Genomic DNA, 141,516 nt, shown 5'->3' on the forward strand with positions numbered 1-141,516 from the left:
TGGATTTATTTTTCTTGTGACTCTGACTTCACATTTCTTCAAAGAATGAAAAATTTAATTCTCACTTTCAGTTATTTTTAATTTGGGGGGGTCATAAAACTGATTTTTATCCTTTTAGATCTGATTTTATTCTACTTTTCTGATAAGTGAAAGTTGGTATAGAATATGTACAGAGGACATTTTAAAAGTCTGCATGAATTATAAGCCTCTTTGTAGCAGTCTGATTCTTCTTTCAATTATAAAACAAGTACGTTCTACTGACCAATATTTTTTTTTAAGCCTTTCTCTTCTCTTAGCCAAGCAGGATAAGTTCTTGTGTTGGGGAACATGCATTTATTCTCATCCAGGCAGACACCCATTATTTGTTGAACCTATGACAACTGCTGGTTGCTGAGTCTTCCTCATGCTATGGTGTCTGAGTGCCATGCTGCATAGCTGCAGCATTTAGTCTTGAAATATGTGTGGTAAGCAAACCTCTGATTCACAGGTTGGTATACGTAAATAACTTATTAAACTCTGATTAACTTTGAGATACTGGAAGAAAGACATTTTTAGCTCTTGCTCTAGAAGTTACCTGTCTTATTTCCTTGGTCCTGATGTACTACTCTTAAAGGAATGAGATTCTCTTTTCTTTGCTAAGAGAACATTATTGTTGGTTGACATAAACCAGATTTGGACACATACACTTCATTTCTGTTCAAATTATTACTTGTAAAAACAGTATAAGAGTTAAAAGAAGTTTTATTGGATAAGAGCATACTCACTTTTTAAAAATTTTATTTCACAAGTCTCTGGTCAGTTTATGCCTAGAAGGTGAGTTCTCACTATAAAATGCATCCTGTTATTAGTTTATGTTATGCCAACTGGGGCTTTGCTGAGATAAAAATAGAACTGAATTAGTGATTTTTTTTTTTTTTAAGCTAGCTAGAAAAACCTTTAGTATGCCACCTGCTATCAAGTGTACAGACATGTTCTCTACTCTGTAAGACTAGCAAACTTGTCCTGGTTTTAAAACTGAAAGTCTCTGGTCTCAAGAACTACCTCATTTCCTCCGGCCAAACTCAGACAGCCTCTCCATGTCTGCTTCCCTAAAAAGGCCTCCCTAGGTTCTTATTTGGTTGAAGGAAATTTTATACTATCCTAATTTCTGTTGGAATGTAGCAGGGATTATGTCCTTTTTAAAGAAGGGACTTGTCTCATTTGTTCCATGGATCCTAGGTAATGCAAGTTTACATTCATAGAAATAAAATACAAGGGATTTTAAGCTGATTTAGAAAGCCTGGTTCCAAGCACTTTAGTTACTTTTTGATTATGTATATATATTAAGACTACAGGTGATAAATGTGAGATGGTTGGGTGAATATTTGTAGCAAATGAGATATATGAGGCAAATATGTAGTCCTAATGCCTCAGGCTTAAGGGAAAACTCAAGACTTTTTAAGTAGTACTGAGTTTTAATTTCATATTAACATCTTCAGAGAAACCACTGTTCAAGATTTGCATTATGTCTATCTTTAAAAAAACAATTAAAATATGAATATGTGGGGTTTTTTCCTCATGGAAAAAGGTGATTTATGGTTAAAATGGGTTTATTTACAAAGGACCTAAGTTTTGCAAACACATGTAACATCACTTATTTATATGCCTCGATTAATGGGAAAATGCCACAAAATTATCATTGCACTCCTTTCAGTTTTTTCCATCTGGTGGGGCGTGGTGGCCCATGCCTGTAATCCCAGTGACTCAGGAGACGTAAGGCAGGATGATGGGAAGTTTGAGGCCAGCCTCAGCAATTTAGTGAGGACCTAAGCAATTTAGTGAGACCCTGTCTGCAAATAAAAAACAAATCAGAAGGGCTGGCTCAGTGGTAGAGCACCAATGGGTTCAATCCTCAGTACAAACAGACAACAGTATACAAATCAATTTAAGTGAATTTTAAATCCTAGAGAATCACTAAATAAGAAAACCAGTTGCCATGATGTAATCAGCACCAATAATGAGATTTTGGGAGTGATTTTGTATGCTGGGAATTGGAACCCAGGCCTTCCATGCACTCTATTACTGAACTGAATTCCCAGCCTAGTAATTAGGTTTTGTTAAGGACTAGCTTTGTAACATTAGACAAATAACTTAATTTGCTTTTGTTCCTTAAGTATAAATTAGGAATAATACTACTTATCCAAACTTTCTCACAGAATTGACATCATAATAAGGTAATAGATGGGAATGAGCTCTGAAAAGTTAAAAATGCTGTTAAAATAAAGCTTTACTATCAGAGATAATTTTTTTTTTTTTTTTAAGAGAGAGAGAATTTTAATATTTATTTTTTAGTTTTAGGCGGATACAACATCTTGTTTGTATGTGGTGCTGAGGATTGAACCCGGGCCGCATACATGCCAGGCGAGCGTGCTACCACTTGAGCCACATCCCCAGCCCAGAGATGTTTTATGACCAACATGATGTACCATTTTCTTAGAGCCACAAGAAATGATATCTTAAGATGATGTTTTTGTTTTTGTTGGGTTTTTTTGGTACTGGGAATTGAACTCAGAGGCACTTTAACACTGAGCCTTTGAGATGGCCTTGCTAAGTTGCTGAGGCTAGCAACTGTGTTGTTGCACTGTAGCAGGTAAGATTTGTGGTTTTAATCTTTTTCAGGGGAGAGTTGGTTCTTAGGCACTTTGTGTTCATTTCAGTCTAGAAATTAAAATTTTAGGCTAATTTGAGTTATGACAAATAAGATAACTGGTTTTAGTTTAATAAGCTTCATAATCTGTTAGTACTGCTAAGAAGCAAGGATCATATAGAAGGGAAAATACAGGGTCTTGTCAGACTGTTTAAATTGTGACTCAACAGTTTACTGGGTTATTTAGTTTCTTTGACCTTCAGCTTATTCATTTGTAAAATGGGCATCACAGTTTCTGCTTCTGAAGGTTATTTTGAAGATTAATGAGATAATACTGTATAGAAAATACACATACCTTAGTGACTATTATATTTTTAGATGTTGAAATAAAGTTATTCACCACCCCAGTCACACATAAGTTAAGTCTAATATTTCTCTCTCTTTGTTCAAAGGGATCTCTTGAAGGGGAAGGGAAAAGACATTCAGTGACTTGTGCTTTTCTTTAAACCACATACACATTTACAGTGATAATTCCTACATTATATGGGTTCCTAGAAATTTGTTATATGACATTTATAATATTGCCCATGAAAATAATAGGAGTTTTGAAAGTGAATAAAAACATCAGAAATTAATTGTTACCAGGTACAGTGGCACATGACTATAATCCTAGTGGCTTGGGAGGTTGAAGTAGGAGGATCACAAGTTCAAGGCTAGCCTCAGAAATTTAGTGAGACACTGTCTCAGAATAAAAAATCAGAAACTGTTGGGGATGCAGCTCAGTGGGGTGGGGGTGGCAGGCAGGAGAAGGAAGTGGAATTGTTAACCCAATGAACATAGTTATAGAAGTTTTTAACTTCTTATGTTTTAGGGATTCAGGCTTTCTTAATTCATATTACTCATGTTTAGAAGGGCTGTGACTGATGAGTAGGATTAAGAACTTCTGTGTTGTATAAGATTTGTAAAACCTGTCTGAACAAGAATTCAGTTTGGAGTTCTTTGGTTGGTCTCCTTAAAATGTACAGTTTGTGTGTAGAAGGAAGAAAGAATCTAATTGCCCTATGTAGTTGAAGTTAGTTAAGTCCTAATCACTGCTCAAAAGGGAAGGAAGAATTGATGATGATGGGTCCTAGAAAATCGTTAATATATTTTTTCCTCTTTTTTGAAATAGAAGGCAGAAGAAAGGAATGTAGTGTCTACTGTATATGAAGGATATTTTCCTTGGTACAAGTATATTTTTATTTAATCCTCAATACATCTATGAATTACATTGTGGCATTATCCTCACTTTACAGAGGAGGATATTGGGGGCTCAGAGAGGTTAAGTAATTTATGAAATCACATGGTAACAAGTGGCAGAACTGAGATTTTTTTTTCTATATTTATTTATTTTTTAATGTGGTGCTGAGGGTTGAACCCAGTGCCTTGCACATGCTAGGCAAATACTCTACCACTGAGCCATAACCCCAGCCCCAGAACTGAGATTTTTTTTTTTTTTTTTTACTAGCTCACTATTTTTGCTGTTTGTGTGAAGAGGGATTTTATTTAGAGGTGGTATTTATTCAGAGGGTGTTCTACCTCTGAGCTATATCCCTGGCTCTTTTTTTTTAGGGTCTTGCTGTTTCCTAGGCCTCAAATAAGTCTGAAATAAATGAAATTTCATTCAAGATTTATTTGTTCCAGAGCTCATGCTAGGTCTTGCAGAATACTGAGATTAATAAAACATCATCCATCTTGTTAATCATGTAGACTGTTGGAAAAGATTTACATGTGAGCTCAAGAGTACTCCGGATAGTGGGGGAGGCTTTTCACAGCAGTGAGCCTTTGAGCTAGTCACATTATAAATGGTAGGTAAGAATGTACCTGGTGGAGAAAGATAGGTAGCTGGGAGTGTAGGAGGCACAGTGCTTATATAGGGAGTAGCAAGATATGGGATCTTATCAAAAAAACATAATTTTTTCACATAAAATAAAATAAATATTTTAATTTAAATATATGTCCATTAAATCACTTATTCAACTTTAATATAAAACTTGTAGTTCTGAAGAGACATCTAGATCTTTAACAAGACTATTTTAGATAACTAGATGAAGTGAAAAAATATATTGTTTAGATGGGTAGGAACTCCCATGCAGAAGATCCTGAGATGAAGGTTTTGTGGGTTTTTTAAAGCAATTTTTATTTTTTATTACATAGAAATACATGTTTATCATAGAAATCTAACAAAGTAATAAAAAGAAAACAGGATTTCTTCTAGTTGATAGACAAGATGAACTTGGGGTAGAGGTGGAGGGATGGTACCATTCCATCACTAAGCAAGGTTTTAATATTCAGATTTCAAAGTTCTAGTTAACCAATGGCTGTATTTCATTTTTCTTTAATAAAAAAGGTTTTCATCTTCATATATTTTAGTGACCAAATTATGGCAAAATTGAGAGGATTAATTTATTATATAGTCCAATGATTTCATGTAAAACCTAAGGTTGGTGCTTCAACTGATTAATTTTAAAGTTGCTGTTATTTTCTTACTCAGTAATGTCTGTTCCTTACAATGATAAAGCAAGATGGAGTCTTCCAAACTACTTGGTTTACCTTTTTATTTTACAAACAAGGGAGCTTTTCTTCCCAAGCTTTGGTTTTCACTGACTTATTCCTTTAGATTTTCTTTTGTTAAGTTCTCACTTGATTGTAGTTCTCTGTCTTTCTGGTCAGACTGTTTGGTTTTCCATTTCTCAGCCCATGGTACAAAGAAAAAGGAAACTGAAGAAAGGAGATAGCATGTGCCAGAGAAGTAGAAAGAGCCTGTGTAGGTCTGCATACGATCATATAACCAGCCTGGAAAGAAGGAATGGTTTCTAATTAGTAAAGCAAATCTTTCCATTAGTAATTCTCAGCCAGGACCTCCACTTCAAAGGAAGGAACCTTTTATACTTGCCAATCTGATTTGTGACCCATTAGAAAGTTATTCAAGCTTTATACCTTATTTCTAATTGATGAAGTTAAATCAGTTTCATCTGAGTTAAGGACTTATATCTGCACAAGTCATTATGGACTTAGAACTCATCTCCAACCTTACACTGGAAGTTGAAGAAAATGAGCACATACCATTTCATTTTATGGTGAATTTTATTAGCATACTACTATTCTTAAAAAATAAAAGAATCATGAATTGCTATTATTTTCCAAAAGAAAAAGGCAAGAACTAATTACCTTCTTGTATTTGAACAAACATTTGAGTACTTACTGTGTTTCTGGCAGTGTACTGTGTTGAGGATATGGAGCCCAAACAGACATAGCCTCTGCCCTCACAGAGCTTGAAGTTTAATGGGGAGAGAGGTATTAACCATGAAGGGAAGGCTCGGGTGATGAGAATGTATGAGAAGGAACTGATTGATCAAATTGGTTAAAGGAGTTTCTCCTGAAATCTAAATTTTTTTTTTTTTTTTTAATGTGTGGGTGCACCTAGGGATTGAACCTAATGGCGCTTTACCACCAAGCTACAGGGTCTTGCTAAGTTGTCCAAGCTGGACTTGGACTTAGGATCTTCTGCTTCCACCTTCCCAGTAACAGGGATTACAAGTGTGCACCATTCCAACGGCTTAGGTTGAGCATCTTTTTTAAAATATTTTTTTTGTTGTCAATGGATCTTTATTTTATTTCTTTATATGCGGTGCTGAGAATAGAACCCAGTGTCTCACACATGCTAGGCAAGCGCTCTACCACTGAGCCACAACCCCAGCCCTAGGTTGAGCATCTTTAATCCAAATCCAGAATGCTCCAAAATCTTGAAATTTTTTGAGGACAGACTTGATGCTGCAAGTGGAAAATTACACACCATGAAACTTTTGTCTCATGCACAAAATTATATAAAATATTGTGTAAAATTACCTTAAGGCTATATATGTAAGATATACATGAAACATAAATGAATTTTGTGACTTGGATCCCATCCCTTAGCTATATCATTTTGAATATGCAATTATTCCAACATCTGAAACCCTGAAACATTTCTGATCCCAGGCATTCTGGATAAGAGTTACTAAACCTATATTAGCTGTCATAAGCAATCTTAAATTTAAGTGGCTCCTAGATAATGTTAAAATTGTTTTTAATACTTTGTATTTTAGTTGTAGTTGGACACAAAACCTTTATTTTTTATTTTTATGTGGTGCTGAGGATCGAACCCAGCACCCTGCACATGCCAGGCGACTGCTCTACCACTGAGCCACAACCCCATCCCCATAACGTTAAAATTTGAGCTTCATCCGTATTAAAACATCCAGTCTATTGACCTGGAATAACTAGTCTTTGTCTGCCACTTAAAGTAAAAGGAGATTGTATGTTTGATTTTTTTTTTTTTTAACAGTATGAAATGACTATATGCAAATGTACTTCCAACTCTAAACAGTTTAATATTTCTAAGTACATATTTTTAGAGGAAATTATTGGCAGTTCAGAAGCCTCTGTATTCTAACATTTACATGGAAGCATATATACATGTTGGTATTCAAAGACTGGGTTTTGAATGTAAAAAGGAGGAGGAGATAATGTACCAGCAGTAATTCAGGATGATATACATGCATGTGAGTCCTCACTCCTTGCTGACTATTGTTTCACATAGCCAACATAAGGAAGAGTGAACTGGCAACTGATGCAGAATTATTAAGCCAGAGCCCTCTATAAGCATTTCATCAAGGTCTCTGGACTGTCTGCATCAGATTCATCTGATATGCATATTAATTCATATTCATGCCTAATAAAATTAGACTTATTATATAATGATTATTTTATTTTAAATTGTCTAAGTAATTTTCTTATGCATGGTTGTAACCTTTATTTTGAACAGTAATGTCTAGCAATTTCCTGTGATAATTTTAAAACAATTAAGATTTGCTTGAGCTTTCTTTAACAGTTTTGCAAACCGGGTGTTTTTATTTTTATCCTAACATGATAGTAGAATGCATTTTGACACATCATACATAGAGTATAACTTCTCATTCTTCTGGTTGTACATGATATAGAATCACACTGGTCATGTATGCACAAAGGGTAATAATGTCTGATTCATTCTACCTCTATACTCCTCCCCTCTGCCTAGTCCAAAAAACCTCTATTCTTCCCAGCAACCCCCAAACCAGTTTTCTTAAAGTCAGCAAAAGAGAATAAGAATAATATTTCAAGTTTGATGTTCAATAAACTATTCTAAATTCATTTTTTTAATGTCAGTATTTAAAAATCAGTCTACATCATTTTATGAGTTAAGCCATAACATGCTTAAAAGTTTGACATTCTAAGAAGTATTCATATTGCCAGATATTTCAGAATTTGGTTGCTGAGCTGAGTTCTGAATCCTTTGTATGAGGCTTACTATTGTAAATTTACTATTGGTCATCTTGTTAAAACATAAACTATACCCAGAAGGTCTTTAATCTCAAAGGTCTTTAATGTTAGTTCAAATAAGTGTTTGGGAATTCTGTGATTGGGTAGTTTAAATCAGAACTTCTACCACTATATAGCATAATGGCCAACCTCCAAGGTGTACAGAGACAATTAGTTGATTTCTCATCCATTGAGCCACTGGTTGTTTATTAGCAGCTTTGTCTTTTTATTTTTGGTATGCGATACAAATATCTTGTATATGTGCTATGATAGGAACAACTTTGGGAAATGTGAATAACCAGATTTAAACCTTTTTAAGACAAGAACTCACTAAAGGCCTGACACTAGAAATTTGCAATAAGATTTACTAGGAGTTTAAAAAAAAAATTGTGTGCTACAAGTTTTAGTAAAAAGATTATTTTATTTTGAATTATTAGTCTAAGTCATATCCTTATGTGTGGTTGTAATCTTTGTTTTGAGCAGGAATGTCTAACAGTTTATGATAATTTAATGATAATTTTGTGGTCTCACATGGTCTGGTGGTGCACACTGGTAATCCTACCCACTAGGGAGGTTGAGGCAGCAGGAAGGCAAGTTCAAGGCCAGCATGAACAACTCAGTGAGACCTTGTCTTAAAAATAAAAAGTGCTGGGGATGTAACTCAGTGGTGGAAAGTGCCCTTGGGCTCAACTCCCAGTAGGGGTGGGGGGATTGTGGTCTCTATTTGCATTTGGAGGCTCAGTTTCTTGGCTGAATGTGTTATATTTGCAACGGATGAACTGTTCTCTCATATTTTTAAAAATCACAATAGAGAGTTATTTAGAATCAATTTTTTTGTGTGTTTTTGTAGGTATTCATCAATCTTAGATATACTGGATCAGAGTGAAATTCTGTGAGGGCTTTGTTGTTTGTGGGGAAAAATAATCACCAGATAGGTAAATGGCTTGCATTATTTTGTTTTGCCTCTTCAGTGTATAATGTATTCCTCAGGACATGTGGAGGACAGAGAACTTGGCTGTGTCTTCCCACTTGTCTCATTCTTACCCCAATCTCCAAACAGATATATGGCAGATCAAAAGTTTGAGTTATTTTGTATCTTTACTTATCTAAAGGAACAGAGATAAAAGAATGGATTTTCATATTTTTCCTACAAAACAGAGTTGGTGCAATATTATCAGTTTGACTCCATGTCATTTCTGATGAGATATGAGGTTGGCAAGTAGTAGCAAGAAAGAGATGTACTACTACTTTAGAAACTAGTTAACTTTAATGTATTCTGGACTACAACTGACTTGCATGTATTCAGGATTAGAAATGTTTTTCCTAGGTTGTGTCGAGGAAAAAAAAATCACTTTTGTGAAATCACCTGCTTAATTGAGATAACCTTCAACATATTTTAAGGGCTTTAGTGTTCCGCGGCTTACAACATCTTCAATCAAAGGTAAGAAATGGAGAGACAGGTTACAGTGGCTTAATCAAATTTCCAGTTAATGAAGTAGAAGAATGTAGATTCCAATAATTCTCAGTTTCATGAGTTGTAGATTTTTTCCTAAGTGTTAAGTCTTGACAGTGTAGGTGGCAGATTGTATACCATACTCATAACCTCCAGAGTCACAGAAGGACTTTGAGAGAGTAACTTTTCTCTTATGTATCCCATATGGCATCTAGCAAAATGTTGTGCTAATAAATAGCTTGATAATTATTGAGTGAATTTACAGTTATAATCAAATAATTATTTATGGTGTTTTAAGGGAGTTTTCAAGTAATTATTTGTGATAGATTTAAATAAGTAAATACATATACAAAAGTATGTACTAGCATAATATATGCACTTGTTAGTTGGGAATGGGTAGTATTTGAACAAGGGGAACTGCATTCAGTTTTATTTTATAGGCAGGTAATATCGGCCTTTGGTTTTATTTTTAACTGAACAGAACTTTGTCAAGTGCCTTGAATGTAAAATTAGGAATTTCAACTAATAGTTTACATCTGATTTGTATATTGGAGATTATGATTATATACTTAATTTTCTTCCCATGGCGCTATTGTATGCTTTCTGCAGGTTTACTTTTGTTATAGAGGTCTACTAAAAATATAATATGGTTTTAAAATAGTTAATCCTTTTCATTTTTACAATCTTCCAAGCCTTCCATCTTAGTGTTAGTGTGTAGTTCTGGATGCTGTACACTGTCAGCCAAAAACAGCAGTTGCATTTGGATGAGCCATGACATTTGGCCTACACTTAGATCTGCTGTCCCTTCTGAGTCTGGGAGCCTAGAACAACCCTAAAACTGACTTAGTCTAATTCTGGCTCTATTTCAATATTTAGTAAATAAATTTTCACTGAATATTGGAAAGGGATAGAAGGGACTGTGGGTTGGAGTGGGCAAGGGTGGTGCTGTACAGAGGAGTATGTATAGGAAGGGGAAGTTTTCAATTCCATCTTTTCAATCCCTTTATTTTCAGTAAAGATGTGATAATGAATTTGGTTGCTACACTTATTTCTTGTCATAGTCAGAGTTGAGAATGATATATAAATAATTTTCATTTGTATTTTTTAATACTAAAAAGTATGTTTTTAAAATTATTGGATATTTTATGCTTTTTATTTCCTTGAATTTGTAAATATGTTATAGATTTTTTTTTTCATTTCCTACAGGAAGCAGAAAAATATTGTTTATGTAATCAATGTTACCATTTTTAACTAGTGTTCCCACTGAGGATTTACTGTTTGCCAGATTCCTAATGAAAAAATGTCTGTAATCTTTTATAGGAATTTCAGCTTTTTCAATTGGTAATAACAGATCTAGGTAAGTAAAAAATGAGAATCTCACACAATTCTGAAGATCTAAGTTTGGTTGACAATTCAGTATTTTATCATCAGTAAGATGCCCATACCCTTTGAGAAGTGAGTTAATCTGTTACGTCAACATTTCTGGTGTTCCTTCAGTAGTTGCTATTGGAATCAGAAGTTAGAAACAAATCTAATGGCAGTTGTAAATCCCTTTTGTTGTTTCACAGAAGAATGACTTTAACAGCATAAGGGGGAAAAGTCGGGGGGGCGGGGGGGGAAGCATAAGGACTTTCCTGAACTTTCTTCCTTCAGCAAGATACTTAGTGGCACAATATTATATTCAATGAGAAATCCTGGTATATTATAATCTTGTTTGTGGTACTATGAACAACTCCTGGACTAAATAAAAATCTATATATAAATTATCATCAATTAAGTCTATTAACTTCCTTTAACTTTTTTGTAGAATTTATAAAATTTATGATTGCCTAAATAATATTCTAAAAATTGATACAAATATTTATCATGAGCTCTTTTTATCCTCACAAATAGTTCTAGGGTATGCTGGACTTTGGGTAGTAAAAGGCTTGCAAATATTTTTTGCTGATTGATTGACAATAAGAAATTTATGTTTCATTCTATATTATTTAGGTGTGTATGTGGATGAAATAAAAGTTTCACAATAAAGAGATAACCCTCTTTCTTAATCTCTGTTGTAGTCTATTCTTTTTCATTAAATAAAATTAAAAAGATCATGACACAACAAATTGATTCATGACCCACATATGCACCTACAGCCTTTTCTTTTTAGGCAGGGGTCCACAAAACTTGCCTTGTCTTGTCATATATATTGAACTCTTTAAACATTTAAGATGTATACAAGAACATGTATAATGTTAAATATATGGTAATTATATTATTTGCCTTTGTCATTTGAATAAGATATTCTGTGTCTTGGTGTCTGTTATGTTATTATACTTTTGGCCTAATGAACTTGAAAAGTTCCAAGGCCACTGTTGGGACAGCCAGTAAAGAAAGGTCCAAATTGAAAGAATGTATCAACAAACTATATTTGAACTGTTTTCTGCACCACACTGATCTGGATGTTAGCCATAAAGTAGCTTTTCTGGGCAATTCTAGTATGTTGATTCCTTTTACTAATTCCTAGATGACAATTCAAGCCTATTTTTTTTTTTTTTTTTTTTTTTTTGTACTGAGGAATGAATCCTGGGTGTTCTACTGCTGAGCTACATCCCCAGTTTTTGTTTATTTTTTATTTTGAGGCAAGGTCTCACCAAATTGCCAAGGCTGCCCTTGAACTTGTGATTCTCTCACCTTAGTCTCCTGAGTTGCTGGGGTTACAGGTGTGTGCCTCTGTGCGTGTCTCAATTCTGGGCTTTACTTGAAAATTTTGGCCTGCTTTACAGGTGTAAAATATAAGCTAAGAAACAACATGGGAAAGGGTGTGTTCATAAATGCAAATAAGGCAGTTGATTTTATGTTTAGAGTATACTTAAACTAAATCTCAGGTAATGGTGTATTTTTTTTCCTCCTGTTATAAGTTTATGTTCTTTTTCTACTACTATTTCCCTTTTCTAATAGTAAGAGAAACAAATGTAACATTATAAAACTTAGTTTTTAAGAAGTGATGGTAGGGCGAGATCAGAAAAATCCATCCTTTCTCTGTCTCATTTCAGGACTGAAAGCAGCAAAATTGAATTTTAGTCTAAATTCCTTTTTGTAGGTAACTGGAGATTCATGTTATAGTAATTTGTACAAATATATTAAGAGGGCTAGGGATATAGCTCAGTTGGTTGAGTGTTTGCCTCACATGCACAAGGTCCTGGGTTCAATCCCCAGCACCACACACACACACACACACACACACACACACACACACACACAAAGAGAGAACCTATGGTGTGTAAGAAACTTAACATTTAAAGCTATTTCCTACAAATATTACTGTGTGAGTAGTCAAAATTTTAGTGGTTGTGGATGAATTGTTCAGTAAACACAAAATATCCAGTTTTTTAAAAGGTGAGTGTAAAATCACACTTCAGCCCTAAAGTTAACTTAATCAGAACTCCCAAATATATACTATATGAACTTGTAATTTTTACCAGTGGCCCCAGATATCCTCTCCACAGAGATTCTGCCCTTTAGGTCAAGTATCTTCCCACTATTGCTACAGAAAGAATATGAAGGGCTAGCCTCCTTTCCCTTCCTCTTTGAAATACAGACCCTGGATGGCTATATATACATCAGAGAACAAAGGTATCAGGTTTGTAGCCTTCAAAGTCTGTGGGAGTAACTCTTATTTTTATAAAAGATGCTCATGAATCTTTGAGACTCTGGACTGCCTCCCTAGATATGCAGACATACTTCCTTGTTCTAAAATTCCCAAAAGAATATAAGAAATTTCTTAGGGGACATCTATTGGATAAACAGCAGATTTTCCTGTCATAGTGATGGAGCAGATTAGATACTTAAGATTCCATTTCTTTAACCTATACTATCATTACATGTTAGCATTAATCCTGGATCAGTGTTTTCTTTTATTGCTTTTGAAATTTGCTCAGAATGTGGCTCAGCCCTTACCTGCTGTAGGTGGTCCAGAAAGGACAGCAATCCCAGCAAAGAAACCAGCAAGTCCCAAAAAACTGTGCACTCTTGAATTCTTACACAGATCAACCTGCAGGCATTAGAATTCAGCATTAGCCATATTAAAGATAAAGTTCTATAGACATCTGGACTTACAAAGGGGCAAGTACTGTTTATGTTGTCTCAGACTATGAATATTATGACTTCTGAGGTAGTTTGGATGGCGTTTTTGTCCCCAGTATAATGAAAGCAGAGATCAAGTAGGGAATAGTAACTTTGCTAGGTAGGCAGTGTTTTCAGTTTATTGGTTCTGGGTTTTTTGTTTTGTTTATTGTTTTGGTCTAGGGATGATTGAACCCAGGGGAACTTAATCACTGAGCCACATCCTCAGCTTGTTTTTATTTTGAGACAGGGTGTCATTGAGTAGTTTTCTTTCCCTGAACCTTTACTAAAGGAAATGGTAATTTACAATCTGAGCTGACAGTGATACTCCGAAATCTACTGTAGCCAAGTACCATAGGTTTTAAGAAATAAGATATTACAAAGTGTTGATTTTGGCTTTAGGAATTTGGAGTTTTGCCTGAGCTGCCTCCAGTGTCGTTATAGCACTTACGCTAATGGTAATATCAGGCCAAAAATGTCCTAGGCATTGTTTTCCAGCATGTTGAGGACCTGGTTTTAAGAAGAACCTGTGGGTTTCCCAACAATCCCAAGAACACAGTTCCATTTGAGGTGAAAACAGGGGAGCTGTGTACAGTGGCATACACCTATAATCTCAGCAAGTTGGGAAGCTAAGGCAGGAGAATTGCAACTTCTAGGCCAACTTCAGTAACTTATTGAGATCTTGTCTTAAAAAGAAAAGGCTGGGAATATAGCTTACTGGTAAAGCACCTCTGGATTCAATCCCCAGTACTTAAAAATAGATAGATAGGTAGGTAGGTAGATAGATTAAAAAAACCTGAAAGTACACAGGACCAAGGCAATAATCTCACCAAGAGAAAAGCCACACTGATCAGAAAATCCCCTTTTCTCTTGAAGAGTTCTCTGAGAACTTACATTGTGCCTAGGAGTTAAAGACTCCTGGAGCTGAAGGAGAGGAAAGAATGCAAAACTGACCTGAGATGGATAAGCAAAATGGAATCCTGCTGAGCCCTTTCTTGCTGTCATTCCTTTTCTGTCCCAACTAACTAGTTCTCACCCTCCCTCCCCTCAAGGTAAGAGGAAAAACTAGACAGGATATAGCTAGTTACAGGGTTTTTGAGCCTTTTTTTTTTTTAATTGTAATACATTTTCTTTTGGAGAGATTATTACTATTACTTGTACTAAGTGGTTTAACAATGTTAATGATATGTCTACTTACCAGTACAGGAAGTATCAGTGCCAGATAACCACCAGCAAAGATGGCAAAGAAGACGGTGTAGGTCATAAGTAGTGGAAATGTGGTGGCTAAAGGAGCAAGCAGGTTAGTGATGCCACAGAGGATGAGGTAAGACCTGTGGTATTGATACTTCTTGATCCAGTTTTGATCGGCAACCCATCCAGAAATAAGCTGACTGACTGTCTCGATGATACCTGGAACAAAATAGAAAGTTAGGAAATCCTGATTTCATTTTCCTAGCCCCTTTGAAAAATGTGAATTACAAGGCATCTTTTTTCCTCAAATAATATGACCCCCATCTTTACTCCAGGATATGGGGGTGGGGGGGTGGAGGGGATGGTTTCATTTGTCTTCCACAATAGGATCTATGATTTACACACATTCCGAACACTCCAGAAATGCCAAAAAATATTCTTCATAGTTGAGTAGGAAACCATTAAGTTACCAGGTGGTGTTTCTGATTGTGTTTAGAAAGAACAACACCCAACTGGGAATCCCTGGTTACAGGGGACCCTGGGCTCAAGGGGCTTTGCAGTTCCTTCCTCTAAGAAGTGTCAGAAATGAGGAAGTGAGATTTCTAAAAGACTAGTCGACTCTTAGGTCAGTGTCCTAAGGAAGTTAAGTGGTGGAAGATTGGGAAATAAATTAATAAAGCCTTAAGTTTAAAACAACATAGATGTTGGGACTCTTATCATTGATTATGAAACTTTAGGGGTAAGGATCTCCTAAGGTTATTATGCTTAACTTGAAAATATGTGAGAAGTTTAGAAATTGGAGATTATATTTGGAACACTGGAGCTATCATATAGTAAATAAAATTTAAGAACCACATTCTTTTTTACTCCATTTCATTGTACAGCATTCTAAACCCTTTATCCTATTAGAAGCTAATATAACGTAAACACTGAGATTTTCACTAAGAATAAATAGCATGAACTCCAGTTGTTTCAATTTCACATTCTTTTCTATGGTTCATGTATAAACTCTTTCATTAAAAAGAATTAAAAAATGGGTGCTATCAGTTATCATCATTTTGTAGGGTACATATTGGGAATGTTGTATATTAAGACTTTTGGTTCCATTATTTAGAGTTAATATGATCTAACTTGATTCTGCCAGACATTGTAGTACAGAAAAATTATTTTAGCCAGGCATTTTCTCTTGTGCATACAACATTACTTGACTGAAGCAGAGTATCTTTTATCTTGGTAAATTTTCAAAGAAGTTAGTAAGAAAAGTTACTGTTGAATTATTGTGAATTTCCAGATAATTAAAACTATTTCCTCCTTAATGTCAGCTAATCCACTGGTGACTGACTGTTCCATATTTTTCTGTCTTACTATTATTTTAAGGGGAAATAATACTTGGCTACAATTTTTGCCCCTGGGGGTCCTAAGGATTGATTGCAGGGACTTGCTCATGCTAGGCAAGTGCTCTACCACTGAACCATACCCCCAACCCTATCTACAAATATTAACATTATTGAATGCTTACCGTGGGCCAGGCACCATGCTAGCCTCTATATACATTATACTTTTAATCCTGATGACCTTATAAAGGCAGGTGTCATTATTCCTATACCACAGATGAAGAAATAATTGAGGCACTGAAAAGGCAAGTAACTTGTCCAAGGTCAAATAGTTAGAAAATGCCAATAAGCACAATCCTGGATTTGGGAAGTCAAGCTCCAGAATCAATCCTTTCAACTCCTGCACTATAATGAATATCTGGGGTTCTCTAGTTCCTGGAGTAGCTGTGGCCACTGAGCACCAGTTTTTTTATGTTTTTATTTTTGGTATCAGAGACTGAACCCAGGGTACTTGACCACTGAGCTGCATCCCCAGACTTCCTTATTTTTATTTTTGAGACAGGGTCGTGCTAAGTTGCTCAGGGTCTCACTAAGTTGCTGAGGCTGGTCCTCAACCTGTGATCCTCCTGCCTTAGCCTCCATAGTTGCTGAGATTTCAGGTATGTTCCACCATGCCCAGCAAGCACCAGTTCTTTAAAATTTGGTATTTATCCAATAGAGTGTATATCTATTAGATCAGACACATAAGAATGAGTTAAGACTTGGATTAGGATCCACTATGTAGTTAGAGCTCTGAGTGTATATACAAAGTACAGAGATAAATATGTGCAGGGAAAAACCCTGACAACTCCCGTTAGCTTCAAAAAACTCTTTTTTTTTTGGGGGGGGGGGGCTTCCTGCAACTTTTGTCCTTTTTTGTTTGTTTGGGCAGGGGGTGTCAGGGATGGAACTCAGGGGCACTCAACCACTGAGCCACATCCCCAGCCCTATTTTGTATTTTATTTAGAGACCGGGTCTCACTGAGTTGCTTAACTCCTTGTGGTTGCTGAGGCTGGCTTTGAACTCGTGATCCTCCTGCCTTAGCCTCCTGAGCCACTGGGATTACAGGTACGTGCCATCATATCTATCTGGCTTGGACTTTTTCTTGATCTTTTTAATAAAATTTTATTAAAGCCAAGTTCATTTTTCCTTCTAGATAGGAAGTTAAAGTAGGCTTTCTTACCAGCCACAGAAACAAGGTAGGAGGCATCCATGATGTCAATCCCTAGTGTTTTGGCTCTGGCTACCAGGTGAAAGGTAGGGATAAAATATGCTAACTGACTGAGGAGAAAAGACCAGGTAAATATGTAGAAGAAAGGATTCCTAAAAAGAGATATATCAAAGAGTCGTTTGCAGTTCCACAAAATAGCCTTTTTCTTGTAACTTTCTTCATTAGTGGTTAGTAACAATTGGTTCCTGTCAGGCCCATTGTTGAACTCTTCATTTTGATTTGTAGTTTTAGCAGGTTGTCCAGCTTTCTGCATAGTACTATGCTTGATGGAAAACTCTTCCTCATTGAAGCATGCTGTTTCTCTTCCACACTGTGCTTCTGGACCACTTGAAGACAAACTGCCACCTTTATTTTTAACGTCAGAATTGTTCTCACTTTTGATATTAATAGGTCTTAAGAGCATACTTGAGGGCACCAAATTCAATGCAATTGCTCCAAATAATATAAGGGCACCTAAACAGAAGAAATTGAGACATTAAAAAACAACCTCTCGGTTCACAATAATTTTTGTTCATAGGTTCAGATAATTTTTGGAAACATACTCTGCTTCCTAAGTGTAACTGCTGTATCTTTGTAACAATGGAGTCCTTTGGACATAGAAAACCAGAAAGTACACTGCTAGGAAGCATTTGGAAACAGCGTTAGAAAAGATGATAGCCTTCTGTCTTGACATTTAAAAACTTTTTTGAGGGCTGGAGATGTGGCTCAAGTGGTAGCGCGCTCACCTAGCATGTGTGAGGCACTGGGTTTGATTCTCAGTACCACATAAAAATAAAATAAAGACATTGTGTCCACCTAAAACTAAAAAATACTAAAAAATAAAACACTTTTTTGAAAGAGAATAGATAACTTCTCTTACTTGATTTCAGGGTTTCCTGACCAAAGCTGTGACTTCATGTATGGTGTGTCTAAGAGTGAGAACAGGCCTTAAGCTCTTCTCTCTCATCTTATGAATTTGTCAGCTGAATATTTTTTTTTACTTTAGAAAGGAAAGAGTCAACTGAACCACTGTGTAGATAAAATATACACGTATATTAGCCAGGCCACAGTAATACCACTAATTGGGAGGCTGAGTCAGGAGGATCACAAGTGTGAGGCCAGCTTGGAAAGTTGAGATCTTGTCCACAAGATAAAAATAATGGGGCTGGGGTTGTGGCTTAGTGGCAGAGTGCTTGCCTAGCATGTGTGAGGCCTTGGTTTCAGTCCTCAGCACCACATAAAAAATAAAGGCATTGTGCCTGTCTACAACTAAAAATTATTTAAAAAAAAAAAAAAAAAGATAAAAATAATGAAGGCTGAGAATGTAGCTCAGTGGTTGAGTGCTCCTGGCTTTAGTCTTCACTTCCATAAAATAAATAGGTAATCTGATTAACTATTAAAGAACATTATATTCTTTTTACAAAATGTTTTTTCCGTTTCATCCTATGTAGTCTAGTGAAAGAGGGATTTTTAAAATGCAGATTTTTCTTCCTTGTCCCCTCCCACTCCATCTCCTGTACCTCCTCCAGAATCCTGCACCCCCAGCACTGGGGTTTGAACCCAGAAGTACTCTCACTGAGCTACATCCCCAGCCTTTTTATTTTCACATAAGGTCTCATGAATTGCCCAGGCTGGCCTTGAACTTTAGATCCTCCTGCCTCACTCATCCCAAGTTGCTGGAATTTCATATGTGTGCCACTGTGCCCAGCCAGATTTTTTTTTTCTTCTTCTCAAAGGGAAAATATAAAAAAGCAAATGTTTTAGGGAGGTGGGGAAAGGAGGAAGCCTTGTTTCTCCAGGATGTCACTGCCATTGCAGGGTGTTTCTAGCTGCACAGAGTACCCCCCATCTTCTCAGAGTTTGAACTCTGGTGAATTCTGAGGTACTTTGTGTGAACTGACAAAATCAGCAGGTTGCCCAAGATCTCATCTTTTATTTCATTTCATTTTTCTTATTACTCATGATTGAAGCCAGGGGCACTTAACCACTGAGCTATATCCCCAGTACTTTTTATTTTTTTATCTTGAGAAGGGTCTCATCAAGTTGCAGAGTCTGGCCTCAAACTTGCAATCCTCGTGGCTGAGCCTTGAGTCACTAAAATTATAGGCATATACCACCACACCCAGCTTCGAGATTCTTCTGTGGAGTATTCTCAAAGGAAGAGGAGCATCTTTACTATAGATATGCTCATTTCCTCTCTGGCAATATGTTTCAAGCTTTTTTTTTTTTTTTCTTTTTTGGCACTAAGGATTGAACCCAGAGATGCTCAACCACTGAGCCACATCCCCAGTCCTTTTTTGTACTTTATTAAAGAGACAGGGTCTCACTGAGTTGCTTCCCTTGCTAAATTTGGTAAAGCTGGCTTCAAACTCTTGATACTCCTGCCTCAGCCTCCCAGGCTGCCTGGATTACAGGTGCACCACTGTGCCTGGCTTAGGTTTTGTTTTTTTGCAATGCTGGAGATTGAACCTAGGACCTTGCACATACTATGCCAATACCTTTTGAAATCAATTGCTCTTGAAGTCTATATCATTCTAGTCATCAAATGAAGAGAATTGAACCTTAAACCTTGCAGAGCTGATAGTTTAGAAACCTAGACTGACTTACCTGTCCAGTCATAAAGATCTATCAGGAGTTTTGTAAAAGGTGCCAATAGAAATGTCAGTCCCATCCCAGAACGGGCAATAGCCGTAGAAAGAGCCAATCGTTTTTTGAAGTATTTGGTAGTTACCACAGCAGCTACTTGGTACAAGAAAGCAGAACCCAAACCTAAAAGAAAAACCAGGAATTTGGAATTAAACTTTATCTAATTTTACTAGTTACTTTAATAGGTGATTTAGTGCAGTGAGATATTCTGGATCTCATAATGTAACTAGGAGTTCAGGACCCAAAGGTAGTAGAAGGGAAGGTTCCTGTTCCATCTCTTACAGTCTTCTGTTTATAGTTTACTCACCAGGTAGAAGTCCCATAGTCACACAAAGAAAGGGAATGCTTGTAGCCCTACTACTGATGAGATAGCCACCAGTAATAAGGAAAGTCCCCAGAATAGAAGTAGTTTTCTCTCCAAGTATTTCACAAATTATGGCAGCCAGGGGACCTTAGGAGAAGAAAGAGAGGCAAATGCTGGGTAAACATGCTTTGGCATCCCTTATTCTCTGGTGTGTGATTTAAATGAAAGAAGGAAAAAACTCTACTTTGGGATATTATGTATCCTTAAAAAAAGTTGTATTGGGTTTTTTAACATTACTAGTTCACACTACTTTGCTTTCTGAAAAGTTTTTTTTTTTTCTTTTCTGTTTTAATATTTATTGTTTTTAGTTCTTGGCGGACACAACATCTTTGTTTGTATGTGGTGCTGAGGATCGAACCCGGGCCGCACGCATGCCAGGCAAGCGCACTACCACTTGAGCCATATCCCCAGCCCCTCTGAAAAGTTTTTTTTAAAAGGATAGTAAGATGGTTTGTTGAGAATCTTATTGAAAATGCATTATAAAACTGCCACAATATGAGATTTTACTAGATGGCTGCTTTGTTTTTTTTTTTTTTTTTAAATCAAGAAAGACTGATTTATTTTTTCACATAATTTTTAAAGACTCTGTATATTTTTATGTTTAAGGATTAAAGACACATACCAGGGCTGGGGATGTGGCTCAAGCGGTAGCGTGCTCGCCTGGCATGCATGCGGCCTGGGTTCAGTCCTCAGCACCACATACAAACAAAATGTTGTGTCTGCCGAAAACTAAAAAATAAATATTAAAATTCTCTCTCTCTCTCTCTATCTCTCTCTCCCTCTCTTAAAAAAAAAAAAAGACACATACCAAACACAAATAAAATATTCACAATACATAGGACAAATTAAAATTTCTTAGTACAGAATCTAGAATAAGGTAAGGGTCTAATAAATGTCTTTATTATTATTATGGATTAATTTATTAGAAATCAGTAAATAAAAGTTCTTCAAAACTGAAAAAAGGAAATAAACAAATCCCTAATCACTTAATGTCTAATAAACATACAGTAAAATTCAAACTGTCTAATACCTATAGAAATCTGTCTAAAATATTAGGTATACATTTGTTTGTGGTGAACAAAGATTTCTGAAGGAAAAGATTTTCCAGTTACTGACAAAGTCTCCAACAAATATCATGCCGATGAAAAAGTGAATTTTTACTTTCTATGTGATTTGTAAATAAGTCTTTAAAATATTTGTATTTCACTCAACCTGGGAATTCAGTGCATAGGAATTTAGAATTTTATCTAAAAGAAACAATGAGGAGTGTTAATGTACACTCTTTAAAGACCTAGTAACTTCTAAGTGGCTTCTAACTATAAGTTTGAATACTAATCATAAAGGAGGAAGAATTGGTTCTGTGTTTTGTTTTGAATGTGATTAGATGATTAATGCTCTAACTTTAGGTTGAGGGCCTGGCTCATTGGACTTATAATAAGGCTTTGCCAGACTGGAAGAAAATAAGGCATAAAAAATTGAATCAGCGGAGCTGGGGCTATCGCTGTGGTAGAGTGATTGCCTTGCAATGCATGAGGCACTGGGTTCAATCCTTAGCACCACATATAAATAAAATACTTGTGTCCATATACAACTAAAAAAAAATTGAACCAGAGAATTAAATAATTGAAGACGGGCATGGTGGTATATGCCTGTAATCCCCAAAACTTGGGAGGCTGAGGCAGGAGGATCACATGTTCAAAAGCCAGCCTTAGCAACTTAGCGAGGCTCTAAGCAACTCAGTGAGACTCTTTCTGTATAATTTTACCAACTTGGTACCAGGTGAATGATAAACATTGCGATCTCTTACTCAGCATTACATATTAATATATATTAATAAGTGAACCTGAATGTTAGCAACATGTAAGTCTTAAAGGACTAACAGAAGAGTCTTCATGGAATTGCTTTTTGTGGTCCTTTTCCATGGATAGCAAGCTTATTGATAACTATACCTGCAGAAAAACGAAGTGAAGACATGATGGATCCAATCCAACCAGTTTGCTCAGCAGTGCCTTCAAATTCTTCTTGGAAGACCACAAAGAAAATTGCAAAAGTCTTGGTCATCCCCATCACAAACACATTTACCTAAATCAAAACAGACCAAAAAGTCCCAAGTTAGATACTGAGCAAGCCAGTAGAGGGGAGTTTGCAGCTGCTAGAGGTTCTGTTGCTCTGTCTAGTATTTGCTGGTTTGCCTTATTGGTTCCTCATTACTTATCTTGTATTTTGGGGGAGAGTCATTCCTATTTAGAGTGGTTAAGCATGCTACATGAAAGTACCTCATCCTCTTCAATGTAGTGGAATAGGTCAATATTGTATTAAAGAACAGAAAGTTGAAGTTTAGAGAAAATTTCTCAAGGTGGGGTTACAGGAGCTGAGATGTGTACTCAGATGGACTGACTTCAAAACCACCACTGCTTTACTGTCCAATTCTCTTGGCATCTGTTAAAGGCAGCTACTCCAGTTATCTTTGTGGTAACTATTGAACAGCAATTATTCCTGTCAGTTCTTAGTCTAGCTTTGTTTTAACTCTGCTCCTAAGCTAAGTACCCTCCTTCAACATGATATATAATTAGAATGAATATACTTTTATCATCCAAATTGGGACACTTATTTATTTTTTATTTTTTTGGTGGTAATGGAGATTTAACTTGGGGTGGGGACGGGGGTGTTCCTACCAGTTAGCCACATCTCCAGCCCTTTTTGAGACAGGATCTTATTACTAAGGTGCTGAGGCTGGCCTCAAACTTGTGATCTTGCCTCAGCCTCCTGAGTGGTTGGGATTACAGCCATGTGCTATCATGCTGGCTCCAAATTGAAACACTTGAGAATGACAGTGCTTAGTTACAGCAACATAGCAGTGTTTAATAGGGATGTATAGTCACCTTATAGTTTGGTCTTGTGCCCCATTCTTTTTCTTTGTCCCACCTAATCCTCCTGTTTGTCCCTCTCGTTCCCTCCATAAGAAGAACTGCTCCTTTTGAGGCCTGTTTTCTACAGACTACTAATACTTTTTGTTGGAATTCTGATTAGCTTGGAGGCAGTGAAAAGCTATTTCTCCTCCTCTTCCTCTTTTTTCCAGCAGAGGGAATTGAACCCAGGGGTGCTGTATCACTTCAGCTACATCTCCAGCCTTTTTATTTGTGACAAGGTCTCCCTGAGTTGCCCAGGCTGGCCTTGAATTTCCAATCTTGCCCCAGTATCTCATGCTTCTGGGATTACAGTTGTGTGCCATTGTGTCCAGCCAAAACTTCACAACTTATTTAGAAAGCAAAGTGCTATGGACATCAGGGTTCGATATTCAAAAGTTTAAAAAAAAAAAAAAAAAAAGACAATCAGTTTCCCAATTCAGGCCATTTATAACCATAATTTTCTTCCAAGAACACTTCTATGAAGAAAATCAAGCTAGGAAATACAAGTTTCAACTTGTTTCTTAGTTTAAAGCAGATTGTGTTCTCTCATGAGCAAAGAGCACTCAAGTGAGGTGTCATTCTGCAAAATAAGCTTTCTTTTTTCTGTGGATGTGGGTTCTGTTCTGGTGTCCACAGGGTGCTGACTTGTGTTCTTATCTGCTCGAATGTGGCTAGCTACAGGCCTGTGGTTTAGTACCTTTCCTCTTTAGTCTGTGCTTGATGTCTGGTTATAACAACTGTGAATAGCTACAATCTATCTCTCAAAACTGAGTTTGTGTCTTCCATTGTGTATCAAGGTCAAGGGCAGAATTCTTGCATCCATCTGTCCCACTCCCTTGATACCTCTATCCTTTGTTTTTATTTCAACTAAAAAAATTAAAGACCTTTCCTAAGGTCTATGTTTTCCCTTAATTGACAAAGACTACATCAATCTGAATCGTGAGCTTAATCACATGTCTTAGACCAAGGTTGGTGGGTTTTCCTTTACCAGAGTCCATATGAGATAGAAATAATGGCTAACCCCCAAGTAAAACAAAAATCCTTGCTGGTCACAGTGACACATACTGTAATTCTAGTGTTGGGTGGCTGAGGCAGGAGGATTGCAAGTTCAAAACCAGTCTCAGCACTTAGCGAGACCCTTTCTCAAACTTAATTAAAAAGGGGGTAGGGCTGGGGATATGGCTCATGGTTAAGCACCCCTGGATTCAATCCCTGGTTTAAAAAAAAAAAAAAAAAAACCCAAAACTGGAAATTATATATTCCCTCATTGTCTTTTTTTGTTATTATTTTAAAAAATATTTTTAATTTGTTTTTATTTTTTAACTGGGGATTGAACCCAGGTACGTTTAATCACTCAGTCACATCCCTAGCTCTTTTTATTTTTTGAGATAAAGTCTTGTTTAGTTGCTGAGGCTGGCTTTGAACTCCTGACTCAGCCTCCTGAGTTGCTGGGATTACAAGAGTTCCCCACCATTCCTGGCTTGTTTTTAAGAGATGGTAATTGGGTTGAACCCAATAGGAACACCTACAGGTCTTCCCCAACCCTCCCAGCAAGACCTCCCTCACCAGATCATTCTAATTGGCTTTGAGAGGAGTTGAATTAGCCTCAGTAACCCATTCTGGAATCAGCACCAGGTTTTGTCAGAGTTATTTTTATTTAACAACAAAGCACTTCTTTCTACCCTTTGTCTCCATCTAATACCATCCTAATTTATCCTGGCCTTTACAAGCTTTTAAACAAGAGTATTGGGAGTGTCCACTTCTCATGCTACCTCTCCACTGAAGCTGAAGTCCTAGCAGTCCCATCACTCTACCCTAATGGCTCTTATCAAGGTTACCAGAGACTTCTTTACTACTAAACTAATTCATATAATTGTCATTTCGATCATATTTTTCCTTTTAGCTGCTTCTGCATATCATTTTCTCTGAAAATTTCTGGATTAGTGCTTCTCTGTTTGCTCAGTGGGCTATCAGATTCATTCTCTACATCAGGTTTTCCAAAGATTTTGTCCTAGTCCCTCCTCTCCCTGATACTTTTACCTTCAAATTAAAAGTACCATGTTTGCTGTAGACACAGATTGTGCAAATCTTGTGTACACACATGCCAAACACTTTCTTGGTGATAAGTCCCTCAGACTCAAGTGTCCAATATTAAATCATCCAAGCTATCTTCACATTATACCCATCTCTTCCTGTGTCCTCTAACTCAGTGAATTGCATTCATCATCTACTTAGGCAAGCAACCCAGGACTCCTTGATTCCTCCCCAACATCTAGTAACTGTTAAGTCTAAAGGTCTCCTTGATTTGCTTAGATCCATATTTACTGCCTTTATTCAGCACCTTATTGTTTTCCCCCAATCGATCTCCTTGATTCTAGGCATTATCCACCCAGCAACCAGAACTATATTTCTGAAATGCAAACCTGATTCCATCATCCCCTACTTAACTTTCCTCATTAGCACCTCATAACCTCAAGATAAGAAATAACATTTTAGCATATCTTTCAAGACCCTACCCATCTCTGATTTCATCTGCCCTCATTTGGTTATTCATAACTATATTATCAGTTTATCCGTTCACTAGCAGGTATTTAGTGAGTACCTACTGTATGTCCCAGGAAGATGTAGAGCTAGATGTACAATAGTGTACACTTGTGAGCAATGTAGGCATGGTCCCTGCCTTCATGGAACGTTCAGTAGATAAATTGAATATAGAAAATAGTTATACACATAATACAAGTAGTTATAAATAGTAAATTAGCATCCCCTGCCCCTGCAGAGAGCTTCCTTAAGCATATTCAGTTATTTTTCACTTAGTTTTCAGGAGTTAACTTGTTATAGAGAAATATTCTTGTGATTCATACAGAACTATAAGCATAGTCCTTTAAGGATCCACATTACCACTGTGAGCACTTACCTCTCATTGTTAACGTCTTGATATATTTTGTGCATCACTCCCCAAATAAGGCATTGTTTATTAATCTGGTTATTAGCCAGCTTTTCTTACCAGCAAGTAAGATCAAGTAGTTTCCTAGCCATAGAGGATAATATATGAAAGGGTGGTTCCTGGGGAGAAAGGTGGAACAACTAGTGACCCTTGCTAACAATGTACACATAACACTGTTGAATATGATTTAGGAAGTGGCCTCGCCAGAAAGGGCTCTTAGACGTAGGGCATCCTTAGTTTCCGTATTAGTAAGAAACATTCCATATTCTTTGGTAATGAAGCTAATATTTATTAGATAGTTCTATATTTGTTATGAATTTCATATTACATAAATCTTGCTGGGTATCTCTGTTCTTCCGGTTCTGTCACTAGGGAGAGGGCATGATGTTTTCCATCTCTGATATTCATAGATACTTAGTTGTCCACATTGTGGATATCAGGTTGTCATCAAGACCTGTGCTCCCATGGCTAGGGGCTGCTTTAGGAGATAGAGGGCATGTGTGTGAATGCATCTCCAGAGTTAATAGAGCAGACCTTGGACACATAATAATTTGTGGAAGCCAGGTATCATGGCACATGACCATAATCCCTGTGACTTGGGAGGATGAGGCAGAAGGATCACAAATCCAAGTCCAGCTTCAGCAACTTAGACCCTGTCTCAAAAAAATTAAAAAAAATTTAAAAGTCTTTTGAAGGAGTGCAGTGCTGGGGATATAGCTCAATTGGTAGAGTGCTTGCCTCCCATGCACAAGGCCCTGGGTTCAATCCTCAGTCCGATAGTAAAAAAAAGCGGGGGGGGGGGGGGGGCGCGATTTGGGATATAGCCCAGTAGTAAAGCACCCCTGGCTTCAGCTCCCAGTAGCAAAAAAAAAAAAAAGTGGAGCTGGTGCTGCTGTGCAGGGTTGTTTGGGTCACAGCTATGATAGGATTTACCAACTTTCTAGAATAGATACATAGATGACATACATCACCAGTATCATTTAGCAACCCTGAGAGGAAGAAAGAGGGAATGAAGTTAACTTATAAAATGGAATGCCTAGTCTAGTTACTTATGGCTGCAGGAGAAAAATAATCTCCCTTTTTGGAATCAATGTCCTTCCTTTCCAGACAAATCAAGTACCCACTGGGTCTAATTCTAGTTTAAGTTATGGTTATCGGGAGAGGGAGGTTGGAAAGTAAGCAACAGGCTGAACTGAGGAAATGTACCCATCCCTGTCAGTGAAAGGATTATATGTTCATGCTGGGCTGAGCCAGGCACTTTTTAAACACTGCCTAGTGCTACATCTATGATGATTAAAAGTATCATTGTCCCCAAATCCTAATTACCATGTAGCTAAGGTAGAGCCTGCTGATCATGACAGGAGCATTTGCTAGGTTTAAGCAATGGTAGGAAGAATAGAGTACTAGATAGAAGCCCTTAGCTTTTACTCAAGGGGAACATTTCAGCTTTCTCTTTGGCCTAGCATGGGCCTCTTGACTTTGGTAGTATGAACAGTTCCTGGCCTGCTGTCCACTCAGATACTAAGGATTTTCTAAGTGATCTTGTTAGGCCACTCTGAGGCTTTCTCCACCAAATTCTAGGCAGTTGAAAAGGAAAGCAGATACTTACCAGGAAAAAATGAAACACAATCATCCATCCCCATCCTCCATCCAAGGTTTTAGTGTAATATGGGGTTTTCCCCTCCCTCTTCAGCATGATGTTTCCTCTGTTTTAAGTGCAGGAAGATCTCTGTGACAGATCCAAGACAGTTGATAAGAAACTGATCTAACCCTTTAAACTCTGTGGTAAACAGTAAACTCACTGTTTACACGTGTCTGACATAACTAAGGATTTAGTTAACTATAAAGCCTGACCTCCCTGATTGTTGAGTGGCCTCTCCTCCAATTGTGCACAAGATTCTTCCTTGGGCTGCAAGCTAATTCTAGAAGCTGTGTGTCATCCTCCTGGTCCTCTAGCAAACTATTGACTCTACAGAAATAAGGGGCCAGGTGGCAGGATGAGGGTAGGAAATACCTTTATAAAGCACTTGCTAAATTATTGCTATTCTAAGAAACCGAATAGACATGACAACAAGTGCAATACCTGTTCTTTTAATGGATCCTGCATCAGAAAAAAAAAGTTGAAAAGGGCAGTTGGGGAAACTGAAACATGACTTGTTTAGTAGAGGGTGCTGTATTGAGATGGATCTTTTGGGAATGATGATGGTCTTATGGTCCTACTGGGACTGTTTTTGTTCTTAGGGGAGAAATGTGAAAGCATTGAGGAATGAGGTCTCTACCTCCTCAGGAAGAGTTCAATAAAATGTATATAGAGTGAAAAGAAAATCTAAATGTTCTGAGGAAGGGGTGCAGCACTTGTTATTTCCCGCTGAGTTTGAAAGCAGGCGGTTTCTTTCTGGAGAAAGGAGAATCAGTAGTGTGCAGAATGGCTGTCCAGTGAGCAAGCTGGACAGGAAGAGATACTGGTCATTTCATTCCTTGTAGAAAATCAACCCAGCATACAATCCCATTTCCACCTTACCTTTGATGTTGTGCTCTCCAAAGGAATCCCCTGCAGACAAGGCAATTTAGGAGGAAAAATAAATCAGACTTATTTCGTAGAAAGTTACTCTTTTTCTAAGCCATTTCATTCCGCTGCACTGTGAAAACAAGTGAGCATTGTAGGGCAGAGCCAGTTGAGGCTTTCCTGCCAGTGGACTTTACTTCCTGAGGGGAGGAGGAAAGGCTGTAACTTGAGAGCTTCTCAGGCCCGCCCTCCACCCACCCCTTGCTCAGAAGGTAGACTTTTTCACTGTGGGATCAAAAGTAATTGTCAAGTAAACTAAGGGCAAAATCCTTTCTGTGACTGTGCTCAAGGCTGGGGGATGGGGCTTTAGGATTCTAATGCACATTCCAGAGGTTCCTGAGGGAGATTATCTAGACTTGCTCATAGAGGTGGGAGATACATTTTCTGGACCACAAATGACAATCATGGGGGTTGGAGTGAGTGCTTAGTATGTATAAGGCCTTGGCTCAATCCCCAGCACTAAGCGGTGGTGGGGAAGGCAGTCTTAAGTAAATTCAGATTGTGTGATCCTTTGTGTTCTGGTTACAAATTTGGAGTTTCAGGTCTAATTTTAATCTTTTCTTTTTATACTTACATATCTTAACTTCAAATACCTCCCATAAAAGGAGTATATTTACAGTAATATCAGTGAAGCTTTTTTCTTATTGAATTTTGGATTAAGGCTATTTCTCCTAGAAAACTACTGGGACAGTTCAACTTTCTATTCCTATTTCCTTCTTCTGCACCCTACAAAAAAAAAAGGCCAACGGGAAATTGCCTTTCATCTCCCTACACCAATATTCCAGATTTTAAACCAGGGTGTATTTTAGGCCAAAGTGTTTTTCTTGCTGTATCCAGAAATTCTGCATGTTCCCTTTTACAAAGCAAGGGGTTTCTGAACCTTTTAAAGCCATACTATAATATTTTTTAATGAAAAAGCTTAGTTGTTTGGGAAAATGCTCCATAAGTGTAACCATGGAAAGATTATGCAATTATGTGGTGCTGGTGGTAGGGATCAAATAAACATTCAGCAAAAGGCAAAACCCAAAGGAAAAGGGAGAATGCTTTTCAGAGAGCTCTTTGTTAATCACACACTCCAGAAAACATTTTTAGTAAACATCTGTAGGACTGTATTTGTTTTTTTTTTGGTGGCACACTTGTTGCTTTTTTAAAGCAAGGCTCTCTGATTCTAATCACAAGATGAGATCAAACTATGCTTTATATTGATAGAGAGGTCTGATTCCCGAGGCTGGGGACAGATTTGAAATGTGGCAAACAGGGAGTCTAAGAAAGCAGCAAAGTCCCAGAGATAAGCCCTTCCAAACCTAAGGAAGCTTTTAGATGTAATGGGAATTGCAAACTTGGTAGAATGTCAGCTTTGCCATTTTTTTAAGCATTAAAGCTCTAGAAAAGTTACCTTTACTGATTCCATTTGTGGGAAATACTATTTTTCAAGGTTGTTGTGAGGATTAACAATATATATATAAAGTGACTATGTTAACCATCTATTGCTTATTGATGGAGCTACTGTTTGTTGGTAAGCATTCTTAAACTATGCTGGGTGTGGTGGTACATGCCTATAATCCCAGCAATTTGGAAGGCTGGAGCAGGAAACTCTCAAGTTCAAAGCCAGCTTTGGCAGCTTATTGAGGCCCTGAGCAACTTAATGAGAGCCTATCTGAAAATAAAAAATTGAAGAGGAAAAAAAAAAAAAAAAAACTAGGAATGAAGCTTAGTGGTAAAGCACCCCTGGGTTAAATCCTCAGAATAATAATAATAATAATAATAATAATAATAATAATAATAAAAATCAATCCACCTTTGGGATATTAGTTAATATTTTGGCATCTGTATCCAATCCACAATCCACTTAAAGCATGTAGGGTGTTTTACATAAACAAATAATTCCCTCAGCCTCAAACCTAGTCTTGGCCCTAAAGCTATTCAGGGAGAATACAGCATGTTTTCTTAAGTTACCACTATTACCCTGATTCCTTTGTCAAATATAGCCCATTAATAATTTTTAACCCTTAGTGACTTAAGTGTTTAATACAGTGCTACAGCCTAGAATTAAGAGATTTTAATTTTTTAACTGAAACTTTACGTGTCCTCATTCATTCCTTATGCAGAAAAGGGTTAACATAATTGGCCTGAGATTCAGGTCTTAACAAGTGAAAGGTCTTAAAAAGTTGGCCTCTGCCTGGCATCTGGGACCTTAGATTCAGTAGAGTTCCCACTATTCCCTAAAAGGTGCATTGTGCCTAATGTGCAAAGAACATGTTGTATGCTGGACAGTTGCTTTTCTCTGGGACTCTGGAAATTTAGCATGTGCTGAGCAGAAAGTGCTTATGTGACCACCCTCCATTGGGCACTGAATCTCCAGCAACCTTCCCTGGTTGTGGCATTTCACACTTATCATAACCCACTGCTAGGGAAATTAAGTACATTGTATGATTTCACTGAAAGAGGATTCTTGGAAGCATGTGCCTGGTTTCTTCTTGACATGCCCCATCTAACCTTTTCCTTTCGTTGATTCTCCTTTGTATCCTTTTACTGTATGAAATAACATTAGTACAAATGCTCAGTCCTTTGAAGGCCTACTGAATCATCAAACCTGAAGAAACTATGGCACCCACCTGGAGTCCCAGCCACTCAGAAGCTGAAGCAAGAATACCTCAACTTTGAAACCAGCCTCGACAACTTATCGACAGCTTGTCTCAAAAAATAAAAAGGGGCTGGTTTTGTGGCACAGTGGTAAAGCACCCAGTACTGCCAAAAAACACAACATTTGAGGGACTATATATTTATCTATGTTTTCCAGAGAAATAATAAAATATTCCCTAGAATGGCGGTAGGGGGTGGAGATATTGATTTACTATAAGGAATTAACCCACATGATTATAGAGGCTGAGAAGCCCAAGATCTATACCCAGGAAGCTGCAGACCTAGTGATAGTATGGTTCCAGTTCAAATCAAAGGACAGGAGAACCAATGATACAATTTTCAGTTCAAGTTTGAGTCTGAAGGCACAAAACCAATTTCCCAGAGCTCAAAGAATGATTTTCAAGCTCTGTATTCTACTCAGGTTTTTAATGGCTTGCATGAAGCCCACCCATATTTGGGAAGGCAATCTTTACTGATTCTGATGTTAATCTCATCCAAAAACACCCTTGCAAGCACCCAGAATAATGTTTAACTAAATATCTTAGCATCTCAAGTTATAAAATTAGCCATCAAAGGAGCGGTCTTGAGAAAGACCATACTTCAGCTTTAGTTCTGTGGACTAAAAAATCGGCCATCTCCAGCCCTGAACTCTTTTCAATATTTCTTAGATTTTATCAATAAATTGGTTATGCTGTCCTACCTTCAAGGGGTGGTTTTGAAAAATAAATAAAAAGTATGTTACTCATTTCACTGAATAAATAGTTCCTGCCTCTTGCCATGCCATGGTGCTGGACAAGGGAGTATCTTAAGCAGAGTGGTTTTGTCCTGAATGCAATGTGAGACTTCTGAAGAAAGGTTTAGAACTGTGCCTGGTACACAGTGAGTACTCAATACATGTTAATGAACATGAGGAATGCTGTCAGAAATTCAGCTTCAGGGCTGGGGATGTGGCTTCAGTGGTAGCGCACTTGCCTGGCACGCGCAGGGCACTGGGTTCAATCCTCAACACCACATAAAGATAAAATAAAGATATTGTGTCTACCTAAAACTAAAAAAAATATTAAAAAAAAAGAAATTCAGCTTCAATCTAAAATCAAACTTTGTTACCTTTTCTCTAATCCTTCCATTTGACTGCTTGTAAGGCACCTAATTTTCCTATTCAGTCATCTTAAAATTATTTATTCATCCTCATTTCCCGTTTATCTCTTGTATTTGATCCTGAGCTAATTATCTCAACAGACCTATTTCTTCTCTAAAATGGAGATAAATCATAAAATTGAGGACTAAATGAGCTAAATGCATGTAAATTACTTAGTATGTATCTAGCATGTAGCAACAATCTCAAAAAAGGTTGGCTGTTATCACAAGAAGCTATGAATTAGATGCATGAATGAGTAATCAAGAGTTTTCTCCTTGGGAAAAATGAGCTTGGTCTACAGATTAATCCTAAATTATCCCACTTAGTCTTACCTGCTTCAAAACCCAGGAAAAGGCTCAGGATTCTTTTTTTCAATATTTTTTTTAGATGTATGGACCTTTATTTTATTCATTTATTTATAGGTGGTGCTGAGAATGCAGGGCAGGCGCTCTATCACTGAGCCACAGCCTCAGCCCCAGGCTCAGGAGTCTTAGGTGGGTAAGTCTGTGAGTGAGCTGTCCTTTCAGTTTTTTTTCTTGTTTATTTTTTTGTTTTGATAACCTCTTAACAGACCAAACTAAGGCATTTGCTGTTATATAAATATTCCTTTTGGTATATCCTGTCTTTGTTAAGCCATTTCCTCTGCCTAGAAACCCTTTATTCCAAGTGCCCATTACATTAAAAAAAAAAAAAAATTATATATATATATATATATATATATATATATATATATATATATATATATATATTTTAGTTGTAGGTGAACACAATACCTTTATTTTATTTTTATGTGATGCTGAGGATCAAACCCAGTGTCTCACAGGTGCTAGGCGAGCACTCTATCACTGAGCCACAACCCCAGCCCTATTTATTTATTTAGAGACAGGGTCTCACTGAGTTGCTTAGTGCCTTGCAGTTGCTGAGGCTGGCTTTGAACTCTTGATTCTCCTATCTCAGCCTCCTGAACCTCAGGGACAGGCACGCACCACTGCACTGGGCCATCCATTACATCTTTAGAGGCCAAGTTTATACTACAAAACCCTCTTGTTTTAGTTGTACATTTATTCAGCAAGTATTCATTCAGTGTCTGTATAAAGAACTGTTCTAGATTCTTACTCATCCCCTCAAGATGTATATGCTAACAGGGAAGAGATAATAAAACACACACACAATGTATGGAATATGACATACATCCATTTCCCTTCAGTACAAACTCAAGGGCTTGAGACATGCCTCATTCAAAATCTTTGTTTCCCTTCTGATATTCTTTTAAAAAATATCTTTATTTTATTTATTTATTTAATGTGGTGCTGAGGATCAAACCCAGTGCTTCACACATACGAGGCAAGTGCTCTACCACTGTGCCACAGCCACAGCCCTGGATATTTTTTATACTGTGAAACATTAAATTGCTAAAGAGCAACTAGAGCTATATTCAAATTCAATGAACTGAGGTCCTTTGTGTCTACCTGTGCACCATTCTGTTGTTGAGAACTATAAAGGATAAAGAAAAAGAAAAGTTAACTTATGGTAAAAGATTTTTTTCTAGCCAAATATGCCTATTTTTTTCTAATGGTATGGGTAAATATTGTGGGCTCCTGAGTTGGGAGTCTGAGTTCAAAAGGTATCTGCTAATCCCTTAGCCTTAGTTGTATAAACACAAAAGGGCAAAATGAAGTTTTTGGAGTAACTATTTAAATGATATTAGCTATGATGTTATTGAGAGAAGTATATGCTTGATTTAAATATTCATGGACACTTCTGTTAGAATATAGGCATTTTGGGAAAATTCTGAAAGAGAAGTAATTTCAAACAGATCTTTTTGAAAAACATAACTTTATAACTGAAAAAAAATGAGCATTTGATTAGGATTTTAAAGAATCCAGAAAATACCTAAGCTTTCCTCCAAGCAGATTTATTTAACCTAACAAAATTTTATATACAAAGTGATCTGGACATGCTGCTTCAAAACATGATCCTTATTAATATCCTGATACGTTGGTTAAAAAGCAACTCACTCTAAAATAAATAGAAAAGTACCCAATGCATATTCAATGAATGGCTTAATCACTGCAACTTAACTAGTTTTGTAAGATGATTAACATAGTAGGATTGAGTCCCTATGACAGGCTGCTGGAGAACTGATGAGAGACATCAAGAGGCCATTTTGTGCACTGCCACGGTGATGCCATCATGTTTTTGGATCATAATGTTCCTGAAAAAAAAAAAAAAGGAAAATATTCAATAAAATGTTAACAAGTGGGACTTCAGTATAAGACTAAAATAACATCATATTTCTATGTATGATAGCAATAAATTAGCACAATAAAAACATTTGGGTGTACTTAATGAAAATATAAAAATAAAATTAATCCTTAATCTTACTATTCACAGATACTGTCAATATTTTCCTGGTTTTTTTCCCCTTAACATTTAAAATTTTTTTAATCTAATTAATTATACACAACAGCAAAATGCATTTCGTTTCATTGTACACAGCACAACTTTTCATTTCTCAGGTTGTACAGGATGTAGAATCACACCATTTGTGTAATCGTGTGTATGTAGGGTAATGATGTTCATCTCATTCCACCATCTTTCCATGTATGCTAACTCTTTTTTATCTAATACAGATTTTTTTCTTTCTACAAAACTGTGATCCTATTGTGCATAATTTTATATTTTGATCCCCCCCCATGTACTATTATCCTACAGTTCCTCCCTTGGAATATCCTTAGTATGTCTATTATTATAGAAGTTACTATTTGATCAGTCTTCTTTTGTGCAATTTATTACTTTTTCTTGGTAGACTGATAATTCATGACAATTCTTACTCATTACTGAAAAGTCATTGTGGCTTGAAAGCACAATTAATTTTAGAGGTCAGCCTGTTCCTGTGGTTCCATAGGTGAAGAATTCCCTCTCAAGTACTCTGAGGAATCACTGACACAGGGCAGATTTTCCAGAATAAAAGGAAAGGAAGGGGGCTGGGAAGGGGGCTCAATGGTAGAACGCTTGCCTAGCATGTGTGAGGCACTGGGTTCAATTCTCAGCACCACATATAAATAAGTAAAGATCCATTGACAGCTATTTAATAAAAAAGGAAGGGAATCACTTACATCTACTTACCCATTATCTGATTCTAGGCACACCACAGGAATATCAGTGGGGTCAGAGGTTAGCTTAGCTGCTTGTTGGGCTAGAACAGATATAACCCCAGCATGTTCATCTGACAGAGTCCCACGACCTGGAAAATAGATGACATCATGTTACCTGATTGTCTTCAAACAAGTACAGAGCTATAGTAGTATCTCCCTTTGAATTAGAAATTGACATGAAATTATTTTCCTTGATATTCAGCTGGTTACATCAGGGAGAAAGTCAAGCAACAATCCTTGAATGTTATAAATGACAATTTTCAAAGTCATTCCCATCATCATCTCTAAACATCATCTTCTCAAGCATATAAGGAAGTTGTAATTCAAGTCAATTTGAAAGTCATAAATTCATTTTATACAGTTTACTAAAACCAAGAAGTTCAAGTGCAATTAACAAAAAGCAGTCAATAAGAACAAATTAATTTAGGGCTGGGGTTGTAGCCCAGTGGTGGAGCACTTGCCTAGCATGCATGAGGCACGGGGTTCGATCCTCATCACCACATAGAAATAAAATATTGTGTCCACCTAACACTAAAAATTAATATTAAAAAAACAAATTATAAGAAATTAATAAGGGGGCTGGGGATGTGGCTCAAGTGGTAGCGCGCTCGCCTGGCGTGCGTGCGGCCCGGGTTCGATCCTCAGCACCACATACAAACAAAGATGTTGTGTCTGCCGAAAACTAAAAAATAAATATTAAAAAAAAAAAAAAGAAATTAATAAGAACAAATTAATTTAGTGAAATTAATTCCTTTTGAGAAATCTGATTTTTTTTTACCGAGTTCAACCTCAAAGGACATATTTTTATTTTGTCAGGTGATAAGAGGTAAGATCACCTTAATAGCATATGTGAATATTCTGTAAGCAATTCTTTCTTTTTTGTTCTGGTTCTTGGGATTGACCCCAGGGTGCTTAACCATTGAGCTACATCCCTAGCCCTTTTTATTTTGAGACCGGGTCTTGCTAAATTGCTGAGGCTGGCTTTGAACTTGTGATCCTCCTGCCTGTCTTCTGAGCCACTGGGATTTATAGGCATGCACCACACGCCTGGCCCTGACTCAGAACTTTTTTTTTTTTTTTAAATATTTATTTATTTATTTTTCGGTGGACACAACATCTTTGTTCGTATGTGGTGCTGAGGATCGAACCCGGGCCGCACGCATGCCAGGCGAGCGCACTACCACTTGAGCCACATCCCCAGCCCCTGACTCAGAACTTTTTGATAACATTTTATAATATAATTAAATGTGGGGTCCCAAATACAAAAATTAATTACTAAGTTTACAATAGACTTTTACACATAAAAGCAACATAAGGTTAACTGTGCCTGAAATTAAGAGAATAGACTTGCCACCACGACAAACTACAGATTCACTATTGTTATAGAAAACATTCACTGACACAGTGTAGTCTTCAAACACTTTGAAGTTTTTTCAGAAAATGATTCAGTTTTAGATTTCTACATGTGAATTTCAGTCTTTCCATTACTGAGCCTGGCAAACTCTTCAAAAAGTTTACCTTTTTTCTCCAATGAGTATGTAAAAATGACTAAGTTACAGATTACCAAAATGGTGCCAGGCACATTAAGCAAATTATTCTACTATTATTGCCATTATTAAACAACAACCCAGTTGTTTAATAGATAACTGGAAACTCTGAGGCACTGAAAGATTCTTTTTGGTCCAAGTTCACATTACTAACAAATGGAAGAATGGGTTGAACTCTGATGTGTTCGATTTTCAAATCCCTGTTTTGACTGCCTAATAATTTCTTGTTAAGTGTAATTGGGCTAACAAATAACACCACCCACCTTGCAGGGGTATTGTGAAAATCAGACACAGCTTAACAGTTCCAGTATAATGAATTCAATAAATGGTAATTGTTGTCACTATCTGAAGTCCTTTCTAGACCCAATTTAAAATGATTCAAATGCCATTTATGTAGACAACTATTTTGTACTACAGTGATAAGAAAAATTTCTATTCTTTTTTTAAAAATATTTTTTTAGATTGACACAATACCTTTATTTTATGCATCTTTATGTGGTGCTGAGGATCAAATCCAGGGCCTCACATATGCCAGACAAGTGCTCTACTGCTGAGCCATAGCCCCAGCCCCAGCCCAAACGTTTCTATTCTTTATGTGCCAATTAAAAAGTTTTAATTTTCTAATCTTATTTGGAAAGAATCTCTACTCCCACAAAAATTCTCAGAAACTGCCAAGGTAAGGGGAAATAAAAGCTAGAGCATGGTAGTGTAACAGGCTCCACGCTAACCTTATATAGGGATTGGATAAAACACTTACAGCCCAGATTAAGTCCTTGTGAATCTGTGCACAGGACTCCAACAATGGACGGATTCTTCATTCTAATTCCAGGAACACATGAAAATATTTAAATAATTACACCAAGTACAGACTTTCTGTGTACCAGATATTTTAAAAATGCTTTGAGTATTTCCCAACCTTTTTTCATTACCACACCCAAAAAATTAAGTTATATAATTTATTTAAATAAAACGTTTTATGAGAAAAGACTGTCAAGTGCTGCTGAACTTTCAAGGGCCACAATATTGCAATATCTAGGATTTTTTTTTGCCTTTGTTATAGATGTATGCTTTAGCATATGAACTCGTTTTAGTTGAAAAGCTTATTAGGAGTTCCCTCCCAGACAGAAGAGAGAAACTGGACACCAGCGACAGACAGGTGTCTCCCTCTATGCCTTATACGTTTCCAATTTTGAATTTCACATAGATACTAGAAAAATTTAAGGGACGATACATTTCCCTAAGTACCAAGTAAGTAGATTACATACAAGAGAAGAGAAACGTGTGTGTGTTTACACTGCAGGGCTCGAGTATGCACATCCGGTATTCCCCCAAATTAATCCGTTTCCCAAGTTGACGAACCACCGGGACCTTAGAGACGATTTAAACGCCACAGATGGCTTGAGCCCAGGAGACCTGGTGAGGAAGTGTTCGGAGGCCAGCGGGATTTTAATTCCGGGTCACCCACCCCTTCTGAGTCCCAGGGCTCGAGTAGAACTCGGGGCGTCCCCCAAACTCCCCGGCCAACACCCGCAGCTCTCTCCATTTGTCCCAACCAAATCCCCCTAGTGCGACCTCAGGACAGCCGGAAGGGCCCGCACTACTCACGTATCCTCCAAGTGCTGCTCCAAAGTCGCCTCCATCCCGCTCGAAAGCCACCCCGGCGCCGGTCCTCCTTTACAGGCCTTGGTCACGTGACGCGGAGGAGGTGCGCACTCAGACGGCGCCTCCAGAGGGACCAAATTCATAGAGGCGCAGCGTCCGCGTTTTTTGCCGGTAAACATCACTGCGCTCGCGCCGGGCAGAGACCCACGAGAGTTCTGCTACCGTGGTGAACCACGCCTGGCTGCTCCGCGGAACCGGAGGCGCGGATTTCGCCCCAGAGGCAAGACGTCCACAGCTGGACCTCTCTGGCACTTGACTTCTGCGATTTTTTAACCTTCGGATTACTCGGATTGTGGTTTAAACGACTCCGAGTTCTGGCTCGCGCCGGCTCTTGTTCAAGTTTTACTGTAACCCGTGGGTCAGGCCGGGTGTCATCTGGGCAGAGGGGCAGGTACGCAGAAGAGGCAGGGCCGCAGGGTCTGAAGGACGAGATCGCACACTGAGAAAGTGTCGGAACTTTAACAAAGGCAGATACTCATAGCGAAGGCTCAGAAAGTTTTTGAGGGGAATAGTGGCTTTTAAGTCATACCTCTTGAGACAACTGGTAGGAGTACCCAGTTTAAACATGACTTTATTATTTTTTTTTTTTAAAGGAAAAAGAGCCATCCATAGTCCCACTGTCCAGAGATTACTGTTAATCCCTTGGAGAATATCCTTTTCAGATGGCTAGCTTTGCAAGTGTATACTTTGACCGTTTATTTTTTATTTTTTTAAAGCAAGTTCAGCATAGATACTGGACATAAAATTCTGTATTTCACAGAATTTAACATGAATATTTTTTCATGAGACTAGTATTCACTTGCATTCCTTTGCAACAGGGCAAATTATTCCATGTTATAGCTATATCTTGATTGAATTAACCAAACCCTTATTAATGTCCAGTTAGGATGCTTATAGTGTTTTTGTTGTGTGTGTGTGTTTTGGCTGCTGCAATCCTGAGTGAATATCCTCATAGCCAGATATTTGGGTCAAAGGACATAGTAATTTTTAGGATTGTTGATATATACTCTGCAGAGATGTGGTGCCAAGTTACATTCAGATGTGTAGCATTTTGATGGAAGTGGGGTGTATCCGTGGACTCTCCTATCCCTCCTGGGTCTCTACCCTCTCTTGTGCATCTTTCCCTGCACTGTTTTCTCCAATGCTGTGACCAGCATCTTCATTTTATCTTCTGATCAGGGGCCCAGCTCCAGAGCTCTTCAGAACTTGAATTCGGAGTCCTTCTTCACTACAAAGTGGTTGTGATGAAACTTGCAGAATTTTAATTTAAAAAAAAAAATTCTAGTTTGGGTGTTGTAATTCGGTGGATTTGAACTCTTGTTCTAGAGAATTTATGTTCTTAGGAACAGCACAATGTAGGCCAAACAAATTTTAGAACAGCAGTTTAAAACTATTCTTGAAAGATAGGGTTAGTAGGGCCGGGGTTGTGGCTTAGTGGTAGTGTGTTCGCCTAGCATGCATGAGGCCCTGGGTTCGATTCTCAGCACCACATAAAAATAAAGACAATAAAGTCCATCAATAACTAAAAATATATTTTAAAAAAGATAAGGTTAGTGGTAGAGTACTTGCCTAGCATGTGTGAGGCCCTAGGTTCGATCCTCAGCATTGCATAAAAAAATAAGTGAATAAAATAAAGGTATTGAGTCCATGCACAACTATGATTTGAAGAAGTTTGTGCCAGGGTCTAGGGAAGTCAGCCTGCTTCCTGCCAGAAGTCATGCCAAGGAAGCTGCACATCTCTGTACCACCTCCTTGTGGTTCCATGTGGTAAAGCTTTGCAGGGCTCTAGTTTTCTAAACCTTCACAGTCTGTCCAAATAGAAATATAATGCGAGTCATATTTGTAATTTTAAATGCCCTGATAGCCATAATAAAAAGTAAAACAAATTAATTTTAATAATATTTTTAATCCAAAATATCATTTTAACATGCAATCAATAAAAATAAAGATAGCTTACACTTTTTCAACTATAGCATGCCTTAAAAATCCAATGTATATTTTATACTTAGAGCACATTTCAATTAAGCCTAACCACATTTCAAATGCTCAATAGCTGTAGGTGGCTAGTGACTATGACACTGGCCAATGTAGCTCCAGGGTATCTTAGCTGATCTCAAAGCCAGATCAATGATTAAAGGATTCTCAGAAGGGCTGCTGATTACTTTTTAAGTTGTAAGGAATGCCTTTGAAAGGCAAAGGAGAAAGTAGGGAGAGAATGGCATCTGACCCACAGCCTTGTCATGCGGGAAGTGATGTGGGAAGGCAAGCTTTCCATACCACCCCCTCTTTCTCTGCCCTGCTGTCCTCCTGCCCCTGAGCAGGAAGGCAGAGGGTAAGGAATAGTGAATAGAAGCTGGGCAAGTGCTGGGGGACTGGAGTGGTGCTGCAGGAGTTATCTGACCCCTAATTGTTTTCTACCTTCTTCAGCTCAATAGGATATTTGATGAAACTTTATTCTTGGTTTTGAATACAAGTGACCATTTCTGGGGGTAATAGTGTTTCAGAGCAAGTCCCATCCATGTTAGCCAAAGTGATTCCACTACCAGTTGTTTGCAGTCCCACAGATAAGATATCAAACAAGTCATGCATAGTAGCAGATGGGAGTTTATTAGAAAGGAAAAGGAAGGGGGAAAGGGGACTCAGGTAGAGAGAGTGGATTGTCTCAGAGGAGAGGGACAACACATTCCCCTTTTTCTCCATTTTTATTGGGGGTCCCAGGGACGTTTCCTAGCAAGTTCTGTCCAGGCCCATTCCTCAGCATTTTTTTTCCAGACAAGGTCTAAATTGCTGAGGCTGGCCTCAAACTTGCATTCCTTCTGCTTCAGCCTCCCAAATTGCTGGGATTACAGGCATGCTCCACCACTCTACTTTCCACTGATAGTAGGATAACATCAGACTTTCAAGTCCTTACTGCTCTTGGTTTTACCCCATGGATGGGAGACTTTACTGTAGTAATGAGGTGCTAAAGATCCAAAGGCAACTCTGGGTCACATTGGCCCATGCTGATTGGTTCTATTCTAATTGGGACTTGTTCTTACAGATTTTATCATTGGGGAAGTTTATTTCTATTTATCTTGTCTTTCTGTGTCCTAGAAACTAATTCTTATGTGCAGGGAGGACTCTTTGGGCTCAAATTTCTCCTGAAGATAACAGGTTATTTGCTGACAATATAATGTATCCTATTGACTTAAGGCAAACAGTGCCAGGACAGCCTCAGGCAAAATTTTTTTTTTTTTTTAAAGAAAGCGTGTGGGATCTGTAAACCCAGCAACTCAGGAGGCTGAGGCAGGAGGCTCATAAGTTTGAGGCCAGCCTCAGAAACTCATTGGACCCTGTCTCAAAATAAAATATAAAAAGGGCTTGGGATATGGCTCAGTGATTAAGTACGTCTGGGTTCAGTCCCCCATACAGAGAGAGAGAGAGAGAGAGAGAGAGAGAGAGAAAGCACATGGGGTTCAGCACAGAAGGCCCAGTCTATAGAGTCATCCTCTTGACTTCCATGTTTCCACCACTCATGTCTGTGTCTGTTTGATACTTATCAATAGGAGAAGGTCCATAGCACCCACATTAAGGTATTTGTCCTATTGTATTCTCCATTTCTGCATCCTGAGAGCCACAGAGTAAATAGGAATATAATCAATACTCACTGGAGAGTCTAATGGCATATTTTTCTGTATGTATGGTACTGGGGGTTGAACCCAGGGACACTCTACCACTAAGTTACATCCCCAGCCCTTTTTATTTTATTTTTGAGATGAGGTCTTGCTGAGTTGCTGAGGCTGGCTTTGAACTTGTGATCCTCCTGCCTCAGCTTCCTGAGTTGCTGGGATTGCAGGCATTTGCCACTGTGCCCAGCTTGATGACATCTTTTGGAAAGGACTCTGTAACAGAGAACCGTCATGTCCTGAACATTGACCACTTTTAGTCTCTTCTTTCTTCTTCCTCCATAAACAAGCTCTTGGAAATGAAATTCCCAGGAGGGTTCATCAGAGAATGCCAAAGTCCACATGTCCTGACTGAGGGTGGGACAGAAGTGCAGGGGGTCTCAGACCTTGTGTGTCAGTCCAGTGCTGTTGGACCAAAACAACCCTAACCCCTCTTCCTTGACCTAGCAGAATTGTCCTGAGAGGCCCATTTAAGAAGTGCAGCTCTAATAGTGAGTTCAACTCCCTTCTGGATGCAGAGTCTCTGTTCTAGACTGTGGTCACTCTCTCAAGTGCTTGGGGTTACAGGCCTTCAGTGGAATAAGCCCTTATGAACCACCAGAGGGCACCAAGGCCACAGAAAGCCCTGATCAGATGAAGGGTCTGGGGTGAGGGAAAGGAATCTGTGTCTATTGAGATACCGTTGATAGAAACCAGTGAGGAGGGCATCATGCTAGGTGGGCGGGCTTGGAATCAGATGTAGACTTGAATCCTGTCTTGGCCACTGACTACCATATGACTTCTCAGCCTCAGAGGGTACCTCTATGATGTAGAGGTATACCAGGGTGTAGGGAAGAGTATAGAGCTATTTTATGTAAGGGGCTGGTGCATTGTGCACATCAGTCTGAGTAAGGAAACCTGTTTGTTTCTTCAGGTTGTTTATTATCTAGGTGAAGGCTGAGAATGTAGCTCAGTGGTAGAGCGCTTGCCCAGCATGCAGGAAGCCCTGGATTTGGTCCCCAGCACTGCAGAAAGAAAGAAAGAAAAATAATAATAATAATATAATCTATGTGAAGATGGACATAGAAAAAGTTCAAAATAAGAGCAGAACAGCTATAGGCACCGAGCAGTCTAGTGCTCATGAGAGAGGCTAGGTTTACATAGCTTCTTTTTAGAGCTGTGTTAAATGAGGCTATTATGGTTTGGATGAGAGGTATCCCCCAAAAGCTCACATGGGAGACAATGCAAGAAGGTTCAGAGGAGAAATGGGTTATAAGAGCCTTAACCCAACCAGTGAATTAATCCCCTGATGGGATTAATTGAGTGGTAACTGAAGGCAGGTAGGGTAGGGCTGGAGGAGGTGGTGCATTGTGGGTGTGGCTTTAGGGTATATATTTTGTATCTGGTGAGTGAAGTCTGTCTCTCTGCTTCCTGATCATCAAGTGAGCCGCTTCCCTCCGCCACACTCTCCTGCCATGATGTTCTACCTCATCTCAAGCCCTGAGGAATGGAGCTTACTGTCTGTAGACTGAGACCTCTGAAACTGTGTGAGTCTGCAAATAAACTTTTCCTTCCCTAAAATTTTTCTGGTCAGATCTTTTAGTCACAGCAGCAAAAAAGCTAAGTAAAACAGAAGTAATTAAGTAGACTTTTTTTTATGTATTTCTTATAATAATAGGCTTTTCTGTAGTATAAAAATTATAAAACACAATGAGGAAAAACAGTCAAGTGAAATTCTAGCCCTAACTGTAATGTAAAATAGCTAACTAGGGCTGGGGATGTGGCTCAAGCGGTAGCGCGCTCGCCTGGCATGCGTGCGGCCTGGGTTTGATCCTCAGCACCACATACAAACAAAGATGTTGTGTCTGCCGATAACTAAAAAATAACTATTAAAATTCTCTCACTCTCTCTCTCTCTTTAAAAAAAAGTAATTTGTTAAAAAACAATAAAAAATAAAATAAAATAGCTAACTAGAATGGAGTAAGATTTGGAGAAGCTGGAGATGGGAAAGCCACTTTTTAGGATCACAAGCTGCCTTCCTGCTAAAGCCTCTCACCCCAATGGAGCTGAGACACAGCACCCTGGTGGGGAACACCTCTACCTTTCCAAAGCTGCTACTATTATGTCCCCCCTTTATAGTTAAAATCCTGAGGCTTAGAAGATCAGAATTTGCTCAAGATCACACTGCTGGCAAGAGATGGAACTGAACTATTATCCTCCCTCTGTCACTTCAGCCCTGGCACAGTGCTAGAATTGAATAGAAGGAAGCGGGGCTGTTTTGGAGGCCCTGTCCAGATCCCTTATTCTACAGAGAAGGAACCTGAGGCTCTGAGAAGGGAAGTGGCTGATGGAGACCTTTTACTTTAGATTTTTAAAATCCAACTCTATGGTGCTTCCAGATGCTGCTCCAGAGACATTCATTGTGATGGATTGAAAGGTGTCTCCGAAAGATTCATATGTAGGGTCCTAACCCCCAGAATCTCAGAATGTGACCTCCTTTGAAGATAGGACCTTTGTAGATGTAATCCAGTTAAAATGAGGTTATTAGAGTGGACCTTCATCCAGTATGTGATTGGTGTCCTTATCTAAAGAGAAAATTTGGACTCAGAAGTGCTTAGAGGAAAGATAATAGGAGGTCATAGAGGGAGCAGACAGCCATCTCTAAGCAAGGAGAGAGACCAAGAACAGATCCTCCCTCACAGCCCTCAGAAGTAAACAAACCCTGCCAATACCTTGATTTTGGACTTCTACCTTGCAGACTTGTGAGACAATGCATTTCTGCTGGTTAAGCCACCCAGTTTGTAGTATTTTGTTATGGTATTCCCAGGAGACCAATATGCTCACATATCCATAAAACTGGTAGTCCCCCATTCCTACAAGGACTGATTGAGAAGATCACCCTCCCAGGGACAAAAGGAGATGATTTATCCAGTCTGCCCCCAGACTTGCTACTTGGCTAAGATATGCTTCTTTTATTGGACATTGACCATAGTAGCATGACACACTTGCCTTTGACCTTGAATCTGTTTTATGTCTCTGAATTTGACCTATAGAAAATGCTCAATAAATGTGTGTAGAAGAAGTGAGTGGGAAAATAGGCTCCTGGCCACTCTAATTCTCTTCAAGTAATGGGTTGGGCAGGGCAGTTGGGTATAGGCTGTCAGTGGATGGAAGGTGAAGTTGGGCATTGTCACATAAAGTTTAGAGCTGACCTCAAGTTCTGGAAGACACAGTGAAATATATTTTAGATGACTCAGGGTGGGCTAAAAAAGTTCCAGTGCAGGAAGCTATTTTTCCACTGCTTTATTAATTTTGCTACTAAGGATAAATGAGATGCAGACTTCTATATCCAAGTCTTCGCTAGATGCCCAGTTAATACAGCCATGACAAATGAGAATGAAACCCCTTATGAATAAAAAAAAGATCAACCCAGTATAAAAAATTGCAGAGCAGAGAAAAGAAAATTTAGAGGAGCTGATAAAATACCGTAGCCTTAATTAGACTGTCTGCATCACACATCAAATCAGCCTTAATGCCAAGATTTATTGGCCTTGGAACTGGGTAAATGAAATAAGTGCTTGAAAATAAATGGAAAAGAAATCACCTATATTGCAATGTATCTGGGAGGCTGGCCTGCACGCAGGCTTGGCCAAATGTGGGTATGCAGCAGCTTTGCTGTGTACCACTGATCCCACCAGTTACCAGTCCTGCTTCCTCACATGTTAACATATAGCATTAAAGGAGCACGTGGAGGCAAGCACATAGAGCAGGGTTTAATTTAAAAAGGAGTAACACAGACTTCTCCCGGGAGGGAGAAGGGGGCCATAGCTGGTATCCTGAGATATATCCCAAGAAGTGAGAGTGTTCTGCCTCTTTTATACATCCTAAATTTTCTTTGTTCTCTTGCTCTCTCCCCCCTTATCTCTCTCCTTCCTGTGTACATGACTAGGCCCAGGAGATGGCCCAGGTGGGATGGCCCAGGAGGAGCCAAGGTGGAGTGATCTGGCCAGGAGGGGGGCCCTGGGTGCATTAATTAACAACTTTTACAACTCCCTTTATTGGAGCAGGGGCAGGTTATCTTGGTAAGGATGAAGGAAAGGCTCTGAGGAATTAACATTTAAATTCCTCAGGGGTGGTCTCCAACTTCTGGAGACCCAAACTGGCCTCTGTTCTCTGTGATCCAATGCAATTTACCTATTTACACTGACTGCCTGCCTTAAATTCTGGCTTTATCACTCTACTGGACATGCCTCCTTGGAGCCCCAGGTGGGTGTCAAAACCCTGCTTGTGGGAGCACAGTAGGTGGTGTGGTTAACTGGCCTTGCTGTTATCCTGAAAAATCGTCCTTGAGCAGTGAAATACATTTGTATCTTTTTTTCCCCACCACCTATACATTTAGTAAGGTGGTGAGAACCAGGTGTTACTGGTTCTCAGAGAATGTGGAATCAGATGGCCCACTCAGTTCTCACAGTTCCACCATGGAACAGAGCAGGAACTTACTTTCTGACTGCCACAGTCCACCTTGAAATCCATGATTAGATTTGAGAGCTTATTTGCTATCACAACATGTAATTAGCTTCTTGTGAGACTTTGAACAAGTTCTCTTATGCCTAATATCTGTTTAGATAGAGATAGTACCAGCTCATACAGTATTGTGATAATTCCAGGAGACAGCATACAAAGCTCCTAGCACAGTCTCAGAGACCACTGGAAGCACAGAATCAATGAAAGCTCTTTTTGTTTTCGGGATCCCAAGAAGTGAGGAGCTGAGACATTTGAAGTAGGCTATCACTCAGGGTTCTTATTTATTTTTTATTTTTTAAATTTTTTTTGGTACTAGGGATTGAACTCAGAGGCACTTGACCACTGAGCCACATCCCCAGCCCTATTTTGTATTTTATTTAGAGACAGGGTCTCACTGAGTTGCTTAGTGCCCTGCTTTTGCTGAGACTAGCTTTGAACTCAGTGATCCTCCTGCCTCAGCCTCCCAAGCCACTGGAGTTACAGGCATGGGCCACCACACCCAGCCCAGGGTTTTTAATTTTAAAGCAATAATTGCTGACCATGGCTTACGGAGTATGAAAGGAAATTATTACAATGACATCAGGTAGCTCATGGAATTGGAAAGGCAAAAAAGCTAAAATCATGGCATTTGCAGGTAAATGGATGGAGTTAGAGATGATAATGCTAAGTGAAGTTAGCCGATTCCCCCCCCCCAAAAAAAAAATGCCGAATGTTTTCTTTGATATAAGGAAGCTGATTCATAGTGGGATAGGGAGGGGGAACAAGGGAGACACTAACTCTAGATAGCGCAGAGGGGTGGGAGGGGAAGAGAGGGGGCATGGGGTTATTAATGATGGTTGAATGTAATGATCATTATTATCCAAAGTATATGTATGAGGACACGAACTGATGTGAATACACTGTGTATACAACCAGAGATATGAAAAATTGAGCTCTATGTATTTAATAAGAGTTGTAATGCATTCTGCTGTTATATATAAATAAAAAAAATAAATAAAAGTAAAAAAAAAAAAGAGCTCAGTCTAAGCTTCCAGTGCCAAAAGTTGTAATATGCCCATGCTGCCCTTGCCCCGGGCAGGAGTGTGCCACACCTGCCAGCTGCACAGGGGCCCCTTCTGCAGTAGGAATATAGCCCCACACCCACTGCTGCCCTTGCCAGCCAAGAGGAATTTTCCCAGAGCCTCTGAACTGAAGCCTAGGTACATTTGAAGGTGGAGCCTGAGTTACATGTCTGGCTTCTGTTGTAAGATCAGTTGGGGAGGAAACATTCTGCTTTCTGTAATTCTCATGAATACCTAAACCACAGCAAAGCCATTGATGGGGGGCTGGGTATCAAAGAAGCATACCAAGTGTCTCTTCCTGCGGGCTTCTTGCAGGGAGCAGATTCCACTGGGACACCTACCGCCCCTTTCACAACTTGGAGAGCAACTTTTCTGGGCAGCATCCATGCCCTGGCCAAGGGGAGGGATGCATTCTGCCCTGTCTGGAGCATGAGCCCAGACTTACAGGAAGTTCAGGAGCACTGGTCATTTTACAAGGTGCATCTAGAGATAATGGCAGTAAAAGGAGTCCCAGAGTCTAGGTGTTAGCTATGGCCTCACTGTAGATCCACAATTTCATTCCTTTATTGTTCCCTCACCCATAGTTTGCCAAATACCGTGCTTGGAACAACAGTAGAGCAGGCAGGGTCCTCATTTCCTCACTCAAGGCTTGTGGTCTATACAGTAAATAAGCTAGAAATAATGAAAAAGAAGTCCTGAGTTAAGTTTTTGGAGAAGATACACTTTCCAGATGTGACAGTGACAGCAGTCTATATATACTTTTGGCCCTGGCCAGAGCCTGTGGCCAGTGCTGCAGTTTGCAGACACCAGATTCTAAGGAAAGGACTCAGGATCAGGCAGCTGACCCTCTCCACGCCTTTCAGAAACAGAGCTGCCTCAGGGATGGGGTTGTGGGGAGGAGAGAGGGAGGGAAAGGAGGATGAAAAGAGAAGCATCAGGATCAAGGCCTTCTCTGTGTCTTTACCCTCCATGATGCCTAGATAAACATCTGACTCTTGGAAGGTGGTCAGTAAACATCTGTTCTGTTAGAGAAGAACTCCCCAATGGAAACGTTGACCCTCTCCAACCCTTCATCTGTACCTCATTCCAGCTTCCAAGGAACCAGCAGGAATGGTGACAACCACAAGTGTCAACAGCAGTGAAGGCGGCAGATGCTCTTTCTAAAATACTTGACTGCTGCAGATCTCACCTCTCAAGGCCTGGGTTTTAGTATCTGTAAGCTTGGTATTTTCTCTTGCAGTTAAAGAACAGTCAGGGTTTTGTTTTTTTTTTTGTTTGTTTGTTTTTGTTTTGTTTTGGGTACTGGGGATTGAACCCAGAGGCACTTAACCACTAAACCACATCCCAGCCATATATATAATTTAGAGGCAGAGGCAGGGTCTCAATTATTTGCTTAGGGCCTCACTAAGTTGCTGTGGCTGGCTTTGAACTCACCATCCTCCTGCCTCAGCATCCCAAACTGCTGAGATTATAGTGCGCACCACCGCTCCTGGCTACACAATTCATTTTAATCCCATGGTCATCCTCTGAGAGATCTCTTTCCCCATGTTATGGATGAAGCAACTGAGGCCCAGAAAGGTCCACTGACTTGTCAAGGTGTTTAGTACTTGAAAGTGCCCAGGGCCTTGGATACCAAGCCTGAGGCCACCACTCTTTGGGATATTCATCCCAGGTATGCGGGCTCATCTGTAACTCTGTTTTTGCAACCACTTGAGATAAGAGCCCTGTGAGTCAGTCCCACAAAGTGGCTGAGAGCTGCCTCCTTCCCATCCCTCCCCCTTCCGCTCCCACCACCAGCAACGGGAGGACTTGTCCCCATGTCTTCAGCACCACACAGTATATCAACTGCCACATTAATTCTGGGCCATCAGCATTCTCCCCCAGGAGAAGGTCAGAGGAAAGGAGACTCATATCTCATTGGAATTTTCAATTGCCAGAGGGGAAATAAGATGAGTATAATCTATCAAGGTGGGGAAGAGCTAATCTGAAAGCAGTATAGATCACTTGAAGAAGAGAGCAGTTTCTCAGTCTCAGGACAAGAGAATGTGAAATGAGGACCAACTTTTTTTTTGTTTGTTTGTTTTGTGAAAACATCAATGAACAGAGAAAACGTCTAAGGTCAAGAGCAGCAAGTTCTCTGGCTCTCTCCACTTGCCCTTCCCCAAGATGGTCATTATGTTTCTTATGTACACACACAGGACAAAGTCCATTCCCTGTTCCTTGAAAAATAGTTAACCTTTGGTGAGGATTGATTATTGCCAGGCAGTGAATGAGTGTTTTATACAGTCATGTGCTTGACCCAGGGATACCTTCTGAAAAATGCATCATTAAGTGATTTTGTCTTACGAAGTGTATGTTCACATACTAGATAAGTGAGATTTTCCTGGGGGCCTGGGTACCGGGGATTGAATCCAGGGATGTTTTACCACTGAACTACATCCATAGTCCTTTTTATTTTTTATTTTATTTTCTTAATATTTATTTTTTTAGGTGTAGATGGACACAACACAATGCCTTTATTTTTATGTGGTGCTGAGGATCGAATCCGGGTCCCGCCCGTGCTAGGCGAGCACTCTACCACTGAGCCATAATCCCAGCCCCCTTTTTATTTTTTTTTTAAATTTGAGATAGGGTCTCCCTAAATAGCTGAGGCTGGCCTCAAACTTGTGATCCTCCTGCCTCAGCCTCCCAAATGTTAGGGATTACAGGTGTGTGGCAACTGGCAATCCTGACTTCCTGCTGCTTCTGTCATGCACTGGCAGCGTGTACTTAGTGGTGTTCTTGCAGGCCCTGGGCTCTCACTTGGCAGTTCACAAAGGTTTCAATTTATAGCCTGTGACTTTGCTCCCAAGCAAGACTATAGTTCTGCCCTTAAAAGTCTGGAAACCTGGCGTTGACTTGACCTCCCAATGTATGAAAGTCCTTCAGGCCTTGAATAGGGAGTTTTCATCCATATTGAGGATTTGTTCTGGCAAATAATTTCCCTCCACAATCAACTCATTTGAAGTTTCCAAATAATCTTCATCTCCCTTTGCATCAGTGCTCCCAAACTCACCACTGACTCTCACATGATGTCATGAATAACATCATTATAAATGATGGAATCTTTTTTGTGTGTTTGTTTGCAATGCTGGGGATTGAACTCAGGACCTTGCATGTACTAGAGTCAGCCCTTTTTATTTTGTGATGATATCTTGCTAAATGGTCCAGACTGGTCTCAAACTTGTGATCCTCCTGCCTCAGCCTCCTGAATCGCTGGGATTACAGGCATGAGCCACTCTACCCAGCAGGTCCAGCCTTTTCTTTCAATATCACAAACTCTTTGGCCATGATCTTCTTGGTGCTGAAGAGGATACGTTGGTCTACAATCCAGGCCATTAGAAGTTTCTCCATATCTGATACAGAACCTTCTCAAATTTGTAGTAGTGTTGCAGTCCCTTAATAGCTTCTGTCATTTTGCTTCTGTTCATCAAGATCATACCTATTGCGCAACGGGATGTGCCTGGCTGGAGAGAAGTAACTATTGCTGATTGTTTCCAGGTCAATCATGACATGGCCTCTTCCTGGCCCCCTTAGCAGAGGATTTTTTTTATGTTGGGAGACCTTGATGAACAAAGCAATGTAGGATTAAATCAAGCATGAAAGAAAGTGATGGCATTGAGAGTGAGATAAACACACTCCTGGGCACGGTGGTGCACGCCTGTAATCCCAGCAACGCCAGAGGCGGAGGCAGGGGGATGGCAAGTTCTAAGGCCAGCCTCAGCAACTTAGTGACACCCTCATTCAAAATAAAAAACAAATAGGGGTGGGAATGTTGCTCAGTAGTAAAGCACCCCTGGGCTCAATCCCTAGTACACGCACACACAAAGACTCAGGTAAACACAAGCCGCATGAGACTGCTGCTAGGAAACCATAGCAGAGTTGCAAAATAAACTATTTTTTCTTTTTATAAATAGAAAGAGAACACACTAAAACAAAGATAGAAATAATAGGAAATACATAAACCAGTAAACATCTGTTTATTACCAAGTATTAAGTCCAATGCATAACTGTGTGTACGTGCTGTTCTTCATATAACGGGCAGTATAGCAGGCAGGCCTATTTACCAGCATCGTCCCAAACATGTGAGTAATGCTTTGTGCTAGGATGTTAAAATTGGTGCACACCTGTAATCCTGGTGACTCCGGAGGCTGAGACAGGAGGATTGCAAGTTCAAAGCCAACCTTGCCAACATAATGAGGCACTAAGCAACTTAGTGAGATTCTGTCTCAAAATAAAAAGGACTGGGGATTTGTTTCAGTGGTTAAGTGCCCATGGGTTCAATTCCTAGTACAAAAAAAAAAAAAAAAAAACACAACAGATGGTTATGATGTCTATAATGTCACAAGGTGATAGAAAATTTTCAGCTCTGTTATAATCTTGTTGGGCCACAGTGGTATATTAGGGCTGTGGTTGACTGAAACATGATTATGTGGCACGTTACCATACTTATTATCCAGAGACCTAAAATGATAAGTGAGTTAGGTGCTGTTCTTTGTGCCACTTTACACATATGGAAACTGAGCTTCAGGTGGTTGACTTGCCCAAGGCTACCCAACCAGTGAAGGGTGAGATCAAATGCAGACTAGCTGACCCCAAGCAATGCAGGTGCCTCAGCCCCCAAAGTAGCCTGGGCATTCCTGCTTGAAGACCACTGTCCCTTCTCTCCACCCCACTCATTGGCCAAAGGGCCAATCCCTCAGGGATCCCTGCTGACTCCAAAGGGGACCTGCCCTTTACTAGTTGTCTAGAGGCTGGGCACAGCTAGGGGATGGAGGGCCTGGGGCCTCAGTAAAGGTTCTGGACAACCAAGGCTCAAGGAGGGTTGGGGTTGGTAAGCCGAAGGCAAAGGTCCCAACAGCACAGGTGACATCAGCATGCAGGGCTTAGAATGCTGAGAACCTCCGCTACTTCTGCGAATAAACTTGAAGTGGAGAAGAAGTGAGGCCCCGAGGATCTCTTGGTCAGTCAGAAACCAGGTCATCCAGTATCTGCCCAGCCGTGGTGCGGGCCACAGGGAGAACATCAGAAATGCCATGGCTGTGAGTTAGGAAGGCTTGGGGACACAATGAGAGAACTTCCAAAGGAAGTGCACCCCTGGGATGCTCAGAATGCATGAATCTCGGTGTTAAATCCCAACCCTACGTACCAGCCAGGGGCAGAAGCCCCATCCATGGTGAAGAGCCCTAACTGGGTCTAATGTCAAGGTCACTCCAAGGCTGCAGGTCTCATCCTCTGCGGCCAGAAGCAGGTTTCCTAATGAATATCACTTTCACTCTGACAGAGCTGGCTGCTCGGTGTCGGGCTTTCTTGCTGTTTATCCCTCTGACTGATGCTGGTAACATTTAGAGTCTGTCAGGGAGATATTTCACGGCTGCCCTCTGTGGTGGGTGGAGACAGCCAGGAAGTGCGATTCCCTGGTTAAGGCAGAACCGGAGATGACAGGAGGTGTTGATGGAAAGGCCCAGACTCTCCTCGGGTAGGAGAAGGGGCAGCATGGGCTGTGAGGGGTGGCAACCCAGGGCTGGAGCAGGGACCTCTCGTGCAGGACCTGAAGGGAACGGTGGGGGAGGCAGCCAGGAGCTTTATCCTGGGCTTTTTCACGTGGACACATCACATCTGTGTTGGCTGCTGGGAAAGGCACACAATGGAAGCAAAGGGGGAGGAGAAGGGTTTCCTGCCATCCCCAGAGTCTGAAACGTCTGCTCTAAACCACCATTGCTCCCTACCAGGATTTCATGCACTCATCATGAGGCTGATCTCAAAAGGGACCAAGTGTGTTGCATCCCCCAACGAGGACTGACTTTCGCTCTGCCCCCATAGCACTTTGTACATTACTGTCAAAGCATAAGTCTCAAGAACTTAAACACACGATTCTCCTCCATATGTGTATATATATATATAGAATGGATGCAGGCAAAGACTCAGTGACTCATGCATGAGGGGACCAATAAGATAGGAAAGCTGGATCAAAGAGACTGGGTATTTATAGGCGTTCCAAAGGGAATGTTAGAAATAGTTTTCTAGGTTGAAAATAAAATTGGTTGCCCTTGCCTATGTGATTAATGGTTTTTGACCCAAGGATGCCAACAAATAGCGTTGGGGAAACTGGCTATCCACATGCTAAAGAATGAAGGGGGATGCCTCCCAGGTACCATAGATACAGACATTGACTCAAAATGAATCAGGATCCTAAACATAAGAGTTAAACTATAAACTCTTAGAAGGAAACACAAGGGGAAAACTTCATGACATTTCACAATGATTCGTTGGCTATGACACCAAAAGCACAAGCCACAAGAGAAAAAAAATAGAGAACCTGAACTTCATCAAAATGAAAAACTCTGATACATCGTAGGACACTGTCCACAGAGTAAAAATGTAACCCCATGGAACTGGAGAAAATTTGCAAATCATATATCTAATAACAGGCTAATATCCAGAATATATAAAGAACTCCTGCAATTCAACAACAACAACAACAAAATCTGATCTACTTTTTTTCTTTTGCAGTACTGGGGATTGAACCTAGGAGTGCTCTACCACTGAGCTATATTCCCAGTCTTTTCTATTTTTTTTAATATTAAGACAGGATCTCTGGGCTGGAGAAGTGGCTCAAGCGGTAGTGCATTTGCCTGGCATGCGTGCGGCCTGGGTTCGATCCTCAGCACCACACACAAACAAAGATGTTGTGTCCGCCGAAAATTAAAAAAAAGAAAAAAAAAATTAAAATTCTCTCTCTCTCTCTGTGTGTCTCTGTCTTTGTCTCTGTCTCTCTCTCTCCCTGTTAAAAAAAAAAAGACAGGATCTTAGGTGGGGTTGTAGTTCAGTGGTGGAATGCTCCCCTGGCATGTAGGAGGCACTGGGTTCTATCCTCAGCACCACATTAAAAAAAAAAAAAAAAAGTAAAAATGAGGATATTGTGTCTACCTACAACTAAAAAAAAAAAAAAAGACAGGATCTCACTAAATTGCTGAGGGTCTCACTAAATGAGGCTGACCTTGAACTTGTTATCCTCCTGCCTCAGCCTCCCAAGTCACTGGGATTATAGATCTGAGTCACCAACCCCAGCTTGATTTAAAAAATTAACAGAGAACTTGAATAGACATTTCTCCAGAGAAGATAAAAAATGGCCAACAAACATATGAAAAGATGTTCAACATCACTAACTATTAAGGAAATGCACATCAAACCCACAATGAGATATCACCTCACATCCATTAGGATCACTGTGACACTATCAAAAATCAAAAAATAGCTCAGGGGAAGAATGCTTGCCTAGCATGTACAAGACTGTGAGTTTGATCTCCAGCACTGCAATAAATATCAACAACAAAAAAATATAAAATGACAAGTGTTGGTGAGGCTGTAGAGAAATTGGATCCCTTGTGCACTGTTGTTAGGAATGTAAATGCCACTGTGGAAAACAGTAATGTTTTCTCTCAAAAAAAATTTAACAGAGGGGCTGGGGGTGTGGTTCAGAGGTGGAGCGCTTGCCTAGCATGCAAGAGGCACTGGATTTGATCCTCAGCACCACATGAAAATAAAGATATTGTGTTCACCTATAACTAAAAAAAAAATATTTAAAAAAAGTCAACAGAGTATTACAGTGTAATTCAGCCATTCCACTTCTGGATATATACCCAAAACAATTGAAAGCAGGATCTTCTGCAGATATCTGTATGTGATATCCAAAAGCTGGAAGCAGCCCAAGTGTCTGGTTTTTTGGTTTTATTTTTGGCTAATAGGGCTTGAAACTATTGACACTCTCCACTGAGCCACATCCCTAGCACTATTTTAATTTTTTAAACTTTGAGACAAGATCTCACTAAGTTGGTGAGACTGGACTTGAACTTGGAGAATCCTTCTGCGTCAGCCTCCGGAGTCTTTGGGACCGTAGTTGTGCACTGCCCCACTTGGCCCAAGTGTCTATCAGTGGATAAAGGAATAAACAAGATGTGACATATATGAACAATGGAATCTATATCAGCCTTCTTAAATGAAAGGAAATTCTGGTATATGCTATAACATGGGTGAATATGGAGGACACTGTGCTCAGGGAATCAGCCAATAACTGAAGGACAAATGCCATTAGATTCCACTCTTCAAAGTACCAAGAAGTCAATAGTCAAATTCATAGACAGATTATAGGATGGATATAGGATGGTGGTTGCTAGGAGTGGTGATGGGGAGGGAGAAATGGAATGGGGATTTCTTGTTTCATGGGTATAGAGTTGTAGCTTTGCAAGAGGAAAAAAGTTCAGGAGATGGATGGCGGTGATGGTGCATAGCGTGAGTGCATGGAATATCACTGAACTGTTCACTGAAAAATGGTTAAGATGGTAACTAATATGTGCATTTTACTGCCAACAATAAAAAACAGCCCAGTGCGGCAGCACACGCTGCTTGGGAGGCTGAGGCAGGAGGATCTCAAGTTCCGATCCAGCCTCAGCAACTGTAGCAAGGCTCTAAGCAACTCAGTGAGACCCTGTCTCAAAATAAAAATAAAATGAGCTGGGAATGTGGCTCAGTGTTCAAGTGCCTCTGGGTTCAATCCCTAATACCAAATAAATAAATAAATAAATATTAAAAACCAAGACCTGGCAATTAAAAACATAATCTTTGTTGTTATCTTTTCTATTGGATAGAAATTATTTCTATCTTCATTGGGCAAGATCTGCAAATAAATATGTAACTTCATAGAATCTGGGTCCTTATGAGTAAATAGCCAAATCACAGGGAGATAGATTCCCTGAGGTAATTAAGCAACCACTGGGTAGGATTGTGAAACAATGCCCAGGACGAGGCTGGCAGAACATGCTGTACTCTGTTAGCCTTATTACCAAGATTTGGATTATTAGTATTGTTTTTTAGTATCATAGTCATTTATGTCTGTGTTTTTCCACTGACTCTCTTGAGGACGGTGACTATGTCTTGTTCATCTTAGCCTCCTCCCCGTGTGCTCTGGCCAGTTGAACTTCAAGACTGAGCACCATGGCCTAGTGGGCTGGGAACAGTAGACCTGCATTGTCATTGTTTCTGTGACCTTGATCAGATCTGTGATTTCCTGGAGCTATGCTACACTCACCCATCAAAGGATGAGCTTACTGGGTGCAGTACTGGGCCCTGGGGTGCTGTCTGATCTCTGGGTTTTCTTCCAGGTCTACAGAGTTTGGATTCTGATTTGGTCTAATCATTCACACCTAAAAGGAGTTAACTTCACACAGACACCTAAACCAGATGGATAATGACTAAGTAAAGAGCTTGTTTTGGGTTTGTGCAACACCCAGAGGCATTTTTTTCTTGCTTTTCTTGGAAGAAGCATCCTAGATGTTATCTAAGCCTGTGACCCTGGCTCCTGGGCTAGGACACTGTAGGATGAGGACGTGTGGTTTTGTAACCTAGCTAGAGAAGAAACAGCTGTTTCCTGGTGGCAGGACTGTCTCCTCTCAGAAGCTGGGGGCCCTGGGTAAGCAGGCCCTGGAGGAGACAGAGCTGGCGTCTGAGCCTGCCCTTGAGGAAGGAGCAAATTACCGTCTAATTAAGAATTCATGAGACTCTTGTCGCTGTTTTCAATTAATTTCTTGACAAATTCTGGCTGTCCCTCTTGTTTTTCTTAGGACAGGAGGAGTCCTGGCGATCCAGTCATGAGCTCTGGGGAGCTCTTGCTGAAATTAATTTGAGTGCTTTGGAATGAGATTTACACAGCAGAGAGGAGCCGGCTGGGGCTACTCCTCTTGGCAGGCGCTTCCAGGGCATTGGAGATGTTGTCACTTCTTTTCCCATGATGTGCAGTGTCCTCAAAGGCCTTAGGAGCTATGTCCTGCCTTAACCCAGCCTGCCCCCATGTCCCTTGTGCCCCTGCCTTGGAGGTCCTTCTACTTCTCTTGGCCTTGGCTCTCACAGGCTGACCAGCAAATCCATCCTCTGGCCCCCGCCCAGCCCAGCTTGGGCTCCAACTTGCAAGCACTGATGGGGCCTTCAGGTATCCGCTGCCTGCATCAGGAGGTGAGTCCCAGACTCCTGCCTGTCAGCTCGCCTTCATCATGGCCACAGGTGGGACTGGAGACTTGATGCTGGGACCCACAGGTCTCTGGTGTTTTTTTCTCCATCCCCCATCCTTGGGTTGGAAGATGGTGAGGGGGAGCTGCCCAAATGAAGCATATCCTTGGTTCCTTGGGGCTGCCTCACTTCCTCTCTAGATCCTCAATCTCCACCCACAGAGAAAACCAAGAATCTCTTCCCAGCACCATATCCATCTTTCCCTGACTGTTAAGCATTCCTGCTCTGAAAACAAAAACCACCATAAAAACAATGAGTCTGCTTCTTTGTTCAAAGCTTGTCCTATTTAGGTGATTTAAGGGGAGGAATCAGAGCTCCAGAGGAGTTCAATAATTTGTCTTAAGTGTACCCACTAATAAAGGGCAGAAGAATGAGAATCCTAGCTCGGTTCTAAATGACTGCAGTATCCATGTTCTTTCTTACGTTTCCCTTTCCCTCTCTTTTGTAATTGTTTTTTTAAAAAGATTTAATTGGCTTTCTATTATAAAAGGAGCATATGCTCAAACAGAAAATGTAGAATTGTGTGAAGATAAAACAACCCCCCAGTCATTAGCAATCCCACCTTGCTAAGATCAAATGTTAACGATTTCTTTTTTTTTCCTGTGTGCAGACATATGCGTGTTTGCACACACACCAGCAAAGTGAAATCACATTTTATATTTCCCGACATCAATACATGATCTTCAACCCCATACCTGTTATCGCTTCAAAGCAGGTTCTGCTCAGCTTTATCTTTTTCTGCAACTAATAAATGTTGTTTCTGGGCTGCAACCCGGGGGCACCTGGAAGCTTTTTCTAGCAGACTGTTCTGGTTTGTGCTGGAGATGTCTGCTGTGCAACAGATAACATACTTCTATTTTCCATGAATCTGCCAAACTCAATTCAGGATGGGTGTGTTGTCTTGTTCAAAGCCAGAGAGAGAGAGAGAGAGAGAGAGAGAGAGAGAGAACGGATCCATGACTAGAGTGCTGTTCTCAGAAGTACACTCCAAAGGCAGTTTGGCCTTTTTCTGAGGGGAATCAGTTAACTGGCCTGTGGGGAACAATTCTCAAAGTGAACTTCATGGGCATAATGGGAGTCCCTGACCTTGGGACCTGAAAGTGCTAGGTCTTATTTTGCTCAGAGTTCAAAACCATTTTGAGAGGGTAAACGTTAACTGAGTTAAAAATGAACAGTGTTTGCTGGAATCCTCTGAGCCTGAAGGACTCACGCTGGCTCCTGTGTATGTGTCACGTGGCCTCTGTCCAGGATGAGCAGGGTGGGATGACTTTTCTAGAAGTCCCTATCCCAGAAGGTGGGGTGGGGTCTCTGGGCCTTTTCAGGGATCAGTCCTGGCCTCTGCCAAAATGTATATATTTTTAAAGCAGCTGATTCTGCAAACCACAAGGGGTGGAGAAATAAGAGCTGATGACTTTATAGCTCCATTCCTAACATCAGCAATCCATAGCATCCAAAGGAAGAACTGTGATTCCAAATAGGAAACCTGAATTAGGAGGCTGAATGCAAAGCTTGAGTTAATTTCTGTGATTAGAGGCAAAAACGTAACTTGGGCCTTCTAGGGTGTTGATTTAACATTCGAGCAGCCATCTGAAATGTTAACCACCATCTTATAAGTTTCATTTTCCTGTACTTCCTCTTATCCGAACTCCCCCTATCCCCATTAGTGACCTACCCATGGTACCATAACCCTAAGCCAACCCCAGAAGGACATGACACCTTGACTCTGGAAAGCCCCACGGTACCATCGACCTAAGCCAATCCCACACTATTCCCCATCCACCAAACTCAGATGCAAGCACCCCAAGCCTATCCCATAGCGCCACAACTCCAACTCCAAACCCCTACCCCACAAAAGCTGAACACCTGAACATCTCTCTCCTCTCTATAGAGAGTTGGCCTTTGTTTGTCAGCTCTGACGAATAAACTTTCGTGTGGATCTCTGCCTGGTCTCCATCCTTCATTTCTCGCTCGCCCGTCTCTTGCTTTCTCTCTCCTTTCAGGCCTCTCCACCAAGAGTTGAAGCTCCCTTGTTCCTGGGCCTGTGAATGGTATCTCATTAACATTTCCCAGTGTAAATGGATTATTTCTTTGTTGGGTCCCTTAGTTAGAAAGTCTCTGGCACCCACGCCAACATTTTCCCATTTGGCTCTCATGGCAGACATCACCAATCAATGTTGACACCCTTCCCCCTGAGCCTCAGATGGCTTTAGACTTGGTCTCCACCCACGTCTCTAGGCAGCCATTACAGATCAACCAGCACTGGCCTGGGGAATGAAACCCTCTGCCATTCTGAGTTAGTTTATAATCACAGGCAGGACCTTCATTTCTCATTGGGTAGAATATTTAGAAGGTCTGCAGGTTTGAAGGCATGAAGGCAGGAAGTGGCTGGCAGAGTGGACGCAGATGGAGGAAACTGGGTTGAAGAGAGCCAAGAATTATTTTTTCCGGTCCTGCCTTTTTTCTTTTCTTTTCCTTCCTTTCCCTTCCCCTTCCTTTCTTTGCTGTTGCTAGGGTTTGAACCCAGGGTCTCACTCATGCTAAGCATATGTTCTGCCACGAAGCTGCACTCCCAGCCCCCATTTTCTGATTGAAGACTAGATGTGTCTTCACACTGCCCTGGGCAGCCTCCCCTCCTACCTGTTCCTAGTCCTGCCCCAGGACTCTTCCCACCTCGAGTCAGGGCAGCTTAGGTGCCCTCCTCCCTGAGGGCAGGCAAAGGCAAAGCCCTGTCCCTGGTGCCATGCAGGTGGCCCATGTCCTCTGACCACTCAGTGAACATGAGCCATGTGGAAAGGCTCAGGCCTCGCTAATCCCCTTCCTCAGGAAAAGGCACGCTCTGTTGCTAAATCATGTGTGGAGAGAAAAAAAGGGAAGCAGCAAATATCCCTATGCTGAGGAAGGTCCTTAAAACTGCCACTAAGAGAATTGGTTTTAATTTAATTGCTTTTACTATTTTAATGAAATATTTCAAATGCATAAAAGGCACATCAGTCTAGGTTAGAGAATAATAAAACAATCATCCATGACCCCTCCGTGCAGTTTAAGAAACTGAAGGATTATTTTTTAATGAGAAGAAGAGAGTGATGTAGTTCCTGAGTGGGTCAGGGGCTCTGGGGGCTCTCCAGGAACATGTGGCTGACTTACCGTAGTGGAAAATTGGCCAGCACAAATTTATCACCCAGTATAAAGCTGCGACTCTCAGCATTCCCATAGCAGCGCTTCCATTTATTACTGTGTTCAATCAACACCAGGTAGAAGGGACATTCCCTCCAGGGTGAGACCCTGACTCTGTCCTGATGGTTGGGTGAGCGGGCTACTCCTATATCACATTCAGAGCATCCTAGACTCTCCCCCCGCCCCCCAAGGATTTCATGGTTCAGCCTGTGCAAGGGATGACTGTCACAAGCCACCATGGGTTGCACCTGGGTCACTGCACCTGGAAGCCTAGTGGATAGAGAATCTGGTGTCCGGGAATGGCCAGTGGACATTTCCTCTGGTCAATTGCCCAGGGACAATGTGAATATCTTTCCCACTCTGCAGTGGCCCTCACAGCACCTGAGATGGGTGGGACCTGCCAAGATGTCAATCAACCTGCTGACTGCAAGAAATCATGGAGCAAGACTCTGCCCTTGAAACCTTATCCCTGCTTTGATGGACCCTCTTAAATAAATCACCAGAGCCATTTTCCCTTTGTCTAGTTCCAGAACCCATGTGGACTATATCTATCAGGGGCTTCACATTCTGCAACTATATTTCTGAGTATTTGTGTTTTGTTACTTACTAATTATCTAAGATCGTAAGTTTTAGGGTGGCTTAGATTCCTGGGCAGAAAGAAGGACCCCCTTACTGAGACACTGGCTGTCACTTTTCCCAAAAGATTCCAGAGCTCAGTGTCTCTAGAGTTCTTTTCCAGAGTCTGGCAAAATCTTCTTTGCTTTCTCATGGCAACTCTCAGACCATGATCCTCAGTAAATCTTTTGGATTTGTGGTACCAGAGTATGGAAAAATTGGGTGGGTCCCTGACTGGTCCACTAACTTTCCAGGTGGCAGGTCCCTATAGAAGGGGAATCTTCTGTATGTCATAGGGTAGCTAAGGTGCTGGGTTACCCCTCAGAGGTTTAGTGTGCTAAGTGACCCACACACCTTCACCAGGGACCTGGGATAGTCACTTTCTTTTTCTCCTTTTTTAATAGATGGCTTAAGAAATAAGGCATTTAAGCCAGTTTTTGCAGTGGTGAACACCTGTAATCCTAGTGACTTGGGAGGCCAAGGCAGGAAGATGGTGAGTTCAAAGCCAGCCTCACCAACATAGTGAGGCCCTAAGCAACTTAGCAAGAACTTTTCTCTAAGTAAAACATTATAAAAAGGGCTGGAGATATGGCTCCGTGGTTAAGCACCTCCGGGTTCAATCCTCGGTATCAAAAAATAAATAAATAAGGCATTTATTATTGCACAAAGCAGAGCAACCAGAGTCAGGCTTTTCTCAGGCTGGCGAGGTCAAGGCCAGAAAACTCCATCACTGGTCATGTAAGACCAAGAATATCACTGAAAAATGTAGTCCAACTTTTAATTCACAAGCAGGACTCAGACCAAGTCTTCTGGGCCAAATATGAGTCTAACCCAGGCCTTAACACATTGGGAAGGAGGTGGGAATGGGTGTTGTCTTCTCACAAATCCCTCTCTGGGATGGAAGAGCACAGACTACTTCCCTAAGCAAAAAGTTCAGGCAGATGGTGTCCACATAAGGGGTCTCCTCTAGTGTCACTATATGGAACAAGAAATGTCCCATTTCCAGGACACCTAGGGTGTCTTCCCCATGTGAACTTTGTGATACTTGAGGAAAGACTTTTGGCTAATAGCTTCCTAGTATTCACCACATTTATAAGGCCCTACTCTGGTGGGAGCTCTCTGGTGTGGAGCGAGGCTAGAGCTTTTGCTGAAAGATTCTCCACGTTGGCGACACTCGTAAGGCCTTTCTCCAACGGGAATGCTGTGGTGTCGCAGGAGTTGGGCCAGTCACTTTCCTTGGGGGTCTGGAACCTTGTTTTGTCACAACAGTAATGCTGTAACAACTGTCCTGGTGCTGCATACTGACTATCCCTCAGCCGTGGTCTATCTTGAAACCCTGCCTCACTGGGCTCTTCTCCTGAAAACCCTTCAGGGACCCCACTGCCTAGAGGTCCAAAGCCCAACTCCAGGCCCTTGGGCCTCCATGAGCGCCCACCTGCCTACATCTCTAACTTTGCCTTTTACTACTGTGGAAATTAAATTTTGCCCTAAACATTGAACTGGGATCATCTTTGCACATCCCCCCCCCTCCCTATGTGGTTCCCAAATCAGCTTTTGCTCATTCCTAGGATTCCTTTCAATGTCCCCCAACTCCCAGGTGACACCCCCTCCCCTACCTTGTAACTGTCTGTGCTCAGAGAGGCCAATGGACTGTTCTGTCACGGAGGAACTGTCACACTCTGTTCAGGTGGCTGTCTTTGAGCACAGACTGAGCCTTATCCTATTCTATAAAGCTTTACCAGAAAAGTTGAAAGGAATATATTAGAAAGTCCCAGGGAAGGAAGCCACGGGCTGTCTCTGGTGGCTGCTTCCTGGCCCCTTCGCTGGAGTCCCTCCTTGCCCTTCCTCAGTTTCCCCAAGACCTTTGCTCTGCTACACATTCCCAGGAAATCAGCCACATTCATAATATCCATTTTCATTGATGACCCCTAAGGGGTCAGCCCCCGCCTCCCTCTGAGGGCCAGAGAAGTCAAGTGGCTGCCCCCAGGGCCAGCAGAGAGGGCCGTCTCCAGCACCACGCTGCACTCACCAAGTGTGCTTCTTGCCTCAAGGATCCGTTTGCTTCTCAGGTCTACTGTCTGCCTTCTTGGCCTCGCTGTGTCCTGGGAGGCCGACCTGAGGACAACTATGGGCTCCTAGGCCGGCTGGTTTCTGGTTGGGTTTGGGAATTTGGGAGCTCTCCAAGGAGTAGAGGAATGGAGGAAAGTGCATCTAGGCTTTTACTCCTCTAGCATGCTCCACAAGAGGTCCCCAGGGTGATTGTCCCTTGGTTGAAGGGGCACAGATTCTCTCAAGGGACCATCTCTGTAAGATTTTCTCCTTCTGGTCCAGGTACTCTTCCCTACTTGTCTTCTGGATGGGTGAGGTAGGAGCTTCTAGCCCCAGGTTGCCACAGCAACCCTCACATTCCACACCAGCACCTTTTCAGAGGTGGGGGAGAAGGGGCGCTCCATGCATTATCCTCATTTGAAAGAGCTCCCGGTTTCCTGCTGAGACCATCAGTTTCCTTCTCCTGTGTGCCTTGAAAAGTGCAACACAAACATCTGTACAATTCTCCTGGCCCCAACCTGGTCCCAACCTTTATTTATTTATTTATTTTTGCAGTACTGAGGATTGAAGCCAGATGTGCTCTACCCCGAGCTACATCCCCACCCCTTTTCATTTTTTTTAAATTTTGAGACATGGTCTTGCTAAATTGCTGTGCTGATCTTGAACTTGTTATCCTCCTGCGTCAGCCTCCCAAATCACTAGAAATAGAGGCATGTGCTACTGCGCCCCACCCAAGAGCTGATTTCAAAGCTGATGTTCTTTTTACTACCCTGAGCCCTGATCCCCACAAGAATACCTATGTCATATAGGGTTATTGGGAGGATTACATGACATGATGCCTGAACTGTGCCTGGCACACAGGTATGAGTGAGCAGGTGGGGACCCCTCCCCTCATCTCCTGTCTCCCTTGTGTCTATTGGTCCTCTGGTCCTACTCCCCCTAACTGGAGAAGGTATCTGGGGGTTACAAATTGTGGAGGCTCCAGTAGAGATTGAAGCTGCCATCAGCAAAGACTGTACAGTGGGCCCCCTGTCAGGAAGCCCAGCCTGTCAGGTTAGAAAATAAAATGTTATTGATGAGAAGCACCCCTGGTGAGTGGTGTGTGTGTGTGTGGGGGGGGGGAGTTGGTCTTGCTAAATTGCTGAAGCTGACTTCAACTTGTGATCGTCCTGCCTCAGCCTCCTGATGGGCTGGGGTTGTTACAGAAAGCTCAGTCCTTGTCCCTGATGCCAATCCAATAACAGGGGCGTGGTTTTGAGAAAAAGGTTCATTGCTTTGTTAGCAAAGGAGAAACACCGGGGATTCCTGTCCCAAAGGCTGTGATTTTGCCCATCGGCAGAAACAGAGGGCTTTTACAGAGGTGATTCAGAGAAAATGAGATTAGGGAGAAGAGACCAGGAATGAGAAGTTCAGGGAGGGGAAGGTTAGGGAAAAGAAGATCAGGGAGAAGAAGGTTGAGAAAAAGTTACAGGTGTGTGCCACCCTGCCCAGCTTTTTTTTTTTTTTTTTTTAATAGGGCACCTACCTTCATGACTACTGGATTAGTACTGAGAGATCCTGACAACTTTTAAAAAGTTCATTTATCCCACACACCTGGCAAATTTCATTTTAACAAAGTCCCTACTGCCCTATGAGGTGGAATTTCACTATTAGAAGAGACCCCTCTGGGTCAGCCCATAGAAGCAAAAGGAAAGGGCAGCAGTCGAATCACACAGTAGTCAGTCACGTGGGGGACCTGGGGCTCCTTCTCCAGGCCTAGTGGGATGTAGTTGATAAAGACGATGACTGTTATGGACCCCATCTCCTCTCTGCACCCAAATACCACAGACAGAGAGAAGCTACTCCCTGAGCTCAGGCTTGGGGCTCCCACACCAGAGAGCCACCCCCTCAGAGAACTCCACTATTTCCTTCCCTCATTCCTTTCTCTTTTCTTTCACTACTGGAGATGAACCCAGGAGTAGCCTTCCACTGAACAATATCCCGAGCCCTTTTAATTTTTTTTGTTTTGAGAAACGGTCTCACTAAGTTGCCCAGGCTGGCCTTGAACTTGTGACCCTCCTGCCTCACCATCACGCCTGGCCCACAGCGTTTTCTGTGAGCGTTTTCAGGCTGGGCAGGGCCCAGCTGGTGCAGTGAGTGGAGAAAAGTCCTTCCTATCGTCTTCCTTAGGTTCCTCAGGAGCATCAGCCTCCGAGAGAAACCCAGACAGCCCCTGTCCCAGGTGGCTGGGGACTCGGGCATTTTGTCCCCATGTACCTTCTCCTGACCCCAGCAAAGGGCCTACAAGGTGCACCTGGAACCTTCAAGGCCCTGCCCTTGACAGTTGCTTTCTCTTGGCCATCTCTGTCCTCTCTGCCCTTTATGGACTTGTCACCATGGTCTGCCGAGAGTAACTGCCCATGAGGGCTGGGCTAGGGGAGGGCTGGGGACGGGAAGCTGCCTCCTGGGAGATTCTGGGCTTTTGCTGTTCCTGACTCAGCTTCAGCCTCGGGCCTTCTCCCATCTGACCTAAACTGACCTCCACCAGGCCTTCCTGGAAGTGTGGTCACAAGTCATTAGATGCTCTGACAGTATTTATGCCTGTCTTTCCGAGGAGTTTCTGCAGGATCTGAACATGCTGTCTCCCTGCCCTGTGTCCTCAGAGTCCCTTCTGTGACTCTTTCTTCTTTTTTAAAATAGTTTTATGGTAAAATACATATCACACAGCACTTACGACGGCCCCGCTTCCTTCTCATTCCTGGCAGCCCTAATGAGAGTGCTTGTTACAGTTTGGATGTTAAATGTCCTCCAAAGACTGTGTGCTAAAGGCCTGGTCCCAGCTGATGGCCCTGTTGGGAGGTGGCAGAAATATCCGCAGGTGGAGCCCAGATGGAGAAAGCAGGTCACCTGCCTTTGAAGGATCTATTTTGTCTCTGCTCCTGCCCCCTTCTCTCCCTCTTCCTCTCTCCCTCCCTCTTCCTCTCTCCCTCCCTCTTTCTCTCTCTCTCCCTCTCTTTCTCTATTTTTGCTGCCTGGACAACTTGAAGTGAGCAACTTTCTTCCTCCATGACCTCTGCCATGATGTCCTGCTTTAATATAGGGCCAGAAGCAACCGCACCAAGTGATGATGGACTGAAATCTCTGAAACTTCGAGCCAAAATGAATATTTCTTCTTTTAAGTTTATTTTTTCATGGTATTTTGTCACAGTAACAGAAAGCTAACTAACACAGCGCTCCTGTTTGCTTCTTCCCCAGACTATAGGGAAGGGTCAAGTTGGGATGCCCCAGATCTCCCATTTGGATGAAAACTTCCTTCCTTCCTTCCTCCCTCCCTCCCTCCCTCCCTCCCTTCCTTCCTTCCTTCCATCCTTCCGGATTGAGCCCAGGGCATTCTACCACTGAGCTACATCCCCAGTCTTTTATTTTTAATTTTGATATAGGGTCTCACTAAGTTGTCCAGGCTGGCCTTGAATCTGTGATCCTCCTACCTTAGCCTCCTGGGTTGCTGAGATTACAGGCATGCTTTATTGCACCTGGAAAAAAGTTTTTATCCTGTCAACCATTCCTTTGATAAGTGTGAGTGTCCTACTCAATCTGCCTTCCCTCAGGAGAATTCTAATGAAAGGCGTTCAAATTTAAAAAGTCAAAGAGTGTTGGTTCTAGAAAGATCAACATGCTCTTAGCCTATGTGCATCAGGAAAGAGCATCGGATCCAAACCTAAAACACTGTGAAGGCTGCCGGCTTCCAAGGAGCCAGTGGGGAGGACACCAGCCAGCTGGCGAAGGGCTTGGGTCTCCAGGTGCTTGGACTGTTTGGTCTTTTCCGGAAGCCTGTAGTTGGCTGGGACATAGCCCAGGTCCTGTCTGTGGGCGGGGCCTTCCTGTGGGCGGGGACGGGGCCCTCCCCTGATACACAGTGTTCAAATTGGTATGCTTTGGTTACAAGACAAACAGAGCATGGACTTTTGTTGGTTTTACATGCGGTCGAGTAAAGGACCCATTTCATTCTATCTTCCTCTTCACCATCGTTAGCACTGGCTTTCCCCAAAGACTGGTTACCCTGATAGTCCCATTCCTCTGCCTCCCATGGTGCCAGGGAACCCTGCTTCCTTGATAAATCCAACTGTAGAAAGAAACCACCCTCCCATGCGTAGAATGCAGAAAGAGACTACTTTCTCTAGCACAGACTTTAAGTCATAGGCTGACTGGGCCTATCTAGCTCAGATGTGCATCCTGGACCCATAACAGTGGCCACGTGGATGATGTGGTGGGTGGACCCTGATCAAGATTCAGCACCAATACTGGGAATGTGGTCGGCCTTCCGTGAGTTACCATTATAAGCTCCCTGGAGAATTGTACTATATGGAGAAGAAGAACATACTGAGAAAAATTGGGTTAGGAGGAAAGATATGGATCATGGTCCTCACAGCAGTGTTTTTCCAACAAGGGATTGAGGTCCATTGGTGGGTGTGACATCAGTTAAGACTGTGGCTCAAGCCAAATTCAGCTAGCCACCTACTTTTATAAATAAATTTTTATTAGAACACAGTCACCTCTGTTTCCTTTCCCACTACAATGGCTGAATTGGTTAGTTGTGACAGAGATCCTACGGCTCTCAAAGCCTAAAATGTTTACCGAAAAAGTTTGCCAATACTGGTTTAGAGGGTTGCAGCCAGCATTAAAAGGCAAAGCAGGTTAAATAAGAATAGGAAATATCAGAGCTCCCTGCATGTGATAAGGATATGTTTTATTTTATGAGTTCTTTCTTGCAGTTTGTATAAACATACATGCATGTGCGGGTGCTGGTGGTGATTTATTGCTTCCAGTGGTTCATGATCAGGAGTTGAATGACTACTCTAAGAGCACTCCTCACTTTTGCCATGGGAATAACTTCTTACGGAGGTCTATCTGTAATAGTGCTGTCCCTTGGGTTGGATGGACCTGCATACCTGAGAGGGCCATGAAATCATTTTCTGGTTGTGACCTGGGAATGCTGGATGACACGATAGGTAGAGGACTAACAGGATCCTGGACAGGAGAAATCTGGACCAGCCATGGTTGGACTTGCTCCTTGGTAGGAGCACCAAAGCCAGCTGTTATAGTCAACCATCATCCAGTCGAGTGAGACTCTTGGCCTCGGGCACATGGAGGAGGCTGTGCTAGCAGCCCTTGAAGCCTCTGCTCATTGCAACCTTCTGTGATTTTCAGAGTAGCCTTCACCCTAGTTGTAGATGGAAAACCAAGGACCAGAGGAGACCACACACAGAGCACCCAGGGGCAGGATTGGTGGCTCAGGCCTCCTCCTCACCCCCTACTTTCTTTGGCTGAAGCTCTATGCCTAGAAAGAAACTGGTCCAGATGGAAACTGCCTGGGAGTTCGGACTCTTGGCTTCTCCTTCCTGGCCAGCACAGAGAGGGAGGATTCCCCCTGACTCTTTCGGGGAGAGGAACCATCCTCACATAGTTCTCCATGTTTCTGGGCCTCTGGCTTTCAGCAGTTGCCCTCCTTGCCTTCCAAGGCTGGGTAGGCATCTCCCCACTAGGATGGGAGTCGCTGGAGTGCAAGGAGGCTGAGGTCCCCGGATGGTTTCTGCAGCCTCTTAGCCCCTGGTGAAATAATATTGGGCTGTTCATGGCCATGGCCACTTCAAAGACATTGCTGGGTTCCACAGAAGGGATGGTTTGACATTTATAGGGAAACCAAGGAACTAAGGAGCCAGTGAGGTCTCTGGTGCCTGGAGGATGCTCTTTTGAGAAGAAGAAATCCATCCCAGACAGGGATGTCCAGATGTTAATTGGAACTATGCAGCCAAGGGCACATAGCTTCACGCCCATGAGACCTCAGGACCGGACAGGCAGAGGACTCTGAGCATGTCCTTGGGGAGGAGCCGGATAATGTTGCCTTGGACAAGAAGCTTCAGCAGGAGTAGCTGGAAGGACTTGGCTCTTTCTTCTGAAACTGCTCTCAGGTTCTGGAAGGAACATTTGATGTGGAAGTGGAGCTGCTCTCCAAAGAGCTTGTCACTGGACTTGATTAGTCACCAGAGTTTCCCCTTCCTTCCAGACAGCCGAGGCACAGGGTCCAGAAGTCCTGGTTTTTTTTTTCTTTTCTTTCTTTTTTTTTTTTTTTTGTAGAGATGGAAAATTAGATTCTGAAATATCAAATGACAGCTTGGGTTCTCCAGAAAGCAGAGCCAGAGGCAAAAGCATGTGCATGAAGGGTGAACCTGAAGGTGATTCTAGAAAATGTAAGGAAAGCCAGGAGAAGCAGTGCATGCCTGTAATCCTAGTGAGTCGGGAGGCTGAGGCAGGAAGTATTGCAAGTTCAAGGCCAGCCTCAGCAGCTTAGTGAGGCCCTAAACAGTTTAGTGAGGTCCTAAGGAACTTAGTGAGACCCTGTTTAAAAAAGAAGGGCTAGTGATGTAGCTCAGTAGGTCGGCAGCCTGGGGTTCAATCCCCAAAACAAAACAAAGCAAAAAAAAAAAAGTAAAAAAAGAGGGCTGGGGATGTGGCTCAGTGATAGCGTGCTTGCCTAGCATGCGTGAGGCGCTGGGTTCGATTCTCAGCACCACATACAAATAAATAAAGGTCCATCAACAACTAAAAAATATTAAAAAAAAAAATAAAAAAGTAAAGAAAAAAAATGGAAGGAGGGAGGAAAAGGAGGCAAAAAAGCAAGGAATGAAAGAAAGTGTTGTTCTCCAGGGTGGGAGCTGGCTTCTTGCAGGCCTTCTGGAGAAGAGGTCTCAAGCCTTCTAGATTATCCACTGGCTCTCATCCCTCTGGTCAATGGGTCCTCCAGTGGCTTTCTGCACTCCCAGCTCCAGAAAGGTGGTCTGAGCTCACGTGAACTTCCCATCTCAGGTGCTGCTGAAATCCAACCATTTGGGCCTCATGTGAGGGATTTAGCTCAGGTCTGGAAAGTCAACAAGCTGAGCCTTGAAACCCAGCAGACTACGAGCAGGGGCAACACGTGAGGTCATGTACGTGGGTATACACACTCTCACATGGGAGTAAAGTCACACACACACACACACACACACACACACCACACATTTACATCTTAGCTTTTGAAAGGACTATGGAACTAAACCAAATGGGAAAAGAAAAGGTCACCTACTGAGCCTGCTATAGCAAGAGTGAACTCAGTCATGTGTATTTGGAGAGACTCACAGGCACGTAGAGGAGTGGGAAGGCTTTATAGTGGGCAAGGGAGGCTTCAGGTGCCCCCTGGTTGGAGGCTGTGGGCGTGAGGAAGTTGGCTAACTAGATTCAGGGCGCCCTGTGTGTTTGGTTAGAAGCGCATAGCTTTCCCCTAGCATGTCCTAAGTTGGATGTGGGGACAAAAATTAGGGAAGCTGTCAGTTACTAATCAAGTCCTGGCCATGTCGGGCTGATTGTTTACAGCGGTTTGGCTTCCTGGATTGTCATGAGAGAGAGCAGACTGACTTCCTGCCTGTCTGACTCACAGCGGGCTGGCTTCCTGGGCGGCTTTCTGTAGAGAAGGGGTTGGTTTCCCAGCCGGTGGCTGCAGATTGTATGTCACTGATCTCATTTAGACATGAGATACATCCATTTGTATATTCAGTCTCTGTACCTCAAAGGCCCCTGAAAGCTGATGGTAGCTTACTCACTAGGGAAAGCCAATTCCCTCATCTACTGGGATATTCTTCCTTATGCTGGGCCAAAGTCGTCTCCCCTATAAACACCACACTTGAATTCTACTTTTGTCTTGTGAAGCAGCTCAGGGCAAGCCTTCCTCGGCCACCCTCTGCAGTCTTTCCCACCTGAGAGCCAGTGTGTCCTGGGTGGTTGGTCTCTTCAACTCACCAGCTAGATGAGGAAGTGGGTGGGGCTGAGGAGCTATGTCCCTTCCTCTAGGAAAGACTTGACAGTTCACAAGACACATTAGCCACCTCTCTCCCTTAAAAACACATGAGGTGAGACAGGAGCCAAAGACACAGGTTGCAAGGAATAAGGAGATGTTGGCGGGTTTGCGTGGCAGAGCCAGGGTTAAACTTTCTTCCTTCCATCCCAGTTCTCCTCTTGTGCTATAGCTGGTGGAGTCTGGGCACAGCCACATCTCAGTGAGTGACCTTTGAACTTTTGATGGCCCAAGCTCCTTCTCTGTGCAGTGAGGAGAGATGAGCTCACTTTGGGAGTAAACCTTGTGGTGACAATTCAATGATATCCTATCAGTGGGTGTTGGAGAAACAAAGCCTTCTTCTTCCCTTGGCCACTGTCTTCCCAGGCTTCTCGGCCCAGGTGCATCTCACCTCTGGGCAGTGAAGCAGGCACCTTTACAATCCCGGTGACTCTTAATTTCTATGTAGTTTCCTTAGGAATCATGATGGGATAGCTTAGTCAAAATAAGCAGGCCCCAGGGAAAAAAGTGTCCCACCATTTCTTAGAATACACCGAGAAACAAACAAACAAGCAACACTGAACACAGACAAGCTGTAAGTTCCCCATGTGTCTTCAGAAGAAGCCAAGATAAGTGGGAACCAGTTATCCTGTTCTGTCCTTGATCAGTGAAGCTGGGGGACCAGAAGCCAGTATCTACTTGCCTCTCTGGCTCTTGGGGAAGCCGACTCCCTTCCTGGGTAGGGCAACGTCTCTATTCCACTTTATTTTCTGGAAAGACTTTCTCTGCAGAGGTTGCTTATAAAGGAAAGTCTTACTGTGATGTTGACTGACCAGAACCTGGTTTCCTGGATCCCCATTTCAGTAGCATCCCTGATGGAAGGGATAGGTAGAAAGGAGGACAGACACCCTTTGAGTGTCTGTGCTAATTACCTCCAGCTGCCATAAAAAAATTGCCCCAAACAGCAATGGAAAGCAACAGAAATTTAATCTCTCACAGGTCCAGAGGCTGGAAGTCTGAACTCAAGGTGACAGCAGGCCCTCATTTCCACCCATGTCCCTGGAGAAGAATCTGTCCTTGATGTTCCAGCTCCTGGTGGCTCCTGGCATTCCCTGGCTTGTGACAGCTCAGCTCCAATCTTTGCCCCTGCCTTCTCATGGTCTCCTCCTCCTCTCTTTTATGAGCTCACTTGTCATTGGATTTAGGATCCATTCTGGGAATCCTGGATGATCTCATGTCAAGATCCTTAATTTAATTATGTCTGCAAAGACCATTTTTTCAAATAAGGTCACATTCATAGGTTGGAATGGTATATACTCATTTGTTCTTTGGGACATCATTCAACCCTCTCGGGTTGTCTAAACAGTCTGAAGAGTTGTGTTCTGTACTTCTCACAAATACCAGTGATGAGGACATTATCACCAGTTTTCAGAAGAGAAAACTAAGTTTCAGAGAGGTGAGTTAACTCCCCCAAGTCCACAGCATCAGCAAGTGGCTGGACTAGAATGGAAACTTAGGGCTTCACCACCCAGACAAGAGGGAAGGGGACCCATGTGTGGAAAGGTAAGGAGGATGCAAGATTGGCCCAGTAAGGATGAGGGAGAAGTTTCATCTTGTTGGAAAAGTCAGTGGGTGAAGGTGGGGACCATGGGACATAGGAGGTGATGCTGGAAGGAGAGCTGGGGCCAGTCTCCCAAGGCCTTGAAACAGGCTAAGGATTTGGGCTTGATCCTGGGGACAGTGAGGAGTCCTTGGAGACTTGCAGTCTCTCAAAGGTGAAGGGTGGCTCTCTGGGCTGTGTGGAGGACGGGGGTAAGAGGAGTCAGCATGGAGGGAAGGAGCCCATTAGGAAGATGGAAATAGATAGCTCTGGTGAAGGTGGAAAGGGAGGGGGACTCCTGAGCCCAGGGGAAGTCCAAATGATAGGAAGAGTGTGGGGAAATTCAGGACTCTAGGAAGTGCCCAGGTTTGGCTACTGAGTGTGACATGGGGCCACCTAATGACAGTGTAGGGAAGACTTGGCAACAGGCAATCATGATCTGCAGCTGCCTAAGAATTTTGAACACTTTTCTCTTGTGCAATTATAAGTCTACCCTGGAAGAAGGGTGCAGGTGTGGGAGCCGGCTCACAGTCAGGCAGCCCCAGGAGTCCTCCACAGGATGAAGCAATGTGAAGAAGGAGGCTCCTGCGGCCTGGATGTCAGCAGAAGATCTGGCTTTGGGAGGCACTTTGCTCATTAAGGAATTCTATGCTGTGGTCCAGGGCATTGTTCTTGGGCACTGAGCTCCATTCTGTTTCTTAAGACACCCAGCAATTCAATTTTTTCCTTTCTGCTGAAGCCAGCCAGACTAGATTCTGTTGTTTACAACTATGTACCCTGAGCCATATGAATGGTTTATGGGTGAGGGTGGAAATGGGGTGCCAGGGGACAGGGATGTGTTGAAGGTCAAGTGTGTCCATGTGATGATGTCTAAGGGGCCATTGGCCTTGTGGGTTAGGAGCACAGATTTGAGACATTGGCTTGAAGGTGACTGTGAGGTTCATTGGAGATGAGTGTGTAAATCCAGGGAATCCTTTTATGGGGTGGAAAGAAGCAAAGGAGACTTTGGAGGAGACTGAGAAAATGGGTAGACCTAGAGAAAATGATGTGAAAAGCAGGAGAAGTTTAAGGAAAGAGTAGTGACCAGTGCTGAAAGCCACAAAGGGCAACTGAGAGGAGAACTGAAGATGGTACTTTGCTTTTGGCATTTAGAAGGCCAGGGGTTCAGGGTGTGGTGGTGAAGGCCTGTAATCCCAGCTACTTGGGAGTCTGAGGTAGGAAGGGTCAAAAGTTTGAGGCCAGCCTCAGCGATTTAGCAAAACCCTATCTCAAACTAAAAAAATAAAAAGGACTGAGGATGTGGCTCAGTGGTAAAGTGCCCCCCGGGTCCAGTCCATAGTAGCACCCCGACCCCACTCATGCCCAGAGTGACTTAGACAAAGCACTTCTCCTGGTATCATGGGAGCACCAGATAGGCTGGCATGGGGTGAGCAGGAGAAGAGCAAGTGCAGACTACTAGAAACTGACTGAGGAGGGAAGAATAGGAGGAGACTCAAGCTAAAGGAGAGAAGCCAGCCACAATGGCAGCTCAGCAGAGGAGCTGTGGTGGTCCCAGACTGTGGTGTGCACCAGATGGGAGTAACCAGGGGTGACGGTGCAGGTTGTCAGGTTGTTTATTTGTCGATACCTGATACTCTCTGATACCACTGTGATGGTGTCTTCTCTTTAATTGCATCTTCTAGTTGTAGAATAAAAAGTCTTTCGATCACTTAAAACCCAGTTAGACAGATGGGATCAAAGTAACTTTGGGTGAGGAATCAAGTTTGAAATCCAAACAGCTCTGACAATGAGCTAGTACAGGGGAATAAGTTGTGGTTAGGGAAACTCCAGGACCTGAGATGGAGTCTACGTGGACCCAAGTTAGAAGCCAATTTCTTCTTGGTGCCTCCATGTGGATATAGCCCCCTGCGATGGTCTGAATGTTTTTGTTCCCTCAAAATCCCCAATATGATAATGTTAAGAGGTGGGGTCTTTGAGAAGGTGCCCTTTCTGGGCACCTGGTCCAGAATAATGTTTTAAATGTGTAAAAGTAAGTAAGATTATAAAGGAAATAAATTATATTGAAATACAGTTATAAAACTATATATTAAAGCCAGGTATGGTGGTGCACACCTGTAATCTCAGCAACTCCGGAGGATGGCAAGTTCAAGGTCAGCCTGGACAACTCAGCAAGACCCTGTCTCAAAATAAACAACAACAAAAGGGCTGGGGATGCAGCTCAGTGGTAAAGCACCTATATATTTTTATAAAGCATATTTGCAATATGGTAATATTTACGCTTCTTTGTTAATGCAGCAACTAACCCAGTCTAAGAGCTCTCTAATTATGATTTCAGTGTAGTGATGAGCTGAAATGATATTTGGAGCTATTTGCAGCAATAGCAACATGATACTAACACCTGCGTTTTTCTTGGTGAGGAAGTCAGTTACTGCTAATCATTCTGCGACTTCTAGCCTACAGTTAAAATAAAAGAAAACATTAAAATTCAGTTAGGAGTTGGGGATAATAAGCGTTCCATTTTCCTCTCCACCCAAGTTCATGGATCTTCTGAATCCATGAACTTGTTGGGGGAGTTTACTGAGGCCCCAGTAAAGAACCCCTGGTCTGAATGCTTGGGTTTCTTTTGTTCTATTATTATTATTTTTCATATTTTCTGAAATGAGTCACAGCAAACTCTCATGTAATAGTTAGCAAGAAACCAATAATAAAGACATTTTGCCCAGCACTATGATGCACACCTATAATCCCAGCGGCTTGGGAGGCTGAGGCAGGAGGATTGCGAGTTCAAAGCCAGCCTCAGCAACTTAGCGAGGCACTTAGCAACTCAGCGAGACCTTGTCTCTAAATAAAATATAAAATAGGGCTGGGGATGTGGCTCAGGGGTTGAGCACCACTGGGTTCAATCTCAGTACCAAAAAAAAAAAAAAAAAGAGGGAGCACATGTTAACACACGTGATTAACCATCAACACAAGATACCTCACACTGAGGCTGGAGCAGCCAGGCCCCTGGACAGGGACTTCCTTTGTAGTTCACAGAACAATGACCTCAAGAGACTCTCAGGGGACTCCATCAGGGCTCAGGGCTGACTTGGGTGTGGACCAGGGCCCTATGAGAGTAGCCCTTGCTACACACACACACACACACACACTACCCTGGAAAATGGCAACACTGGCATTAACTGAAAATGGAGGAACTGGGGCCTAGCCCAAAGTATAAGAAGTAGACCCCCACATAGCTTTTTCACACAAACACTCAACCACAGGTTTTTCTGCTGTCCACCTGCCTGCATTCTCTCTGCAGTTGTGTAGGAATCTGGGAGAGGTTTTCTGACACATCTCCACTCTCTTCCTACTTTCATAAGGGCACCAAATACATTTTTAGCACTTCTCACCATTGTCCCCGCTCTCTCCCCTTCTCAATTCACTTCACCACTGACTTCCTGCCTTTGCCTCCTTGGGCTCCTGACTGCTTAGGCCCCCAGCCTCCTTTCCTGCACTATTTCCATCAAAAAGTAACCCAGATCCTATCAAGTGGACTGTTGAACCCACCTGCACACAGGAACAGGAGACCTCTAAGCTGTAGAGAGAAATTAGACCCAGTACCCACGGGCTCCAGGTCTGGAAGTGTGGAAGTCTCTCGATGAACACTTGGTTGAGCTACTGCATGAAGAACCAGTGCCTCTTCTCTGGAAAGCTCCCCAGAGTCTCTTCTGGGATTTCCACCAGGTCACCAGCTCTCCCTCACCCTACTGGCTTTTCTCAAGCAATGGCATTCAAGAGAAAGAAAAAGTTGTCAATCCATGTTATTGTTTTATTTGGCAACAGTGCTTCTTACTACAACTTCTTCTTTTTCCCCTTCTCCTCCTTCTTTCCTTGGTATCAGAGATTGAATCCAGGGACTCTTAACCACTGAGCCACATCCCCAGCCTTTTTTGTATTTTTATTTAAAGTCAGGGTATTGCTGAGTTGCTTAGGGCCTTGCAAAGTTACTGAGGCTGGCTTTGAACTCACGATCTTCCTTGCTTCAGCCTCCCAAATTCCTGGGATTACAGGAGTGCACCAGCACACCAGGCTTCTTGCTACAACTTCTTCACTGCAATTGTGAATACACAAAATTAGTTTTGTGTATTGTGCGGAAGGGCTGGGGAGGGAGGTCTGAGAAGCAGAGGTATTCAGGAAATAAGGGCTCAGAGGGTTGGCAATATTCTCAAGGCCATGAAGCCAGTGAGCAGTTGGTTAGAAGTCAAGGTGTCTGCTGGTGGGGGTCTGTCTTCCAAGCCACTTGGCCCAGAACCACTGGGCTCTTTCTCTCTGCACTCATCAATGCCTGTCAGCATTTATGTGTAGGGACCCTATTTTCATGAGACACTCCAGGAAAACATAAAGGGCTTTGTGGATGAATCTGTTTGGGAAAAACTATAAGATGTCTTTTCCACTTGCTGCTTTCTATACAAACACATGTGAAAGGTCCTGAAAAGTATGCAGAAAAATGCCAGTACAGTTTGCATAACCCAGTGTTTCCCAAGTCTTTGACTATAGCAATCTTTATTTATTTGTTTAGATAACATCTACAGGTGGAATATCTGTTATCTGAAATTTATGGTACCAGACTGTTTCAGGTTTTGCATTTTTCACATTGTAGAATATTTTCATATACATTATGAGGTACTTTGGAGATGGGCCCCAAGTCTAGACACAAAACTCATTTTATGTTTCATATATACCTTATACATGTAGGCTGAAGGTGATTTTATATGACATTTTAAGTAATGTTGTGCATGTCACGGTTTCGTGGTATGAAATTTTCCACATTTGGCATGGGGTCAAAAAGGTTTGCATTTTGGAGCATTTAAGATGTTAGATTTTTGGAATAGAGGTGGTCAGCCTGTATTAACATATGGCAAAATATATCTGGAAACAATATCAGCTTTTATTGTTATCTAGATGAACTGAATCGTCTGGGAAAGGATCAGGGAACTTTCTCTGGGTTGTCTGGAATAGTGAGGGCTGGAACTAGGGCCATTCCCTCCAGCAAGAAGGGCTATGCCCAAAGTCACCTTTTTATTAGGCTGGCATCTGTGCCCACTGTGTTTGTTTGCCCACAGAGAAGGCCACTGTCATGCTCACCCCATGTAGCAGGAAGGACAGCATTGTAGTTCGTCATACCTTTGAGCTAAAGTTCAGCCCGAGTTTGCTTCTCTTCAGGATGCTGAGAGCATGGGACCTGTGGGGTTGCTGATTATCTGCCTTTGGCTCCTGCACCAGGGTGTTTGCTGGTGTTCATCCTGAGCCCAGTAGAAAGCAGACAGTTAGGTGTCCCACCTGGGAGTGCAACCCCACAAATCTGGACTTGTTTTCTCACTGTCTAATGTCTCTTTATTGGAATTTTCACCTTTCGAGGACCAGGGACAGCACCTTCCCCACTTGTAACTTTTTTAGCTACCTCCGTGTTGATCCCCTGGTAAATGCCCAGATAATTCTTGTTGGGCTGAGTGGGAGGGAATCAATAACACTCCGTGTTTCACGGTTTGGGGCAGGAAAGGATAAATGGTGATGTTACAAATCCCTTAATTCATTACCAAAGCCTCTCTCTGCCCCAAGCAGCATAGAAGGACACCCAGAGGCAGAAAAGAATATCAAGAGCAATGGCACATAGCTTTCTGAAGCTCTGCATTCCTGGAAGAGTTAGAGCGACTGTCAAAGCCCTCGACGTATCCATTTTTATTAGTTTTTGTGATGATTTGATGTTGTTAGGGATTCAGCTCTCATCTTCGCCTCTGAGATCATCTGAATAACGCCGGGAATAGGGAAGGCAAGAACAGAGATGAGGCATCCACAGGCAGCCCTGGACCCGACCATATAAATCTAGGAGGAGGGTGGGGCAGGAGAGCCTGGGCTTCCCAGTTTGCTGGGCACGAGGCTGAGCCGGGGAAGCAGGAGGCATTGGAGAAGACCGTGTTTTGCCTTCACTCCAGGTGGCCATGACAGGTGCCATGAAAGTCTCAATCATGCTCCTCCTAGTAACTGTGTCCGACTGTGCGGTGATCACTGGGGTAAGTCTCTAGCGTTCTCTCTGCCTGGGTTCCAGGACAGTGCTAGGGTCTGCAGGGGATGTAAGCCCGGGAACCACACAGGTGGCTCCGCCATCCAACACACCACAAACCAAAGGGACCCCAGAGAGGGATTGTTTGTGATTTTCAGATTAGTTGGACCTCACTCTGATAAACAGAGTTGGCTTTTAAGAAGCTGTGTTTAAAGAAGATCTTGTTTTAAATGCATTCGGAGACAATTGAGAATTTTTGAAGTTTTAGTCTTTGGGAAAAATGAAGATTCCTGTTGTGTCATTGGGAATTCTTTTATAAAGTGGAATTCATCCCTTAATTTACCTTTTGTGTAAGTTTTGGTTTTCATATACAGTCTGGTCCACATGTCAGTTTTGACGTAGCAGTATGTTAGTTTAATTAAGGGCAGTAATAGCTCATTGGCTGCAATTACATCAGTATCACCCCTACTGCCTCCACTCAGAAAGAAAGAATGTTTTGAAATACTTTTGCTCTGTGCCCAGTTAGTTCTGAGAGGAATACTGGCGACACCAACATTTGGCTAAAAAATGCTCCAAACAGAGGCCAGTAGAGAAGCACTAGGGAGAGATACCAGTTTAACTGGCTTCTAGAAATGCAGACTGACAGCACAGGCTCAGCCCACGGGTGCTGCACACGTCAGTGCTCACGACTCTGTGAGGGTGATGTCCCCTCTGAAGGCTGGCTCTTACTTTGCCCCACTCTGGCATGGATGCCGGTGGTGTTGGGCAGCGGGACTATTCTTACTAAAAGAAAGTAACACTGCACTCAAACCTTTCCTGTCAAAGTCATGAGAAGAAAAGGGGAAATGAACTTTTATTTCAACCACCTCCACCGTTTTTGTGGAGTAATGTCAAACAATGTCTGGAATTGGGTTTGTTTTCGTGTTGGTAGAAAGGATAATTCCATTCTCCTTTCTAAAGGAAAAAGACTGGTTGGTTCAAAAGAGGCACATATATGAAGGGTAAGCTATCGCTTTGGAGATCCAAAACAGGCACGGAACTAGCATAAAGCACTGAAGCTTGGTGGGGGTGGGTGGAAGGGAGAAGCCGGAAGGCCCAGCAGTCCTGCCGTCAGGATGGACTGATGACATCTGGCCCACGGGAAATGCATGACAGCAATGTGAATAGTTAGACAGTAGACCCAGTCGACCTCCATTCTCGGAGTCCTGCTGATGTCCACAGGTAACTTCCAGGAAGAGGCCAAGTTCTGCCCTCTCCACATTCCTCTGTTACCTGGATGGCAAATGTCCCCAAGTTCAAGGCTGTCTGGTCCCACTACCAGAGTGGGACAGCAATGCCCATCCCTGAAAGATAAGAGCCAGGTGGGGGTCTCCTTCCTCCGACTCTCAGCTTTCAGAGCATGGCTAGGTATGAGGGGTGCCCTTGCTGGGCTGGAGACTGGCAGCCAGGTGACCGCTACCCGTGCCTCCTCTGGGTGGAGGGAGTTGGCAACCTCTTTTCCTCCCGGGGCTGAGAAAGTGGGGAACTTCCAGTTCTGGATGCAGTCCCCACATGCAGCCTGAGCCCTCCCCAGCCTCCACTGGAGAAGAGCAAATCAAGACACAGCTTCAAATTTCAGTTCATCGAAAGCACTCAGCTTCTGTAAAGTGGCCAGTTCTGATCTCTACCTGAGTGTGGAGCACTTTTGGTTTCCTGATCCTAGCTTATGGGTAAAGTGGGTTTTGTGGCCTTCTTTACAAATGTCACCTTCTGGAAACCAGGCAGGGACATACAGCCTATTCTGGGAGCCGAGCCCTGTGGGGTCCATTGTTGAGAGCCACAGCCGAAGGGGCCCCAGCAAACTTCCAGCTGCCAGCAAACTTCCAGCTGCCGGCTGATGATTGGCTCACAGCGGCCCCAGCAACATCTAGCTGATTGGCTCCTCTGCGGTGATGCTCATTGGGCTGTTTCCCTGCCCTTTCAGACCACGGAGCTGCTCATTGGGGGACTTTTTTGGCTCCGCCCATGTGACCCAGCCAATCGGCCTCAAGAGCAGGAGGATTGTGGGAGGTGGAGAGAAGCTTTTGTGGGAGAGAGAGGCTTGTGGAAAGCCGGTGGTGGCAGTTGAGGCTCTGAGGGTTTTTCCTGAGAGGCTGTTTTGTTTGGCGTGTGTGGTTCTAAAAATAAAGTTAGTTTCTTTTGACAAGTGGCTCCTGATTGTGCCCAGCCAGACTGCGGCAGTCCATCTCTACTGGGGGGATCCCAGGGGCCAGTAGAGAAGCACTAGGGAGAGATACCAGTTCAATCGGCCTCTATGGCGAGGGGTACCAACATGTGGAACAGGCATCAAGTAAGGGTGCTGAATTTGGGCTGGAGATTCTTGGCTGAAAGCAGCTTAGCACTGACCACTCAGGGGCTTGGGCCATCAGGGACCCTCCCAGCTTTGAGAATTCTAAATCACTCAATCCTACCAGCATCTGCTGAGCATCTACTGGCTCTAGAAGGGTTATCCCTCCTGACCCACTGGACTTTTCAGACAAAGAGGTCTGCCTCCCCACTGAGAGATCTCCAAGGAGCTGGGACAGTCCCTCAAACCCAGATCCTGATGGACACGAAGCATCCTGCCCATGAAGGGAGCAGGGGCAATAACCCCAGTCCAAGGCATGCTGTTGTGATGGGGCCAGGTGACACACAACCCCCCAGAGGACTGCTGGGCTGCAATCTGGCTTCTCACAGGTAGTAGTGCTGCCCTCTCTGTCTCTGCAGGCCTGTGAGTGGGATCTCCAATGTGGAGCACGCACCTGCTGTGCCATCAGCCTGTGGCTGCGGGGGCTGCGGATATGTACCCCACTGGGACAGGAAGGAGAAACGTGCCACCCCAGCAGCCACAAGGTAGGTGACCACGCAACACACATTTGGTTTGTGTGTTCAGGTGAGCCCTGAGCTGCACAGGACGGGAGGTCCTGGGGCCTGGCTCTAGCCAAGATCACCAGGGCTGGAGCTTCTGAGTACAGTTCTGCTTCCTCCACAGCTGAGCAGGCCCCTGAATGCCAGAGGGGAAGCGGGCAGTCACAGAGGGCTGTCTGCTGCCCACCCCCACAAACACCCACCTTACTCAGTGTCCCACAGACGATGTTTGTGCATCTCACAGGGCCTGACATCCTGAGCTATGATCTTCTAGACAGGCTGGAGAACCACTAAGACAATTTGATTTTATAGCAGCCCTGGGCCATGGTGAGGAAACAGATCCAGCAAGGTCACGTGACTTGCTCAATGCATAGTCACCGAGGCAGCTGGGACTGGAACTGCAGTTTTCTGACATCAACTCTAGCTACATGTCATTGATGTTGGGACTGCCTCCTTTGCGGGGACAGCCAGAGTCCTTGCTTCCCCAATGTTGAAGTATAACACCAGAGAAGCACGCCGAGGCAAGGTCAGGGTGGAAAATAGAGGCTTTATTAAAGGACAGCAGAAAAGACTTCTCCTGGAGGAAGAAGGGGACACAAGAGATGGAATCCGTGGAAGTGCGGTTGTCTCCCCTTTTTATACCTAGGGTCTTCATCTGCCCCCCCCATTCCTGTCCCCTGTTCTGTTATCTTTCAGTGATGGAATGTAGGTGGGAAGGCCCGAAGGGTGGGGCACAGGTGGGCCAAAGAAGTAATCTGGGCAGGAAGGACTTTTGGGTCAGCATCTTCAATTTTGCAGGAAGCTGTTTCATTAACATTTCTTTGGGATGGGCTCCGGCCTTGGGTTTTTCCTGGACTTCATTAACATTCCAAGAGTTCTGCTCTGCCCCCCCCCCCCCCTTCATTCTCAACATGGCCTCCATTTTGGATCTTACTCCATCTTAGACCCGATTTCCCTAACTACACTGACTACCTAACTTTAAATCTGGCTTCAGTCGTACTGGTCATGCAGACTGTTAGGCCTGGAGAGGGGGTTATGGCCATTTCCAGTTCTTTACTTGCTGTGTGATCTTGGGTAACTAGCATGACTGCTTTTTGCCTCATGTATACATTAAAGGGAGCCCACTGATTCCCCCCTGCAGTCTCTTATCCATCTGAGAAATCTGGATTTTGAAAGGGTCTCAAATGCCCTTTGCTCCCTTGGAAACCTCCCTCAGAGACCTGCCTTCAAGAACGTGAAATCAGCTGGGGGTGGTGGTGCCTCCCCGTGATCTCAGTGCTAAGGCAGGAGGATCACAAGCCCAAGGCAACTTAGTGAAGCCCCAAGTGATTTAGTAAGACCCTGTCTCAAGAATAAAGAACAAAAAGGGCTGGGGATGCGGCTCAGTGGTAAAGCACCCCTGGGTTAAATCCCTGGTACCAACAAAACAAACAAACAACAAAGCAACCATGAAATAAGACCCCCAAAATGATGGCTCCTCTACACAACGGTTCTGAAGCCAGGCCAGCAGGTACTTGGAACACACATTTCAAGAAGGCTGTCACTCTTTTGTGCCCTAAGCATCTAGTGAGGGCTCTGCTTCCATCCCCTGGCAGCCAGCTCCCAGCCACAGGGTGTAGAGGAGCCCACAGGGCCTTTGCTTCTGCATGGTCAACGGGTGCAGACAAAACTGGGGGGCGGGGTTAGGGGGCTATGCGGGGTGGGGCCTGACATCCAGATTCAGGCATCTTACAAGATTCGGTGCCCCGTCGGGGGTGAGACTCCTCCAGTAGTGTCCCTCTCAATCTTGGCCTTTTCCCCACACCATGAGGAGGTGGTGGGGAGGCTGTGCAGCTCGGCGGCCCCCTTTGCCTTGGAGTGTGTGGGGCTTCAGTGCAGATCCATATTCCCAGCGGGGACCTGAGTGATAATAAAACTAACACGGAGGGCCTCCTACAAGCCACTCTGCAGACGAAGCTTTTTGTAAATATATACTTTAAACCTCTTCCAGCCACATTGTAGGTGCTATTAGCCCATTTTACAGATAGCAGAGTGGATGTGCAGCAAGGTTAACTAAAACCTGGTGTCTGACACTGAACCTGTGCTCGTGGTTCCTAATCAGCCCCCCCTCAAGGATTCCTTGGTGGTCTGGTGGCCCTCTGGGCAGCGAGTCAGAGTGCAGAGACTGTGTGTCCCACATGGCTGCCCCCAGGCACCCACCAGAGTTGAGCACATAACCTAACACAGTAGGTGTCTAGTCAACAGAGCTGGGCGTGGGTGCTGCGTCTGAAGACCTGGGTACACGTCTAGCTCCTCCATAGGTGAGCCGAGGTCCTCGCAAGCTGCTCGATCACCCTGTACCTCGGTTCCTCAGCTATAACCTCTAGTATTGCTGGGCGAGGCTGTGTGGGAGGTGGAGTGAGGCATTCGACAGGGCTGGGCCCCCAGAGGCTCCGGCTGGAGGCCACCCCTGTGGGTGAAGGTGTCCCTCTCTGCTCTCCCCAGGTCCCCTTCTTCCGGAAACGCCAGCACCACACCTGTCCCTGCTCACCCAACCTGCTGTGCTCCAGGTTCCTGGATGGAAGATACCGCTGCTCCACAGACTTGAAGAACATCAATTTTTAGGAGCTTGTCCAGGCTCAGACACCCACCAGGCTTCCTCCCGAGTCCAGCCTGGGGTCACCTCTTCTGGATTGTTATTTCTACCGTGCAGCCTGCTCCCCGCAATCCCTCAGTCCTATACTGCCCATCTGGATCTTTCCCGTCTGGTATACCAGAGGGCACATGGACCAGCGACCTTCACTATGGCACAGTTGGGTCAGCCTGTGGTTGCTGGCCCTGAGAGGTGGCCAGCCAACTTCTCTCCCCTGTTCAACCTTCCTGAGAGGCTGTGAGCTGTGGAGAAGACATTGTCCTCCTCCCTGACATTCCCCAGCACAGGCCCCTGGGCGCATTGCCCTTGGCCCTCCGCCCTATCATGTGAGGTCTGGAAGGGCCAACCTGAGCATGGTTCCTTCTCTTCTGGTGGAGTAACTCCTGATTTTTAGACCACAGGCCCAAGGCCAGCTCTTCCCAGAAGGCACAAGGTAGTCACCTGGAGTAGGGTGTGGGACGCCAGGTTAGTCAGGCAAGCCAACTTCCTCATAACTCTAGTCTTGTGACCTTGGGCCTGCAAAGTCCCTAAAGGCCTTCCTAATACTTCACCAGTTACCAGAGAGCTCCAGCCCCCAGAGCTTCACCATTACAATGAAAATGGTGGGGCCTGATCTCATTTGATGTGGACAATTTAGAAGGGGATTAGGGAGTTTCCTTACACAGCCCTTTTCCAAGGATCAGTCCCTGTGAGCAAATCTGCAACCGTGAGGCAGGTCCTCCCCTGCCTCGTTATGGAGGAGCAGGGCCCTCTGGCTTCCAATAAAAGAAGGAACCAAACCAGGGTGTGTGGCTGTGGTGTTCCTGTTTCTGACGGGGTGTAGATCTGTGTGGGCCCAAGTTGTGGTGGGGGAGGGGCAGTGTTTTGGAGCACGGGATTTTGGGGGTCTCTTCGATGAGGGGGTGACAGGCAGCTTGGAGGGCTTGGGCAAGGAGGGCTTAGGTGGGAGACTCTACTGAGGAGGCAGCTTAGCAGGGTCCGATTGCAACTCTCATTTTTGAAATTTGGTCCCTTTGCTTTTGTTGACCACTTGACCCTACCAGGTGACCTTGTGCCTGGGACAAGGAAGAATCTGGAGTTGGCCTCATTTCTGAACCCCAGGATGGGAGCTTCCCCTACATTCAGGTTGCTGGTCCCACTCTTCATCTCCACATTAGCACCTGTCCTAGTAAAACATAAAATATAAACACGTAAAAAAAAAAAAAAAAAAAAACCCAAACAAACAAAAAACCCCCAAACAACAAACAAACCCATAAAATACAAAAAGTCTATCATATCCCACTCTGTTTCTCAGGAGCCCCCTAACACCCTGCCCAGGCTGCCCCTCTTCAGCCCCTCCTGAGAGCAGGCAGTGGCAGACCCATCCACGGGCTGAGCCACCTGTTTCATCTAATTGGACTTATTCTCAATTTTTTTTTATATTAGAAACTTGATGGGGCTGGGGATGTGGCTCAAGCGGTAGCGCGCTCGCCTGGCATGCGTGCGGCCCGGGTTCGATCCTCAGCACCACATACAAACAAAGATGTTGTGCCTGCCGAAAACTAATAAATAAATAAATAAATAAATATTTAAAAAAAAAAAAAAAAAAGAAACTTGATGAATGTATCATGGACTGTGTCCCAGTTTCCTGCTGCTGTTGGTAAAGACAAAGGGCAGATAGGAGCAGATGGGGAGGCTCAGAAAAACATATTTGTGAGTATTTATATTTAGAAATGATGTTCATAAACATAGTTCCTAAAAATAATCTACTTATAAGAATAATATGTCCCCAAGACAAATGAATTCTAGAATAAGATCAGGTTCAAGACGCATCATCCGCATCTCCTATTTGGCTCCAGGATGCACCCGTCCCTCGTATTTGGCTCCAACTCTTTCATCCTCAACTGGTGGTATTTGGCGCCATCTAGTGACAATAGTAGGAACAGCAAGAAGAGCTGATAGGGGAGGAGAGAGTCCACCTCCTCAGAGCAGATGGGGACCATAAGTATCCCAGACATCTAGACTCAGCTGGAGGTTTAGAGGGACAGTGTTTTCAGCTGTGGCAAGAAATCTGCGGCCCTAAGGACCACAGAAAAATACCAAGTGCCGCTTGGAGTTCTGTCTCATTGCAGCTGCTCTTTCTTGAAGCTGATGTCATCTTTTAGGACATCTCCTCTCACAGCTTCTCCGGCATGAGGGCAGAGTGGAGGGAGGTGAGGACTACCTGCCACCTCCATCTGTGTGTCCCCAGGATGTTTTATGGCTGGGCAGAGCTGCCTCCTGAGGCGGCTCCATGCTCACGGCCCATCCCTCACCTGTGTTTTTATCCGTCTGGGTTAATGCGAGTCACACAGAGGAGGGCAGAAGCCACAGTGGAGAATCTGCCCTGGGGTCTGCTGAGAACCTAAGATGCTCCGAGAAGATTTGGGGGAACTGAAGCCTCCTCCACCTGTTCAGTCAGTGTGAGCAGGGACGGTGCCGGCCACAGGACCCCAGCGACTGAGCCAGCAGGAGAGCACGGATGGATGGCCATTTCTCCTATGTGGCCATCCCTGGGCGAGGGATCTGAGCCTCCAGGCTGGAGGAGGCTGTGTCCAGAGATGAGATCCAAGGAGGCCCAGGACCCTCCCAGAGCCAGAGGGAAAGGTCACCTCCACCGAGGCTCCAGGGCTGGAGTTCAGCTTGCTGACACAGGACTCACTTTTCACAGACTGTGTTTATCGAGGGTGGCTTTGGGTGGGTCCAGAGGGCAACATTTTGCATTCTTGCCCTTTCACACTCTTGACAGTGACCATTCCTGGACTCCAGAAGCTGCTGTCTAAACATTCGCCTCTCAGATCAGCCCAAGAGTCAACCTGAAGGAGTTGCCTGGAGTGTACCGAGATATCAGATTCTGCCAGGTGGCGAGGAAGCACAGGTGGGGAGGGTGGATAAGGGCAAGTTCACTGTTGGGGTGTTTTCAGAGATGCTCCTTTCAATCATGAATCAGACAGGAAAGCAACAAACTCCCTCTAAACAAGTAGCTCTTTTCAATCCTTGCTGAGTAGATGAGTAAAATAGGGATCCAAACAGTGGAGTAGTATTCATCCTTGAAAAAGCAATGAAGTACTGATACATACTGTTAGAGTCTGTAAACAAGTCAGGATGGCGCCTGGCAAATGTTAGAGTCTGTAAACAAGTCTGAATGGCCCCTGGCATTTTGCCAGAGGGAGTGGTTTGTGAAGTAACGCCAGCGAGCCATTAAGTGTGGAGATTCCTTGTTGGTTGACTGCTGTATAGAGTTTATGTTAATTAGATAAGCTGTGTGGAATGTATAAATACCCCTCCTGTCCTACAATAAACGGTTCCCACTCCTGCTGTATCAATCTACACAAGTTGCCCCCCGCCCCGGTTATTTTGCTGCAGCTGGACTGCGGCAACACACTACCTCCTGGATGATTCCAAAACATTGTGCTAAATGAAGGAAGCCAATCATCAGAGACTGTATCTTGTACAGTTCCATCTATGTGAAATGCCCAGTGTAGGCAAATCTGTAGAGATAGAAAGTAGATTAGTGGTTGGCAAGGATGGGGGATAGGTGAGCAGTGCTTGCTGGAAAATGCATGGCTTCCTTTCAAATAGCTATTTTTTTGGGGGGGCAGGGTACCAGGGATTGAACCCATGGACACTCAACCACTCAACCAGCCCTAATTTGTATTTTATTTGGAGGCAGGATCTTACTGAGTTGCTGAGGCTGGCTTTGAACTTGGAAGAGGTCCTCCTGCCTCAGCCTCTCAAGTGGCTGGGATTACAGGTATGTGCCACTGTGCTCAGCTCAAATAGGTATTTTTAAAAATGCTCATTTAACACTCACTTTATGGGGGTGAGAAGAATAACTTCACGGCAACCGAAAATGTATACATTTGGCCCTCCAAACCTGTGGATTCCACTGTGGATCCAAAATACTTTTCAAAAAATGTATCTGGACTGAACATATATAGGTTTTTTTTCTTGATATTATTCTGTAAGTGATACAGTATAACAACTCTTCACTTAGCATTTACATTGTGTTTAGTATTAAAAGTAGTCTAGAGGATATTTAAAGTGTGCCGGAGGATGTGTGTAGATTATATGTAAGTGCTATGACATTTTCTGAAGGGACTTAAGCATCCATAGGTTTTGATATCTTTGGGGATCCTGAAACAATCCCCCAATGGATATCGAGGGATGAGTGTACCTATTCACGTATGAACCAAATAAGGTATTTTTTAATATGCGGTTTTCTATCCTAGATTACTTTTTGAATGGAATACCAGATGTTAGCAATTCAGATTATAAAATCATGTAAATGACAAAAAAGTAAGAACCCTCATTAGCAGTACAAAATCGGATACCATGCACTCTTTCCAGTGGTGACTGCATCTTCAATGAGCATACGGGACTTTTTTTTATTCCACTGGGGGCGTGGCTCACCTAGGTGGGGGCAGAGAAGCCCCTCTGCAGGGTGGCTCATTGCACAGGTGCAACAGGAGCTAAGTCCTCTTGGGGTTCCCGCCTTTTCAGAATCAAGACTAGACAGCCAATCCTGGGTAGGAATACAGTTACCAGGTGGAATCCCAACCCGGGTGGGAACAGGGGTGGGATATTCCTGTCCTTTAAAGTCCAAATCCACAGAATTAAGAGATGAGCCACTTTCAGGTGGGCAAAAGAGTCAGCTTCCTTTGTCGGGGCACCCTGACCCAGGCTTGTAATCCCAGCAACTTGGCTGGGAGGCAGGAGACTTGCAAGTTGAGGCCAGCCTCTGCGGCTCAGTGAGACCCTGTCTCCAAATAAAAAAATGCCCTGGGATGTATAACTCAGTAGTAAAGCACCCCTGGGTTAGATTCCCCACTCCCTCCTGCTCCCCTCCCCGGCAAAAAGTCAGCTTCCCCTCCTCCTGTGAAACTTTCCATTCAACATCTGTGAAGGGACACAGCCTGCACCCACCCTTTCCTGCTGCCCCCACCCCCTCCTGCTTGCCTAGGATGAGCAGTGCCCGGGGCTCTGGAAGACAGCCTGGCCTAGGTCACAGGAGGGCTATCAGCCCCTGGCCCACTTGAAGCCCCTGCTATTCATAGGTCACAGAGAAGTAAACTGTGGGATGACTCTTCAGAGCTCTGCAGGGATTTGCCTGGTGAAGGCAGGAGGAGACCCCAGGCCTGGTGGGGGCAAAGGACCCTCATTTGGGGGCAAAAAATTGGAAAAGGAGAATCAGCTGGGCCTCTGTGGACAGTAACACTGATGAGTCAGGAGCCGTGGGCACATTTCTGACAGAGACAAGTGGGAGAGGAGTCCTTGCAATTCTGTCAACAAACTAAACCACGAGAATTAAGTTAAAAAAAAATATATATATATATGTTCAATGGCAGCTCCACATATCCTTGTCACTTCACATCATGCTTCATGCTTATTGGCATTTCTCACTGAATTATCAGCGATCACCTTATGTTCCTGGGCAGGCAGGGCAACACAATGGTTAGTGACACAACCTGCCAGAGTCTGAGCCCTGGGTCAGCTGCTTACTAGCTGGTGACTTTGGTCAGGTTACTTAACTCTCTGCTTCTCAGTTTCCCTGTCCGTAAAATGTCAATCATCACAGCACCCGCCTCTTAGGATTGCTATAAGGACTTATTGTTAGTGCCTGCAAGCACTTAGGATAGCGCCTGCTAGGCAGAAGCACCGACAGAATGGTGAAGAGTTGTTTGTCTTCTTTATGAAGATGCCAAAGACAGTGCTGGTTGCTTGGCCCAGCATCTGGGCCTCTTTTGACCAGGTCACTAAGCCGGTGTTATCTGTAGGCCTTTTTTTAGGGGGCCGGGTAAGCTAACCAGACCAGGAAGGAACTAAAATCCTTTTCTTAGATGTGTTTTAATGTCCCAGAATTTGAATAAGGATTTTATGGAAATCACCATTTGTTCAGATTATGTTCTATTATTATTATATGAAGTTCAAAAGCCCAGGTTTATGTAGGCAGAACTTGATTATCAACTCTGTTTGGGAGCAGAGATACGCCGCAAATCTTATCTTAGTGCTTCTTAATACGTTGTTTAAACATATGAGTCACTGTTTCAAAGTAAATTGGAGTGTTTGCTCAATACGGGTGATGATCTTAATGCTGTGCTATTTCCCCACCCCCGCCCCCACCCCAGGAAAAGCATAAGGTGAGTAGGCTCTGAATTCTGTTCGGATTCTTAGATTGTGTTCAAGTTGAAACCCACCACAGGCTCCAGTGTGTTCCCTGAGACATACCCCACTGCTGCTGGTGGCTGCCCCAGGAGTAGGCAGCACGAGGAAATGTCACTTGGCCCACAGACGGGCGGTTGGTTCCTCGCTCACGTGTGCACAGCAGAACCAGAGGAAGATGTCTCAGCACTGATTCCTGGGAATCCAATTCCCTGGGGCCTTTCACCCACCCTCCTCCACCTGTGACCCCATACCATGGTCCCTGCACCTTCTGCCCTTGTAGAAACACGGCCCTAGCCTGTCAGTCACCTCCACCTTTGGAGGAGATCAATTACACAAATAATGACAATTCTCTTTTGAGAATTGCTTTCCAAGGGGCAGAGAGGCCAGTTCCCTTTAGGAAAAACTCTAGTTAAGCCAGTGTGTGGTCTTCTGCTAAAACAATGGTGAGCCAGACAATAGAGAAGGCAGGAAGAATGAGCCTTGGAGCCCGGGGCTATGCCCACCCAGAACTAGGTTCCAGGGGCACATTGCTGTCCCTGCTGAAAACCTCAGTCGCCAAAGTGGAAAGGAATACAAAGAGAGGGGACAGCCGAGGAAGGGAGAGAGTAGGTCCCTTCAAGGGGCAGTAATTTTTGCTCACCCCAAGGCCTGCAGCTGAGCCCCCACCTGGATGCTGGGAACCTCTGCTTAGTGAAGAGGCTGAACTGACTGCCCAGGGCCCCAATCCAGGAGGCACACATGTGTCCTGCACACACTGCTCAGCTCTACCCGGACTTCGCTGGGAAGAGGTGAAAGGGACCCAAGCTGCCAAAGGGGACACAAGTGCATGTCAGAGAATCAGGGCAGCAAAGAATGGGTGCTGCCCACTGTGGGAGCCTGTGAAGGTCTCTCAGTAGCATCAGGTCCATGGACAGAGGCAGCCCTCAGTATGCTCTCAGGCCAAGGGCAAGGGCATCTGAGAGCCAGTTCTGCAGGCTGGCCAAACCTGCTCCCATTAGCCTTCAGAAAGGAGTTTCAGAGGCTCCCGAGGCAGAGTCAGGGGAGGGGCTTCAGGGGAACTAAGTGTTTGGGAGCCTTTGGTCCCTGCAGGTTGACTGGTCCCTGCAGGTTGACAAGTCCCAGCCAGAGAAAAGTGAGAGAGAAACTTCTTGCCTCAGCATGGTCTCCAGGGCCCTCCCTGGCAAGGGATAGCTATGAATAACTAGGTGGTCACTGGTGTGGTCTCAGGAAATTCACTTTCTTCCTCTCCTTGGAGTCCATGGGTGCTTCTGATCATGGGGAATGTTTCCGTGGTCACCACATCCCCGACAGCCTGCACCCTCCCCAGAGCCCTGGACCACGGGATACCAGTGGACACAACCTGACTGCAAGGCATGTGAGCTGGGAGGGGCTCCAATGCTTTTCCGCAGAGGTGTCCCGAGCCCCTTGGGGAGCTGGGGACAATCTGAGGTGGGGCTGGGCCCAGCATCTCCCACCCCCTCTCAGACTCTGCCCTCTGTTCCTTCTTCCTTGAGGACCCTCTCTTCCTGCTGTCTTCTCTCTGTCCTCCAGGCTGGAGGTCTGAGTGGTCCTAGTGGTCCTGGGACCTAAGTTCAGATATCATCTCAGCTCCTCGGGGATGCAGGCAGCTCTCAGGGTTGGGAAACATTAATCCCTGCTGGCTCCATAGGGGCTCCCTTGAGAGGTTCCCACTGCAGGGCCCTGTCTCCGCCAGCTCTAGGGGTTAGCATCACATGGGGGTGCTTGTTAAGTACCCAGAGTGCTCTGTCCTACCCCAGAACCACTGGATCCATATTTCTGGAGAGAAGTTCTGGGAAGCTCGGAGACTTAGTGGCTTGAGAAATGGAAGGGGATTAGGCGAGGAGACCCAGCAACTCACTCTTCTCAGTTGAGTCTGCTGCTGCCCCCCACCTGGTAGCTGTATGACCACAGCTTGGGAGGCAGCTTCTCTAACCTCGGTTTTCTCCTGGGTAAAATGGAGTTCCTGCTACAACCTACCTCACAGGCTGCTGTGAGGGCTGGGCGGGCTGGGTCGAGCCCAGGGCTTGGCTCTAGCCATGCAGAAATGTGAACAATAATTAGAGACAAGCTCAGGTGGGAAAGTGCTCCCTGGACTGATAGGAAGATTTATATAATCTTATAAAAAGTGGATTGTGCCCTCCTTTTGATAAAGATAGCGTGTTAGCTTTTGGTTCCTGTGACCAAAATACCTGACATAAACAACTGAGAGGAGGAAAGGTTTATTTTGGCCCCTGGTTTTGCTATTGGAGTCCCGGGCCAGGCCGGACTCTGAGGATCCAACAGTCAGGTCCAGACGCTTGGCCCCAAGACTAAACAGGAAAGGTCATGGTGAAAAAGAACAAGGAGCATTGATAGTGTCCCCTAACTTGGAAGACCAGTGCACTCGTGTCCTTAACCCTGTTTTTGAGGGGCTGACAATGACCCTGAGGTTTGTTGTTTTCTTGTTTTGTTTTGTTTTTGGTACCAGGAATTGAACCCTGAGTAACCACTGAGCTACATCCCCAGCCCTTTTTAAATATTTGTATTAAGAGGCAGGCTCTCACTGAGTTTTTAAGTGCTTCAATAAGTTGCTGAGGCTGGGTTTGAACTCATGATCCTCCTGCTTCAGCTTCCTGGGTTTTTGGGATTACAGATATGCATGCATCATCATAAACGGCTGACCCTGAGGTTTTATAGAGAGGGGAATGAGGGCAGGGATTGGGGGTTTGCACAGCCAGAGGCTTTTCACAGCTGCCAAAGCAGGTGATCTTGGTCAGGTGTGGTCTGTCGATTGTTATCTCAGGATTGGCCAGGCAGGGCCAGTTGCCGTTGCCCCAGGGGTAGCCTTCCACTCCTCACAGATGTTTATTGGATTAGACCTTGTTCCTGGGATCCCAGGTGACTTGGAGCAAAGGGATACAAGATGGAGGCAGAGATGTCAAGTCTTTTAGCCATCCATTGGACATATGCAGGCAAAAGTGAAGAGTCTCAAAGGTCTTTGCTGTAATTTCAGAGGTCTCAGTGCATGGTTGGCCCACTCAACTGCCTGAGGAGAGGCAGAACATCATGGTGGAAGAGCAGGGTGGAGAAAAGCTGCTCAGCTCTTGGTGGCTGGGAAGAAGAGAGGGGAGCAGGGACAGGAGATGCCAGGGAGAAGACAAACCCTTCCAGGACGTACCCCCAGCGACCTACTTCCTCTAACTAGGTCCTAACTCCTGTAGTCCATTCAGCTACCCACAGAGGAGGGCAGAATCCTTGGGGTTCAATCATAGCCTAAAAGCCCTGCCTCTGAGCCTTGCTGCATTGGGAATCATTCTTTCAACATAAGACTTTGAGGGACTTTCCAGATCCAAACCATAACAGATGGTGTCTGTGCCCACCAATCCCCAAAGGGCAAGTATAGAACTGTCTTCAGGTTGCAATCAATAAATAGCCTGTGCCCATTCTACCTCTACCCCATGAAGGGGTCCAAGTGGAGTGAGGCTGACCTCCAGCTGCCTGCTCCCACTCCCCGCCCCAGAGGATGAGCTGGTCAGAGCCTTTGCTCATGCTTTCCAGTCTGTCTCCCTCACTCCAGGATTCTTGCCACAGCTGCCGCTGCCTCCTCCTCCCCCTCCTCCTCCCCCTCCTCCTCCCCCTACCCTCCCCCTCCTCCTCCTCCTCCTCTTTCTTCTTTTTAAATACACCCCCAAGAATAACCCACCCAGGATTTGACTGCATGTTGTAGCCCTCTCCATTTTTTAAACCACAGTCTGTTCAGTTCAAGGTCAAGACTTTAACTTGGGCTATTTATAATTGCCACGATGAAGCCGGATGTTAGTTTCAAAGTAGTCACGCCAGATGTCAACTTGGAAGTTGAAAGACAGACAAGCCATCTTATAAGTTAATGTTGCCTATGATTAATATTAGATATTTTACTTTTTCTTTTTTTTAAAGAGAGAGAGAGAATTTTTAATATTTATTATTTTTTTTTTAGTTTTGGGCGGACACAACATCTTTGTATGTGGTGCTGAGGATCGAACCCGGGCCGCACGCATGCCAGGCGAGCGCGCTACTGCTTGAGCCACATCCCCAGCCCGAATATTAGATATTTTTCATACCTACTCATCTCAGAGGAAAAAAAAAATCCTCTTTCATTGATGTAGCTGGATGGTGCGCAGCCCTTCCATTGAGGTAGGGCTACTAAAAGTGTTCTGGTACAGCTTCAGCCAAAGATGTGGTTCATAGGGTTGTGGCAATCTGTGGCTGGGAACAAATGACATTGGGCAAAGGACTTGGGATGGTGCGTGTTGGTAGTAGGCATGATGTGCTTCTTGGGCAGAAGGATCTCTCCTCGCCTCCTTCCAAGTTATCCTGAAATGTTGGTGGCAGGAGCATCATGTAGCTTTCATCCAGTCCTTGAGTTGGGAGCAAGACAGTGTCCAAGCTAGGGGAGGAGAACCCCACTTCTCTCATTTCATCTTTCTCTCTCTGAACCTAAGTTATTTTCTCAGTGACTTCCTTGATTAGTGGAGCATCTATCCTCTGGGTGCCTGGCTAGACTTGCCCAGGGAAGTGCTAGATACTTCCAGAAATAACATCATTATATCCCTTATATCTGTCTGTTCTAGTATTCATACCGGGGATTTCTTTTAATCAAGTGTGGTAAGACACAAGGACATGGAAATGATTGTTAGGAAAGAAGAAATTTATACCCACAGATCCCTAAAAGGAGGAGGCACAGATCACCAGGCAGGGTGACTTGGGGATGCGCCAGGGTTGATCAGGAGGTAGAAGAAGGGTAAAGAGCATGGTCCAAAGCCTTTATTGGGGTTCTTGTAGGAAGAAATGGGCAACCCAGTGTAGTTATTTTGAGTAATCTTAGGATTGGATAGTTTGAATCATTTTAGTGGGCTCTGGGGTAGTTCCTAGTTGTGTCTCTGAGCCTGATTCAGTGGAAGGGGAATGTTGCTTGGTGTGTAAGTTTGGTGAAGGAGCTGAATGGAGTGTGGGCTCTGGATTGGGTGGCTTCCATATAAAAAGCATGTTGCTAGAAGTGTCATTTGCTTCCTCTAGGAATTATCAAATACCTGAGATAGTCGACATTCAAAGATAAAAGGCTGACTTTGGCTCCAAGTTTTGGAGGTTTCAGTCTGTGGTTGGCTGACTCCATTACTTTGTACCTGTGATAAAGCAGCTCATCAGGGCAGGGGGCACATGATGGAGCAAAGCTGCTCACTTCATCCAGAGAGAGAAGGGGTGGGGGAAGAGAATGAGGTTTCACTTCAAGGGCATGCCCCCAAGACCTCCCACTAGGCCCCACCTCTTCAGGTTTCTGCCATCTCCCAATAGCCACAAGCTCGGGTCCAACCTTGGGGCCATACCACTGGGGTGATTCTGGATCAAAACTGTAGCACTATTCCTAGGAGGAGCAGTCTGTCCAGGAACAAGACCCCAGATACCTGAGCACCAAGAATATGGAAAATGAGAAACTAGAGTAATCTTCCAGCTCACCTCTGGACAGAACTCCCTGTCTTCCCTGGCAGAGACATCTTCCCGTAAGCCAATTAAAGGACTTGTGCATGGAATTATTCTTGGTTGTTTCATGTCTGTGCGTTCCAGTAGACTATGAGCTCCTTGAGGGCAGGCAGAATACCCAACTCATGCTGCATGCTTGGTGTTTGGCCCAAGGACTAGGGAAAAGGGGAGGAGGTGTATCTCTGTGAGCCACAGGCTGCTGAAAGTCCATATATGCATCATATGGTAACTTATTCCCTGATCTCGACTACTGGAGACCTCTTCTGGGAGGGATATTTCAGGGCTTCATTTGCTTACTTTCTCTCTCACTCTTTTTCTCTCTCGATACACACACACACACACACACACACACTGATAATCAACAATTATTGATTTCCATGTTGTAGGTCAGGTGTTGTCCTAGGTTGACTTAGAAGATAAATAAGACAAAATTCCTGCCCTTGAGTTCACAGTACAGAAAGGGAGGCTGATACATGAGTCACCACTTGGCAGCGAGATACCCATCTGAAATCGTCAGAGATTGAAGAGCAAACTGTGCTAGGGATGGATTGGGTGGTCTCATAGGAAATGTAGACTTGCTTGACAAGATGCTTTATTCTATGCAATATGGACAATAAAGTGCAGTACTCAATTTCTCAGCCTCCCTTTGCTGCTAACAACTATAAAATGAAGTGAGTCAGGCCTGGGCAAAAATCTGCTGTCACTGTTCTTTCTTTCTTCCTCTTCTTCCTACGTTGATATTGGGTGTAATGATTGGCACAGTGCAGCCATAAGGGAAAGGCCAAGTGAATTGTAGTGATATTTGCTGAACCAATATCATATATGTCTGGATTTCTTTTGTGAGAAAGTTGGAATATTTTCCATAACTGCCAGAAACCAGATGATCCACCAAGTCTAAAATACTTATTTTCTTTACATAAAAACATAAAAGATGTTGCTGATCTCTGGTCTAGATGCGGGGAACTTGTATCAGAGACTCAGTGCTCATTGGCAAAGGGGACGAGGTGTAGCTCTGTTGAGCCACAGGCTGCTGAGAGTCCATATGTGCATCATCTAGGCACTTAAAATAAACTGATGTTCATTTAAACCACTGTAATTGAATTTTCTGTTACTTGCAGCCAAGTTCTTTCCCAACTGATGTAATAGGAGATGTAAGGAAGGGCTTCACACACGGCCTCTTTTGAGCTGAATCTTGAAGGAGCTCTCTAAGCAGAGGAGAGGAAGAAGGGTAGTTGAGCAGAGTCAAATTAATGTGTGGGAGAGGTTGCTGCTCCATTAAAGAGAATCAAAAGGTGTTTGGTGCATGGTAATATTGCTTTCTTTGGACACACATAGTGAACAAGACCCAGTGTCAGGCTGTGTGTGTGTGTGTGTGTACCTGTGCATGCATGTACAAAGAAGTATAGAATAGGTTCCCCGCATCTAGACTGGGATCAGCAACACCTTTATGTTTTTCTCTGAAGATAGTAAATGTTTTAGGCATGGTGGGCTGTCTGGTTTCTGTCACAACCAGTCAACTCTGTTGTTGTAGTCAATCATAGGCCGTATGTAAATGAATGTACACAGATGATTGCCAATAAACCTTTATTAGTGGACACAGAAGTATGAATTTTATATAATTTCAATATTCCACAAATATTATTCTATTTTTCTTTCCTACTTAGCAATGTACACGCTACTCTCAGCTCTCAGGCCATCCAAAAACAGGTAGAATCCTGCAGGCTTGCAGTCTGCTGAATCTTGCTCTAAAAAGCTGTAATCTAATCAATGAAATAAATTACAAATTCAGGGAAAGTGAAATGGCGATGTTTTTGGGTTTCTTGAGTGGTACAAAAGATCTGGCTCTGTGATGGGTGTGCACTGGTTGCCTTAGAATAGGTGACGGTGCTGCAGCCTGGGAATCTGTGCTCCATGATTCTGCAATCAGACAGGAGGTGGGAGGGTGGTCCCAGCTTGATGAGGCTCTGTGTCAATCATGGAGGATGGACATGGTTGGGGCATGATGAGTGCACCTGGTGTCTGGGAAGCTGCAGAGATGAGGTGGGCAGGTGGCCGGAGTCAGGAGCTTGGTCTGCAACCTCTTTGCTGACCAAGGTTCCTGAGCCAGGAGGGGCCAGAACAGGTGCTTCCTGACCAGCCTGTGTGCTTCTCTCTGCTGGGAGCTGCTGGTCCTGCCCAGGGTCTTACACCATAGCTGTAGAAATTGCCTTGTCTCCTTTGTCCCATCCTGTCTGCTTTCCCAGTCAGGAACTTGGGATGGGCTTCACCACTGCTGTCTCTCGGAACTAATAATATGCTGTCCCAGGTTCAAGGTGAAACTCATACCTCCACTTTCTCCCAAGAGGACCTGGCCTATCTGTGATGCACTGGGCAGACATTTCCAAGGCCTGGATTGCTTAGTGAAGAACAAATAAAGTTGCAGGAGGCTGGGAGCTATTCTCAAAGTATTCTGCTGACTGCAGCAGGCGAGCAAACCATTACACCATGCATAGGGATCATTTTATGGGGAGGAAGAAAGATGGGGAGGTGGTGTTTAATAAATATGCAGGACAGTCTTAAGATGTGCTTGCCAGGTCTCCACTCTCTTGAGGTCTCCCCCAGTTGTGCCGTTGCTCCTTCTCAGTCATAAATGCCCCAGGGCTCCTTGATCTGTAGTCTTGGAGGCTTTTTAAGTGTGGACATAATTCAGTCAACTTTGCAGAATGGCAGAGTTTTGTGCCAGGTGGGTCATGCCATTGAATTGATAGGATGTGCATTTAAGAATTGAGTTCAAGGGTTGAGGGTATGGCTTAGTGGTAGGGCACTTGCCCATCCAGTCAAGGCCCTGAGTTTGATCCTCAGCACATCAAAACAAAAAAACAAAACAAAAAAATTAGGAATAAAGTTTAAATTCTAGCTTTACTTTTCTGAGATAATTGGGAAGATACATATGTGTGTGTGTTATGTGGTTCTGGGGATCAAACCCAGGGCCTCATGCATGCCAGGCAGCTGCTCTACCACTGAGCCACATTCCCCGCCCAATACATGCATGCTCTATCTTTCTATTTTATCATGTATTCAAATGAGACTATTTTATTCTACTTTTCTGTGGTTCTGGGGATTGAACCCAGAGTCTTGAGCATCTAGGCAAGTGCGCTACCACTGAGCTGCAGACCCAGGCCAAAACATGAACATGGAACCATCCAAAGGAGTAAAGCAGTGGTATCTAATGTGCAGTAAACACACCACAAGTGTTAAAGAGATTTATTTATTTATTTATTTATTTTTTATATTTATTTATTTATTTTTGGTGGACACAACATCTTTGTTTGTATGTGGTGCTGAGGATCGAACCCGGGCCGCACGCATGCCAGGCGAGCGCGCTACCACTTGAGCCACATCCCCAGCCCCGCGTTAAAGAGATTTAGTGTGGCTCAAGAACATTCTGTGACATGGATTTTGTGCTTTTATTTTTATTTTATTATTTCTGGATTGAGTGGCTTTATTAAAGAAAGCAGCAAAGATTTAAGCAAAGGACTTAAGAATTAGAGACTTTCTTCTTGCCAAAGGTGGACACAACATTGACAAAGTGCCAGTTGCACTGCATCTGCCTCTTGGCCAGGCCTTTCTTTTTCCTCCTCCTCCTCCTCCTCCTCCTCCTCCTCCTCCTCCTCCTCCTCCTCCTTCTCCTCCTCCTTCTTTCCCTTATCCTCCTCCTCCTCCTCCTCCTCCTCCTCCTCCTCCTCCTCCTCCTCCTCCTTCTCCTCCTCCTCCTCCTTCTCCTTCTTTCCCTTATCCTCCTCCTCCTCCTCCTCCTCCTCCTCCTCCTCCTCCTCCTCCTGGTTGGCCACCTCCTCCAGTTTGACCTCTCACTTTTCCAGCTTGGGCCAGAGAACCTTGGACTTTACCTCCAAGCATGCATCCAGCTACTTTCCAAAGTAGTCTGGGCCTCCACCCCACACTGGCCTAGAGTAGCCTCAGCCTCCAGTAATGTGCCTGCCAGGAGCCCAACTTGATCTTCTGGGGTAATGTTCTCCATTGAGGCTACAAAAACCTTAATCGGGGTGGCCATCTCCTGGCCAGTTACTTCAAGGGTTTGTAACTCTTGGGCAGGGACAAAGAGCTGGATGTCGGTGACAAGCTGTGGCCCCAGCAGCCACTACTGTGAAGGTGGGAGAAAGAAGAAGAAGGGAGGGCACGCTCACCCTTACTCCCTGCTTTGTGCCACATCACTCCTTGATTTTGTGCTTTTTTTTTTTTAAAAGAGTCTTTTCATTTTCTTTCTTGTCTTTTTCTCTGTTTTTCTTTGCCTCAGGGAATCCATGGGCTGGGCAGAAAGCAGATAGGACTTCCAGGGTTGTTGCTGGAAGCACAGGAGAACTCCAGGCTCCTGGGAGGACACAGAAGGGAGAAGTGGTGAGGAAAGATGCAGGTCCTCACTGGCAGGGACCTGGACCCTGTTCCATGGTGGTGGCTGAGAGGTGGCAAGACCAGGGATGAGTGGCTAGGTGGCCTGTCCAGGGGGATATGACCATCCAGAAGGCTAAGTTAGGGCAGGGCAGGGACAAGAAAAATCATGGGACCCAGACTTGGCATGCTGGAGAGTCACCGGGACCAAAGCACATCCCTAGAGGCACTGCCCCCAAATGACTAAGGTTAACTTGCGCCTGGTCTTGGAAGGATGGGGTCCTCATGCAGAAATTCAGTTGACGTATGCAACAGGAAAGACACTGATGTGTCCTACACACCTGAGATTCACACCAGCACTGTGAGCCGTGAGGAAATCCCACAGATGAGGAAACAAGTCCCACCAGGGCAGTCACCTACCACACATATTTGCAGAAGGACCAACACATATCAGCACTTGATACTCTTAAGGTTGGTCCTTGTGTGATCTTCTTAGTATCAATGTGTCTACCTCATGGAAGAGGAAACTGAGGCTCGGGAAAGTAAGGAAACTTGTTCAAGGTCACACCACTATGTACCTGACTCAGGATGCTCACACATGCACTTCCCAGAAGCCATGCTGGCCCCTCTGCCCCTTGGCTCCTTGCAGCAGGGGAGGAAGCATGGCTTCCTTTGGATTTCCTCCTATCAGACCTAACCTGTCCCCTGCTTGACCTTGGGTTCCCTAGGGGTAGAGATGATGGCAGCTAGCTTTGCCTGACTAGCACTAGCACATAGAGTATGCTCGAGAAATTGACCTGAGTTGGCTTCATTGATGTTTGCATCTGAGTGCCAAGGTGGGAAGGGTTGTTTTAGCCTCTTTTGTGGGTCAGTCCCCAAGCACCACGCAGTGTAGACCAAAGGGAGTTATCCCTACCTGGTACCAGGTAACCAGTGATGAAATCTTATCATGGCTTTTCTAAAAGCTTTTTGTAGTTCTTGGCCTCCACATGCAGATAATCTCTCTCTACACCATGCCCCTGGGGCAGAGTTCCAGAGTACACTTGAAAGCTTTTAGAAAGATGCCAATTGTGTGAACAAACACAGAGCAACCAGCACTAAGAGATCTTTTTAAATTGGCTTTGAGGGTCACCTTCAAATGGCAGAAGTGGCCGCATCTGACATCCGGGATCCTTGTCCAGGAGAAGTTGCCTCCGGGTCACATTGGGCCTTTGGCAACATGGAGCAGAGTGGTGTGGCCCTCCTGAAGGTGCTGACCTCAGTGGATCCAAGCCCTGGACACTGCAGACAGGGCCCACCCCACACAGGTGTGACTGTCCCACAGGGTTCCCAGAGGTTAGGAGGAGTGAAGAAGAGCAGGCATGGTCCTGAAGTGACGTGTGTTGTGCATTAGGCCAGGGCTCTCGGGACAGTTCCAAGCTGCGTCTTCAGTACAGGCCAGCCCTTTAACCTCTGGGGGCTCCTTCACTTCAGCAGCAAGATATCATACAGCTGTTGCCTGCAGCTTCTGCCACTTCTCATGCATGGTGGCAGGTCATCTGCTTAACCAGGCATTCCTTGAGCACCTCTGTATGGCACACAGGTAGATGGCATGCAGGCCCTGTCCTGCAGGGACAAAACAGGAAACAAGCCACACCACTCCGTGTTAGTTTTGCCCTCTGCTTGGGGGAGCGAGTACCATAAAGACAGCTGCATGTGCCTGTGGCCACCTCCCACGGACATGAGGAGCACAGCATCCTGGGCTCTAGAAACCTGGCTGGTGGCTTTGTGAAAGGACATGGGTATTGGGGGACATGGCCACAGTAGCGTTGGATCTGGCTGTCTTCCTAACTTCTGTTCAAACCCTTGGGTCCCTCTGGACGTCTTTACAAATCAAGTGCATGAAACTTTGGAGTCTTCTCCCCTTAGAGGGACCAACGTGTCCAGATCCTTCACACACTTGTCCTTTGGCTGCCCCAGTTCTGCCTCCTTCCATTTTTCAGGATTCCTTCATGCAGGTGGGCTTTCTTCCAGGTGATGGGCAGCTGTCATCGTGTTTTACACACCTATGATTCTGAAACCCTTGCTTTCCTATTTTGCCCGCCTCATCTTGCCTTAATCCTGATTGGTTAGTTTGTAGCCCCCTCTCAGCCCTGGGGTATGAACTTCTCCACCAATTTCATGGCTACAGTCCTTTGTCTCTCTCTGGCTACAGGCTTGAGAGACTCTCTGGCCTGGGTTCTGGAAAATTCTGCTTGACACAACCTCCTGCCTGTGTGCTTCTTCTTGCATCCCTGGGTGGGACTTCAAGGAGTCTTGGCCAACCCTGTGCCCTATGCCTGACTATCAATGTCACACTCCCTTCCTTCCCCTACATGTGGGACCCGTCCACCTTTCCAGTTCAATCCTCCCCAGTTCTTCCCATTGCACATGTGACCTGGCATTTATCTCTTACCTCTCATCACCCATCTAATGTGGTGCCAAGGGCCCATGTCCTTAGGGATGCACAAGCCTCTGCCCTCTCCTTAAGACTGTGCTCTGAGGGAACCTGGAGCTCGTCTTCTCTGTGCTCTGAACCCCCATACCCACTCACTGGGGTGACAGGTGGAGCAAGCAGCCTTTGCCTCAGAGGCCACTTTGGGACCAGCCTGAACCCCTCCTAGAAAAATGGGTCAGGAGTCCTGAACCAGGAGATTTCGGGACAGGGCAGGCTTCCACCTTCACTGAAGTCAAGCCCAGGGAGGGGAGGAAGGTGGAGCCTGTTGAGAACTGGACTCTTACAAAGCACAAGGTGGAACATGGAACAGGTTCCTGGTAGCAGCCCCGCCTGTATGGACACCCAAGTCCAGCTTGGAGGGGAAACCAGGTCAGATGGGCCAGTGTTGACATTTCCCAGCCTGAGGATCGAGCCGGTGTTCCCTTTACCTTTGAAGTCCCCCGGGTGGAGGACTTTGTGGCCATTATCATTGTGGGTCTTAGGTAGTCTAGGTACTATTTCACTATGTTTGTGGAGTGGTCTGAGGTCGAGAGCTGACTCTGAAGTTTGGGCATCCAGCCAGAGGGAACCCCGTTTCTCTATAAAGGCTTTAAGGATGGGCACAGGCTGGATTGGTGGCCACCCATGGTCCAGGATGAGGTGCCTCGTGGTGCTCCTTGCAGTCCTTGCTCTCTCCCAGGGCAGCAATGTTACCAGGTGAATATGAGATCCTGCGAAGGGCATCCTAGGCCTTCTCTGGGCGGTGTGCCCCTGGACTTCCAGCCATTTGTTGCTCTGGGGAGTCTTGGGGGAGAGTGCTGTTGGCTCTGGGATAGTCACTTCTGTGGGTCTTGCCTTTGCATGTTCCCTTCAATGCGTCCCTTAGATCAACGAGTCAGATGGGCCACCCTGGGAGATGAGGGCATAGCTTCTGGAGTCACACCGTCTGGCATTCGATCCCCAGCTCTGGGACTACTTGGATTCTCTGTGCCTCAGTTTCCTCATCTGTTATAAGATTAAATAGTACTGTCCATCTCATAGGGCTGTTATGAGGATGGTATGACCTGATATTTTTTAAATGTTTTAGTGTCAGACACACTGTAAAGGTTTTAGATATGTGCATTCATTAAACAAAACCAAGTTCTCTTGACTATGAAGTCCTCTGAGGGTGGACTTCAGGTTCAGGTCCCCTTCAAAAATAATAGCTGATATTTATTGAGCTGTTAGCTATGAGATGCCAGGCACTTAACCTTTACCTATACCACTACTAATCATAATAGCTTAGGCAGGAACTGTTGTTGAGGGAGGGAGGGAGGGAGGGTCCTTGAGCTGCCCAAGATCATGTAGTTAGCTAGTAACAGAGGAGCCAGAGCTTGGCCCCAGGTGGCCTGCACCCTTGCTGTGACATCACAATATCTCCAGGTGCTGGAGTTTGAGTCCTGTCACAGGGACTGAGCACAGGGAAGCCTGAGTCCCTCCCTGGGGAAGCTGGATGCCTGAAAAGGAACCAAGATGCCCAGTCAGGGTGCTTTCAACCAGTCAGTGCCTTTCATGGTAGTTCTAAAAGTGAAGTCCCTGTCCCTGAGGGTGCTGCTAGTCCCAGCCCGGGGCCAGAGACAGAGCTACAGCTGGGGACTCCCTGGTGACTGGAGCCTCCAGAGAGGGCCTCCATCCTGGTTCAGTACCAGGGGGTGTGCTGCCTTCTGACTGCTGACTTCTGTCTGAGGCCTTGAGCTGGGATAGGTCCACTCAGCAGGAGCTCAGCTTCTTACTGGGGGGCGGGGGGGCATCAGGCATTTAGCAATTAAATCCAGAGCCAGTCAGAAACTGGAGCTGGAGCCAAGCAGAAAGCATTCTGAGGCCTCCACATGGGGACATAGGAAAGGTACCTACGGGGCTGGCCTCTGGAGCGCAGTCCAGCCCCATTCCTTGTACGTGTAAGTCCTTTTCTATCACCTGAGACAAAGGCGGCAAACATCTTGTGGACCTTTCATTTCAAAGTCAGGTCCTAGCAGCAGTCAGGTCTGAGAGCCAGGAGCGAGGGCCCCAAAGAGGAGCCATCATTCACCCATCCATATGGGTGCATCCATCCATATGGTGACTTGGGATATGAACGATCTGAGAAAATCCATTCTCTTTGTGAGTCTGAAAATTGACGCCAATCTATTGCTCCCAGAGTAGTTTTGAATCTGTAGTCTCAGGCTGTCCTTTAAACCAGCCCCTTCCCTGCCCCCAGAGGAGAGCCACATGTTTCTTAGAGGTGGAAGGGACCATAGGAATCTCCAAGCTCTACTGTCTACAGGTCTACAGGAGAGGACAGGTAAAGTCACCTGGTTGGCCAATGGCAGGATTAGAACAGTAGCTGGAAAGGAAGGAGTTAAACTTTTTTTTTTTTTTTAATAGAGGAGGGACCTGAAGTTCAGAGGGCTTTGGGGAGCCACCAACATGATGCTCAGAGAGATTTGGAGACTCTCTGAGGATGAACCTTGGAGGGCTCTGAGGAGCTGCCACAGCAAATCTTAGAAGGTTTGGGGAAGCCACCAGGCGAAGCTCAGAGCGGTCGGGGAACCTCCCAAATTGTCATGAACAGGTCAGAGCCAGGTCTAGAATATGTTTCTGCTGTTTTGCCCTCTTGATTTCTTCTCTGAGGACTTAATTCCATCATCTAGCACTTAAACTGGATCAAGAGGTCCCTAGGGTCCCAGCTCTGTGCTGAGAAATGCTATAAAGAAATTTCAACCCAGATTAGGACAGATGCTACCCAGAGAGTGGAGAGAAGGGGTTAGCAGAGGGCGGGAGCATTGCCAGGATGTGGGAGACACAGTTTTCCATTATAGATTGTGAGTTCCTGGAGGGTTGAGTTTCTATCCTTTTGGCTATCATTTTCCCCTGAGCCCTATACAGTGTCTGGCACATACTAGGTACACAGCAAAAGAGTTTGGTGCCTGAATGAGTGATACTATACTTAGATCTTTCAAACATTGCGTTGGAAAACTCCTTGGTGAGTTATAAAATAAATCTTTAGTGAGTCTCCACTATTAAAAAGAGAAAAGGAATAGGAAGTGTCGGTTCTCTGCATTTAGTAAGGTTGGGCATTGATCTGTGATATAAAATTATATATATATATATTTAAAAAAATGTTGTTGTATTTTTTATACCTTTATTTTATTTACTTATTTATTTTTATGTGGTGCTGAGGATCAAACGCAGTTCCTCACACACGCTAGGCAAGCGCTCCATCACTGAGCCACAATCACAACCCCTATAAAATATATTTCTTACTTTGGGTTAGAATTAAAAGAAAATAATGTTTGGCCTGAGTCAATGGATTGGTGATCAGAGGCTGGACGGGGAACAGCAGTGTGGGGGTAGTTTACGGAGTCCAGAGCCGCCGCCCTCATGAATTTTCTCTACCTCCTCAGGATCCCTCTGCACAAAGGGAAATCACTGAGGAGCACCCTGCAGGATCTTGGGCTCCTGGAGGACTTTCTGAAGAAACACCAGTATGAGTTCATCAGGAAGAACTCCAACGTTGGGAAAGTGGCCCAGGAACCACTGGCCAACTATCTAGATGTGAGTGAGTCAAACCAGCCATGAATTCTTGCTCCTTTGGTACCTGCCTCCCTGGGGCTTTCCTTCTTTTAGGAACAGTGGAACCCATGGGTTGTGAAAGCCGTATTCCTGCCCTCAGTAGCTCCACAGTGGGCCACCAACCTGGCATAGGCAACGATCTGGACTTTAGGTTTCCAATGTCCCTGCTGGAAGGGTCTGAGCTCAGATGACCTTCATCATACAACAGTCCCTCCAGGGCACATGATCTGTTCCTGAGCTGACCTCAGGCTTGCCCTCCCAGCCCAGGAAGCCATGTCTTAGTCTGGACTCAGCAGGAATGGGGACAGCTGGTGCAGTTGGTGCCCACTGAAGAATGGCCGGCCTAGGACATGGGCGCCATCTTCCTTTCTTTCCTACCTAGGACCTAGGTGGAAACATTCCTTGTGCCCTCTTCCATTCTGAAGCTTGTATCTCTCTCTCTCTCTGTTACTCTTGGCAGTAAACAACCAGATTTTTCCTCTTTTGTGCACTAATTTCCATATCTAGGTCATCGTCACCTTTCTCTGCCCCCAGCCTTGGCTCTGAAACGTGGAGAGGGCTGGTAAGGGCAGGAGGGAACGGGTAGCATGGGTTAGGACTCAGGTCCCGGCCTGCAGCTGATGCCCCATCTCTGTGTCCAGCTCCTTCCTGCCTGGAAGGTGGCCAGGTGTCCTTCCTGGACAGGTGGCCCTGTGCCTGTTCCAGGCAGGATTTCAGTCCTGGTTCGAGGTCTGCTTCTGAGGTTGATTTAGCAGCGTTAGTAGGGGTGGTGAGAGGACCAGGCCATGAGTGGCTGGGGGTGGGAGCACATGTGGGGGCTTGAGATGAAGAACCCTCCCCAGAATCCTCCTTCTGTTTCCTCTTTCCTGACCTCCCAGCTCTCTGAGCAGAAAGCACAGGGCCTATAAACCTGAACATGCTTCCTGCCCAGCATTGACCCTCCCCTCCCCTCCCTCACTGTCCCCTGCCTCTGATCCAGAGCTGTCTGTCCTCAGAGTCAGTACTTTGGAAAGATCTATATTGGGACCCCACCCCAGGAGTTCACCGTGGTGTTTGACACGGGCTCTTCAGACTTCTGGGTGCCCTCCCTCTCCTGCAACAGTGAAGCCTGTGGTAAGTGACCTTCCGGCTCTGCCTCAGCCCACACTCAGATCCACTCAGTGGTCAGGGTGGCGGGGAGGAGTGGCCCGAGGTGGAGAGCAAACTGGACGTCCCCAGTCTTCCAGTTAGGTCCTATCTCCTTGCTCAGTCCTGCTAGCTGGCCACAGACTGGGTCTGATGTATAAAATCACCAACTGGAAATTAATTAGGGAAACCAATGTGTTGTTGCTTTGTCCCTACCGGGAGCCAGGGCCAGCCACTTAACTTGCTGGATCCTCCACTTTCCTTTCTATATAATGGAGCTCTGATGTTCCAGGGTGACAGGAAAATACTCAGAGGGTCTGTTATCAATGAAGAGCAAACTTTGACATATGTTAGGCACTTTCTTCCTGGTAGTCCTGCGAGGTGGGTACTCTTTTTATCCTCATTTCACAGAAGAGGAAACCAAGTTTTGGAGAGGAACAGGGACGTGGCTAAGATTACTCAGCTGGTGCAAGTAAAATATCCATGGGAACATAGAGTGGAAGCTATACAGACGGCACTGGGACCAGAGCTGGGTCTAGCAGCAAAGGAATATTTTCTTTACTTAGCTGTGGGGCCAAGGCTATAGAAAGAAGAAGCTGCTCATTTTTAAAAGAGAGAATGACCAGTACTGAGACTGCATTCCTATAGGAATATGGCAAGGGCTCCGCCATGGCTGGCACTGTCAAGAGGCAAAAAGATCCCGAGGACCCCACTAACCCTGGGTCTGTGTTCCAGAAAACCATCACCGCTTTGACCCGACCGAGTCCTCTACCTTCCAGAACCTCAGCAAGCCCCTGTTGGTCCTGTATGCCACGGGCATCGTGCTGGGCTTTCTGGGCTACGACACTGTCACTGTAAGTGGGGCTGCGGGTGGCCAGTGCTCACCTTGACTTTCCCACCCAGACACCCCGGCTCAGATGGGCTGCACCTGCTTGGGCGCCAAGGAACCTTTCATGTGATGATCACCCGGGAGGCTCAGTGTTGAGGATTCTGAGAGGGATTTTAGCCCCCCGCCAGTTGTGGGGTACCTTATTCCTCCCTCCTTTCCTTCCTGCGTCAGCCCTCAGAGCCCCACCTGAGAGCCTTCTGCAGGTCCAGGTTTCCACCTCCTCAGTCCTGTTCAAGTGTCCTCAACAGGGCTGAGCATTCTGAGCTTATGCCACTTACTCTGCAGTCTACTATACCCCACATACACCCTTGCGAAGGCTGGACCACCTCTGCCACCCTCCCCTCTCGGCTTAAGGCATACTTTCCCCAAATCGCCTCATATATTTCTGCTCTATGTCACTTTATCAGTGGCGTCTATCTCACCATCATATAAAGTGACAAACTGCCTATTGTCCTACCCTGATTTATTTGTCCTCAGACAGGCTCATTGCCATCTGACATGTTCTGTATTACTTTTTTTTTTTTTTTTGGTACCGGGGATTGAACATAGTGGCACTTAACCACGGAGCTACATCCCCATCCCTTTTAAAAAATATATTTTATTTTGAGACAGGGTCTTGCTAAATTACTTAGGACCTCACCAAGTTGCTGAGGCTGACGTTGAATTCAGAATCCTCCTGCCTCAGCCTCCTGAGCCCCTGGGATCAGAGAACCACCGCACTGGCTTATATTATTTCTTTTAAAAATGTGTCATCTGTTTCTCCCACTGGAATGTGAGTCCCTCCCAGGGCAGGTGCTTTTCTTGTGCATTGTTACCTCCTTAGGGACCTGGCCCATTGGGGACTCTCAATGACCGTTAGTTGATTGAAAGAATGAATTGGTTTAGAATGGTCATCGAATCATTTTGGGGACTGAAGATACAGTGGGGGGAACAAAGGGATGGAGGGCCTGCCCCGCCCCCCTCATGCTTACAGTCCAGTGGGGGAGACAAGGGACACTTGAGTCAGATGACTTTGAACAGTGCTGAATGACATGAAGAGAATGAACCTGGAAAGTAGAAAGAGAGGTGCTTCAGGGGTTGGGGACAGAGACCTAGAGGACATGGTGGCCTGTGCAAGCTAGAACCCAAATGATGCCGTTCCAGAGGCTGGGCCTGAGAAGATCCAGGGGGGCGTTGTAGCAGAGGGAGCACCAAGTCCAGACCCTGGGAGGGGAGGACTGAGAGCTCTGAGGAAGAGAAGGACCGGCCAGGGAAGGGAGATAGGTGCAAGGAGCAGGAACAGAGCTGGAGGGGACCCTGGGATGGAGGTTTCATGCTGAGCCTTATTGGATGGACACTTGTAGCAAGTGTGGCATGACCTGACTTCCATTTTTAAAGACGGCTTTGGCTGCCTCTTATGGAGGATAGGTTATAAGGGGTCAGAGTGGAGGCAGAAGGCCTAGTCCCAGCCTTGTCCAAGCTAGTGACAGTGATGGCTCAGGGTAGGCTGGTGGACACATTGGCTATTCAGGAAATAAGCAAATTAAGAAGACTTTTTGGAGTTAATGCTTCCTCAGCGTAGTACCACAAAATGTTCAGTAAGCGAACCCAGGGCATGGTCGACGAACGTTCAGCCTTCGTGCGATTTAGGCTGAGTGCTGCCTTGAGGAGACGGTGGTGTTTTCCATTTGTCAGATAAGAGGGTTGAGGTTCAGATAGGTACTTGCTCAAGGTCACGGTCAGCGCATGACAGAACAGGGACCCAGACTGGGTCTTGGAGATGCAAGATGCATCATGTTCTTTCTTTGCATGGCAGTATCTCCACAGCTCTTCCTTGGGGGACGAAAGCCCAGGCACAGCTGACAGGGGACCACAGGCCTGCAGAGGGCCTTGGGCCATGCTCATCCTTCCCCCTTCCTTGGGCTCAACCTCAATGTTGGCACTGGTTTCTGCACCTGGCTCTGCCTCCTTTCTTCCCCAGCTTCCTGCCTCGTCAGACCAGTTCTTCCAAACCACAGCCAAAGTGCAGAAAAAGGATTTTTTACTTCTTAACATCAAATAACTCATGCCTTATAAGAAGGATAGAGACCCAGTGAGGCTGAAACCCGGACACCAGCTTGTGACCCAGAACTGGCTGTCCCCTATCCTGGGACTTTTCAGTCTCTGGCCTCAGGGACTCCCTGGTGAAGGTCATAATGACTTTCTTGCAGGTCTCCGACCTTGTGGACCCCCATCAGACGGTGGGCCTGAGCACTCAGGAGCCTGGTGACATCTTTACCTACTCTGAATTCGATGGGATTCTGGGGATGGCCTATCCTGCCCTTGCCTCTGAGGGCTCGGTGCCCGTGTTTGATAACATGATGAACAGGCACCTGCTGGCCCAAGACTTGTTCTCAGTTTACATGAGCAGGTAGGAGCTGTGTCCAGCTGGGGTCTGACTGATGGCCTGGTAAGAGCTATCTGCTGAAGCCAGTGTGCACACCCTGGACACAGGCAATAGCACCCAAGCAAGCCCTCTCCTGGTTTCTTGATCCATCCAACCTCCCTCCAAGGGCCTCAATAGAATCATTTATACAGTCAGATTTCACTAGGTCAAAGGGTACTTTGATTGGCTTTTAGAGAACAAAGGCTGATCCCACCTCGACCTATGAGCTTTGAACAACTTTCTTCCCAAGTGTCGGGACTTCAGAAATCATTTGTTCATGTCATTGAGATTCACAGGCTTTGAGAGCTGATCCAAAGGAGTCCCACCTTTTCCTTTCATTAGGAAGGAAACAGGTCTGGGGAGGGACAGTCATGTGGGAGCTGTGGCTGAGCCAGACCTGGAACTTGGGGCACCTGCTCCCAGGCCAGTGATCCTGCTCCCTGTGATGATCCAGCTCAACTCGGCCCAGGATGGATGGCAGCTGGAAGAGAAGGAGGTCACCTCCAGGAGAAGGGGCTGGGTGGCTGAGGCCAGGTGAACCAGGCAAAGGGTAAATTGGCACAGTCCATTCACGAGTTCCTCCATGAACTCAATGCACCTGTCCTGGGCCCTTCTATGTGCAGCGGCTGAGCTGGGAGATGGGCTCCCATCAGCAAATGAGACAAGCTAGGGGTAAAGGCACACAGTTTCACACACATTGGAATCAAACAACTATGAGAAGGTCTGCTGGGAGGTTTGAGTGTAGTCAGTGGCTTTGCAACACCTGGGAAGTCTATCCTGTCGAAGCGTGTGTGGTGCGTGTGTGGTGCGTGTGTGTGTGTGTGTGTGTGTGTGTGTGTGTGTGTAGGATGGGGCAAACTTTGCTGAGGGGTATGGGGGGTTATCAGGAGATAGACAGAGGGATAGCACATTTTAGGCAGTGGGGACAGCGTGCACTAGGCCTTGGGTGAGAGGGTCTTGATGGACTCTGGGAAGCAAGAGCAGCGTGGGAAGTGGGTAAGAGTGTTCCTCACCATGGGTCAGACAGTAACCCAGAAGGAACACAGGGGATTTGGCCTTGGGTGCAGGTATAAGAGGACAGCTGGGAACACCTGAGCAGAGAAGAGGCCAGCAGTCCTGCTGCCTGTGTGGTGGGCCACTACTTCCCCTTCCTCAGCGATGCTGTGCTCTGGGCTCCAGGTGCTGCCTGAACTCCGGGCTGGGCACTCCAGCGAGAAAGGGTGCTGTGGCTGACATCAGCACAAACCCAGGCCAGTGGAGAGGAGTGAGGGGCAAGGGGTGTTCATCACTTCTGCCTCAGGGGTGGCTGGGGCACGCCTCACTATGCCTCACTGTGCCATAGCATGCCTTGCCTTGGTTCCAGGAATGGCCAGGGGAGCATGCTTACGCTGGGGGCCATAGACACATCCTACTACGTGGGCTCCCTGGACTGGGTGCCCGTGACCCTGCAGCAGTACTGGCAGTTTGCTGTGGACAGGTGGGTGAGCAGAGTCTGCCTTGGCCCCAACCAGATGCTGACTCTGGGTTGGGGAGTGGGGTCCTGGGTGTCAGGCCACAGGGTTCTGAGAAAGACTACAGCATGGTCATGTCCATAGGATTCCGAAGTGGACGTTCTGAGGCCAGTGACTTCTGTCAGTGGTAACGCTGCACATTCTCCGGCTTTCTTCATAAGACGAGCTGTGTTTATTGAGCATGTCCAACTTGCTAGGCACAGTGCTGAGCAATTGTATGACACCATCTCATTTATTCCCCACTAAAATCTTTTGAAGTGGGTGCCATTATTATCCCTATTTTAAAAATTTATTATTATTATTATTATTATTATTATTGTTATTATTATTTGTGGTGCTGGGGATGAACCCAGGGCCTTGTGCATTCTAGGCAAGTGCTCTACCACTGAGTTACACCCCAGTCCTTATTGTCCCCATGCCTTGAGGACATCAAGGCTGGGGTTATTTATATGCCCATTTTACAGATGAGAAGCCTGGGTACATAAAAACTGGGCAACTTGCCCGAGTCATTCTATAAATGGCAGAGAGAAAACTTGAAGCCAGATCTTTAGGCAGCTAGTACAGTCCTCATTTGACCCCTTAATGCACTAGAATTGGTTGTTTTATTGACATTTCTGACCCATAGAAGGTGGGCAGTCCTCAATTTGACCAGTAAAAAATTGGGAGAAAATGGTTTCAGGTGTTTCTTCTGAGCTCAGGAAGTTTTATGGGTTTGGGAAGGGGCTCAAAGGAAGGGGCCCAGGGGCGGTTGGGGCTCTTCTACCTGCTTCTGGAGTCTGGCAGGCAGGAAGGAAGGACCCCCGGAGGGAGGGCTGGAAGAAGGATGTGCCCCAAGGTCCTCCTGGTTACCCTCCTAGGATCACCATCAGTGATGTGGTGGTGGCCTGTGATGGTGGCTGCCAGGCCATTCTGGACACGGGCACGTCCCTGCTGGCCGGGCCTACCCACGACATCCTCAAGATCCAGCAGGCCATCGGAGCCACACGTGGCCAGTATGGCCAGGTAAGGTCAGACCCTCATCCCACCTCCTGAGGCCCCTGAAATAGGGGCCCCTTTCACAGGAAAGAAATGATAAAGGGAAGTGGTGAGGGAGCCTGGGTCCCCACAGTGGCTGGGGATTCCTGGGTCCCCACGGTGGCTGGGGATTCCCCATTGCTGTGGGAGCCCCCACTTTGTGTGGCAGCTGTGGTCTGGCTCCTGGTGCTCTGGGAGGCTGTGCTTTCCTTCCTTGCGGACATTTGCTGGGTCCCCTTGGTCCCCAAGCACCAGTGTATCCCTGTCTCTGTCTGCTGGCCAAGAGCTCCCAGGGTCCTCATGCACTCTGGCGGGGCCTACAGGGGAAGACACAGAAGCAAGCCCCTCTTTGTCCCAAGTTGGGGTCTGTCCCTGGGTTGCTGACAGTTGGTCCTCTCAATGTGATTCTTTGAGGACCATGTCATGGGATCAGGGTCTCATCCCGAGAGCCTCCTTATGGTCCTCTGAGAACGCAGGGTCTCCTCTCTACCTTGTAGCTCACATGGTGCCAAAGAAGGTGTTCTGTGCTGTCAACGTGGGTGCCTCTTACAGTCGGATACCAACCTTCTCCCTTCTTGTGATTCTTTAGTTTAACGTCAACTGCTGGAGCCTGAGTGGCATGCCCACTGTTGTCTTTGAGATCCACGGAAGAAAGTATTCATTGCCGCCCTTAGCGTATACCATCCAGGTGGGATTCTGGAGACGAGGTCCTGGCTCCACTTAGCACCCCTCTTTCTCCTCCTCTTCCTCCTCCTTGTCCTCCTCTTCCTCCTCTCTCCCCCTTTTGGGCTCTGGCTCTGGTGACAGGAAGTAGCATGGACCAGATGGAGAATCCAGTCTTGCTGGATCTTGAGTGGCCGCTTTTGACTGGGGTCATACATTCTTAGGCCTCATTTGTGGCCACTACAGCCTCAAATGGGAGAAATGGGAGACAGGAAGGACAGAGTACTGAGGCTTGAGGGGAGGGTAGATGGAACAAGCACCCATGGGAACCTCCATCCCCTGCTCAAGACTCTAAGCCCTGGGGACCTAGAGCTCTGACCAGAGTTTCTTTAGGGAGCCTGGACTTTTGGAGCCTTTTTGAGGACTGCTGGCCTCAGCTTTGATCTGACCAGAGTGCCCCAAACTCATGCCACAGGCCCCCAGATCAGCTCTGACTGATCACCAGGGCAGTGAGTGCTGAGAGCCAGAAGGCAGGAGGCTGGAGGGGACAGGAGGGGATATGGAGCCCAGTGCAGGGGACTGGGGCTCCGAGCTCCAGGATTTCACCAGATCATCTTGGACGAAGTCACTACAGTTTTTAAATCTTGACTTTTTTCATCTGTTGAGTGAGGCGAATCTGATAGTTGTTTGTTTGTCTGGGAAGATGATTTCAAGGATGAAATGGAATAATACAGAGTAACTGTGGGGTGAGGCAGACAAACACCTCTCATGAGGCTCTGCGAATGGTGCTGGAACCACTTCATCTCCGTCTTGTCTGTCCCAGGGCCAGGACTTCTGCTACAGTGGCTTCCAGGAGAACAGTAACTCCCCGCTGTGGGTCCTGGGGACCATCTTCGTCCGGGAGTATTACAGTGTCTTTGACAGAACCCATAACCGCGTGGGGCTGGCCAAGGCTGTCTGATTGAACACTGACCACATTTTCCCCAAACACACACATGCACAAATACAAGTATACGCCCACACATGCGCGCACGCACATAGATCAGGATTTCTCACAGACGGTTTCCAATAAACACTTTTTTGCAAAGCCTCCTTTCCCTTGTTCTCACTGGGGCTGACCCTGCACTGATACAGGGGTGGGTTTGTGACTTCCATGGGCAGGACTGGGGCCATGTGTGTTGGGAAGGCCGAGGATACAGTCGGTGGGTGGAGACTTTCAGGAAGAGATTGGCTATTTCAGGTTCAGATCAGAGAAGACCAGTTATGTCATCTTGTCCTCCTGCTCTAGATCTTTCTGGCAAAAGGGTACCAGAGGGAGAGAGACAGGAGCATGGTGGGCAGGGGGCTGTGTAGAGAGCACTTGGCCTCTGCAGAGAAAGACTGCAGGTCCATTAGAAGACTGCAGGTCTCACTGCTGTTGAAAAAGATGCATGGTGTGACAGGCAGAGAGTGTGTGGTAGAGAACCAAGGGACTCGAGGTTGCCATTCACCCTGGGTGGATGAACTGCAGTTCAGCATCCTGTCCTCAGTCTTAGGGGCTCAAAAGCCACCGCCATGTTCAGAGAGCAGCTCCATTCCTGAGGGCAGACTCGTGTGAACCTGGCTCTCTGTGGCTGATGGTCAAGGCCTTTGATGTCAGGGTTCAGGTTTCCAGGGAGGACTGTGGGTGTGAAGCAGACAGAACACCCAAGTTCACAGAGCTTGCATACTCTTCCTTGGAGGGCCAGCAGGGGGTCCAGAATCACAGGGCCAGATCAGGGGATGCAGGTGGGTACTGTTATGCTCGGTTGAGGCCCTCGGTTGCCTTGGTGGGCAGCAAGACAAGCTTCTGGGGGAGACCCAGGCTTGGGGTCAGGTTGGCCAACTCTGAACAGTCCTCTGCCAAGGGTCACCCTTCCGTGGCCTCCCTCCTCTTTCTTTGCACCTTCTTCTTTTGACAATCTTTCCCTTCTCATGGGCAGCAAATTGATCAGGCTTCTGTTTTCCAAACCAGAGCCAGACTGTCCGCCCTCTCTCCCTACCCTAAATAGAGTGATTGGACTTGAAATTGCTCGTGCAGAGTGGGTTAACTCTCAGGAGGCCTTGGAAAGGGTAGGGCTATTTGCTATCTATTTCCCATCCCTACCCTGGCTGGCTCTGCAAACAGGAGAGGAGGGCAGCCAGTCCCAAGGGGAAGGAAGCTGCAGGTTGGTGGTGACATTGCTTCACAGAAGAGACTCTGAGGTGGGATATGAAGAGGAGGAGTCTGGTTGCCTGATTCTTTGTCCCAGTGGGAGGTGAGATGGGATGCTCTTGACAAGCCCACCTGGGGGCATATCCTGGGGTCTTTCTCAGCTGTACCCAAACACAAGATGAGGAACCCAGGGCAGTGAGGTACCATCCATAGGGCCTGCATGGGTCAGTGGAGCATCCCTGGCCTCTAGCAGGGAAGGGGCAGGGCTGGGCTTGTGTATGTGTGGGGGTAACATGGAGGAGGAGGGTGAGCTGAGGAGCCTGGGGTGGCTTGGGGTGGAGGCCTTAGGAGTACATCCAGGACTTCAAGGATGGGGCATATGCCCACTGGGACAGGCCTTGTTGTCTGAGCCTCAGGGACCAGGAAAGCAGGCGTGGTGCTGAGGAGGCAGTGCTGGCTTTGGGTGACTTCTCTAAGTCTCGCTTTCCTTATCTAGGACCAATACTAACTATTTGCCAAGAGTGAGACAGAATTAGGCCACTTTTTCATTATTTTTCGTCATCCTACAGATTAAAAAAAAATTAAAAAACCCCACAACCCCCCCTCCCACAAAATATGAAATGAGCTTATAACAATTGTGCTGTATATTTCAATGGCTTGCGTGTCACGATTGAATTTTAAACTCCCAAACCTCAGTTGGAGATAATGAAGAAAGTCTAAATATGGGAACGTTCATAAATATGAGGCTTGGACTAAATGGCCCCCATCCACCAGGACCACCTGGCTTTGGTGTCAGTCCCTGTCATGAGCAGTCAGTGAGGGTACAGAGAGTCAGGTGTGTGTATCATCTGCCTCCTGGGGCTCCCCGGGTGTGGGTAGTGCAGCGCCCTTTTGGCCTCAATTCTGCACACAGCTGCCTGGAATGTTCTTCACATGTCAACCCCCATCTGTTTTTTAATCAGCCTTCAGACCTCAAATCAGTCCTCATTTCTTCAGGATGCTCCTACCAGGCTGGTGCCTAGTCTTGTTTATTTCCTTGTCCATCTCCCTCACAGACTGTGGCCTCCCGAGGACAAAGGGCCTGACTCATGGAACGCCCCAGTGAGCCACTCAATCAGTGAGAACTTCAAGAGTCACACTGCTCTCTTGGTCTGTGACTTCCGATATTGGCTCCCTCCCCTTGCTCACCACTCCCGGTTCCTTTGCTGTCCCCCTGGACTCTCCTTGTGCCTGTTGGGAGGACTCTGAAGAGAGAGGAGGTGGACTAGCTGCCTTCAGGTCGTTGGGCTCTGCAAAGCCTCCCCCACCCTGAGGGCTCTGCAGCCAGGCCCAGATCTGGGTCCTCTGCCAGCTGTGAAGGACAGCCATCTGAGAAGGGGCCAGGGGGCCATCAGCACATCTCTATCTGGGAAGGAGCTGGGAGGGTGGAGGAGGCCCTTTGAAGTGCAGGGCTGGCTCACTAGGCTCAGGCAACGAGAGGGCAGCAGAGAGAACCTCGGTAGCCATTAGCTGCCACTGTCATTTTGCCTAAATGGCACCTAAACACCTGCAGCGTGCCTTGGAATCTTCTTCGCCTGCTGTCTCCTCTGCCTTCTTATCCTTCAGGCAGCTTAAATGTCACATCCTCTGAGATGACATCCTCACTCCTCTGCCTCCTGGTTGCTCAGCAGTGCTCTTTACAACAGCTTTGTGAAGAGTTTGGTCTTGGTGATGGGATGACACATCTATCTCCCTTTGAGGTGCAGATGACAGCCCCGGTGTCTGTCTTTCCTTTCTGAATCTTTGGCATCCAGATGAGTACTTAGCACCCCATGGAGGCTCAGCCAGTGCCCCAGAGTGGCTTATACCTTGATTCGAGAAGGCACATCCCTGACCTCACGGCATGAATAACGAATGCAGAGATGCACAAGTTCACAAAGACGCAAGTGTACGCATGCACTCGTGCACACAGGACCCCACACACCAACATCCTCCCCCTGAGTGGGCCAGTAAAGGCCTCAGGCCCAGAGCCCTATTCCCAGCCCCTCTCCCTTCCCTGTCACTCAACTCCCTGCCAGTTCTCATGTTAATGAGAGGAAGCGGCTGGTCTGGGAGAAGCTCCTAAAGGAAGTCTTTGAAATGGAAATGTTATGACAAAATGATGGATTGTTTTCCCGGAGCTGTGCAGTTTGTTTCTTCCTAGTGGCAGAAGGGAGGATATAATTGAGACAGGAGGGGCACAGGCTGGCCTTTGTCAGGATGGTAACAAATGCCATGAAACCCATACCCAGCGCAGGGAGCAGGCCACAGGAATGGAGGTGAGGGGAAGGCCCAGGTGGGCAGACAGGCAGAGCCCAGCTGTTGTCTAGGATCCCTGCTCAGAGCTGGGCCTGAGGCAGGGAGCATGGGATTAGGGGGAGCTTCTGGACTATCCTGTGCAGCTCAACCCTGAGCCTTCTGTGGTCCCCTTAGTCTGCTCTGCCCCTTCCTGTCTTTTCTAACCTGTGAATTGCTCCTCATCCTTTGGGCCAGCTTAAATGTCACCTCCTCTGAAAATACACGGGGGGCATCTAACCTCCCACCCCCAAACCTCAGGAATACTCCATGTACTTGGAGCTCATTGGAAGTGTCACCTGCCACATGCCTACTGTGTGTGACACAGTGTTCTAGGCACCGTGTCCATCAGTGAACACAGGCAGATCCTCCACCTTCCTGGACCTTACATTCTGGGAGGACACAGACAATGGAGGTAATGAATGTATTTTTTTGATGATAAGCTCCATGAGTTTAGAGGAGCTGAGGAACAGGGTTGGGGATCCTGAGCTTTAAAATTAGGCAGAAAGGTAGGCTTAGGAGAAGTAGACACTGGGGCAAAGATGTGAGAGAGGGCTCAGCCGTGCCTACATGGTGGTGGTGGTGGGTGCTGTGTGTGAAGATTCAAGACAGTGGCATCAAATAAGGAGGAGTTACCAGCATAAATATGGATGCACTACTTTTTGCTTTTAATACCAACTTTCTAATGAAACGTGACTCACATTTCAATCATTTTGTACCCTTCATAGCACTTAGTGTTTGGCGCAAAGTCATTGTTCAGTAGATGCATGTTGAATGAATAAATGTGCAGCCTGTCCGCCAAACCTCCAAACCAGGGCAAGGGCTGCCTGGGAGTCAGGTCTGATCCTGGAGCGCCCTCTAGTGACCAGATCCTAAGTGCCAGGTCTGGACACCTTGTTTATGTCCTGCAATATTTCCTCCTCTTCACCTCAGGTGACCTTGGGGGCTGTGGCCAACCAAGCTATGGACTTGACTGTCCTCCACGTGCAGGGCACAGTGGCATCTTCTTAGGGAGGCACAAAGCCACAGGAGGTGGTCTGTCCCCTTCACTCTGGATGTCTCTCCAGAGGCCTCCCTCTCGGATCCTTCTGGACTGTCTGTGATACTAGAGCTGCATGTTGAGCTGGAGCTGGCCAGGTGAGGATGCACTGGCTGTGTGTGCCTCAGGGGCTGTGGGGCACAGCATTCACTTTCCAGGTCAGCGTAATGGCCTGTCACTCCATGACAGTTACAGTAGACAGGATCCTGACCACTGGCCACTGTGCAGATTTTGGGATAGTACTGAACAGGGGCTGGATACTATGCAGTCAAATTTGTCCTCCTATTGTGCCTCCTTTTTAGGATGGCTGGTGGCCCTAGAAATCTCCTCTGGGCTGATGGCCTTCGTTCCCTCAAAGCCAAGGCTGAAGCTGGATCCGTGCTGCTGAGCCACCCCCCACCCTTTTGTCCTTGCCCTCTCCTCTGGCCCCAGCCTTGAAACCTGAGAGTCTGTTTCTTTCCTAAGACTTCATTTAGCACAGAGACCAGAATAACTGTGCCCTTGGCGCTTTATTTTTAGGGCCTGTGAGGGGGAACAAGGAGCTCTGAGATGGACCTGAGTGTGTCTGGGAGTGTCCTAGGTGAATGGGGACCAGCCACACCGCCTGCAGCTTTGAACTGGTGCTTGGTCTTACCCTGGAGCACCAAGTTCCTGCCATATCCCCTGATGTGGGATGCTGCTCCCCAGGGTGCTGTTCTCATGCAGTGAGTGCATCACTCACAAACAATGATGTGGATTGTGGGCAGCTGGCTGTCTCCCTACCTGGGCTTGTGTCAGTGTCCCTGGGCCTCCCTGAGTCCACTGGTAGCCACTCTCTTGGCTTTAGCTTCTGAGGCTGTGGGGCAGATGGGTCCAAGGCCTCAGTTCTGGCATGTAGACATGAGCTCTTATGGGTGTGGATGTCAACCAAAGAGTAGAGGATCCCCAAATGCCTTCCTGAGTTCACACAGTTCCTGGAAGTTCCAGACACAGGCCAGTGAGGGAGAGGATGGATTGGGAATCAGAATTTTCTGAAATTGTCCCCTGTTGGAGAGTCACATGGCCTGGTACAGAAGGTGCTGTGGGGCTAGTCTCATGGCTGGGGGGCAGCTTGGCTATAGATTTGGACCAGACTTTGAAGATTTGTTTGGACTCAAGAAGGAGAGAGAGGGCTTTCTTTCTCAGGCTTCTTTCTGACCTCTGACCACTAATTCCTGCATCCTTGGAGGTACTCACCTGGGATGGCAGCCTAGGAGGGGTGGGCCACCCCCGCCACGTCTGTTAGCACCTCACTATTCTGCCACCCAGCATTCTTTACCCTCCCAGCTTCTAAAAGTAGTTTCTCTGTCTGGCTTGGGAATGCTCCTGGGCTCAGGGTCAGACCCTGAGGGGTGCACGTACAGGTGAGGGCTGAAAGTCTTCTGTCGGGAGCCATCAATGGACTGTGTGTGTGAGCTGTGTGCATTCAAAGCATATGAGGGGACTGGCCTGACGTTACTGCCCGCCTGATTGGGCTGTGCTACACAGCACCTGAGATGGGTGTGGCCTTCCAAGTTGTCAGTCAATCTGCTGACCACAAGACATCACCAAGCAAGACTCCACCCTTCGAAACCCAATCCCTTGCCTTATTTGGGTGGAACTTTCTTGAATGTATTTCCTCTAAATAAAAACAGGGGGTTCGGGGTGTGCTGGCTCTCTTGCTTGTACCAGCACTGGAGCTGACCCTTGGGGTCACTGAGCTGTCCTGCCTTAGAAACTTATGTTCGTGTGCTGCGTGGTTTCTTTGCAGTTTTCATAGCTACCGATACAGCCAGCTCCTTTGAACCCAGCTCATATGGCCAGTCTGGCCAGCTGGTGATAGTCTCCTCAAAAAGGGTCAGAACCCTGCCCACTGGAGATACCTGAGTGAGGAAGATGAAAAGAATGACACTGGGAACTGTCATCTTTCTCCCATAGCCGGTGTCCTGGGACCTGAGGTTTGGGGGATGAATATCCACGGCCTTGTCAAGGTGAACTCTCTCTGTCTCAGCTATTTCCTGGGCATCCCTAGCACTGGGTATAAAAGCCACAAAGGCCAGTGAAACACTATCTTCGTCCTTACCGAGCTTTATGGGGGTGCATCGTCAGCTTTCTATCACTGCCACCAAAATATGTGATAAAATCTACTTCTAAGGAGGAAAGGTGATTTTGGCTCACAGTGTTGGAGTTTTCAGTCCATGGTCAGTTGGTGCTGATGTGTTTGGGTCTGTGTGAGGAAGTGCACCATGCCACGGGGTTCAGGGCTGAGCAAAGGTGTTCACCCCATGGTGACCAGGAAGTGAAAAGAGAGAGACAGGAAGGGGCTGGAGTCCCAATATCTCCTTAAGGACACCACCTCAAAGACTTAACTTCTCTCACTAGGCCCCACCTAAAGGTTCCACCACTTTCCAGAGTCCCCACAGGCTGGGGACCAAGGTTTCACACACAGAACTTTGGGGACACTCCAGATCCAAGCTGCAGCAGGTGAGAGCTAGCCAAGATTTTTTCCTGGTGAGATGTTCTGGGAGGCACTGTGTTTTAGATTTAGATTTTAAATGTTCTGTCCCATTGTTCTCTTAATTGGTTGCAATGCCCTAGAAAAATGATAATTCTGAAATCAAATTCCATCTGCCAGACTGTTACTTATGCCAATGAGCATCACAAAAATCTTTATCAGGCCTGGTGTCCCAGTTCTTGGTTCTAGAGGTATGGTTCCCATTCAGCCTGAGATTCCAAGCCTGACTGTGGTGCAGGGGTTTGAATGGAAGGAAGCAGAGGAACAGCTGTGGTCTGGCCCCTGGAAACCCCAAGCATGTGCTCCATTTGCTAATGAAAACCTGTCCCCCCCTGGGTGAGGTAGGGCCTGTGATCAGCTCCCTTGTCTGCTACTCCAGATGAGCCACCTGGACTTCACCAGACTCCCAGATGACAAGACATGACCTCTACCATCTTAATAGGGATCACTATGAAGAACCTGGGGGCTGAAGCCAGAGGCATTCAAGAGCCGTGATGTGTAGGAACCAGTAGGAAGGGGGGGCGTGTTATAGACTGAATTGTGTCCCCTCCCAAATTAATACGCTAAAACTCTAACCCCCCATGTAGCTTTATTTGGAGAGAGGCCTTTAAAGAGGTAATTAAGGTTAGCTGGAGTCATAAAGGTGAAACCTCATGTGGTACACCTGGTCTCCCTATAAGAAGAGGAGGCACCAGCGATGTAACTGTAGAGGACACTATGAGAAGGTGACCAGTTATAAGTCAGGAAGAAGGCCTCACCAGAAACCAACCCTGCTGGCCCCTTGGTCTTGCATTCCAGGCTCTAGAACCATTGTCTGAGCCATTGGTCTGCGGTATTCTGTGGTGGTGGCCTGAGCAGACCAAGCTAGGGTGGCTGGTGCAAACAGACTGTACCTGAAAGGCCAAGGTTCATCGTCAGAGATTAAAACGCACACACACAGACAGCAGTGACAAAGATGAAGCACCTTATTGCAAGCTGGTGTTAGCTTATATAGAAAGTGAGAGTCAGTTATCTTAAACCAGGAAGCTCCCGGGGCCAATCATAGTAAAGGTCAGATCATCACCTACGGTGCACGCATGTCTGCCCTGCATAAGATTCATGGGGGGCACGAGCTGTCCACGATCACGGAAGAGGGGAGGACCAATTAGAAAATTTTCAAAACAACTTGTTATCCGCCCACTGGCAACTTGCCTGCCGCCATGTTGCATTAGGGGCTCCTTATCTGAAAGGCCCATGGAGTTCTAGCCACCCACTGGCAATTTGCCCACCGCCATGTTTGAAAGGCCTGGGGAGTTCTCAGGGAGACTCCCAACAGTACCAGCCTCTGATCCAAACCTGGGCAGGAGGGTGGGGAGACATGTCATCCCCAGAATATATGCCCTTAATGGTTTTGGCAGCTGGGACTACCTTCTCAGGTTGGTTGGTAGGCAGCGGAGGACACTCCTAGCTGGACTCCTGGCCATTGTGGAGGATGTCAGGGTGTGTGTGTGGGGGGACCCTGCAGGCCTTGACTGCTTTCCTTGAAATAAGATCTGATCCTCCAGGTGGACAATGTTCAGAGGTTCTCTCCTTGGACAGCAGAGGTCGTGCCCCCCAGGCAAAGGCTGAATCTTGCAGATATCCCTCTAATGGCTAATGGCTGCTGCTATCATCACTGTGTGATCTAAAGAGCGCTGCTACCTTTAACCCTGTAACTCTCTGACTTCAATGTGTACAAATCTTACTGTCATTCTCCAATGCATGGGCTCCCCATGACCCAAAGGAAGATACACTACAGCAACATATTCCCAGATGGTTAGGCATAAGAGCTATAGTGTTGACACAGTCAGTCTCCTGGCTGACTTCTTTTTTTGGGGGGAGGGTATTAGGGACTGAACTCAGGGGCACTCGACCACTGAGCTACATACCCAGCCCTATTTTGTATTTTATCTAGATACAGGGTCTCACTGAGTTGCTTTGCACCTCGCTGTTGCTGAGGCTGACTTTGAACTTGCAATCCTCCTTTCTCAGACTCCGGAGCCATTGCGATTACAGGCGTGTACCACTGCACCGGGCCTGGCTGACTTCTTTATGACAGACACCATCTGTTTTTTTTTTTATTTTTATTTTTTAGTACAGGAGATTGAACTCAGGGGTGCTCTACCATTGAGCTACACCCCCAGCCCTTTTTATTTTTATTTTTTAATTTTGAGACAGGGTCTTACTAAGTTGCTTAGGGCCTTGCTAAGTTGCTGAGGCTGGCCTCAAACAAGTTGCTGGGGTTACAGGGATGAGCCACTGTATGCAGCTCATCATCTGTATCTGCTTTCTGTTGTTGCTGTAACAAACAAATTATCACAAATTCGGTGGCTTAGAACAATTTATATTTATCATCCTATGGTTCTGGAGGTTGGAGGTGTAAAATCAGTCTGCGAGGGCCAAACTTCAGGTGTGAGCTAAACTTCAGGTGTGAGCCAGGCTGCGCACCTTATGGAGGCCTCAGGGGGAGGAGTGCCTTTTTTGGTTTTTATAGGTGACCTGCATTCGGTGGCCTTTTGCTCCTTCGTTTCCACCTCTGCTTCTGTGGTGGCATCTTCTGACTCTGCCCTCCAGCCTCCCTCTTGTGAGTTCCCTGGTGATTCCATGGGGCCCGCCATGCTAATCTCCTCATCTCAAGTCCTCAGCTTCACCACATCGGCAAAGTCTCTTTGCAAAAGAGAAAGTTTTGCAAAGGGTAAGGTAAGCCAGTCAAAGGATTAGGGTCCTGGCAGCTTTGAGGGACCATTATTTAGACTACCACATCTCATTGCCCTTTGTCACCAAGTTCCTGTTGAGGATCCCTCCTTGAGATCCACATCCGAGAGATGGAGGTTCAAGTAGAGACAGGGGCTCTGCCTCCATTTGCCCAACTCCCTCCTCCTGGGACAACAGACTCTTAAGAACCCATTCCCTTCAGATCACACCTCGTCCTCATCTTCAGGGTGTGACCGCTCTCTGTGGCTGCTTCAGGTCAAGTTCTTTAGAATTCCACCTGTTAGCTCTGGCATCGGCACTCTTCCAAACCACGGCAGAATGGACTCCTTTCAAAAGCTCAGAGTGCTGAGGACCAAAGCTAAGCCGTCAAAGCCAGATGCTCCTCCCCCTCAAACCCTATCTGCTGCCCCACCTTGCCGCTCCAATTTTTTTTTTTTTTTTTACTGAGAATTGTTTCTACAATGGGAGGGAGAATATTTGGCTTTTAGATGTTGATCAGGAAGAGGACTCCATAAGGGTTGAGATGAGGAGGAAAGGAACCCTCTGGAAACCAGAGAGTTTCCTTGAAATATCAGCCCACCTTGGGGGTTCACTTGCTTCCAGATGGGCAGGGACCTTCTGGTCACCAAAGCCAGGAGCCTGGGGAGGACGACGCTGTCTTGACACTGTTTTAGAGATGCTCTGTGCTCACTGTAGGTAGTAATTGTGTAGAACTTGTTTCACATGGAGACGGTACTGTTCAGATGGAGAAACCAGTTGTGAAGTTCAGATACCCGTGAGAAGGTCAGACTAGGTTCAACGCCAGCCCTGTCACTTATTAGGCGATGTGACCTTGACCTTTCTGGGCCTCACTTTCACCAGTTATTAAATTGAAACACACAAAGAACTACATTCAGAGTGTACTCATAAGAAATCAATAAGATGGTGAAGTGAGAGTGTTTTACACAAAGGAATCAGGGGTGAAATTATTATGATAGGAGCTTATGCAAGCTGGGAGGCATTCAACATTTCAGAGGTTGGGAACAAAGGGGACAACTGCACCTCCCTATAGCCTTGGTGACAGAAAACTGGGATGGGTGGCCCAGGGATTGACCCTGCATGGGGAAACTTATGTTTTCATGTGCAAAGACTCACAGCTCCATTTCTTTGTGCCGGGCTGTGAGCTGACCTATGGAGAGGTACATGGGGCAGGAACTGAGGGTGACCTCCAGCCAGCAGCCAAAAAAGAACTGTCTCCCTCAGTCCATGGGTTTGGGAGGCCCCCTCCTGCTTGTCAAGCCTTGAGGTGACAGTAGCACTGGCTGCATGAGCTGATCTTTGTATGAGCTCTCTCTCTTTCTCTCTTTCTTTTTTCAATGCTGGGAATTGAACTCAGGGGCACTTAACAACTGAACCACATCCCCAGGCCTTTTTTGTATTTTATTTAGAGACAGGGTCTTACTGAGCTGCTTAGGGCCTCGCTTTTGCTGGCTTTGAACTGGAGATCCTTCTTCCTCAGCCTCCCAAACTGCTGGGATTATAGGTGTGTGCCACTGGGCCTGGCTGTATGAACTATGAACTCTCTTTTGCCTCCTCCTTTCGTTCTTTCATGTCAGAAATATTTGTTAAGTATTTATTATGTACTAGGTACTGTACTAGGAGTCAAAGAATACAGTGTGGCCCTTGAAGGGTTCCCAACGTTCAGGTTTCATTCTAGGGTTTCCCAGGTTGTTACTGAGCATGCAACTGTCTAAGGGATCAGGTGATTGTCTGCCTCTGTCTTCTCTGTGCAGCACTTCTTACAGTTTGCTAAGGGGTCTTTCATAGTACGCCGCTTAATTCATGCAATCATCTTGGGGTCTGGATTGTTGCTGTTAACAAATGGGGAAACTGAGGCCCACAGAGTTAGAATAACCATCTAAGGCTGTGAAGCCTCTGGGGGCAAAGGAGACGCGAACTTTTCCCACAGGGTCGGTAGTTATTTTCAACAGGCTGAGGGGGAGGTAGATATGCTGTAGGGGACAAGGTTCCTTAGACAGGGAGGTCTGATGTCTTCAGTGGGCCTCCTGCCACACTGGTGTCTGGCCAGGCTGCCTGTCCTAGTTCTAGTTCTGGACTTGGAATTCAAAGCAGTCCACTGATCCAAAGCATCAAGAATCAATTGAAGATTTAAACAAGATGCCAATGTAAAAGACACTTCCTGTCTCCCAGGGTGGCAGACTTACTCTCGGGTTCCAGCCGAGTCCTTTTTGGAGATGGGCCCATTTGTCCAATACGTGCCCTGAAGCAACAGGGGCCAGGGGGAAGGCCAAGGCCCTGGGGTTGGGGGAGGGTGAGTGTGGTGGGGATGGGGTGACTGGCAGGGGCTGAGTTCTTGAATTCAGGGGTCCTTTCCTGAGGGAAAGGACCTGTGGGGCAGGAATGGGGGGCATTAAGAAACACGAAAACATCACTCAAGAGTTGAATGGAAGCATTTAAATTTTATAAATCACTAGTGGGAGCTGTTTCCAGCACCTACCTGGTGCTCGCTTGATTGAGACCAACCAGCCTCTTTGACAGGAGACAGGAGGGGAAGGGGCCCCTCCCTCTGGGGACTTGCAAAGCGGCTGGCACCCTTCCCACCGCCTCTCCCTCCTTCCCACCCACTCTACCTGTCACATCCTTCCCTCTCTCCTCACCCCTGGAAGCTTGGAAGGCAGCGGAGAGAAGGCAGGGGAGGTCAGGTTTGCTGCTTGGGATCCTTTCTCCCACTCTGCATCCTGTCCTCTGTGGTGGGGAGCCCTCTGTTCCATGGCTGGTGATGGGCTCTATGGATTCTAGTTGCTGAGCCAGGGAATATGATGTTGTGGGTGCCCACATAGGCTCTGGAATCAGGGCCAGGGACTGCTGCTTTTCCTAGCTGTGTGACTGTGCATATGTCATTTAACCTCTCTGAACCATTTTTTTTTTTTCATTTGTAAAGGAAAGATGATTTGTGTACCTCCCCATCTATAAAAAGGTATGTTGGAATCCTAACCTCCTCTCTCAGAATCTGATCTCCTTTGGAGGCAAGGTCTTCACAGAGGTGACCAAGTTAAAAGGAGGTCATTAGGGTGGGCCCTAATCCAATATGTTTGGTGTCCTTCAAAAAGTGGAAATTTGTGTGTGTGGTGGCACACGCCTATGATCTTAGCTATCCAAAAGTCTGAGGCAGGAGGATCTCAAGTTTGAGACCAGACTAGGCAGTTTAGCAAGATCAAGTCTCAAAATAAAAAGGCCTGGGAGTATGGCTCAGTGATATAGCACCCTGGTTTCAATTCCTAGTATATATATATGACACAGACACATAAAGAGGCAAGACCATGTGAAGATATGAAGAAAGAAGAGGTCTTCTATAGGACAAGAAAGCAACCTTGCTGGCCACTTGATCTTGGCCTTGTGGCCCTCCGAACAAAGAGACAGAACATTCTGTTCATTAAGCCCTGCCTCCCCCTGGACCCTATCTTGTGGCCCCTGTTATAGCACCCCTGGCCGACTGACACCAACACCTTCAGCAGGTGCAGAGCAAACATGGGTCCCTAGGGAAGACCGATATCTCCCTCTTCTGCCCTGCCCCCATTTTCGGTGAGAGCATGGTATGTAAGCTGTGCTTGGCCAGACCTCAGGGGAGGCAGCTGTGGTGTCAGGGCAGGCCACCGGGAGAGATGGGCAGTCACTGGGCTCTCTAGAATGGTTTTATCAACTCTGAACTAGGGCAAATACCCAAAGCTTCTTGAGTGAGGTGCAGGGTTATTGCGAGTTTCCCGTGAGATAAGAGTGACTGTGGGATTGTTGTCTAAACCCCATAGGATTAATGATGGCTGTGGTTAATGCTGTCCTAGGAGGGAATTGTGAGAATGACAGAAGTGTTTCAGGGGAGCTTGGAGGTAGACATTTCTGCTTCATGGAGGAAATTAGATACTGTCCTAAGGGGCTCACAGCGGTGGGAGCTCAGTGGGCATGCTCAGATATGATGCTAGTACTACCCTACCCTGAGGTCAAGTGCAATGGGGAGTCTGCTTACACTTTGAACCCTTTTCTGAGATTCCAAATGTGGGAAAACTACTAGTTAGTGCCCATTCTATGAAAGGGGGTTTGTATTTGACATCTGTGCTAGTCAGCTTTTTGTTACTATAACAAAATACCACAGACAACCAATTTAAAATGGGAAAATGTATATTCTGGCTCACCGTTTTGGCAGGTTCAGTCCATAAAAGATTTGCCCCATTGCTTTCGGGCCTGTGGCAGCACAGTATGTACCGGTGAGAGCCTATGGTAGAGGAAGCCCGTTTACCTCTTGGCCAGGTGAGAAAGAGAGAGAGGAGGAGATGGGTATCCTGCTGTCCCCTTTGTAAGCACATTTCCAGTGACCTAAACCCTCCAGTAAGCCCCACCTCCTAAGTTTCCATCAACTCTCAATTGTGCTAACCTGAGGACCAAGCCTTTTATATATGGGCCTTTTAAGGCCATTTCAGATCCAAATGGCTCATTTAATTTTCTTGACAACTCAAATAGATATGCATAATGAATCCCAACACAGCTGAAAGCATGAGTCTCAGAGAATTTATGTAACTTGATTGCGGTCACACGGCAAGGCTGGAGTCTGAACCTAGTCCTTCAATATAAGGCAAGTAAAGCCTTACGAGTCTCCTTCCTTCAACACGCTGCCTCTACAGACTCAACGGTGTCTCCTGCTTGTGCCTCCTTAGCAAATAAAACATTCCATATTTTATTAAAAAAAATCACCCACCTGTCATTACAATAGTTATTTGAGCATTTCATTTATAGATGATGCTTGAAAACAGATTATAAGAAACTTCAAGACATCTGGACACATCTTTCCTCTCCAGGAAATCATTTTTGGTCATAGTTTTTTGTCCTCCTCCATCTGGCTTCAAAGAGAAGGTGGTAGTCTTTGCTCTTTCTACTCGTTGAAACTTTTATAAAAGCCCTTCCGTTTTCAACATTGTTGACTCCAGGGGGCCCTGGCCAGAGACCTTCTCTTCTCACTCTTTCTCTGTGATTCCAAAGAAGAGAAGCTACACAGGGCCTAGCCTCTTTCTCTGCCCCCATGTAGCAAAGTCCACACTCTCCAGTGAATCTCTGGGAAATGCAGTGGGGCTTTCCCTTTCCCATTCACACGTCTTGGCATTTTATTCTCCAGGACAACCAGGGAGCATCTTTCTCCCTTGTCTCTGCCAACAGAACTCCTTCCCTGACTTGCATTTGTGCCCAACACTGAACTGACTTCCCTCCTGGGCTTCAGGGTCTTCTCCAGTGAAAGTGACCATGTTTCTTCTGAGCAGAACATGGGGGCAGAAAACCAGCTCCTTTCCTTACACTTTTGCTGCTTGTCCTCTTGGGCCAGAGGACAGGCCCAGGCAAGGCCAGTTTCCCTGTTGAGCGGGCAGGCAAGGAGCAGGAGGTTGGCTGGCTTGCTGATAACTCCTGGTGGGGAGGATCAGGAAGGGGAAGGGGTTGTGCTTAGGCACAGGCCTCTGGCCCACCCCCAGTGAGGTCTGGGTTTCCTGCCCTTCTGTAAAGCCAATTTGCATTCATCAAGAGCACAGCAGAGACATGCCTCTGGGCTCTGTCACTCCAGAGACAATTGGGCGGGCGTTTGACCATAGCAGGAACTTGATGAATGTTTGAGGAAATAGTGAAGGTGCCATTTACACCCCTTGGAAAATTAGTCACTGGACACACAGGGAGTGTGAGTTATCTTTTCCTGCTTGGAATCTCAGAAAAAAAACAGAGAATCCAGGGCCGCCACAGAAAATTTGTGTGCCAAGAAGTCACTTCAGCCTAAACTCTGCAGGTAGATGGCTCATAATGAATACCAATTTGGGAGGTGTGGGGGAGGCCAGGTTCCCTCAGCCTGGGCCCTCTTATGCCTCTGTTCACTCTCTTCCTCCTTTTCTCCTTTCATTTGCTGAGCCTCTGTAGTAGACCTGACAGTATCCTGGGGTGGTAACAGTCAAAGGGCACGGCCCCTGAAGGATTTCCAAGCCACTGGTGGGTTTTCATCCCAGGCTCTATCCACCTTACACAGGTTTAGGATCTTGGATCTACCATGTAAGAAGAGGTCAAGTCACTTTCTTCCTCTGTCCTGCTTCGCGTAGCATCTTTTACAGTTTGTTGAGGAACCTCACTTATTATCCTGTTTAATTCTCAAAATCATCCTGGGAACCTGGTGCTATTTGTTATTCATTATTCATAGTTAATATTTCCATCAACAATGGTACAGTAGGGTACATGAGGGAGGGACATGGGGTGTGTTTGTCAGTGTGGGGGTGGGGCGCTCAGCCATGGGCCCCCTGTGGTTCAGAGGAGCACAAGATCCACCCAGGATTCATTCCTAAGGAGGATGGCTGCTTCTCCCCAAGCATCTCACTGACACCTCAGCCATGGGGGTGAAATAGCATTCATTATCTCGTGACATTTCTCAGACAGCCTTTTACCTCCACTTCCCCTGAGATGTGATAACAAAAGTTTGTCTGATCTTCCTTTTTCTCATCTCCCCGGCTCCCAGCCACCCCCGGTTCCTTTTCATCTCTGTGTCTGAGGGCAAGCGGGTCTTGTGTCTCTAAGGATGTGTCCCAGGGAGCAAGCACATTGGCCCCTGGGGAGACCAGGCCCTCTTTCTTCCTCTTACTTCAAAGGGCCTTTGGAGCACTGCACTCCTGGGGCAGGCGGGGTGTGTTTTATTTGTTAGGAGGCTGAAATCAGCTGCTAGTAGGGCAGGGACACCTTGGATGTCTCCTTCCCTTCCCCATCCCCAGGCCCCCGTAAGGAGGGAGAAGCTCAGGGCATGGGTTCCTGGGACTGGGCTGGGAGGCCATCCTGCTCCTGGTGAGAGGGACTAACTCTTTCCCAGGAGGCAGCAGGATCCAACTGCTTCATCTGGGAGCTGCTGAGGTGGAGAGGGGCTGACCAGGGTGCCTGGGCTGGGGACAGAGCCAGGGTGTGTGGGAGGGGATTCAGATTTCCTGTTCAGACCAGCTGTCTTTTTTTTGTGTGTGTGTGTGGGGGGGGGGGGAGGTACCAGGGATTGAACTCAGGAGCACCTGACCACTGAGCCACATCCCCGGCCTTATTTTGTATTTTATTGAGAGACAGGGTCTCACTGAGTTGCTTAGTGCCCTGCTTTTGCTGAGGCTGGCTTTGAACTCGCAATCTCTCTGCCTCAGCCTCCAGAGCTGCTGGGATTACAGGTGTGTGCCACCGTGCCCGGCTCAGAGCAGCTGTTGTGGGAAGCTATTCCCTGAGCAGGAGAGGGACACCCCATGGGGCTGTTGCTGCTTCCTCCTCCCTTACAAAAACCCCCTCCTCACTACTCAGATAGATGTTTGAGAGAAGAAAGTAGCAGACCTGATCTCAGTAACTCATCCAATACACCAATGCTGCAAATACAGGATCCATGGTCCTCCGAGATGCATGTCCTGGCTTCAGTCACACAAATCTAACCTCCCTGGATGGTTTGTCACACCTGGTCACACCTATCCAGATGTTGACCCCTCTGGAATTGGCAGATGGGTCAGGGTCGCAAGAGGGAGAGTAGAGAGGTAGTGACCTGCAGAGCAACCCCTACTGCTCTGGCCACCTAGGCAGGCACATCTTCCAGTTTCCCAATGGAAGTTAGAAATATGTTTTTTTAAAAATTTTTTCTATTATGAAAAATTTTCAGACATAAAAATAGAATAGTAAAATGAGCCCCCATAGACCCACTACCTGGATTCAAAAATTATCAAGATTTTGCTGCCCTTATTTAATCTATTCTGTTAATTTTTTTTTTTTAATGTGAAATCTCCAAAATTAGATGTTGGCTTACAGTTTGGGAAAGCATATGTGTACCAAATAATGGTTTCCGTGAGTCAGCTTCATACCGAGGGTCGTGCGATTCTGTTCAGGGAAACCGGGCTGCTCCTGCTGGCTGGGAGTATGCTGGGGCTCTGGGCCAGGCCTCCCTGTGCTCCTGTCCCAGCTGCACCCCAAGCAGCTCATAAGTACTCCAAGGGTCACCTGCATCTCCCTTGCTTTGAAGGGTGTCAGGCTTCAGCCTGTGGGTCTAGGATTTAGGTTATAGTACATGTGGATAGGAAGAAATCTCACCAGGCCTCTAGCGTGGCTTAGTTTGGTCTCTGTAGTATAATTGGGAATGGGAATTTCAAGGGACAATTCATTAATTTTCAACAGATTTTTAGTGAACACTTACTAAGTGCTGTGATAGACACTCTGTATACAGCAGTAGACTAAGACAAGAATGGCTGGCTTTTGAAATTGACATTTTTGCTTGGAATTATAGATAAAATAGAAAGGCTGTTATATGTGTGTGTTTACTTATGTGTGATTATATGTATATATATATTTCTATTTCTTCCCTTTTGGTTAGGTGGTCATAAGGCTGTGAACAGGTTGTCATTCTCCCTGCCCCATGGAGAAGGCTTTCCTCAAGGGCCCAGGGGCTGTGCAGCTGAGACAAGTGTGGGACAGAGGTGACAAGAGCTCTGAAGGTGGAGTGTGTTTGCAGACAGAGCTGCCCCACATCATCCACCTCCTGCATTTCTCAGTCACATGAGTCCACACAATCCTCTCTTCTGGTTCAGTTTGAGTTGGGTTCTAGCCACCTGCCACAGAGTGTCCTGCCTGACACATCCCTGCACCAGCGTGTGTCTCCTCACTGAGTGTCTGAACTAGTTGTAGGGAAGGAACTGGGTGAGGGGTGGCCAGCCCATCAGGGGGCAGCTGCTAACCCGCCTATGAGCAGGGCAGCGAAGCTCTGTGTGTGAGGTGGTTGGGAGGGGTGGGGACGTGTCCACTGTGCCAGGCCACACTGGGCCTGTGTTAGGTGATACTCCCAGAGGTCCTGCGGGGCCTTCTTATGCAGTCAAGTGGCTGAGCTGCTCTAAGTGGTCTCAGTACAGATGTGGATCAGGAGAGGCCGGGGCAGTGGCGGGGCCTCAATCCCGCCTCCCTGATGTCCCCGAATCTCAGGAAGGGATGCTAGCCTAGATTATGGTATTTTGAGTTAGGCTTTGAGTGACAAAGACTTGAGGGTAACAAGATAAGTGTTAGGTTCTTGACCAAGAAGGTGGGCAGATGGGGCAATTAGGGTGCTGTCTGCATCTGATTGTACCCATTTTGTGCTCCCTTCATTGGGGGTGCTTAGAGTGACCCCAGCCCTTTTTATTTTTAAATTTTAAGACAGGGTCTTGATAAATTGCTGAGGGCCTCACTAAATTGCTGAGGCTGGCTTTGAACTTGTGACCCTCCTGCCTCAGCCTCCCGAGCCACTGGGATTATAGGCGTGTGCCATTGCGCCCAGCTTGTCTTCACTTTTTGAAGCTTAGGTTTCCATATCTGTTAATTACGTGAAAACAACACCTACCTTCTAGAGTTATCAAGGTCTGACTAGGATTGCAAAGGCAAGTCCTTGACTCATGTGGGCAGTGTTAGTTTGTCCAAAAGGAAAGCATTTAAAGAAGAATAATAAATTCTATTGTGAGGTGCTTGATGGCCATGCACTGCTTTTGGCAATCCTCTATCACCGAGTAAGGTCAAGAGGTAGAGGGTAAGAAGCAGAGAAACAGGAAGTCACTAGGGACCTGCCTCAGCGAGGGCCAGTCCTAAGCGGCTACTTTGGAGGCCCGTGAAGGCCCTGAGAGGCAAGATTGGGTGAGGGAGGACAACTGGGAGGCCTTGGGGGCCAGCTTCTTCTGGAGTGGGAGGGGTGAGAACATTGCCATGTGTGCTCTGAGGTAGGGCTTTTTTTTTTTTTTTTCTTTTTTAAATCTCCATTTTCCACTTAAGGAAACTGAGGTTCATTGAGGCCAAAGTCATATAATTAGAAAGAACTCAGCCAGGTCCTTTGATTCCAAGTCTAGAGGGGTTTCCACTCAAAAACCCTTAAGTTTTCAAAAATGCTTCCATGGTTTATAAAGCACTTTTTAAAGAAAATGATGAATAAACACAACTGTTAGTCCTGACTTACACAATTTTTTTTTTTTTTTTTTGCAAAGACAGAGGCATGAAGTGGAGGAAAAGAAAACATGAGACTTGGAAGCCCTTTGCAAAATGAACCACGCTCAGAAAGGGCTCTTGTTTCTCTGATGTTGTTTGCTTATTTTTACTATGAAAATTAAGAGAACCTTTGTCCTTTGGGCGTCCTCCTACAGTGGCTGAGAAGTATCTGCCACACAGGAGGAGCTCTGTAAATATCCACTCACAGAGTGCAATCCTCAGGCCCAGCTCCTCTCCCCCAGAGGTAGGGTCTTCTGAGCCTGGCTACTGACAAATCCTTCCCTCCTGAGTTGGTAGTGGGACTCCCCCCCCCCCCGCCCGCCCCGCCCCTTCCTTTTGAACTTGAAACATTAGATCTACCTAGGCTTTGAGCCTGCTGGCCTTAAGACAGGAACCATACCGGCAGCTCTCCTGAGTCTCCAACTTGCTACTTAATTCTGCAGAGCTCAGGACTTGCCTGGCTCCATAATTGCATGAGCCAGTTCCTTATGTGTGTATGTGTGTGTGTGTGTGTGTGTGTGTGTGCAGGTATGTATGTTTACAGAGTAGTCCCGTCTGGTGTGTGGTTTTGCTTTCTGCAGTTTCAGTTAATCTCCTAGTCCACCACAGTCTGAAAATATGAAATGGAAAATTCCAGAAATAAACAATCATAAGTTGTTTTTTTTTTTTTTTTTTTAAATATGATACTGGGGTTTGAACTCAGGGCCTTTCACATGCCAGGCAAAGGCGTTGCCACTGAGTTACAGCTCCACCTCACAATTCATAAATTTTTAATAACTTTATAAGTTTTTAATAACATTATAGAATATTCTTCAATTGTCCTATTTTATTATTGTTAATCTCTTACTGTGCCTAATTTATGAATTACACTTTATCATAAGTATGTGTGTGTAGGAAAAAGCATGGTATATATTGGGTGTGGCAGTATCTGCAGTTTTTAGGCATTCTCTGGGGGGGTCTTGGAACGTATCCCCTGCAAATAAGGGGGGATACTTTACACATAAATCCTTGTATAGCTAAGTTTATATATAAATTTTTATATTCATATAAACACACACACACACACACACACACACACATCCTATTGATTCTGTTTCTCTGGAGAACCCTGATGTGGTTGTAGGCCAGAGCTATGTAGTGACCTATGGGCCATGGGCATCGTGCTGGTGTTGACTTACCTTTCTGGTGTAGGGTGGTGTGGGATTGGTGAGGGAGACACAGGGCCCCCTTACGTGAGAGATGGGTGGGGAGGGTCAGAGTGGAGGCTTCCCTCCCTGTCCTTTGGGGACTCCCAGTTCCACTCCCTCATCTTGGGAGCTTGGTGGGCTGATCATCTCCTCTCCCAGGAGGGCCCTTCCTCTGGTCAGCCTGCCACAACCATACCTCCTTTGTAAACCTGGCCTCTGGGTACATATCTCAGGGCCTGCTCTTCCCTCCCCAGCTGCCTCTTAGGCTACTTGGCCAATTCCTGCAGACTCGGTGGGAACTGAACTGCGAGGCGGTTAGGTTCCTATTTTCCTGGAGCCGTCTTCTGGGCCTCACCTTCTCACACTTAGGATCCACGGTCTTTGTGTTGACCCATGGAGATGACCAGGTAAAAAGGATAGAGGGATGAGGTGGGTGCAGTGGCACATGCCTGTAATCTCAGTGGCTTGAGAGGCTGAGGCAGGAGAATTGTGAGTTCAAAGCCAGCCTCAGCAAAAGTGAGGTGCTAAGCAACTCAGGGAGACCCTGTCTCTGAACAAAATACAAACTAGGACTGGGGACATGGCTCAGTGGTCGAGTGCCCCAGGGTTCAATCCCTGGTTACCCACCCCCGCTTAAAAAAAAGGACATAGGGATGCTTCTTGTTCACTGTCCAAGGAAGGGGATGAGGAGTAAGAGACCCAGACAGGTCCTGCTTCCCCAGGTTGTGCTTAAGTCCCAGGCCCCGGAGGGAAGAATGTCCCTGTCCAGAGTTTTGAAAGTCAGACCTCTCCAACTCCTCTCACCCTCCCCTCAATTCTATCACACCCTCTTCATTAGTGGAAAGAACAGTAGATTCATAGGTGTGACATTTGACAGCATTGACTGTCATTGCTTCTGAATGACAGGAGCTTAGTTGTAAGTTGCTGATCTCTGATTGGTTTATCCGCAGTGTGGGAATAACCATCAAATCCATTGCCCTGGTCATATTGAGATGCAGTGACATGTGTTGGTGAATGGGCTATGGAAAATTTATGCAATGCTGTGTAAGTATAAGGGATTGTCATTAATTATTATTATTAAACAACTCAAGTCTCAGTTCTTATTGCTGATAGCAACTCTGGCCTCTTAATATGCTTCTTCTGAGGAAAACAAAACCCAGTACTTCTGAGTCTTTAATGTGCAAATAAATAAACTGGGATCTTGTTAAAAGTGTAGATTGTGGTTCAGTAGGTCTGGGCATCCTGGATTCTGGTTTTTCATGCTCCCAGGTGATGTCAACACTCCAAACTACTTCAGAGGAAAGGCCCTGAAAGGTTTATAATAAGCTGAGAAGAAACAGTTTAGGAAATACAGCAGAAGTATGGATTTATTAAAGCAGTATGCAGCCAGAGATGGCCTGTTGGTCACAAAAGATACACTTTGGTCTTTGGAAAAACAGAGGGTGAGAGGACAGAGAGCGAGAGAAAGCAACTCTGGGACTCAGGAGACCCTGGACTGATCACTTCCCGGACTTCTCTGAGGAGCAGCCACCATTGGTCTTATTAAGAGAGTTGGTGCTGCCTGTTCTTGAGCCCACACTATTGAGGATTTTGTCAATCTCTCCTGGGATGTTTTGCTTCTCTTCATTCTCAGTCTCTCGGTGGTAGAAGTAGTTGAAGTTGGAGACGATGACAGGCACAGGGAGGGCAATGGTGAGGACCCCGGCAATGGCACACAGAGTGCCCACAATTTTTCCCCCTGGGGTAGTTGGGCACATGTCTCCATAGCCTACAGTTGTCATGGTGACCACCGCCCACCAGAAGCCATCAGGAATGCTGGAGAAATGGGACTCTGGCTCATCCACCTCGGCAAAGTAGACCGCACTGGAGAAAAGGATGACCCCAATAAAGAGGAAGAAGATGAGCAGCCCCAGCTCCCGCATGGAAGCCTTCAGCGTTTGCCCCAGGATCTGCAGCCCCTTGGAGTGGCGGGAGAGCTTGAAGATGCGGAAGACCCTCACCAGGCGGATGATCCTCAGGATGGCCAGGGACATGTTTTGCTGGTTGCTTGGCTCTGTCTCCTGGACCAACTCTGTGATGAGAGTTGCAAAATAGGGGATGATGGAGATGATGTCGATGATGTTCATGATGTTCCTGAAGAAGTCCGTCTTGCTGGGGCAGACCACGAACCGAAGCACCAACTCGAAGGTGAACCACATGATGCAGGTGGACTCCACCATGAAGAAAGGGTCAGAGAACATGGTCTGGGAGAGGTCTGTCTTGTTTGCATGGAGTCTGGGGTCCCTGACCACCTTCAGCTCCCTGTCCTCCCGGAACTCCGGTAGTGTCTCCAGGCAGAAGATGGTGATGGAGATGACCACGACCAACACTGAGACCACGGCCACCCCACGGGCCGCACTGGAGCTCTCAGGGTACTCAAAGAGGAGCCAGAACTGCCGGTGGAATTCATTGGTGGGGAGCGGTGTTTCAGGGTCTTTGATGAAGCCTTCGTCCTCCCGGAACTGGTCCATGGCCTCGCTGCCCAGCTCATAGAAGGAGATCTCATCAGCAAAGACGTCAATAGGGACATTGGCTGGCCGCCGGATTTTCCCACCAGATTGGTAATAATACAGGATTCCATCAAAACTTGGCCGGTTCCGGTCAAAGAAATACTCATTTCTCATAGAATCAAAGAACTGCATCCTTTTCTCCCGGTCTCCCAGGAGGGTCTCTGGGAACTGATTGAGGGTTCGGAGCTGGGTCTCAAACCTCAGCCCAGCGATATTAATGATCACCCGCTGGTTTCCTTCATTCCAGATGACTGGCTCAGGCCCTGGGGGATCGGCATAGTCTCCCGGGAGCTTGGAGAAGGTGGTCTCATGGTTGGTGCTATCATTGATGAGGATCTTCCAGTTGGAAAAGGGGCTGCTCCCAGGGCGGCCTTTTGGATTGGATGGATCAAAGTCTGTAGCATAGCCTGGCTCTTCCTGGATTTCATCTGAGTTATCAAAATTGACCAGAGCAACTTCCATTTCTTTCCAGCCACAAACATCCATTCTAGGGGGATCAGGGGAGCAGCATGAAGACCCTCAGTCCTCACTGCCCGCTGTGAGCTGTGGAGAAGAAGAAATTCATTAGGTTCCAGGCCAGGGTAGGATACAGCTGGCTCTTGATTATTGATGTTAGATATACCAATGGATTAAGCAATGACTTATTTTTTGCTTGAGAAGGTCGCTTTGGCGACAGTCTTCCCTTGAAATCAATTTGCACCCCCTGAATTTACACATGCTAATACCTACTAGAAATTGCAAAGAGGGCCCCTAGAGGACAGGGACAAACTTTTCCCAGCAAAGGAGTGTCACTATATATGTTGGCAGAGAGGAGTCATAATAAAAGAGAAAGTTACTATTTCATGATAATAAAAAGGACAATTTTGTATGTGTGAAGACTTGAAGTTCACCCAACATTTCCACTTTTATTCTCCTTAGCTCTTTTCTTTCACCCCCAACATCCAGTCCCTTTTGTTTACGTTCTTCAAAATATATCTGGAAGTCTACCATTTCTCATCACCTCCTCCACTATCTCTTGGACCAAGTGGTGAAGCCTGGGAGTGAATACGTGAGCCCCCGTTGGGATTCTGTTCAGAAGGGAGAATGCAGACTGGAGGAGGGGTCGCCGACTAACATGTCCCCTATAGTACACTCTAAAGAAGCTGTCTGTGCCTTGGGCCCCACATCTGGATATACCTTCTAGAGTGATTTTGAGGGTGCATTAGATACATATGTTAGATGCTCGGTGGAGGATGATTGTGTTATAGCTATGTTTTTTTGCCAACTTCTCCACATCACAGGAACTTTAGAAGCCAACATGCCATTGGAATGTTTTGGCTTGAGTCCCAGGTAGTCACGGAGAATGATTTTGTTTTAGTTATTTTCACTGGGAAGTGACTACATAATTCTGTGTGAGTGTGGGGCGGGGTCAGGAGAGCATGCCCAGTGGGCTTGGATAGCCACGAATATCGTCTGACATTCCTTCCCCCAGTCCAGGCCAGCTTCAGTTTCAACTGGAGAGCACTGAAGCCAGGCAGAGCAGAGCGAGGGTGGAAGGGGGGAGGGACCAAGCCTGAGATGAAAGCCGGAGTGGTCATGGCCTTGGGTAGTTTCATTTACAGGCGACAAGGATATCTGCAGCACACAGTGCTGTCAGTCTCTTCACACGGACGCCACCTTCCCTTATCTTTCTGGATGGCAATAATCGTGTGGGGTTAGGAGATGTTATTTCTATCAAGCCACAGAGCCAGGTGACCTTCCCTGGATCACACCGCTCGTGCTACAGAGTCCTGACAGAACCCTGACATGGCCTCCTGGTGCAGGGGGTGTCCCTGTGTGGAGCTGAGGCCTTGTGGGGAGCTGCGGGCCAGGGCTACAGAATCCTGGGAGCTCAGTGTTCCTTGGTCCCGTGTCCTTTTTTTTTTTTTTTAGTTCAGGTGTCACCTGTTGGGCAATGAGATGAGACTTGGTCAGTCACAGCAGACGGAGCACCTACCTGTTCTATCTCTTAGGAGTGTGTGGCCTTGCAAGCTTCATAATGTTACTGAGCTTCTTCTTCCTCTGTTGTGGACTGGGGAGGGTATACCCATTGCTGAGCATGCCGGGTGCTGGCCTTCCATGGGATGCCCTGTGAGTGGTAGGGTGGTTGGAAAGCAGGGTGAAGAACTCTGAGAACAGAGCCATT

At 45.3% G+C, this 141,516-nt stretch overlaps 5 protein-coding genes and 1 pseudogene across 13 annotated transcripts; 2 read left to right on the forward strand and 4 right to left on the reverse strand.

Moving 5' to 3' along the window:
* Positions 1–5,206: 5,206 nt before the first annotated feature.
* Slc16a4 (solute carrier family 16 member 4) lies at positions 5,207–33,299 on the reverse strand. 6 transcript variants are annotated; one of them, XM_071618173.1, is made up of 10 exons: positions 27,815–27,891; positions 26,176–26,324; positions 22,299–22,431; positions 20,972–21,078; positions 20,293–20,436; positions 19,947–20,108; positions 17,313–17,813; positions 14,764–14,975; positions 13,401–13,494; positions 5,207–5,461 (listed from the first exon to the last, which is right to left on the reverse strand). In XM_071618173.1, the coding sequence occupies exons 4-10, from the start codon at positions 21,018–21,020 to the stop codon at positions 5,274–5,276; spliced, it is 1,350 nt and encodes a 449-aa protein (XP_071474274.1). In that variant the 5' UTR covers positions 21,021–21,078; positions 22,299–22,431; positions 26,176–26,324; positions 27,815–27,891; the 3' UTR covers positions 5,207–5,273. The 6 variants fall into 6 exon arrangements, with proteins under 6 accessions (XP_071474274.1, XP_027777876.2, XP_027777877.2 ...); XM_027922075.2 differs by lacking the exons at positions 20,972–21,078; positions 26,176–26,324 and adding an exon at positions 28,727–33,299 and having other exon boundaries at positions 27,815–27,934; XM_027922076.2 differs by lacking the exon at positions 20,972–21,078.
* Positions 33,300–34,371: 1,072 nt separating this feature from the next.
* Lamtor5 (late endosomal/lysosomal adaptor, MAPK and MTOR activator 5) lies at positions 34,372–64,211 on the reverse strand. 4 transcript variants are annotated; one of them, XM_071618175.1, is made up of 7 exons: positions 64,068–64,211; positions 60,113–60,288; positions 58,945–59,080; positions 38,863–39,338; positions 38,015–38,076; positions 35,682–35,799; positions 34,372–34,767 (listed from the first exon to the last, which is right to left on the reverse strand). In XM_071618175.1, the coding sequence occupies exons 4-7, from the start codon at positions 39,036–39,038 to the stop codon at positions 34,707–34,709; spliced, it is 417 nt and encodes a 138-aa protein (XP_071474276.1). In that variant the 5' UTR covers positions 39,039–39,338; positions 58,945–59,080; positions 60,113–60,288; positions 64,068–64,211; the 3' UTR covers positions 34,372–34,706. The 4 variants fall into 4 exon arrangements, with proteins under 4 accessions (XP_071474276.1, XP_071474278.1, XP_071474275.1 ...); XM_071618177.1 differs by lacking the exon at positions 60,113–60,288; XM_071618174.1 differs by lacking the exon at positions 60,113–60,288 and having other exon boundaries at positions 58,945–59,149.
* Positions 64,212–79,511: 15,300 nt separating this feature from the next.
* On the forward strand, positions 79,512–85,870 carry Prok1 (prokineticin 1). Its single transcript, XM_027922054.3, has 3 exons — positions 79,512–79,583; positions 82,319–82,444; positions 84,944–85,870. The coding sequence occupies exons 1-3, from the start codon at positions 79,512–79,514 to the stop codon at positions 85,061–85,063; spliced, it is 318 nt and encodes a 105-aa protein (XP_027777855.1). The 3' UTR covers positions 85,064–85,870.
* Positions 85,871–100,308: 14,438 nt separating this feature from the next.
* Positions 100,309–102,702, reverse strand: LOC139707403 (ubiquitin-like FUBI-ribosomal protein eS30 fusion protein; annotated as a pseudogene).
* A 1,585-nt stretch (positions 102,703–104,287) lies between these two features.
* On the forward strand, positions 104,288–115,790 carry LOC114080460 (chymosin-like). The gene is made up of 9 exons (XM_027922073.2): positions 104,288–104,349; positions 107,055–107,205; positions 108,219–108,336; positions 109,084–109,202; positions 111,427–111,626; positions 113,005–113,118; positions 114,010–114,154; positions 114,756–114,854; positions 115,653–115,790. The coding sequence occupies exons 1-9, from the start codon at positions 104,288–104,290 to the stop codon at positions 115,788–115,790; spliced, it is 1,146 nt and encodes a 381-aa protein (XP_027777874.2).
* A 22,512-nt stretch (positions 115,791–138,302) lies between these two features.
* On the reverse strand, positions 138,303–139,838 carry Kcna10 (potassium voltage-gated channel subfamily A member 10). Its single transcript, XM_027922059.2, has one exon. It carries the CDS (start codon positions 139,836–139,838, stop codon positions 138,303–138,305), a length of 1,536 nt encoding a protein of 511 aa, XP_027777860.2.
* Between the last annotated feature and the right edge of the window lie 1,678 nt (positions 139,839–141,516).

The sequence above is a fragment of the Marmota flaviventris genome, chromosome 10 (assembly GCF_047511675.1).
Source record: "Marmota flaviventris isolate mMarFla1 chromosome 10, mMarFla1.hap1, whole genome shotgun sequence".
In the NCBI taxonomy this organism is placed as follows: domain Eukaryota; kingdom Metazoa; phylum Chordata; class Mammalia; order Rodentia; family Sciuridae; genus Marmota; species Marmota flaviventris.

Excerpts from the sequence above, each read along its gene's own strand:
- Prok1 (XM_027922054.3), top strand. The coding sequence starts at position 79,512 with ATGACAGGTGCCATGAAAGTCTCAATCATGCTCCTCCTAGTAACTGTG. Across the intron at positions 79,584-82,318 it reads ACTGTGCGGTGATCACTGGG|GCCTGTGAGTGGGATCTCCA; the intron begins GTAAGTCTCTAG and ends CTGTCTCTGCAG. Across the intron at positions 82,445-84,943 it reads GCCACCCCAGCAGCCACAAG|GTCCCCTTCTTCCGGAAACG; the intron begins GTAGGTGACCAC and ends TGCTCTCCCCAG.
- LOC114080460 (XM_027922073.2), top strand. The coding sequence starts at position 104,288 with ATGAGGTGCCTCGTGGTGCTCCTTGCAGTCCTTGCTCTCTCCCAGGGC. Across the intron at positions 104,350-107,054 it reads CAGGGCAGCAATGTTACCAG|GATCCCTCTGCACAAAGGGA; the intron begins GTGAATATGAGA and ends CTACCTCCTCAG. Across the intron at positions 113,119-114,009 it reads TGGCAGTTTGCTGTGGACAG|GATCACCATCAGTGATGTGG; the intron begins GTGGGTGAGCAG and ends TTACCCTCCTAG.
- Slc16a4 (XM_027922075.2), bottom strand. The coding sequence starts at position 27,901 with ATGCTGAAGAGGGAGGGGAAAACCCCATATTACACTAAAACCTTGGAT. Across the intron at positions 17,814-19,946 it reads AGATCTTTATGACTGGACAG|GTGCCCTTATATTATTTGGA; the intron begins GTAAGTCAGTCT and ends TCTTCTGTTTAG. Across the intron at positions 5,462-13,400 it reads TTCTGGACCACCTACAGCAG|GCTGGTTATATGATCGTATG; the intron begins GTAAGGGCTGAG and ends CCTTCTTTCCAG.
- Lamtor5 (XM_071618176.1), bottom strand. The coding sequence starts at position 39,038 with ATGTTTACCGGCAAAAAACGCGGACGCTGCGCCTCTATGAATTTGGTC. Across the intron at positions 38,077-38,862 it reads GAGCAGCACTTGGAGGATAC|AATGAAGAATCCGTCCATTG; the intron begins GTGAGTAGTGCG and ends TCCTGGAATTAG. Across the intron at positions 35,800-38,014 it reads ACAAGGACTTAATCTGGGCT|GTCGTGGGACTCTGTCAGAT; the intron begins GTAAGTGTTTTA and ends TCTATTTTCCAG.
- Kcna10 (XM_027922059.2), bottom strand. The coding sequence starts at position 139,838 with ATGGATGTTTGTGGCTGGAAAGAAATGGAAGTTGCTCTGGTCAATTTT.